Below are 107,068 nucleotides of genomic sequence, written 5' to 3' on the forward strand. Positions count from 1 at the left end.
CCTTGGGGATCCATATAGGGACAAATGCTGTTTAATATCTTCACCAATGACGTGGACAATGGGATTGAGTGCATTCTCAGCAAATCTGCAGACAACACCAAGCTGAGTGGTGTGGTTGACATGCCTGGATCCCATCCAGGAGGACCTGGACAAGCTCCAGAAGCAGGCCCATGGGAATCTCATAAGATTCAACAAGGCCAAGTGCAAGGCGCTGCACCAGGGTTAGGGCAACCATGATATCAGTACAGGCTGGGAGATGAACAGATCAAGAGCAGCCCTACAGAGAAGGACTTGGGAGTACTGGTGAATAAAATCCTGGACATGAGGCAACAATGTTCACTCACAGCCCAGAAAGCCAACCATTTCTTGGACTGCATCAAAAGCAGTGTGGCCAGCAGTCAAGGGAGGTGATTCTGCCCCTCTTGTCTGCTCTTCTGAGACTCCACCTAGCGCACTGCATCCAGCTCTGGGGTACTTAGCACAGGAAGGATGTGGGCTTCTTGGAGAGGGTCTAGAGGAGGGAGAAGACAGTCAGAGGTGCTGGAGCACCTCTTCTATGAGGAAAGGCTGAGAGAGTTGGTGTTGCTTAGCCTGGAGAAAATGCGGCACCAGTCATTGTGGCTTTCCAGTACTTAATGGGGGCTTAGGAGAAAGAGATTTTACCAAGGACTGTTGTAACAGGACAAGGCATGATGGTTTTAAACTAAAACAGGACTGATTTTGATTGGATAGAAGGAAGAATTTTTTTTTATGGGGGTGGTGAAATAGTAGGACACATTGCCTGGAGAGGTGGTGGATGCCCCATCCCCAGAAACACTGGATGGGGCTCTGAGCAACCTGATCTAGTTGAAGATGCCTCTGCTTACTGCAGGGGGGTTAGACTAAATGATCTTTAAAGGTAACTTCTAACTCACACCATTATGTCATTCTATAAAATCAAGCTATACTAAGAAAACATAATAGCAAATATTAAAAAATATGAGTGCTCTACAGAACAGATTTAGTATGTAGTCATGTCGCTGAGTGATTCCTAGGGACATTAGAAGTAGTATTCCTCTTTTTCTTCCACATTTGAAGTTCAAAAGTTGGTTATTGAAGAAATTTAGGTTCTAACAGAGTAATGGGAGTACACAAACTTGTACTTATCTCCTTTGTTATGAAACCAGTTGATCAGTAAATATCATATATTTGGGTATATCTTAATATTTAATACCTTTAATAGTATTTGGTCACTTAATAGTACCCAAAACAACGTACAGGACAAGGAAGAAATTCTAAAAGTTGTGCAAGGAAGAATTCTGAGGAAAACCAGAGAAAGCTTATTTACTCAAAGTTTTTCTAAGCTTTTTTGATATCACCTATAGTGTTACAATATGACTGGATGTGGCACTTAGTGCTATGGTTTAGTTGGCACAGGTCAAAGGTGGGACTCAATGATCTTGGAGGTTTTTTCCAACTTTAATGATTCTATAATTAGAAGATTGTACCATAGTCTCTTTTCACTTCCCACAGGAAGTGAAAGACATTCCACCATTTGGATACCTAAGATGGGCAACGAAGGAAATGGACAGAAAGCCATATTCACTAGGTCCTAGTAAAATAAGGAAGGAGTAAATTCCTTCATTTCAAAAAAGGATTTTCCTCCTTCCTTTTCCTCATATTTCTGATATATTTCCACTGTGCAACACCTGAGCTCAGAATGATGAAAGCTTAAAATTGAAAATTCAAACTCTCATGAATTTGGGACTTTTTTCCCTTTTCTTGTACTATTGCATCAAGAGATTTTACAAGTTGTAAACAACACCAATAGAAACACACTTCTAATGCTGAATGTTACAGCATCTAAAGCAATCCTACCCCTATGCCACTGTCAGGTAGGCAGCACAGTTCCCTTAACAGAGGATGAATTACAAGGGATGATTGACTGAGGACAGGTTTTTCAACCACCTTTGTCTCACTGATCCAAAACAGTACGAGCCATGAAACTGGACAACAGAAGATACTGCTTCTTTTTCTCATTCATGTAATTCTGGCTTTCTTTTCCAATACTAAGTTGTTTATTTTTCTCTCTTATATTGTAATATTGCATTTTAAAAATCAAATTCAATTCAACCTTGAATACTAGCAACCATATATGTTCCCTTAATTCACAACAACTAAACAATAATGAGTGTAAGTATAGAAAAGAATGGCAGAAATAAGATGGCATATCCAATTCATTCGCAGTTTAGTTTTGTAAGCATTTACTACATGTTATATATATCATGCTCCTTTGAAGAGCTGGGGCTTTATGAGCAATCATGTTCTTATACTTAATCAAAACCTCATGGAGGTCAGTGTAAAGGTCCATCTGTCTGAAGCAGAACAGTATATTAAAAGTTAACTGGGAAATTATTTCAGATGTAACTAACAGATTTTGAGAAGCCAATTTAACAATGTTAGTGTCTTGGTATTGTTGAAAACAGACCATGTCAATGAAAAGACTAACACTACCTTAGATTTCTGAAGTTTGCAACTCAAAACAAATAAAAGGAGTAATATGCAACATGGAAACAAACCCAGACAAGCACAAAAGATAGAAGGTGGGACAAACCTGCTATGCCTATACCTTTTCTCCTATTGCCTATTTCTGATGAGGAGACTACAGAAGAGTCAAACCCCAGAAGTTTTGTTTACATTAAGTGCTGACATCTCTATTCCATAATGCAAATCTGGACTTTGTATGATTTTGTTTTAAACACTAAGGAAATTACGGAGGCAGTCAATAGTTCATACTAGTAAAAAGCAAAGAATGGGAACTACAAGCAAGAGTGATACAACACTTTAAAACCCTCTCAGTTATTTAGCAGACATGATATCACCACATATCATTTAACATGTACTTATTTAAAAATGAAGTGACAAATATAAGCAGGAAACAAGTCTGCATGCCTAACATTCATACACAGAAGTCTGAATGTAAACTACAATCAGTTGCAAGTATCAACAAAACAAGCAGGCAGTTAGCTCTTGGTTTGTCTTGGTGGGTTTTTTTAAAATCTTTTTAAATTTTCTGTGTGAAATTTTGTATATATGAAAGGGAATTATATAGCACTTATTACTGCCAGACACAATATTAGCAAACATCAGACAGCTTCAATGCACAGCTCTGTAAATGCATCTCATTTTTGACTTCCAACATTCTTGCTGAGAGTCTAGGTCACAGAACAGGACATCAGAGCTCTTCCTTTGTGTGATTTAAGCTCAAGGTTGTGACTCACAGTTAAACAGAGAGCACTGTCAATAACATTGGTAAAAGATGATATTTGGAGAAAATTTCTCCCCTCTGATCTTCACAGCATAAATAATGCTTAGTCTGTACATGTTCCAAGTGCAGGACTCCTACTGAGGTTTTTTTTAAAAAAATAAAAAAAGAGTACAGAATACACAGCATAGATCTACACTGGTGATAAGAGACTCGTTGTATGAATTAAAGAACAACTTTGCCCTTAATTTGAACTCAAGCTCTTCCCTGCCTCCCCATATTCGATCCAAAAGATCCATGTGTAGCTGTGTTTTTCAGTCACGTTGCAAGTGTGATAGAAGAGGAAGCACACTGCCTCTGATGGCTAATATGAAACATGTACTTCCAATGAACCAAACCAAAATCATTTGGTTAAGATCAGTTGATGAGGAAACATCTGTTGTGTACTTCAGTATGATGATGTATACTCTCAGCAGAAAGAATAACCGTGAAGGTTCAAAGTAAGCAGCAGAAAAGCCTCTCTGTCCTCAGAGTGCTGACACATTACTGTATTTTCAGTACTTAATACAGATTTTTTTGTGTGTGTGATGGAAGAACTATTGAAAGCCTTTCAATTAGAGGGACAATAGAAAACTACACTTTCTATTATAAAATTCTGCTAATGTAATTATTGTTGTGCTTTAAATACAACCATAGGGCTTTTATTTTCCATCAAGGGAACATAATACCCCTCCTGCATCAGAGCACCATTTGCTGAGCAACTTAACTGTGCATTAATAGAGTAACTTTCACCTAGTTGTGGTCATATAAATCAACCTCTATGGTTTTTTGTAACTCACCGAACTGTCTCTTTATTCTCCTAACTTTTCCAAAATTGAAGGGGGGGAATCGATCTCATGAAAAAAAATGCATTTGATGTACATAAGCTTCCAATAGTTGGCCTACAAGAGCGACACGAACAACGTGCTTTTTCCTCCTATTGAATTCTTTTTTTTTTTTTTTTTTGCTTCCTAGGACAGCTTTCATGACAGGAGCAATCCTAGCACAGACAGTTCCAGGCGACTGCTTTCATTGTGAACAATAATTGAACAAGTCTCAGTAGTTAAAGACCCCACTGTGTAAAGGTCTACACTAGCATGCACTATCACTAAACACCAGAGAAACAAATAGGGAAATTTTAACCTAAAAGCAGCAGGAATAACCTGACAAACTGTTCATGCGTCTGGAGTAAGCAAGTCGAGCAAGAGAACTTGTCTCAGTTACAGAGCACTAAACCTGACCACTGACTGGGTGTCAAAGACTCTGACAAAAAGAATAATGGCTTCTTAAACACTATTATTGAGAACAAACTAGTGTAGTTTAACAGTAATCATAGTTTAAGATAACCTTTGGAGAGCTGTCAAAAATTATTAAACATTGTTAATATATAAAATCAGCTATTTTCAGCATTCGTCTCAGTCCGAGAAAAAAATTGCTAGGATAGCTATTAGCATGCTTAAGTCAAAGTTTTACAGAAAACTGGCCAGCTTGCAAAATTCTGGGAAAAATTCACTTCCGAGTATCATTTACAAGTGAACTTCACTTTAAGCACTGACATTTGCTAAAAGCTAGAAGAAAAATTCAAGATTCCACTTAGGATGGAATTTTTGAACATAAGGGAAAAAAAAGAAGTGAGTGTCTCTGGTACAAGGTCAGTCCTTGTTCAGGAACTTGGCTTTGGAGTGTCAGGTTTTGCATGGAAAAAGTCTAGGTGAATGGGGAAGGGTTAATGCTAGAAGAAATGGAAGATAAATAAACACTTCCTACAAAAACATTTTGGGTTTTCAGTGGATTTTAAAATGGGGGGCGAGAAATCAATATATTGACTACTAACATCTATCAGTATTAATTTGAAATCCATTTCCATATTTCCACCTTTGATGATATATTATTAAAAATACAGTCTCATTACGATTATCTGCATCCTACGGCAGAGATATTTTTTTATTTCTAAAAAATATATTCTTAACACCCATACTTTAATGTGGAAAAAGCCTAAAAAAAGAATAAAAGCCAAAACTGGAGTACAAAACACCAAACCACATGCACCTTTCACTATTACCATTGGCAAGTGACAACTCTAATCAATGCAAGTACAGTAATCAGCTGGAACTTTTGCCTCTATAATAACAAGCTTAAATAAATAAGAAATAGAAAAATAATATTTGAGAATATATGAACTTAAATAACTAGTGTGATTGAAGGTGCTTGCAGCTAAGGCACCTTTGCTTATTTCCTCTTAGGAAGGAAGAGATTCTCAGGCAATAGATGTCCAGGCATCTTCCTCACTAGAACACACCAAACCTCTCAGAAACTCCTGAAAGACCAATTCAAACAGGTCTTCAGATCTATGATAAAAAAATCTGATAACACAACCTTCAAAATTAGCAACTCCAACACCACAGACAGAGAATAACTGCCCTAACCAGTCTGTCCTTCAGTTGGCTTGGACAATCTGCAATTAGAAGTCTCTCTGAACTCCCTTAGCAGCAAAAGTGAAGGAACAGGAGTTCATATGGGAACAAAGGCATCAAGAAGATACAAAAATGCCCTCAGAGAATCAGTAAAAGTGAGATTCATAGTCTCAAAGTAGGCACTGAAAATAAGAAAAAAAAATCCCAGTATTTTCTAAGACAAAAGCCACAATATGCTCGCTGGAATGCAGGGAAAAAAGAAAAGGGCCATATGAAATTTGGGGGATAAAAACCCCTAGAGGTGTGAGAGAAAGAAACTGTATAAATATCAGTATGTCCAAACCAATCTGTGCTCTTATTAATCATAATTCTAAAATTATAAAAAGACTCTTTTCAAGTGAAAACAGTCATCGTTGTCACATGCTTCATTATGGAAAGGATTTATGCAGTTTCCTCTTTGCAATGTTCCACATGTTCTACTTTTCAAAGCCCTCTTACAGCAACTACCAGGCACTACAGTGCCAACTCACACTTAGAAACTGAGAGACATCATGGAAGAAAGAGAGGTAAGGAGTTTTGCTCCAAAATGTTTTAGTATATTAAAAAGCTGAAAGTTAAATAAAGCAAAGGATAGTAGCTTTAATTCAGAATTGAAATTAAGAGGTCAGATTCCTTTGCTTTACTGGTGGCAAGTTTATACCAAAATTATTTGTAATACCTTGCAGAAACTATAAACACATCATATTCACAGCAAATCCCCACTTCTATTAGAAACAAGTTCTTCACCCAGAGGATGGTTGGGCACTGGAACAGGCTCCCCAAGGAAGTGGTCACAGCACCAAGCCTGACAGAGTTCAAGAAATTTGGACAATACTCTCAGGCACATGGTGTGACTCCTGGGGTGTCCTATGCAGGGTTAAGAGTTGGATTTGATGATTCTCGTGGGTCCCTTTCAACTCAGCATATTCTGTGATTCTATATTTGAAGCAAAATTTGGACTCTAAGCCAGTATTAATAGTTCTGAGGTAAATTTATGCCACTTTAATGCTTTTCATGACTTTTATTTTAAGTCAAGGCCCTCTTCAGGGACATTGGTAGTTACACTCTCTTGTGACTGCTAAAAAGAAAAATACACCCTATGTCTCATTCTCTTTGATTTCAAGTGGATGAAAGGCCATGCATGGGTACCCAACACTGCTGCACCCTTTCTCATCTGTTTTGCTTAAACAAGCAATGAATTCATTGTCACCAATGACCTCATTAGCACAGACTTACTTGCATCTGCAGTATAAAAAGTGCTCCGTAAAAGGAAATTCTATTTTATCTCACACCAGTCAAGACTTTTAAAGCTACTATTTGATATACAAAGTGAACTAGCTCACCTTTTTCTTATTTACTTGTAGAAATAGCCTGTCTATCTGCTCCAAAAGACACCAGTGATGTTGACTTATAGGATATACCGATGGAGTCAGACTTTGCTAATGAACAGGTAACTTTATTTTTATCCTGGTGTCTCCATCAAGCCACTTTAAAGAGGAATTGAAGTTCTTCTACGCACTTTGGAAGCCTCTTTCAAAATGTGCAGTATTTCCATTTGTTAACTAGCATGTTTTCAAGGCAATCCTGCTTGAGCCATAACAAATGGGAAGAAACACAGAAGAGTATAACAAAAAAAATTCTATCACGAGATCAAAGATTATAAGTACGCACTACAAAGAGAGTCCTAATTTGGGGTCAGCACTTCACAGTGAAGTAATCAATCAGACTATTTGTTGCAATGCTACTTGTTGTAGCACACAATAGGAAATGATCACCTGTAAATTATTTTGAGGGTGGGACTTTTGAAGCAGGGAGAGATGCAAACATAGAAATGTCAATTTTGGCCACAACTAAAAAGGAAATAGTAATGAACCTAGTAAAATGTACCCATGTAAAAGTAGGGCCTTCGCTCATGCACAGCTCTGCATGAGATACTCAATCCCAGATCCTCTCACGTTTCTTTTCAAGCATGTTCAAATGTCTATTCTGAAACACACCACCTGAAAAAGCACTAAATAAAATACAGAAAAACTGAATAATTTCACACTTTTTTTCCCTTTTTTTGCCATTTTTTTAAAATGCTTAATGAATCTAGTTTCAACATCTGGTTTTTGAAACTGGGTCCTTAATGCATGTAATGTTTCATGCCTGGAAAGAAAATTGTTTGAAGTGAAGAGGGAACACTGAAAAAACCTAAATCACTGGCCCCTGGCTTCCTTGATCTAGGACCAATTTATGTGCATTTTAGCCGTTAAATTTAACTCCTGGCAGTTTGAAATGTCAGTTAACTCAAAATAAGTCTCATTAGATAGTGCAGACACTGGATTCTCCTGACTGTTTGACTCTTGTTGAAATGCACCTGTAATTGATTGCAAAATAATCACTGTTAAAAAGCAGAGTATACTGTCACTGTTTGGAAAAAAAGAAGTTTCATAAATGAAAAAAATAAATTTGTCTTTTTAATTTGCTCGTACCCTGTAATTCTAGCTCAGATTTATTTAGTTTTATTCCACAATGTACTGAACAAACATTACTGAAATAACTCTACCAAGACCCCATCAGCAAAGACTGGATTTTTTCCATATGGAATAAATACTGCTATCATTTTCCATATGTCTTTGCTTACTTTCAGTTCTAAATATAAAAACATTGCAAACAGAAACAGGCACAGAAGAGTTATTGAATCCTGCTAGAGCCAAAACCTGGACACAAATGTAACATCATAAGGCAAACAGGTTTGAATTCAAAATGAAATTCCAGGACTCCAAGTGCTATAGAAAGCAGCTGCTAAACTCAAAACACATCAGTGCATTTTCATCAAACCTTGGGGTTTGCTTTGGGGTTTTTTTGTCGTTGTTGTGTTGCTTTTGTTGTTGGGTTTTTTTAAGTGATCACAGAAAACTAATTTGCCATTTTGACAGCCCTAGTATGTAAAGCTTGGACAAAAGAGCAACTGTAAGCATTGAAAGGCTACTTCCTACTCCCAACCAAACAAGAATAAATATGTTCCTGAAACCTAGCCAAGCAGCTGTATTTCAAAAAGATTCTGTTTCATGCTTAATTTGGAAACAAAGGAGAGTGCTTTGCAATGTATTATTTGCATTACTCTAATAATCTAGAAAGCAGATCCTGTGCCTGCACATACAAAAGCTTAGACTGTAATTTGGCAGACAAGACTGTATTATCATATAGTCAACTTTTTTATTAACAGACCTCTGCTTCACGGAAGTAAAACACCAATGAAACACTTCAAGCAAGACAAAAATTACATGTCACATTAAAGTAAGGGAAAGAAGGAGTTCTGGCTTCAAACTGCTTGCTGTTTGTGCTTCATACAACACATGGCAAATCATAGACTGGTCGGGCAACTTCCTATAGCCCAGGACAAATGAATTTGTAGATGGCTCTCAGTAAGGATTCAATTCTGACAGATCCTCAGTAACTGCAGTGGCAAGTAAGATGCTTTTAACTTCACTGCACTCCTCAGATTTTACAATGGTGTTTCTACTTCAACAGGAGCATCCCCCATTTGCACATTACTTTTGAGCTGGTTTTGTAATGCTTGAGAAAGCTCTAAGAGCAGGGAGAGAAACTGCTGTTTCATTTAAAGTCCTGCTTCACTTTCATTGCACTTCAGTAGTCAAAAATATATGGAGGAAGGAGAGAGGGGCCAGATGTCTCTCTAGTCAGCTTGTTAGACACTGTAGCAAAGTTATTACTGAAAGAATATTTATAGGAACTTACCAGTAGAGAAAACAAGAACTGTGTTGTCCCAAAGACCATTTGTTTTCAGAGCATCAGTAAGATTTCCTACAGCTTCATCCATAAGAGTCACCATCCCTGCATAATGGCGCCTCTTTAAATCTTTTATGAAAGAATATGGTTTCATGTATTCATCAGGGACCTCAAGAGGTTCATGGACAGACTGAAAGGCAAGGTAGAGAAAGAGGGGCTGGGGTGGAAGGGACAGAATGGAAATTAGTTGAACATAACGTACTATGTGCCAAAGTTACTGCAGCAAAAGCAGACCTGATTCATCAACAGTGCAGGCAATGTGTTTTGGTTTCTTCTACATCTTCTAATCCCTGCACATAAACTAACAAAACTTTGAAAAATTACTTCTCCAAAGCTGTGGAAAAACATCAGGCATATGTTTTCTTCATAATACATTTGTGAACAATTTATTTCTACTAAACTTCTCACATTAAACTTTCCATTATCTTCTTAGAAGTGTAAACTACTTCTAAACCATTTCTAAAATCATATTAATTGTATTGTAATTAAAGAAATGGAGATCAGTAGGAGGCCAGTGCCAACCAAAGCTGACAAGTTTTACCAGCACTACTCCTCACATGTAGCTCTATGCACCCTAGTGAATAGCCCCAAATTACAGTTCAAGTGCAGGTCTCTCTCTGATAATATTTCATTCACATTTTTTAAAACATTCTTTAACATTGAAGTTATCAGAGTAACAGCTGCTGACTGTACCTTCTCAGTTTTGTGATTTGCTATAAGATCTATTGCTCTTTCTGTAAATAAATTTGTGGAGTACACATTTTTAAATCCAGTTGCAACTTCTTCTCCATCTCGGAAGTCCAGAGCACAGCGCGTTACATTCTTTGTTTTGATGAGAACGCAACGGTCATGAGTGTAATAATCCTCACTGCCCAAAAGATAGCCTAGAACAGGAAAAGATGTGAAATGAGCAGGCCAACATCGTGTCACATAAACAGATACAACAGGGGGAGAAAAAAGTCAAACATAAATGTCAAAACATTAGTGGTTTTGAGTTGAAGCATGAATTCAACACTGGACCACCTATAGAGACACCTCTGACAGGTCTAAGTAGCCCAACATTTAATACCTCATCGACTGTTCATTGCTAATGCAAGTAATAATTTCAAAAAAATTAAACATTCCGGAAACAGTTCCATGATTTCATATTTATAATTTGATACCAAAAACATTAGCAATAAACTAATGCACTGATAGCAAAGGCAGTGATCTAGTCTGTGCACTAGTCTGATTTTTGCTGGTATGATTTTGTATGTTTGTATTTTCATATAAGACTTCCATCTCTATTAGAAAGTTTGGAATTTTTTTAATTTATTTATTCAAAAACACTCAAGTACAAAGCATCTTTTATGTCAGCTGTAAAGTAATCTCTGATCCATTGCTGACACCAGGTGGTGAAGAAAGGACACTATCATTTAGGGAAACCCAAAAGAAACCAAGCAAAAATTCTATAGGTATAGATTTGCTCCTACCTAGGGCTATCCTGTGGAGCAGGATAACACAACCCTTTGTATTTCAGTTATCAGAAACAAAACTTCTTAAAATTCTTTGAATCTCAGAAATTAATACTGCTTACTTCAATTTTTATTCAGCAGCCTCAGATAGTTATTTACACAAAACACATGTACAGAAAGAATGAAGTTGCCTTAAATACAATATAAATGTCTAATATATTTTTATGAGAAAAAATATGTTTTCTTTCAAAGCATAAAGACTGACTTTGTGGGCAGACTGCTTACATCAATGTACTCAGAGGAACAAGTTGCATTTTTTTTCCATTTTGAAGGCCCACTGGAGGACACACTCCATCAAGTGTGCCATGGAATCAAATGCTGCTAATAAATGCCTACTGGAATTTCATTAACATTGTAGGATATTGAACTGTTACATTCCCTGAAAAACAATGTCACATTGGGCACCCAAGGACCATATCCAGTGCCAGTCTGTGTTCAAGCTCCTGCATTAAGTGCTTGCTCAGTCCCAGGGTTAGATTTCATGAGGAATGGCAACCCACCTACATCTATGCCATCAAAAAGATACCAAGCTTCTGTGAAGGGATGGGAGGAAGCATATATGTTTAAGCAATGAGCCATTGTATTCTGGTCCATATATATTAGCTTAATTTAGTTGTGAAACCATGGCCCCAAGCTCCCTGAAGAGTCAAAAGTGATGAACCATCTACGGGAATAGCTTTTCCTACCTAACATTTGGATCAACATTGTCTATAGACGGCACGTAGCACAGTTTTGCTCTTCATTTAAGCCTAAGGTTAGAAAAGAGTGACACAGGCTTCTGCATTGAAGTGAATGATTTTGAAATTCATGATTCAATTAAAGTGTCTTAAAAACAACCAAGTGAACATGGACTACTTTGCACTCAGTACTGTGCAGAACAAAACGCAGAGCAGACAGCCCAAGTCACTTAACATCTGTGACACCTGTGCAAAACTAATAAACCTCCAATTGACACTGGGAGAGGAGCCCAACATTTTAAGAGGAAGAACAAGCAATGGGTAGCTACAAGTTGCTCTGTAAGTAATGCACTCACACATGGACAATCTATTTTTCTATTCGTCTGAGAGTTTGACTTTGTAAGTTGCAAGCTCTTGGATGCTGCTTTATAGACATTTTCACACCATCCTGTCACCAGATCCACAAAACCAGTGCTACACAAACTGACAGTAATCCCCATTCCCTGCTCTCCTGTGCTGCTGTGGGGAAGAGGTAGAGAATTTGGAATAAAATAGGAAAGCGGGAGGGTGGGGGAAGATTGTAAGAGTGGAATACCTTATTCGGAGCCATACAATAATTACAGTATTTTCTTCAGTAAGTTGTTAAGCTTAGGCATATGTTTAAAGCAGTTATTTTAAGCAGTTCAGAAACACGAACACCCAAGTATTGATGTATTTATAAACTAACAGTAAATCTGCTGTTCTTAAAAGAATGGGGCAGTTTTTCATCCTTTTTAACACTGCATTTATTGCACATATTAAATCAAACCATTACCAAAATAAGTATCAAATCCTCTGCGGGTTGGAAGGCACTCTTTTCTGTACATCCCTAAATGCCACTTCCCCACCATATGAGTAACATATCCCGCCTCTTGAAGTAGCTCTGGGAGGAGTTTCTCATCCAGTGGCAGACAGCTGGGCTGGCACGGCCAAATTATCTGGTGTTGTAAACCTGTGTGGATCTAGCAGATAAAAGAACCATGAGAGATCACTTACAATGCAGCCATGTGTTCCCATGGGTCAATTTATAACCAAGGCCAAAAGGACATACAGCTACATCAGAGGTTAGCCTTAGTTTTAGGGGATCCTCTTTTTACTGATGTAGCACTGAGGAAGATGAGGAAGCTGCAGGTGGAGGGCCAGGTGGCATGGAGGAAGACAAGAAAATAGTACTGCGAGGGTTAACATCATCTTCCCAGGTATAAATCAAGTGCAATTAAAAAAATAAAACAAACACCAAAACCAAAAAAACAAACCAACACAAAACCAAAAAAACCCAAAGCTTCTAATGTTTTTAGCTAAAAATCCAACAGGTAACAATTACGATTATGGTGTGTTTGAAGTCTAAGGACATCTCAATATGGAGTTAGAGATTTTAAATGAGATGGAAATGGTCAAAAAGGCACATGACAGTTGAAGCTGTCAAGCTTTTGGCTGTATCAGAGAACAGGAAATTCTGTATCAGGAAAGGATGATAAAAGGTAAGAGAACTATTTTTCCATTACTCTTCTAAAAGAATATTATATATACACATTTTTATACTTATTTGCATACTTTAAATGAGTGTGAGCACTATGAAAAGTATTTTAATATAGGGATGACACAAAGTTTAGATACGGCCTAAATCTGACCTTAATAGTTCCACTTAAGCTTCCAATCTTATAAATGCTGAATTTTGTACCTCTTTACAAAACCATAGCTGACAACAATATTTCAAGTAGTATATTGTGCTTGATGTAAGAAAACTCTTCAGTTACTGTGTACTATAAGCTGACTTTTGTCAAATCCCTGTCTCCTCCACAACAAAAAAAAGGCACTACCCTAAACCTAGGCCAGCAAACATATGTACACAAGTATAAATATCTTATTTACTAAATATTTCTATTAATCTGTGTGTGTCAAAGCACAAAACTCCAAGACCTCCTAGAGCACAAGACATCAGATTTTATAACTCCACTAAGCACACTAGTGTAGCAAGCTCCATGATTAACTTCTAGAGCACCACTTTAGCAACACTCAAAAGTGACTATTAAAATAAGCTCTGATTTTAGGCAAGTGGGCCCTTATAAAGGGCCTACTAGTTACTCATTTTCCTTGAAATAGGAAGTTTCAAAAATTATAGTATAAATTTTATATTATACATAAAATTATATTCAAAAATATTTTGAAATGTTATAGTACAGGAAATATTAGAGAAACACACACACTAGCAAAGCACTTTAATTTCTCCCACTGTCTCTGGAAAACAAGAACAACAAAAAGAAGAAAGCAATAATTAAAAAAATCTACAGCTTTCTTAGACCAATACCATTGCTCTTTTTTCTTACAGATTGCAGGGTGACTATCAAAATTCCAGCTCCTGATAGGAGCAGATTGAAGTTAGTTTCTCAAATCTCTAAGTAATTGTTAATCATATCAATGCATAAAAGAAAGAAAAAAAAATCCTACCTATCTGCTGCATAATTATTTCCTGCACTGAATGTTTTTCTTTTTAAAAAAGAATACATCCATTTTCTAATATTTATTATAATTATATTTCTAATATTTATGATCTTATTTGCAACAAGATCAATAAAAGATCATTAAATTATCAAGACGGATGTATAGCATGAATTTAAATCCAGACTGAACTACAGCCATTTCCAGGCCCACTTTTAAAATGAGATGTAGCAATGGCCCATTTCTAAGTAAGCATGTTCAGACTACGAACTGTATTTTAAAAATAGTCACAATGAAGAAGTGTTTTGGGTTATTTAACAGAACAACTTAAAGAGTTGCTACAGATAATGTTAATTACTTCTTCCTATTCATTGTTATTGCTTCTTGGAGTTTCTAGAAATAGGACAAATATTGCATGGAGAGCATATCATCTAGACCAACCTTTCTGCAACAAGAGATAGAATCCAATCATACAGGACGATGTTTATTTTCATTAATTTAGAGCAGTTTCTTTGGAAAATCACTACTGTTAACATGGACTTGCAGAACCTTTCAAGAGGGCAAGTTTCTGAAACACAGTTAACTCTTTAAGAGTTTCTCCCTTCTGTCCATGCTGCATGACCATGCTTCTTTCCTTCTACTCCCGCTTTTGCCAAAATTGCAACAAGGGCAGGAAGGGGGAGAGTTATATCAGTGTTAAAAAGCCCAATCCTTATACTTGTGCAACTGAAAAAAAGTGGGAAAAATCATGACTGTGACTATGAAGTAGCTGGACACCCAGCCTAAGGACTATTCTGTGTGCACTCCATCAAGGAGCGCAGAAACATCTACATCTAGGGTACTGTATGGAGGAGAATGTATACAGCTTGGGATGCATTTAAACCTGCATTGGAAAAGATGCTGGAAAAACTGAACAAGTGGTGTTGATCCACTTCTGTCTGCACCTCGACCGCTGCCTGTCCAGGGGAGAAGTAGTTTAAGAGTCAGATGACCAGGGAAGGGATATCTTCCACTACAGGCTGCCATGCCTATTAATCCAACCTAAGCACAGAGAGCACCTCGGCTTTTCTGGGGCAGAACAACTTGCACTAAATCCATGTTGGTTTACTCCTGAGCTCGCAAGCCAAAGGTAAGCTAAGACTGCATATAAAAGCAGCTGGTTTCCACAGAGTAGTGCAAATCAGCTTCTTCCCAGCGTACCGGTACACGAGACACATGAAGCACAAACTACACGGAGTGTTGCCAGAAGCAAGCAGGGGAGCAGCACCCACCATCCACTTGCCGACAGCGCCCGAAGCGCGGGAAGTGTGGTCAGCGGAGGGAGCCCCGGTGTTTCTCCCGCGGACAACAGCTGCAGCACCGAGTGCTCGCCCTACCTGGTAGCGGCCGGAGAGCAGCTGGCTGCGGGACGGGGTGCAGAGCGGCTGGGTGTAGTAGCGCTCCAGCCGCACGCCGTCCGCGCCCAGCGCGTCCAGCCGCGGCGTGCGGATGGCAGAGCCGTGCCAGCCCACGTCGCCCCAGCCCAGGTCGTCGGCCAGCACCAGCACCAGGTGCGGGGCGGGCGGCCGGGCCGCCGCCGGGCGCGGGAGGCAGAGGGGCGGGAGGCAGAGGGGCAGGAGGCAGAGGGGCAGGCAGAGGAGCCGGCTGAGAGCCATTCCCCTTCACGCCGGCCTCGCTATGCCCGGCAGCAGGAACTGGGCCGCAGGGCCCGCCCTGGGCCCGGGGCTCCGCCCGCCGAGCGAACCGGGCGGGGAGGGGGCGGTGCCGGGGCGGGGCAGGGCCCGGACGCTCCCTGTCCGAGCCGGGGGGCGGGGGCAGCACGTGCTGCGGGGAAAGTGGTGTGGTTTTAGGCAGGTGAGTTTTGGAGTGAGTTGAGAAAGGAAATTGTAAAGCTGTTGCTGGTGTTGGCAGAGTATCCGACTCGTTGATGCTGGCGGACCGTTCTAATTTTGACTTGCTTCAACTCTTACATTAAACACCCGTTTTAAACCACGGAGCCTTCCCCCAGGGGAACCAGGTAACTATGTTCAAGCTTGTGTTTCAAGTAATCTATGATTTCGAGGAAGTCAGTACAACATTATGAGAAGAGGACACAGCGCTTTCAGGTACAAAAGCTGTATTTCTGGGCTGTTATTTCTGCCTTCGTGGCAGTTCAGCCAGATCTAATATATACTGCCTACAGAGTTTATTCTGTGCTTAAGCAAAGTGAGACAGCTGCAACACAGACATGGCCTTGCTGCTTGCCAATGTGTGCTACAGCCTAGGAAAAATGAGTTGCCACCGTCACTGAAGATGCAGCTGAGCTGAGCAAGATGGAAATTATTCCTATTGGAGAAACTCTCAGTATCAGCTGCTCTCTTTCACACACAAGCACACTCACTCACAAACGAGACCCATGTGTGTCATCCCTCCCTCCTCGCCCTCAACCCCTCTGCAAAACCGTAAAAGTCACAGTGCTTTTTTCTTTTCATTTTGCCCATACAAATGAGAAGCCTTGATCTAGGTCTGGCTGTAAGATGGTGCTAGTGACAGTTACAGTGTAGGAAGGAAGTGAAGCAACTATTTCTGCAAACCATGTAATTGCCTAAAGCAATAATGGAAACAACCGCTACCTTTGTTGTAATTTTGATGTAAAATCTAAGACTGTGAAAGGACAGAAATAGCTATCAACTTTGATCAATTTTGTTCATCCATGGAATACACATAAATTTCAGTGTCCAGCTGAAGATCAAATAACCATATGTTTCACATTTAGCTAGAATGTTACATATGTGTATTGCCAAATTTATACAGCCATTTGGTAACAGGTCAAAGAACAGTCCACATTAAAAACGTTTTCTTGGTAAGAAAGCCAAATATTGAGCATGCTAGACTCCTGACTACTTTTTTTTTTTTGACTACTTTCTTTTTGATTTCTCTGTAGAAAGTTAGTTCATGCTTCTGTGAATGAAGTCTAGTGGATAGGCCTATGAAGCTATCAGGTTGGGGTTTTTTAAATGCCACTGATTTCCCTGCTGGTTTGAAAAAACCAGCAATTATGAGTGATGCTAGATTTTTTTTCTACAATGAGAATATGCTATAGTCCATAGGCAGTACTGGAACAGGAAGCAACAGTACTGTCCTAAAGTCAGTTTTTCCTGAAGTAAATTCCAGGATTGCTGACAAGCTGGTATGTAACTATTAGTTGAATTTTCTTTATTGAGATGTGTTTCATGCTGTTCAAAAGCAGCAAAGTTCTGATTTATCTTTTTCCTAGTTCAGATCTCATGATCAGTCTCAGATGTCTCACTGAACTATTTATTTTTCTAACTTCTTCCATGTCCTTATTACAGGTAAAGTTTCATTCAAAGTACATTCCCATGGAAACCATTTTAGTTCATTCAAAATAATTACTTTGAAAATCTGCATAGTGCTGGTGAAATCAGAAATGGTGGATATAAATTTTGCAATAAAATTAATCATAGCTATTGACCTGTGATGTTTCCAAAGTTACCATGGTATTCAAGAGCAGCTGAACGAATATTCCCTTGTGTCAAGAGTTATGTGCTGATTATCCTACTTTACCAGAACAGGATAACCTGGTTGCCGGAGCTGACAGTTAAAACATTAAATTGAACTATCAGAAACATATACTGCATATACTGCACATTCACAGTCTGGATGTTGCTGCCTGTCATATTTTCTAAGTATTTGTGTTTTATTTTATATTTTATTACTTGTTGAGGGAATTGGAATACCAATCAGAAAATACTATTTACACCAGACAGTATTCTCTTGAATCAAATGAATAAATCCTGCAAATGGTCTATATTCAGTCTCTTGTGTTTCAGTCTACCTTTTCTGAATTTGGAGTTGAATAATTTGGATGCTGTTTTGGGGTCAGCGATTAATGAAGCCATTAGAGTGACACATAAGATTATGGTATCCATGTGGATTTATCATTCCATACAAAGCACGAACATGACACTTTTTCCATGGAAAGTTGGAGCAAAAATTCAAATGGTAATAGTAACATCTACTCTGATATACAAATACTCTCTGGACTTGGAATAACAAGGGAAAATGACAAAAAATATGTCTGAGAAAACAGCCTTTTGACATATCCTGGATCTGAGTATTTCAGAAAATTTCGTAGATGACCAACTGTCATTTTTTCATCTCGTTGCAGTTGTCTTCTCTGTTAGCTAATGGGGTTGCAGAAGACTCCAGAGAAGTCCCTGTCAATCTTTCTACCTTGGTATTTCTGTTTGGTTGGTTAAAAGCGCTCTTAAAACATAGATGTACTACTTAAAACACTCTTGCTCCTATTCACTTACTCTTGCTGTATCTTGGCACCACAAGTTTATGCAACACCATATCTCAACTTGCAATGAAAAGAAGTGACAGGAAACTACAAAAGCTGCTGAACACTTCCCCCATCTCATTTCTTCAGGTTTATCTTTTTTGTTTTTAAATAACCTTGAAAGATTGAGCTATATATATGAATCTCTCTGTGGCCATGATTTGTAAAACTTTGTCTTAATACTGTTTCATTTATCTGCATTGTGCAAGAAGCTGCAATGTTGAGCTACCCTGATGAATACTCAGTAAGCTGACTTGGGTGTCAGAGGAGTAAAAAAGAAGCTAGGTCACCTAGGAAGCCCTTTTAGACATATGGCTATCACAGCTATAGCACTTCTAATACTCAGCCATCATTGCTTAAAACTACTTCTGGTGTCTCTGCTCCTGAATGCATTGTTAAACAGAAAGCACAGCCATTCTTAAGAAGTAACAGAATGCCACCAGCTCTCAGATACTCCATTTCTCTTACACACAGTCAGTAATGAACAGGAAGTTGTTTTAGTCTTCTAACTTGCCTGCAGGAAAGAAACTTTACATTGCCCTGTCCCAGAAACATCATGACATATTGTCTGCTTATCTAAATCTTGAAATTAAATGAAAATTAGAATAATAGAATATGCTGAGTTGGAATGGACCCACAAGGACCGCATCCAACTCCTGGCCCTGCAGAGGACAACCCCAAGAATCATATCATGTGCCTGAGAGCATTGTTCAAAAGCTTCTTGAACTCTTAAACAGTTTGGGCCTGTGACCATTTCCCTGGGGAGGCTGTTCCAGTGCCCAACCACCCTCTGGGTGAAGAACTTTTTCCTGTATCTAACCTAAGCCTCCCCTGACACAGCTTCATGCCGTTCCCTCAGGTCCTGTCACTGGTCCCCACAGAGAACTGTGGTGTCTGCCTCTCCTCTTCCCCTCACAAGGAAGTTGTATCCTGCAACGAGGTCTCCCCTCAGTCTCCTCTTCTCCAGGCTGAACCTGTCTGGACCTGTATAATACTACACTGTACAATGAGACAGGTCTGCATCAGCTACGTGGAGAAATTAGGGGTTGGGAGTTACAGCTAGAAATGCTCATGGAGGGTACAGTTTCTGAGTTCACCTGACTACAGAAATTGTATCTGCTATTTTGCTCGGGCTGCAGAAAGCCTGTCCTTTCTGCACAGTCAGAGTGATCCAGTTGATGTGTTCATGAATACACTTCTTTCTTCCAAGTCAGAAAAGAAGTTACAAACCTGATTCTAACTTTTCAGACTGGGATATGTGGGCATCATTGGAACAATTTTGGCTTAGCAAAGCTCATTAGGAAAGTATATGTGAAAGTCTGTCTCAGAGGGACTGTTAACGGTACACTCCAGATTGTGGTGCCTAGTGAATTTGCATAATCTTGGGAAATACTGAAATTCAAAACTATGTTCCTAAGAATTGCTCTTCTCCTCCATACTCTAAATAAAATGATAGAGCATTGTGTTGTATTTTAAATTCCTTAAATGCTCACAGAGTGACAGTGGCTCAGTGCCTCACAAATAATGTTGCCTTTAGAAAAAGTAACATCTCTGACTGGTTCAGCAAGATAGAACTCAATCACTTATGAAAGTATAACATAGAATAATTTCTGAATGGTAGCTGAAGATAGTACTATATGCAAACCTGGCAAAGCTTGTATTTTATTAGCTGAATTTTATTTTGACCTGCTTTTTAAAAGATATTCAGAATAGCACAATGTAATGTCAACTAAATTATCAAGAGTAAGTGTTCATTATAAAAATCATGTTTCTCCTGGTATATGCTATTTATACATTTGCTTCTTTGCTGAAGATTCACAGGCACCAACTCCTTTGAAGAAAGTACATTTTGGACATTATTTGTACGTACTTTGAAAACATTTATCTATAGCCTAAAGGAGAGCATTACTTTCTTTCTGTAAGTTAGAAATTTTAACGTTGTTATTCAAAAGAATTGTTGAGCATATTATTGAACTCAGAAGAGTGTTTTATTAATTTAGTGTGTTCCCACCATACACCAATCCTGCTTACTCAGGTTATTGAATATTGAACAGTCAATAAAGCTCCTTTGCTGTCAATTTAATTATATTTTTTCATTTTTAATATTTCTGTGTAATAATATAAGGCTCTTACTGCTGTTCAATCTATAATTAACAGAAAAAGGAAGAACTGACAATCTTTGGCGTCTGTCTAGCACTTCAGATTTCATACAGTAAATCCATTGATACAGTACTTTAAGTTTTATTCAGAAACTGAACAATAACATCATGTGTGTTGTAGAATATTACATGTAATCCGCCAGATGATTCATGTGGAAAAATGAAGAATGGGCTTCCTATAACTATTTCATTGAGAAGAACTAGATTTTGATCTTCCATGAGAATTTCTGCCACTGGGAAAAAATGTCAACAGTTCAGTTTGCCTTTAATAACGCCTTTATTATTTTTAATGGTTGATGGAATGTATTTCAATTCCTTATGAAGCATTCTGAGAACTAGTGATATGATTTTAATGATGAGTTTGCTATTCGTGTTGTAAAGAAGCCCGGGTAAGCTACTTTACCCCGAGGGCAGGCAAAGGAGGAACTGTTGAGTGTCAAGAAGGAGGAGGAAATTGCTATTGGACAGTATCAAGAGCACCTTCCTTGTATGCATTAATGCAGATCTGCCAGCCAGCATGGGAGCAAGCTGAATCAATGATCTACTACTCATTCCCTGCCACTTTCTGCTCACAAACGCTACTGGGAAGCAAGTGCTTCTGTTCACAAATGCTACTGGTTCATCAACTCTGCTCAGATCTCTACTGTGAACAGCCCACACAAGGAAGTAGGAGGGTAAGACCATTGAATTTCTCACTGATGTATGGCAATGAGGATCTTGTGCTGAGTAATTAGCAAATCTCAGTAGTTCAATTCTCTTAATTTCATGCATATTAATAGCACTATTTCCTACTGCATAATTTGCTATATCCTCATCTGAGTTTATATTTTGGGACTTTCACCCTTTCTCTGAAGGCGTATTCTTGTTGGTTCAGTCAGCACCAGTGGCTCTTGTATAATGGTTGCTGGATAATTTTTACCTAAAAGTTCAACTTCCAATTTCTGTCCAACTTTGCTGAGTTCCGTGGGAACATATGCAAAAGCTAGACTCTGCTGAGCACTATAACTGAAACATCCTGATGTGGTATTGCCAATAACCTGAAAGAAATCACAAACAATTATTTTAATTTTCAAGATGCAGTGAGATTTTCCTAAAAAAAAACCCCAACCAACAAGCCAAACAACTACACATCTGTCAGAGACTGGATTCACTCCTCACTGGATTGTTTGATTGATGGGTTGAATAAACCATGTTGTCTGTTTGTGGTGGGAGATGTGAAGGCCTAGGCTCAGGCCGGGAGCCAACATGGCCACGTCCATGCAGAGCACATGGCAGGAAAAGCCATGTGGCTGGGCTGCCGCCTGGTGGCCTGCCCACACCACACACCCTGGAGCCTCTAATTGGCTGTGGCACCCCTCGCTTTGGCTGGGGAGACAGTGAGTGGCAGTGAGCCAAGGTCCCACCAGGGGGGAGTGGCCACAATAGCCAGAATCTATAAATAGACATGCACAGGGTCTCTATCTCCCCCTTGGCCTCTGCCCTCCTGACCTGTCAACATGTGACCTCCAAAGTGGTAAATATGTCTCTCTCGTCTCTCTCTTTATTCTTTCTTCTCTTAATCTCTCTTCCTTTACTCCTGTGGGCAACTTGTCTGTATTTCGCTTAAGTTATGGTATTTCACTTAAGTTTGTATTTGCTGGGTGTAACAAAGGTTTCCTTACTATAGCAATGCTTGCTAGTTTCAGTAATCTGTTGTAATGCTTTTGTGAAGTCTCATGTTATTTCTGTTAAACCCTTTTTGCCAAAACCCCTATTTTCTCACCAAATTAAAATCTCTTAGAGAAAAATGTGTAGTTTTTCTCCAGACATGAACTCAAGGTACCAGAGAATCAAAAGATTTTGCAAGAGTTTGTGTAGGCAAAATCTCTTGATGCCTGAAATAAAAGTTTAACACCTGGAAAAGTGCAGAGCTTCTAAACCGGGTTGTAACAACATCTCGCATTTTGGTTTATACACTTCAGACATTAAGCAAGTTTCAAGTGTGTCATGCAGTTTAGAATAGTCTCAACTGAGAGTAATATCACCTGAAACTGGGAAGTTTTTGCTCCTTGACAAAATAGTCTATTCCTGCTGCATTTAGTTAAGTTTTCACTGGAACATACAGTATACACATGCATATGTTTATTATCTACAACACTTTAACTGCCAGTGAGTGTTTCAACACATAATATATGCTGAAATGTGGAGGCCTGAACTTTGCCGTTGTTTCATTTCTTTTAAGTGAACAGCAAAAGTGTTGTTAGGAGAATAGTGAAATTGCTAAAGAAGAAAACGGATGACAATCCTTTAGTCTGTTCCAACCCTAGTTTCTGTGACTCTTGGTAACATTTCACATTTTCTCTGTAGATACTTCATTACCCTTTGCTTCCTGGATGAAGATTAGAAAGTGTTTATCATAGTTTCAAATTGATCTGTGCTGGTAAAATAGAAATAATGCATTTACACTTGAAACACAAAGTTAGATTCTGCTTTTGCAGAATTAATATTGATTTCTTGTAACATACAGAATCTATATTCCTTGCCTTGCCATTGTGCCACACACTTTCATTTCCCTCTGGATCAACATTATCTGTTTCCAGGGTGAGATATACCAGTCGTCGTTTGAGCCCTTTTTCTTTAATCTGCTTCAGTGCTTGCTTTCCTATAAAGTCTGCTGGCTGAAAAAAATAGAAGATAATGATGATATATGTTTATTTGGGTTCTGCAAAAAGTTTAGAATTATAAACGTTTAAATTTATCTTAATTTCTTTTCCTGTCACTTGAGTATTTTGTATGAAATATAGATGAAATCAAATCTTTGACAGATAGTATCTTGGTATTTTTATATTGGTCTACTCTGGCCTCCAATCGGGAGGTCTGGAGACACACCATCTATAACGCTGCTGATGCCTTTGAGAAAGCACGCAGGATCACCCCGGAGGAGAAAAGACAATGCAGAAAGAATCGTGTCTTGCAGAATATACCACCTAAGGAGTCTTTCTGCTGTGCCTTTTGCAGCCGGACGTGCCTATCTCGTATTGGCCTTTTTAGCCACCAGCGCGCTTGTAACAAACGTGGGTAGAGCCCTTCCCAAATCTTCATTTGCGAAGCCTAGCCATGATGATTTTTATATTGGTACACTGTATGTTGGTAATTTTATTCACTTTATTTTTTTTCCTGGATCTCAGTACTTTAATATCAATAATTCCAACATAGTAGAAATACACATGCAGTGAGATGTGTAACAAGACTATCTGCCCAGTTAAGGTTATAAGACAGAAAACTGCACATCATTTCAGTTTCTATGAACAAAAAGGGAATTCCAGTACCCAGATCCTAAAGTTTGGGCCTTCCTCTGTGAACACACTTCCTTTTGATGCTGTATCAACCATGACAGTAACTTGTCAGTATTTCACTTTGGTGTCTCTGCCAAGCTGCACAACAGGCAGTTTACTCCATATTCTTGTTTTAAGGTAAGTATGTTTTTTTCCCATATCTCCCATTTTAGGGGATAATGCTGTGTGTTAGGTAAAGAGTAATATTATTGTTTGGAGTTCCCTTGCTTAGAAAGGTACAAGCAGATTTCATATTTCTGGAAGCAGACTACATAAATGCATGACAAGCATAGAAGCAGTCATCAGCAAGTCTCCGAATCCTCAAGGGTATACAGGACAGTATTTACTGTATGTGATCATGTTGAGCTGATTCCACTAGCCTGATTATATCACAGAATCACAGAGTCATTTAGGTTGGAAAAAACCTCTAGGATCATTGAGTCCAATCTTTGAGCAATCACCACCTTGTCAACTAGACCAAGTCATTTCTTGAACACCTCCAGGGATGCTGACTCCACCACCTCCCTGGGCAGTCACTTCCAATGCTTTACAATGCTTTCTGTGAAGAAATTTTTTCCTGATGTCCAATCTAAACCACATCTGGTACAGCTCAATGCCATTTCCTCTCATCCTGTCACTAGTTGCCTGGGGGAAGAGGCTGACCCACACCTGGATACAACCTCTTTTCATGTAGTTATAGAGCGATAATGTCTCCCCTGAGACTCCTTTTGTCCAGGCTAAACAACCCCAGCTCCCTCAGCCATTTCTCACAGGACTTGTGCTCCAGACCCTTCACCAGCTCCATTGCCCTCCTCTGGACACACTCCAGCACCTCAATGTCTTTCTTGTAGCGAGGGGCCCAGAACTGAACACCTCATTCAAGATACATCCTCAGCAGTGCTGAGTACAGGGGAACGATCACTTCCCTAGTCCTGATGGTCACACTATAGCTGCTACAGGCCAGGATGACACTGGCCTTCTTGGCCACTTGGACACACTGCTGGCTCGTGTTCAGTCACTGTCACTGTTGATCATCACCCCCGTGTTCTTTTCCACTGGGCCACTTTCCAGCCACTCTTTCCCCAGCCTATAGCACTGCCTGGGGTCATTGTGACCCAAGTGCAGGACCTGGCACTTGGTCTTACTGAACTTCGTACCACTGGCCTTCATACCACAGCTCATCAATCCAGCCTATCCAGATCCCTCTGCAGAACTTTCCTCCCTTCAGCAGACCAACACTCCCACACAACTTAGTGTCATCCATAAACTAACTGAGGGTACACTCAATCCACTCATTCAGATCATCAATAAAGATATTAGGTAGTATCGTGGCCAGGTTCACAGCTATGAGCTTATTTTGCCAACCAATAGCTGTGAACCTGATACCTCACATTTAAAGCTGAAGACTTAAATGTAACTTAAATGGAACCCAGACAATTTAGTTGGCTAGGTAGAGAATAAATTGGAAAAAGGAGCCACAGAAAAAAAGCGCTATTATAAACACTTGGTCCTGGACAAAGTTCTTTGAGAACCAAGGGAAAGCCCATTTCAAAGATGCTGAGAATTAGGACAGAGTATAAAATAGTAATCAAGCTGGATATCATTATTTCTAATAACTGTACAGTACATCTTAGGAACAGTGCCTTGCCAGTTCTACCTATTCATTTTTTAAGATACAGATCAGGCAAAACAAAATAATTGTATTCAGCTAAACTGCCAGATACATACCGGTCATAGGCAAGAAACATAATAGCAGTTACAAAGTCCTCTAGCTTTCCAGCCTTTGCTGAAGAGATGACTAGCAGTGAAAGCTATTTTAAGGCAGTTGATCTTAGGTCTGAAGCAGGAATTATATTCATTGGATAAGTGCCTTAGAGAAAAGAAATTAAATATTGTTGAAGACTTCAAAAATACTATTTCTGGTAATGTTCTTTAGAGATAATTCTGTAGAGAAGTGTTGCACTGTCTTACCATCTTACTGAATTACAAGCAACACATATTATACTTGAAATACATTATTATACAGTGAGTTCATGTGTTCTTGCAGTTCTTCATGTTCACATACGTCTCGTGTGCAGGCTTACAAGAAATTATTAAAGGAATGAAGAGTTTTTGCACTATTAAAGGTTAGGCTCTGTAAGTGGTTGTGAAAAACAGCTTATGAACCAGTTAAGGACGAGTTAGTCTGGAAATTGAGGTGAACCAACTGAAGATAAAGCAGATACTGTGCACAAGGACCACAGATGGCACTCTTTGGGGAAAGACAGCATGAAATATAGCTCAGGTCAGAAAAGACTGTGAGGATTCATTTTAGAATATAACTGTCAAGAGGCTTCTGGAAAATATAAAGCTAATATCTCAGACCAGACAATATTCAGCAATTGTAGTTCCCTCTCACTTTTCTACTACTTGTAGCCTGAGGTGCATTTTGACAATGGAATTCAGGTAGTCACTGAGTAGAGTTGGAGGAGATGACATGCAATTAGTGATAAGCAGACAGGGAAAGGAGCAAGAAACAGTGGAGAAGGTTTTGTGTTGGTATTAAAAAAAAAAAGAAAGGAAAAGCTGGTAGAGTAGGCCAAAGAAAATGTAAGAAATTCTGGATACAGAAAAATCACAGAATTACAGAATATGCTGTGTTGGATGGGACCCACAAGAATCATCAAGTCCAACCTTAGCCCTGCACCGGACCATGTTCAAGAATTGCACCATGTGCCTGAGAGTATCAACCAAATGGTTCTTCAACTCTGTCAGGCTTGGTGCTGTGACCACTTCCCTGGGGAACCTTTTCCAGTACCCAGCTACCCTCTGGGTGAAGAACCCTTTTCTATTATCCAACCTAAATCTCCACTGACACAACTTCAAGCCATTCCCATGGATCACTACAGAGAAGAGATCAGTGCCTGCCCCTCCTCTTCCACTCAAAAGGAAGTCGTAGCTGCAATGATGTCTCCCCTCAGTCTCCTCTTCTCTAGGCTGAACACACCAAGTGACCTCAGCTGTTCCTCATATGGTTTTCCCTCAAGGAAAACCCTTCACCATCTTCGTTGCCCTCCTTTGGACACTCTCTAACAGCTTAATATCTTTCTTATATTGTGGTGCCCAGAAGTGCACACAATATTCAAGGTGAGGCTGCATCAGCACAGAGCAGAGCGGGAAATCTGGAAAGAAGCTTGGAATGCAGAACAAAGAAACTGCCCCAGTAAATAAAGAGGGCTGAGGCAAAGAAACACTGCCTCAGTAGTTTCTCCTAGTGGAAACAAACATGAGTTATGAGCTAAGCACTCGGATCCTGGCCTGTAAGAGCACACTACTGCAGAGTTCCAAAGAGTTTCCATCATCTACTGCATTTTGTTCCCAAATCGCAGTGGGCTGTTGCTGCAGAGAGCGTGACCAGGAGATGGCAGTCTTGGATACAGCAACGCAAGCACAAATGAGCCGACTGCGGACTTTAAGCTCTTAATAAATGTTATCACTATTGGATTCACAAGGAAAACCCTTATGAAAGAGTTCCATGAACAACTTAAACTGGCATGGATGTTTTTCTCTGTAACATCAAGTTTTATCGGAACTTCTGGTCCATTAAGCTCAGGACAAAAATAAGTTGGTTTAAGCATTCAGAGGTGAATACGCTACGTTTTTGAGCACTCCAAAACCTAAGCAAGTGAAAATGTGCAGAACAATATTCTCAGACATGGAGCAAAAAGAAATGCAACTTTTTCTTCGTTAAAGTTATTCTGTGAACTTCCTGGCGCAGAGACTGACATTAGGACTTTATTCAATATTTAGTAGCAGAGTGCTTATTCATGAGATGAGGCTATCTAACTTACTAAATTCAATTAAACAACCAAAAGAAAGGAACAGGTATTAAAAGAAATCTCATCACTAAAATGGACAGATTTTTGTTGTGAAGTTGTGAAGACATTATATACTCTAAATTAGAAATTAATCTCGTTACTGTCCCTCCACTTTGGTTTAATTGCAGCCCATCCTGCTCATCTGTGCAAGGAAGCAACTAACACCAAATTAGAGAAAAAGAGATTATTAAGCAGAGTCTAGAGGAAACCACCTAGAACAATGCCATCTCCTCAGCCTTACTGACAAAATGAAAGTTGCCACAGAAATCCTGAGGAAATGGGTTTACTTATTGCCATGTTATAATTGAAAAAAAGTCAGCTTAAGCTTTTAAGAGTTTCTCCTATTATTAATAAAAAAAAAATTACTAGTCCATGTGTACCTGAAGATGATGCATACACTAAACTTTCTAAACACAGAGAACATCAGGAATTTATTAGGAAATTATATCTCTTGATATATATTCCCAGATATTTGAATGCCCTCTTGTGGAAATTAAAATTCCTTTTGATCATATTACCTTCACTGGCATCTGGTTCTTCATTTGTTTTAATCTGTTTAGAAACTATTTTCATTTTCCATGACATACCACTCAAGATTCACTTATGCTGAAGTCTTTTTTTCTTTTGTGAGCTATTTCAGCTCCTTGTTGCACGGTAAGAAGCAATTAACAGAGATCAGCACTTTCCCCACTTGGGGGCACATGCTTTCCTCACAAAGATTATTGCTGGTGAGGAACCCAACACACCAAAATGTCAAAAAGAAGTATTTAAGTATCTGTTGTAGTTTTTATCTCGTTTGCCCTTTTCGGGGGGAAAGTTTCCTTAACCATAGGAACAGGTGAAAAAAGAGTATTGCTTGTCTTCAGTCACAGTGGCCTGTAAAGAATGCTGAGGTCTACGCTATGCTAAATGTACAACAAAACCAGAGGCATGGAACTGGGATTCAAACTGCCAAGGAGCAGAGTAAATAATCTTACACTGCATTTCATACTACAAGTGCTTCCAATATCTGAATAAGCTCAGGTACCTCCGAAGTGTCAACATACAGTCACAACTGCCCTCATTTGAGTCAATAAAAAAAATTGATTATTTCCTTTTTCACATTAGTTCAGCAAAACTGGCAAATGTTTTAAGCTGACACTCTGCATCTCTGCTGGAGATTCACTCCATGTCCATTTGCCTACAGTGTGAGTATCCACTCCAAAGAACTGCTCCAACCCTGCAGAGAAGTGCGCAGAGCAATTAGAGAATCAAGTGCTTCATGCGCATTAGTGCCTTCATATGTTTTGCACAGGCATCTTGGCAAGCAATGGCTTTCCCTGTTTATGGCTGCTTTCCTACTTACACTAAAGGGGGGAAAAAAAAGAAAACAAACATGTATCAAAAGGAAGTGGAAAGAAAAATGGGTAATAGTAATATTACTTCTTTATTGCATATCCCTGCAATCCTGCTAATCTCTCCTCAAGATGAGAAAATCCTTTTGCAAATACAGCATAATCTTAAGATTCTGTATTTCCCTAGCATGTGTCACTTATTCTGATTAGGGCAAAATTATACTAACCAATGTAAACAGCTGTAACTCCACTGCATTTAGAACTGCCACTGCCACTCCTGGGAGCACCTTTCCTCAATCCTACACAGGTTGAAGAACTTTAACCTTTATAGACAGGTTCAACAGTTGGGGAGGAAAATCACTTTCCTGGGCTTGTTGCTGTTAATCGTTGGTGAAATTGTCTCATAAAAGCATTGTTTTAGGTTTAACACACCTCCATAATTCTTTCCTATGCAAGGTTTAACATTTGCTTTTTATTTGGAGATGTAACTTAAAGTTCTGCATTCTTTCTATCAGTTCTACAGTGCCCCCACATAACATGGCAAAAATATCAAGGATGATTTATTATCTGATTTATTACCATTTCAGGTATAAAGGGAGCATAAATAAGAACAGTTTGTCCCTGTACCACATTACATCATTGTAAAGATGAAATGTTTCACATTTTTTCTTCTTGATCTCCCTTACAAAAAAAGGTTGGCACTTCATTTTACAGATAAAAAATGGAGGAAAAATATTAAGCCAAAAATAGCCCCTTATTTAGCGCACCTCACTTGAAATCTCTAGGACCAGGTTTTTCACATTAGAAACTTCACTTCCATTGTGCAGGCAACTACTGTTTGAGTTGATGGACTAATTGATAGCAGCAGATGGCTTTAGATCTGCACAGGACATGATTTCACTAAGTTTCATGGAAAGGTCCTCTATTTGACAGAGTTTGGACTTTTCTTTTGGGATTCAATTTGGACCAGGAAAGAGAATTACAAGCAATTTCTGTATCTATTAGACTAGAAAAGAATTTGAATTGCCAAAATATTAATACAAGAAAGTGAGATTGCTGATAAAAGGAGATAGAATAACATCTTTTTTAATGCACATTTAAATGCAACTAGCTCCATTCTCTAAACTTCAAATCAGGTGGGAAAAAGTTATGAGCAGAGGACCTCTTCAGAAGTTCTATGAACAACTAATTATTTTTTTAACCAAAATATTATTTTATATTATATTTAACTTATTATTGTCAGTTGTCAACCAGCATTTCTAAAAAATATATTTGTTTTTCCATAATTGTTGTACTAGAGTGGTAGCCAGGGAAAAAGATCCTAGAGACATCTGCTTTAACAAGAATAAGCAGGCAAAACATTTTCAAAATATGAACAGGTTTGTTCAACTTGTGTATATATACTATATGTTTACAAAAGTATATGACTAAAGTTTCTCTCTGAAAATAAATCACAAAGAATTATTTTTCATGTCAAAAACATTTAGTATTTGCAACTTTCTGATCTATTGTATAATTCTGTTGGCAAAAAACATGGGAAAATTTTTTTAAACAAGTTGGTACTTATAAAGTAATTATCCTTATAATTATAGTTGCACAGTTCAGTTTCTAAACCTGTTTTGTTTTCCAGATAATGACATTTTTGATGTTCAAACACTTAAAGGAATAACCCTGGACATAATAGAACACATTGAAAATAATAAGACATACCTTGTTTAGCTTTACAAAATATTCCAGTCCAGCTTCCAAGGGATTAGTGTCACAGTTCATCTGTTAAAAGATATAAATTCACGATCCAGCAATGAGGGTCCATCATAGCTTTTGGGTTGGGGGGCTTATTTATTCTTTCTGTGCATACTTATATCTACTCTTGTGTCAATGTCTTCCATATTGCATACGTACAACTTCCATTTGATTACACTGAAAGCTTCCAATATGTGATTTAAACAATGTATCTACTATCGTGCCTAATATAACATATAGATATGTAAATCAGTCATCTAATTTCAATATGCAAAGTAAACACACTTCAGTAAGAAACAGGATTTTTCATCAAAGGAGACTGGAACCTGCAGAAGACTGAATAACTGAGGTATGCACACCTTTTACAACACAGCAGAATGTCTTAGCTGCAGAGGAAAATAAAACACAGCCAATTTCATTCACCACCTTCCCCTTCGGTGCAGGGGGAATAATTTGTTCGGCAGCATTTGAAGAAAGAATGAAAATAATTATCACAGGGCAAACAGAAAGGACCCCTACATGCCCACCATTTCACCTTCTTGAGCTCTTTCATTTCAAAAGGAATTAGGAAAACTTTCAGGTAAGCAGAAATTATACTGATCTTCCCCAAATTCTCTAGACCCCCTGAATAGTTCTTTATTGTGAGTGAGCAAATTCTGCAGAAACAAGCTAATGGGAAATGAAAAAGTTCCAAAGACATTATGAAGCAAGAATAATTGGCCTCTCAGGACACAGTTATTACAGAAATAAAATGTTTTCAGAATCTGTCAGCCAAACCTTTGATTTTAAAACATCAGAGCTCAGCAAAACCCTCATAATTTTGTTATACACAAGAGGGAAAACCATACATGAATAGAAATAAGTGTTTCTTTGCCAGCATTGCAATGGAGTACACTAGTTATTTTTATTTAGAAATCACCAGTCAGAATTATAGTAGCTTTTCCTGCTCAAAGTAGATTTTTTTTTCATGCAAAATGGAGAAACTGGTACAAATACTAGCTATGCTAACTCTGACTAAAAGCTGGACAGTCATAACTAAATAAAAATAAATAAAAAAAACCCAACAAACATACTGCCCCCCCTCCTCCTCACCAAAAACCTCAGAAGGAATAATAAAGATTTTCTGACCTCTGCCCCCCAGGCTCGGAAACCCTTTTCCAGCCTTAAAGCATTCAGAGCATATGTTCCAAAGTCATCAATTCCCTCTTTCTGGCCAGCTTCCATGATTGCACTGTAAAGAGCTACAGAATCTTCTTTTCTGTGATACAGCTCCCAGCCCAATTCACCTGTTATACAAAAAAGATTAATGGTTTCATCAACTCAATAAAATGATCCTAATAAATACACTCCTGTTCTTGGTCAAAAGTGGGGGTCAATGCTGTAAAGTGCTAATTCACACTCTAGGGTCAATTCTCCTATCATATAGCACATCTCATTCCCTGCAAGAACCACCAGAGGATTTGTGCCCTCTGTATTAAGCAGAGGGCTTACTTAAATTAGAATAATTTCTATTATTCTAATTTAAACTGTTAACTGAAAACTGTGGGTAAGGAAAAATCAGAATAACTGATAAGGAAAGGTCATGTAATGAAACTACAATGATAAATTAAGTTTAAGGGCATTAAAACCAGATGATGACTTGGCGAGTGAATAGCAAATGTAACTGAGTGTAAATAAGAATCAGTGCATTGTATCATATTTAGCACAATGGAAAGAGAATATGAATTACAAGGACTTCAGCTGTTTCAGAATGCTCTGAATTCAATCTATTACACTAGAGATGGATGTAAAAAGAAATTAAAAAAAATAACTGAAAAAAACCAAAAATTAATCACTACAGCATTACATTTTCAAAGCACGTGACAAACACTAATATATGGTAATCCAAAACCAATTCTTGACGTTGGGTTTGCAGCAAATACCACAGAGGTTATCAGAACTGGCCTTTTGTTCTGCAAAATAAATATTTACACTATAGGGTATTTCTAGAAAAAAAGGTCTTGGAAAAACTCAGCACAGACCCTGACCATATCACATTTGGAAATCAATGTACTGTAATTCCTCCCACATTTATATGTAAAATATAATGAACCTACTTCTTAAGAATACATGATGAGACTTATTTTTTAATATAATTTTAGTGACATTTATTATTTTATGAATTGTCTTTTTCCTTAAGTGCATGTTTTTTCTATTGCTTACCTGTGTATGATATCCTAATAGCAATAAGAGCAATATTGGAAAGTTTCAGATGTTTACACTGAAGAAATTTAAAGGAACCATGACTCAGATCCTCATTTGTCAACTTCTGGAGGACCTGTCGTGCATACGGACCAGCTACACCAAGTACCCCCATCTCATCTGTCAAGTTTTCTATTTCAACTTTGTATCCACCTGTTGTTACTTTCTCTTCTATCCATCTGCACATAAAACACAACACTGATGTTACACTTCTTATGAAAAATAACTGATTTAGATAAGATTTTAGTAACTTTTTTTAGTGTTCATCTCCCCAGCAGCTCCCAGTGCCACACTGTCTCATAACCAACAAAACTATGTGCTACATTAGATAGTCAAATCCATCATTGATGTTAAACACTGTTTTCTCATGAAACACTGGTACAGCAACACAAGCATCTGAGATATAGCCAGGAAAGAAGAGAATTTAAATGGGTGGAACAGTATATTCAAGACAAGAGAAAGAAATGATCTCATATAATGCCAACAGATTTGGCTTTGGATCCAGAATGTGTTAATAAAAAGTGAACCTACAAAAAGAGTAAGCAATAAACACAATAAACGTAAGAAATCTTCAAATAAATTTCTGTGACAACAGAAATGTACAAGAAGGCGTGTTCCGTTCTGAATGTAGTAGTTAAAGTATTGGCAGGAAGTTCAGTTTGGATTTAATAAAAAACAACAACTGAAAATTGTCTTTCAGGAAGCTCAGAAAATAAATAAAATTAGTATATTTAAAAATCTTATTAAGCACTAGATTGTTCTGCAGTGTTGCCAGATCTCAGGCATAGGGGAGTACCAAACAGGACTTCAGAAGTCTGTAGAATTAAATACATTAGATCTGACTCTGCTGTTTGGTTCCTGAATGTGCCAGTGATCCTACTGATTCCTCTGGGACTGTTATTAAACAGTACTCAAAAGTATTCTTTTGAATTAATGTACTAAATGGTATTCAAAAATACTTTGTATGTTAGGGTAGCAAGTTTCAGTTTTTTAGGCATTGATTAATTTTGATTAACTGGTTTGCCAGCAACCTCCACTAAGAACAGCACTAGAAATGTCAATTTCAATGCTCATCTATGAAAACTAATTTATTAAGTCATCCTGCAACTGCTTCTACTTCCTTTCTTTTTGTTGTTTCAGTTTGTGACCCCAAAGCCCGAGGCAGAAGACATTACCACAATCACGAAGACTACACTACCTATCTCTATGGGCCAGGTCAGTGCCTCTGGGGTTATCCATGTTTAAAGCCAATTTTTTTTTTTTTTTTGCGTAAGAGAACACACTAGAAAGGAACAACTGTGCTATGTTACATCATACAATGCCAAACACAAGGTTCAACAACAAAACAATAACTACCTCCGATAACGTATATTACATAACTGTCAGTAAGTTCTCCATCTTTTTACATCAGCAATAATCCACTAACCAACTGCTTATACTTCAGGATTTAGGTCAACCAAGTTTCTAAGAAACTAAGGTCAATAAAGAGTATAGCTCTCATGAACTTTGTGAAAAGCTTGTTAAGTACTTATTAAGAGTTTGGAACTTAGTAAAAATGTTTCTATATTAATATGACTGTATAGCACTATGTACTTACTGCATAAAAAATGAACTAACCTCAGATCATGGAGTTCTGACCCTGACCCAGTTACGAGCATGAATTCTCCAGGACACAGTTGAGAAACAGTTAGCTCAGCATAAACTTTCCCTCTTGGCGTTAACATATGGCTTATATTTGTGGAACCCATCTACAGAGTAAAATTTGCAATTATTAAGAATGCAATATAAAACCTTTCAATTCTTAAACATCATTAAATATATGGTTATATGTCTTCATCTGAAAAAACAACTTTTTTCATGTTTGCTCTGCTGTGCCATAAGAGGAGTGGAGAGATACACAACTGGCCAAGCTTAAGCTATGCAGTGGAAACTACACATTTTTGTAAAAACAGAAATTTTTAAAATAAGACAAATCAAGACCTTTATAAATACTTGTTAATTATGCATTACATAAAGCATTCTTAAGCTACATTTGTTTTAAGAATGCATTTTAAATGCATTTTAAATTCAGTCAACTTTAGTTTGTTCTCTCATCATTTGAATAAAAAATTCTACCTGTTATTGATATAATTTTTTTTCAATCATGTGAATAAGGCTTTCAGATCCCAAAAGAATAACATATGCTTTGCCCTTTACTTTAAAGAAAGAAATACTGAGTTGGGTTATGCTTTTGTGGCCCTGATTTATGTATGCTTTTACATTATTTGTAGTTGCTGACTATGAATCTGCATCTCTGTACATTTGAATCAGATTCTGTTTAGAAGCTTGATTTCTAGAGGCAAAATTTCAAATAACAGTTACTTAGCTGTGCCCACAAAACACATAATGTTCATACATATATCATGCATATAAATAGAAATATGAATATGCTGTAGCTGTTGTGCTGGTCTGGTTCCAGAGGCAGAATTTAATCTCTCTTATTTCATTCTGCTTTCACAGAAACTTGTCAGCCACCTAGTCAGTGCCTAGATTCCATACAATGAACGGAGAAAGGAAAAATATTGCAGATATTAAGATTCTTTTGCAAGGTCACATTACATTAATATAGTTACTGACATATATCAGGCATTTAGTTGAATTTTCAGGACTTGATGCTACTCACACCCAACCTGGGTGTGATACAAGTATATCTCCAGTAACTCCACTGGATTATTTAATGATGCAGACAAGCATGAAAGGTACCAAAAATCAGCAGCTTAAAAAAAAATAACCAATGTTGTGAATGTTGGATTTTTAAGTCGACTCATAAACTGTACCTTCTGCTTTGCCATCTAGTTTTCTTTTTCCTCTTAGCAGTGCTGATTAAACTTCATAGAAAGCACTTGATTTGTTCTCATAATTTCCTCTTTAATCTTGATTTCCCTCCACCATATAAATATATTCAGCAAGTGTTATCAATGCGCACTGATAACACAGTTACCCTACCTCTACCCCAAATCAGACAGAAGGCAAACTTTCAATCTATATTGTTATCACAAAATGAATACAATAAAAAAGTATGACTACATGGCAATTCAGGTTCTTCTTTCTCCTAAGATACCAATCTCATGCACATTCTTCCCATTCAGTTGACTCTGACCTCTGAGAAGAGCTTATATACCTTCATAGCTATAGTCTCAGTGTACTGTTTGCCTATGTTTCCTCCCTTTGGTGTTTGAAGCACTGAAAACCATCACCTACTGCAAATACTTCATGAAATTCTGCGCTGAAATGACCAAACCCCAAGTCTATAGCACTTCAGAAAGAAGCAATCTGCTTGCTGGAGCTTTATCTTTAAAGTTAAAGACACTTTAACTTTAAAGTTAAAGACACTACCTGAGACTGGTTGACAAAGCAGAAAGACAAAATGGAGCACTACGAAAAATTGAACACCAAGAATAAGAAACCTGCAGTAGTTTGTCACAGTGTGCCTTTTTTTAGCGCAGAAACACACTATGAGGATCTATGAACAGCCACACTTGTGAAGAAAGGACAGGTGTGAGGTAAGAAAGGACAGGTGTGAGGTGAAAGCTGAATCTCCTGCATATTTGCAGCCCTGCCTGCACCAGAGTCAGTATGAGGGGGAGCATTTGAAAAAAAACCTACAACAAAGCTGTTCATTTTGGAATTCAGAAAGAATACAACATCTAGCTATGACCATGCAAGAGCACCTTCCCCTCCTCTGCTCTGTGCCTTAAGCTGCCACAGTACACCACAGTTTTAGGCAGGCAGCTGCCAAGCTATTCTACTGTAAAAAAATTCCAGGTGAGATTCACTTGCATGTTTTAGATAAAGATCTGAAACACAGGAGGCTCTGTCTGAACATAAGGAAACATTCTTTTCCTCTAAAGATGTCTGAGCACAGGAATTAGTTGCCCAGAGAACTGGTGGAGTTGCCATCCTTGGACATACTCAAAAGCCATTTGAATACAGTCCTAGGCAATGAGCTTCAGGTGATCTGCTTTAACAGGGGGTTGGACAAGTTGACATCCAGAGGTCCCTTCCAACCCCAACCACTCTGATTCAATGATCAGTGCCAAAATGTACTTCTGCTTGGGGCTGCTCTAGTATAAACTTCCCTGTTCGTGCTCTTAAACGAATGCAACACATCTGACACAAACTCCTCCAAAGGATCTGCGTATTTGGTATCTGAAAGATACGGCAACGATATTATGTTTCATTTTCCATGTCTGAAACAGAGCTTGTCTGTCTAAATCCTGCATTACAACAGTTATCACTGTCCCACTTACCTTTGGAACAGCATTTGCAAATAGATGATCCAGCAGCCTAACAGAATCTGTGCCTTTTACTCTAAATTTGCCAAATGGTGACAGGTCAATCACACCAACTTTTTCCATAACCTGTTTGTGCTCACGACCCACAGGGTCAAACCAATTTGTGCGCCGAAAGCTGGGTCTGAAACAGAGCAGTTAGACACATTAAATACAATCTTAAAATTTTGTGCTCTTTTCAGCAAAATGTAGTCTTCAGTTTCTTCAGTTTAATAATCATCCAAAAGAGACAGACTTTCCTAATTGTAGACAGCTTACCCAATATTTTCTTTAGTCTAACATAGCTTAATAATTAAAATCCTTTAACATTTATTTAAGTTTAAGGTATCAAAGGCTTTATTTCTGAACAGCCAAGTGTGTCTCTTTATTCCTTTATGAGCCTCATTTAGATTGGGACTCCAGTATCCCTGTGGAAAATATTTCTTTGCTGGAAGCTCCCTGATGCAGGCAGGTAACTAGGTGGGCAATCACAGAGGAGTAAAAAAAAAAAAAAAAAAGAAAAGAAAAGAAGATCAGGCTTCTCTGTTCCAGACAACTAGAGAGAAATGAGCTTTTTCATGAAAACATTATACTATGCCGCTGATCAAATAATGAGAAATGGACAAAAATACGCTTTTATAATGAACAAGTTGTTTTCCAAGCTCCAGCTTGAGCTAGGTTGCTCACTGCTGTGCCAAACCCAGAACAGTTACAGGATACCTCGATGCATGTTTTGAAATGTCTGCATTATCAGCATAAAATGTACTCTAAACTATGGAAAAAGCAAGAATAGAAGATCTATCTAATATATAGATCTGTAGCTGAAATGAATGATAAATGTATGCTTCTCATTAAATTTAACTAGACTGGCTTTTGCTATCATGACAAAAAAAATAATCTTTCATTTACTTGTATCCAGTCTCATCTCCAGGTTTGTAGAACCAATGAGGTTGCTCCCATCCTGCATGAAAGCCCATTGAACATCTTGACTTTAGCAAATGATACAGCCCACTGGTTCTCTCTGTTGGTCTCCCAGCAAATCTTTCTTCTTTAGGGTAACCAACTAGAGGGGAAAAGAAAAAGACAAACAGAAAAACCTCAAAAGCCACGGCATGCTAAGATCATCAGCAGCACAGAAAACATGTATATAAACAGAGAAATCTAGAGGCAGGCTTTGTTGGAATCCATCTTCAGGACATAAATGTATTTAATATCTTCTTACCAATGTTATTAAAACCGTAAGATTCTCTTGCTTTGGCTGCTGTGTATTCTGTGGTGGTCCACTTTCCGTAGCGGTTCGGATCTAATTCTATCAGGTCAAATGGAGGTTCCCCCTCAAGGATCCAGTCACTGAGGTACTTTCCTATGCCACCAGCATGTATAATGCCATACCTTGAAAACAGGAAAAAGTCCTGCCGTGCCAAGTCTTTCATGTTTTGTTTCTTAAAATCAGTACTAAAATATACTACTAACACATACTGCAAACACAGACTCTAAATTATTTTACATTTTTCCCTCTTTTTTTTCATTTGTTCTGTTTTGTCTTGTTTTCCAAGATTACGTACTTATATTAACAGATATTTCTACTGCTCCATTGTCAGCAGCAGAATGTCCTCACTAATGTACAGCAGCTGCAGTGTGTGAGATTAAGCAAAAGCTCTTTCTTTAAAATTCATAATCATTTCCAGGGAATTAACACTCTTAAACAATTAATACTAAATAAAGTTTTCAAACTTCTGATGTCCATTAAATACACTTCCTAGTCATAGAATACCTCTTCTGTTTCAATCAGGTTTGACTAAACCAGATTCAGATTTAAAATCCATACTGAGACATTCTAGCAGCTCCAATGAGTATTTACATTCCAGTGACAAGAGCAACAGCAGCAAACAACACTACAGAGATTGCTTTAAGGAATTTGAAATTCCAACAGTACTTTTTAAATTGCTCCACAGGAAATCAGGGAACGTAGAGAAACTGGGGACAAAAATAGAAGACTTGTTTGCAATGGTGCCAGAGGTTGAGAACCACATTTTCTCACCTGATTTGCCTTCTCTCTTCTTAATAACAACTACAAAGAGAACTGGTTCCAGAAAGCTTATGCTAATAAAATAAACACGTAGAAATTTCTGCTAACAATCTGTAGCAAAAGCCTGTCCAGTTTCTACATTAGTGTGTGAAGAATCAGACTGTACAGAAAATATCTTGTCAGACACCTACATTAAAGGAACCACCCTAGACAGCAAAGGTAGATGTTTAAAAGTTATAAAGTGATAGATTTTATGTTTCTGTACTTAAACATTTTGTACACAATTCTAACTATCAGAATGCTTGATATCTGGACATCCATAGGGAAAAACGTGTGAAACTTGCTCCTGCAAGGTTACAGAAAACTGGGGACACAAACTTTGTTGTGCTGCAATATGTGCATGTTGCTACTCAGTCTGTGTATGATCAAACAGTACCTCTGATTTGACACTGAAATGTTTAATGACAAATAATCATTAATACCAAATGATTTAAAACTTTTTGGAATACCTCTGTTGAATTAGTTTGCCATATCTGAAAAAAATTGTCAAAATATCTTTCTGCCTAGGCAAGATGTGAAAATAAATTCTTAGTTAGTTGTGAAATGTTCCCATGAACACAACTGAAAAATCCTTGGAAAAAAAGTAAGTCTGTTCAAAACCAAGTTTAGATTAACACGCAGCAATTAAATCATAGACACTCACACAGAATAGAGAAGCTAAAACAAACTTCAGTTGCTGCTCATCAACTTTGCATTCTGAAGTCTATCCCCTCCATTAAAGTAGGTAAGGATCTTATAAAAAAACCCGAGGAAATCATTTCATTCTAATGCATATGCATAAGAAGAGTGAATCCATAATATCAGTAACATTACTTTGATATAGTGGAGTCTTAATAAATAAAAGAGAAATAACAAACTGAGTACATGAGGTAATTCTGCCAAACACACCCTGTGAGGCAGTTCAGCAAAAATCTTCAGACTCAGCACAAGCTTCTATCACCACAGCTGATGCAGTAAGGATGACTGCTTGTAAACTGCCACTTTGCAAGTGTTTCTGGTGTTAATGCAATTAAACAACTCTTAATTATTCATGGGTATAAGCTTTATGAGCATGGCTATGATGCCTTCGAGTACAGCTCCAGTCTTAGCCAGTTTAAGCCTCCCTGCACCATTCACTGCACCCAAAAGCAGAGGGGAACAACAGCAAAGAAACCACTGCACGATTGTGAGTGCTGACAGATCAAACACAATGAAGGTTTTTAGCTTCAGATGAAGACTGCTGAGCTGATGGCAGGGTAACCCCAGGAGCAAGATAGCACAGGGGAGACTGCCCTGCTACTACAGGTACAGCCCTGCACCTGGGCTGAGTGCTCTCTGTACTCTGCAGAGCTTTGCAGCACTGACTCTGCGCAACCCAATGATTTTGGTTTGATTTTACATTGCACAGGATGCCCAAATCCCTTGTTACCTCAGATAATAGGGAGCTGATTGTATTAATACATCCACTGCAATTGTTCTGCACAAAAATGAAATGTGTTGTTCAGGGGTAGGACATTACAAGTAGCTGTGAAGAGTGGTACAGTGTAGTAATCTCAGTCTTCATATGATTTAGAGCAAATTTCCTTAATGAACACAAATTGTCCTTCTCTGGTTTTTCTTCTCTCCTTCCAATCCCTGACAGATTATCTCCCCATTGTTCCTGTCACATTCTTGTGTCTTACTTATGAGTTCCTTGCTTCTCATCCATTTCCAACTCCTTCCATTCCTTTTCCTAGGAAATCTGAGTCTGCACACCATGGTCCCCTTTATAATGGCTTTGTCCCAGGTTATGGAATGGTTACACTGCTTTGAATTAAACTTTTCTGATTAAAATCCTAGCCTAATCTTGTTAACATTTTCAAAGCTGTAAGTAAATAAAAATGGGAAGCATTGAGCAACCTTAATAATAAATAGTGCTACACAATCTGCTAACTATACTTCTTTGCATGTTAAAATGCCTAGCAAGCTGCTAATTTTAGATAATAAAAATCCTCTAATCTAACAGCACTAAGTCCTCTGTCACAATGTCCCTGCTAGTTGACTGTGAGATAAGGATTTGCTAATGCACACAAAAAGTTACAACACTGATAGAAACACTGCAGTGACCCAGAAGCACAGAACAGAGAGTCAAAAGTCCCTGAAAAGCAGACAAAGCAATCCAATGATAGCCACGTAATTGTGAGCTGTGTACTAAACATTTAGAGATTAATCAAACTCCTGAAATAAGCTGTTTAAAGAAATTTAACCATGTAACACTAGTCTTCAGTTTTTCATATAAAGAACTTTGATTCTGCTTCCATTAACACCAGTGAATTAAAACATGCTCCAAAGTCTGGCCACAGAGTAATGAACTTAAACAGCCTTTTTGGTGAACAAGGTCTAGGCAAACGGCTTTTGTAACTGTAAGTTCTGCAAATGTTACTGAGAGATAACATTATTTTTTTTTAAATCCAAGCAGCAAAGGTGAATACCTTTCACAATGAATCATTGCAAAATTACCAAGCCTTTTTATTTTGAGGGCCTCAGAAAGCATGTTAGTGATACTGCCTTATCTTAGAATCTGAGGGTTTGTTTGCTTTGGAATGAAAGAAAACTGGAAAAAGCTGAGCTGGATTTTGAACAGCAAATTAGGCAATTGGAAAAACAATGTAAACAGAATGTATTCAATAACATGCACCTGGAATTGTAATTGGTTCATTCTATCCATCTTGACTCAATGGTCAAACTAAGACAATTAAAGAGATGTCAGTGAGTGTGTTACCACTGACTCCAGTGCAGCCATAATAAAGAAGATGTAAATCGTGTTCAAGGAAAATGTCATAATGGGTGGGAGAATGACACCAATAAACCACTTGTATCTATTTTTGTGCTGTCCTCTTCGTTTGCTTTCTTCCAATACCCAGCAATGTAATTTTTCAGCTCAACTTTCACAGTCAAAAACATGACTGGGTTTGTATCCCTTGAGCAGTCAGTCACACAGCATGCTGGTCTTCTGGTTAGTATACCTTCAGTTCTTTACCCAAAAATTAATATTTCACATTAAAAGTGTCACAGATATTTGCCTCCAGATTAAAAGGAGGAAACAAATTAAAAAAATAGTTAGAGTTATGAAGAAGAAGTGAGAGAGAAGGATGAGCATACATTATAGAGATTGTGGTAATTAAGACTATTTCAAATTACATTTTAAGCAAAATATGTGCAAAACAATGGCCAAATCAATAAAAATGTACAAAGGTTGAGTTGACTGCCATTTTTACAATCTGACAGACAAACAAAAGTTGTTGGAAAGAACTTACTCACCCGAAACCAATAGCCACCCAGTAATTTCTGACACTCTGATGTGGTCCCACCATAGGAAGAATGTCTGGAGAATAGGTGATAGGACCTGCAATTGTGTTTACGATGTCTGCTTTTCTCAAAACGGGGACCATTTCCATAGCAGCCTCAATATGCTCCATTATTCTGTCTAAATCAGACTCAAAAAGTTCTTTTCCAAAACCTGCACAAATATTTGACTCTTATTATATACTCACACTAAAAACACATACATTTTAAATACAGCTATGCAATCTCTCTATATGAGAGTTACATGGAATTAAACAGTGTGTATGTTCAAGCCTTTGCCACCCTACACAAGAAACATAGTGTGCAAAAATCCCTAGTTACCTACAGGATCGAGTTTATTTGTCACTGCAATTATAGTATCCTTTATACATATTTGTTTAACCCTAAGGTCATGCAAATTCAACAATTTAGTAAAAAGGAAGTGAAGGAACACAGAAACTTTCTTCTACATTAATAACACCCAATTATTTTTCTCAATATGCCAATAATTTGAGAAGAGGAAGAAACATACTTCCTGTATATGCTTATCATTTCCATTAAATCATGTGAATTATTTCACTCCTCAGTCAGGGCTCTAAGCATTGCTGACCATCATTCTGTAGAGGCACTTGATGCTACTGGAGGCAATAGGTTCAGGAAGCTGTGACAGGGCTATCTAAAACTGAACAATGTTGATTGCTCTTTCTTAGGAAACATGCATTTTTTTAAAACAGCAATACTATTGACTTAGTATAACTTTTTGTCTGGAAGTGAAGGGAAAGCTGGAGTCTAGATATAACACAGCAACTTAAAATTTTTTTTTTTAGTAAGCAGCTGTATGACATAGGATATTTTTGTATTCTATACAAATCTACAGCTCTCTTGGACTTATTTCCAAGCACAGCATTTTGTCTAAGACATGCCTTTGCTGTTCCTATTTGACAATCACATTGTCCTGCAGGAACAGCAAAAATCCAGAGCCCCTGTCAGTATGCTGGAGAGAACTGTAACTTAGAAAAAGTTATTCATTCAAAAAAGGCTACATAATGCAGATTTGGTGACTGCATCTAATCACAAAGCACAGCCACCTCTTCAGAAAGTAGGCTAATATTATGTTGTAGATGTGTATGTTGTGCCTATTTCAAGTAGGTTTTTCTTATGTTACATTTGTATTTCTATTCTTTCATTATTAGAGTTACAATTATTCTTTGAAAAAAGTTTCTGCAGTACAATCATGCATTGCAGATATTTTGTATTTTCCATCACCATAACAGCCTGGGATTTACACACATTGAAATGTGTGCTAGTGCTCATCAAGTTTAAAGATTTAATGTTCTTAATTACCTGGTGGGACTCCATTTGTTACCCATGAGTCCTGCAGCTTCATTTTCTCCTTGCTTTCATATGGACCAAATAAAAGACCATCCCTTTCTTGCCTTAGATAATATGATCCTTCTAAGTCACGAATCACAGGCAATTCTGTTTTTAGGGCTTTCACTTCAGGGATAGTTGATGTCACAACGTACTGATGATGAACAGGTATGAGAGGGTGCGGCAGGTCAATCATCTTGCCTATATCACGTGCCCAGAAGCCTAGAGAAGAAAAAAAAATCAAACCCAACATTCGAACATTAATTTAAGTGAATAGACAGTAAAATATTTGCAGGAAACACTGTGCTTTTATATGTGACATTTTTTTCCCCATACTTGTAATTTTCACATTATTTTTCATATTATCCAGCATATTTTCCCTCCATAATTCCATGTCCTTTTTCCTAATTATACTATATATTATTATAGCACACACATATTAAAAAAATATAATTGGTAAATTATAAATCAGGCTTAAATTAACAGTTGCACAAACCCCTTGGTTTATTTCAGTAAAGTAGGCCTCCAGTATACTCCTAGCAAAGTCAGAGACACTTAAAAACCAGAATACATTAGCTTACACCATAGGTGTTAATCTAGCCTCTTACAATCAACCAAAGGAGTTAGTATGCTTTCCCAAGACAGCAGTCAAGTCCTAACACCCCAAGAGAGCAAGGAAGTACTTTCAGACAGCTAACCTCAAGAATTGGAGTTTCTCTCCTCTTTCACACGCATCATGTGATTCATGTTAATTATCTCTCTCACACAGCAATCAATTCATTATATATAATGTTCATATCAGAAGTTCTGATACAGATTGTGACTAGCAAATGCAAGCAACAATTTCCCTGCCTCTGAAACTGGCTCAAGATCCTTCACATGTACCATGAGGCATAAGTTAAAGAAGACCTAATTCTTCTTTGTTAAGGTTAAGCTGGTAAGACACATTCACTTAGTGAGATATTTGTGGCAAAGTCAAGGAGTGGAAACCACTTAACTACCAAACCCATTAATTTTGGCTCTGCATCATGGCTTACATCTGCTGTGAGGCTGGAACATAACAGTATTGGGAATTGGACAGATACACCTGACTGGAATGGCGGCTGCTCTAAGAAGCTTTGAATATCCCTCAGCCCCACTCTCCTGACTCTTTAGGGAGCAGAGGTCTCAGGAATGAAGGGGGGAAATTGGATGAAACAGGAGCTTCGGGGGAGTCTGGGAGGGAGTGCTGGGAAGGGCAAAATGAAAGAGGAAAGAAAGGTAGCAGGGCCTTCCAAATAAAAGGTTACGTGCCATATGGCACCCAGAAAACAATGGTAGGTCAGCCTAGTTCTTGTGCAACCAGCTGACTCCAAACTGTTTATGACAAACTATCCCTAGCAAGATTTGCTACCTAACACAGCTACCCCTTCTCCTGGGACATACACTTCATGTTGTCCAGCTTAACATGCAACTTTTCTTCCTTTTTGCTGATTACTTGTCTTAACTAAACATTCTTACCTCTCTCTTCAATTCCAAGACTTCCATTCCACACCCCCCAAGATCTGGTCAAAGTTTCTCAGGAACCTGAAGGCAGCAAAAGGCACAAATGATCCTGAACAGCCTCACCTGGGACTTCCACCCACACTCCTGCCTATGGACACAGGTCAGCTGTGCTATTCCAGGTCACCTCAGGTCCTTCAGAACCTGTCTGAGCTGCTTTGATTGTAGGTGTGTGCAGCTCTGTCACAACCATGCCTGTGCCTGACCATGGAAAACATTGATCCAGACCCTGATCCGTGGACTACTTCTCAGCTTGACCTCAGCTCAGTCTCATCTCCACAATCCTGCCTGTTGATTACTGGGCACTATTCAACCCTGGTTTCTGTCACCAGGCCTGTTCCTGACCTGTGGTCACATTCTTGGCTTGGCCTCCGCCTGGCTTCATCACCATGGATCTGACTGTGTTTCATCTCCACAAGCTTGTCAGGAGATCTGGACTGTGGGCTGAACCCAGCTGTGGGTCCTGGGCCTTCCCTGCTCCCTTCCCTGTGCCCTATTGGACAGAACCCTTACTGGCTCAGCCAGCCTTGTAACCATGCTTGGCTCCCTGTTCCATCAGGAGCAGCTGGCTCACGCCGCTTGCTGACATTAACTTCAAAATACATCCTCTCACCTCTGGCTGGCATAGCTTAAAGCCAGGGCAATTTGGAAAGCTGGATTGGGCTATGGTGGCCTTGTGCTATTCCCCCATGCCAAAAGGGCTGTCAGTCTCTTATTTAATATTACAAACCAGCCTCAGTGTCTAACACCCATGGTTTTTACAAATGCAACATTTCCAACAAAAACGTTTTCTGTGGTGACTCACTCCACAATTGCTGATAGCCACCTGAAGCAAGGGAGCAGGAAATTCAGCATCACCATCAAGAGATCTGTTCAGTTAAAAGCCCCTGTCCAGTCAATACTGTCCAGTCAATACTAGAAACCAGCACCTGTTGCTCTGCCATTATCATATGTAAGGCTTTTGTTTCTTAATGGCACCCTTACCACTCGGAGGAGACTCTCTGCCAGAACACTTGTTAGGTCAGTTAAATTGGCTCAGGGATGATCCTGCCGTAGTTGTATACAGTGAATGATCCAAAACATTCTTTAAGACTACTGAAACATGACTTATGTTCCCTAGTACAGAAAATGATGAAAATATTCTAATAAAACTGCATTTCTAGCACAACTGTAAGGGTTTACTTCACTACACATGACACACACAAATGTGGATTTAAGTGGAAGCTAAAAATCTTTAGGGAATGTCTTTTGATTTGGGCAGTTTCCTATTACCTAAAAATAAAACTATTAGGTAATGTCAGCTAATAATCCACAGAGGAGAACAAAAGGTGAAGTAGCAGAAAATTAGGTCTTTGAAACCTAGCTTTGTTTCTTTCAGAAAAATAGAAATTTTCTTAGCCATGAAGTTTGCAGAATAACATTACAAACACAGCTGATTTTAAAATGCTTTTGAGTAAGAGGTTTGCTTAAAATAAAATCTTCAGTATTGTCTTCTAAAAAAAGTCACTTACAGTAAGTGTGTATTTAATTGCTTAGAATAACAAGTGATATTTACTAATTGAAAAATATTACAGTTTCTTTAAGGTTTTTGAACCATATGCAAATGTATTACAAAACCGAAAATGGAAAAAGGAAGAACATATTCTCTGAAGCAGAATTCTAATTGGAAGCATATGTCAAGTCCTATTACATATGGTAGAGATAAATGAATTATGTCTCTAGGACATTCATGAATATTAAATTGTAAAGACTGCAAACACCTGATCCTGAAATATTTAGTGGTTATATTCCTTAGCATATCTGCTGAAGTATGTAACCTGACTATCTCGTTTTTGAAAATCTCCCACCACTACTTATATATAAATGATTGTATACAGTGTGTAGATGTCTGAAAGTATGCTTATATACACACACCCACACCGTATATATAAACTAAATTCACTATTTTTGCAGACTAATCAAACATTACATTATAAATAGGCTGCAAATCACTTCAGCAGGCTCAGTACCAGTTAGTTCATGTCAGGGATTATTTATTAGGCATCTACTTTCCTTCAAAATGGGAATCTCACATAAGGAACAGCTTAAGATTGGTTGAAACTAGTTTGTTCCAGTTCCTCAGCAGATGTCAGTTGTGGGGTGAGGCGGGGGAAGAGAGAATGTAAAGAGCCTTCTGATGTATTTTTTTTGCAACATGAGCCTAAAATATGAGCTCTGAATTATACCAGTCATGATCTGTAGTGGAATGAGGCAAGGCTGAGAAAGAGAATGAATGTTATCTGAGAAAACATTTGTAAGAGATATGTGTTATACAGTATTGATTTTACATCATTAGCCAGAGTGTTAAGCAATATGTGCTTCAAATATTCATTTTGGCTGAACAGTTAACTACACAGGAGAAATAAGTAAATATATTGTTGATTTAATAAATTATTAAATAAAAAAATACTTATGAACAGTTCAGAAGGGTGCATTCTAATTTTTGCAAGTGAACTTTGAAAAGCATTTACCAAAAAACTCTGCCTAAAGTCAACTTGATACATAAGCCAAAGAAAGATAACTACACTATGAAATTGTAAGAAAATTACTACATCTGTGATATTTCATCCATCCATGCAGAGCCAATAGTTAGGAATAATGAGTGCCTAGAAGTCTGTAGCCTAAATAAGTCTGATTGCCAAAAGAGCTGCCTTTCCATTTCATTATCTTGGATCACTCCCAGAGCAGTACATCCACACTGTGTAACAAATGACATACGGATCCCATTTGTAAGAGAGCTTGTGATTTAGTAACTGAATGCTGTCCCACAATTCATGCCTTAAAGCCATGAACTGACAGTCCAAAGGCAATCAAATATTGACACCTCTCATTTCCAAGTGTTTGACTCTGCAATCTACATAAAATTCTTTTAATTTGCCTTCCCTGTTTGTGTGGTTGTTTGCTTTCTAAAAAGCATATTAGATTCCAGTAGTCCTCTTTTTCTCCCAAATGTGGCATTCATGAGCAAGCTTAAAGCCTCAAGGCGAACTTTTTCAGATCCTTGCTATTTAAGCTAGGCATATAGCAATAGCAGGTGACCACCTACGTATGAAAGGCATATGATGAGAAAGTGCACCTTTCAATGGGTTTTCCAGTTAGTCTTTATTGAAAGCCTGGAATGATCTAACGCAGAGCTGTCTACAGCCCAGACACTGAGAGAAAGGTCACCCAGTAAAGCTCATGCCCTGCGAGTTCAGTCATTTTATCCCACTCTCTCCAAATTTCTCTCTATCCCAATCTTCTCTCTTCACCATCCCTGCTTGGGTCATACCTGCTCTTCTTTTCTGCTGTCACAAAGTCCATTCTTCTAACTCCAGTCCTTACAACCTTCTTCAGCTATTTTGCAGCTGTGTGCAAGTCAGTCTCCCCCATTTGTCAAATTTTGTCCCAGCTGCCTTCTCTGCCTTCCAATCTACTCTCATCTATCTCTCCCTTACTACTCCACTAGTCTTTTTTGCTTAGCTCAGGCAGCCTCAGTTTTCCACTCAGTTTCACACACAACCATTCCTTGAGGATACTTCCTAATCATTTGCCTGAAAACCTCCAAGATCCTGTTTCTTTACTGAAACATATCAGGTATACCTTCCCACTCTCTCCCTGGTGTCATCCCCACTGTCGCCATTCCCTCTTGGTTTGAGCTTCCTTAATTCATTAAGTCTTCCAGCATGTAACTGTTCCACTTGCTCCCAGTGCACCCAGACACCTCCAGGAATCTTTCCCAAACATTTTGCTCTCCCAGTCTATTCCCCTTCCAGTCCAATTCAGTCATAATTCCAATTGTCAATGATGGTTATTCTACCCACCAACAAGAAGAGTCTCTGTCTCACTTCTTCATTTTATCTTCTTTTTACTAGAAATAGATGCTTTTTGTTGTTGTTGTTCCACTGCACATATACAGAAAGGAATTATAAAGACAGATTCTTGCTCTCAGTTCACTTGTCCCGCTTGAGACATCACAGCTTCCTGCTGACGCCTGATTATTCACTGTGATGGGATGTATGAAAGACTAATGCCCCAAAAATGCAGGTATGATTCAGTTTGAGACAGACAGAGTCAGCAAAAATTTAATCTATATGTTAATATTCAACATGTTTTCAAACAATAGAAACCAGAACATCTTCTACTAGGAAGCAGAAGGTATGCTTCATATAGGATGTGCCAACAGTTGGACCAATATTATATTTTTCTATACTTGTATAAGGCAGCATAAAAATAAGTGAAATTTAAATTGAATACAGGTTTTTAGACCTATTAACTTGCTTAGGAAAACAAACACAAATCCAAAGGACTCTTGCCCAAAAGCTCTTTGAAGAAGAAACATCAGTCTGGCTTCTTTAAACATCAGTTTGGCTGCTTTAAAGAAGAATAAAAATTGCATATGTAAATACAAGCTCCTTTGAGTCAGGCAATTTTATGATATGCAAAAAAGTGCATTATTAAGTACATGTTTAAATACTACTCAAAGGACAACAAAAAAATCTTTTGTCTCAAGGATATGTGGATAGAGTTAAACCTTAGAGAAAGCTAATACTGAAATAATCAGGGTCAAATCGTCAGTCTCTTTGAAAAAACAGTGAAGACATTTCTATTTCATTTGTACATTCCATCTCCCATTAGATCTTAGCAAAAATATTGCATAGATTAGATAGTAGTTTGAGCACCCAGAGGGTGGTTGGGCAGTGGAACAGGCTCCCCAGGGCAGTTGTCAGCACTAAGCCTGACAGAGTTCAAGAAGCATTTAGACAACACTCTCAGACACATGGTGTGACTCTTGGTGTGTTCTGTGCAGGGCCAGGAGTTGGACTCGATGATCATTGTGGGTCCCTTCCAACTCAGCATATTCTATGATTCTAGACAGTAGCCTCTCTTCTACACAATTTATTATAAACCAGTAAAGGTCTCTTTTGCTACTATATATTTTTAATGCCTATTCAAGGGCAATTAACATAAGAGCTAAATTTTCATCACAGTGTAAAGTAATACATGCAAAGTACATTTTATCACAAACCAAGTGAACATTCAAAAACATATACTGCTTATAAGTGTAATCCATGCAATTCAATACAGGTGCTTGGTGTCAGCTAGTTTGTAAATTTGAAGAGTACACAAATGCTTATATTAAATCTTACCTGCAGTATTCACAATTCTCTTTGCTTGAATTATTCCAAGTGGAGTTTCAACTTCCCATGTCCCATCTGATCGGGAGTTAAGATCAGTCACTTGGACGGGATAATTTAACTGGGCACCATATTTTCTGGCTCCTGCAGCCAAAGCCATAGTGAGAGAATACGGATCGATATGACCATCTCCAGGGTTATACAGGCCAGCTAAAACCTAAGTGGAGGTAAAATTCTCCAAATGAAATAAATTAAAATTTATCAAAATTAGCTAATTTTAAGAAAAAGCACTTTCTTTCTTGAATATAGTAAACCTTAAGAAGTCAAATCAAAATAAATTTTCAAAACATTGGCCTACATAGAACTATCCAACTTAACAATTGTCTAAAGGAGTAAAATTGCTCAGGTCTCCCGTGCAATCAAAGGTTGCAATGCTTTAATGTTATAATATTATATACATAGTGATTAACAGTATGCACACTGAGATACATTATGGACTAAAATGCACATGAGTCTGATTTTAGGCTATAATACCTCTTTTTTTCATTGAAAAACAAGAATTTCTCGTACACTTTGTATAAAGAAAGTAGACTGTATATATATATTATATCTGACAGACCAATATTTAATTGCAATGGAAATTATATTTCATAAAACCAATCTTTACCTTATCCATGTTCAATAAGGGACATAGCTCTTGTACTTTCTCAGGCGTGATTAGGTACTGCTCTGTTGGGTGCCAACCAGCACGAGCCATTTGGTATTTGAATTCATCCACCCTAGTAGGGGTTGAAGCAATTCTGATACTGCCAGGCTGATGAAATCCCACAGACTAAACCAAAGAGAAATAGTGAATTACTGAAAGAACCTTTACTGATTGCCATATATGCATGTTTCTATGCTATGGGAAGTCTAACAGGAATTTTGCCACTAACATCACCGAAAGAAAATTCAAGTAAGTTAGGGGTTCCTGAAGGAACAGGGCCTAAATATAAACTCCTAGAGAAAATAATTTTTCAAGAAGTTATCAAATTAATTTCCTAGGTTAATGCATACTATCTTCAAAACAGTTGCAAGAAGCATTTATTGAATGTCATGATACTTTTATTTTTATTAAGATTTGTTTAATACTTGATGTATGCACTTGCACACTTTCAAAAATAGAATCAGGTATGTCTCAAAAATAAGTATACATAACAGCTTATATTAAAGTTTATCATCCACATAATTTTCTATTGAAATGCTGCAGAATATATTTAACTAACTAAGCACCTTTATTGACACAATAAATAACCACTCGCCTTTTCTGTCTTCTTAATAAAGTAAACATCCTTACAGAGTTAGACACTGACTGCTTACCTTCTGGTACACACTATTTTTTTCACTTTTTCTATGTTACCTCACAGGACAATAATAGGGCTGAATTAAGTTTTTTACTGAAACTCACAATGATAATCTGCTGTGGTATCTTATCTAGTTGAGTAGTAGAAAGAAGAAAAAAGCATTTTATGACAAATAGAAAAAATACGTGTCATATTAAATACGACAAATGTAAAAAAAACCTCTATAAAATTTGTAGACTAGTACAGCGAGGATCGTGCAATTTCTGCTGCAGTCTGAAGCAAGCATGAGTTTAGTAAATGAAATCTATATGGCTGAGTGATGCCAGATAAAAAGGATGACACCTATGTTTCCCTGCCTATCCATTCCTTAAGTCATTAAATAAAAACACATCTCTGAAAGGAACAGGAAGAATTGCAGCAATTTTCTCAAGTACAGACAGCATCATATCATATGAATTTTTAAGTGGACATGTTTAAGGAAGGAATGTATCATAATCAATCCATTCATTCCAGATCTCTGACGCTATTTGAGCTCCTCTATCAAGCTAAAGTTGCAGACTCTCAGTCTGCTGGGCTCATGAGATGTTTTATGAACATCATTTTCTCAAACTCTAGAGGGATCTGGGAAACCATCTGAAATACGTAGAGACTAAGCATGCAGAAGAGTTTGTTTCATTAAAAAGGGACACAATCCCACTCCACACCCTTATCAACTACAAACTTTTTTGTAAGACTATTACTGCAGCTAGTATTGCTCTGAATTAATACTTTAAAGGTTAAGGTGAATACCTGCCCAGTCTCTTCTTCCAGTTTCTCATAGAGCTTGATGCTGTAAGCATGGATTTTCTTCAGGTTTATTCCAGGATGAAAATAAGTAGTTAAGCCAGCCTCAAATAAGAAATAGGAAAAATAACACCATAAATTAGAAATGCAATGTTTTCTTTCCATCCTTCCAACTGTCAAGATACCATAAAGAAAAACAACACATGGATACAGCCAACTGCTACAAAAATAAAAATAAAATCCTTTTCCTACTTAAGGCATTTTTGTTTTCTGCACAGGTGTCTTTCCATTTGTCCTTTCTCAGCAAATGTGTCAACCCATGATAGTTTTGCAGTTGTTCTCTCCTATGGTTTCCTTTCTTCCATTATTCAGCTGACTGCTTCATATCTTTTGGAAGGCACACACAACTTCATTTCTGACAACTAAGTCAAATTATTAACTCTAAATGTCCTGTAGTAAGGTCTTTTCTCTCTGTAAATGGAGATGGGAGAGAAACCAAACCTTCAGGAAGATTATATCTTCACATGAATTCTTACATTCCTGGAGCGTGAACAGCAGGGCAGTGGAAGCTGATATTCTTCTATTCTCCAGAGTTGTCTTATGTGGCAGCTAAAGAGCAATTGCTGCATTCCAGAAGTAGTTTAAAGAATTATCGTATACATTCTGTACATCACTTTACCAGGTTTGACTTCAGAAAGCTGTCAAGCTCTTTTCAGTTTATGCAAAGATAAAACCAAGAAGTTACTACAGCCTCTTTTATATTTAAGGAAACTATTCACCTGCCTACAATGGAGATGGCTGCATCAACCTAATGACATTCATAACTGCAGTCATTTAGCACTTAAAAAAGCAGAATATATTGTTACGGAAGTTAAGCATATGTCCTGAATTTGTCAACTCACTAACACCCTTCTTCAAGTGAGACAGCATAAATGTAAAATTAAGTTAGGTTTCCAAGATAACTACACTGATTTAAATATTTTACATACATAGTGCATTTTTTGCTAAAACAGAGCTTATTCAAAGATTAAGGTTGCTTCCATTAAGGGAGCTAGATGCTGGAATCCATCTTCAGCTTTAAGGATCCTTTGAGAAAAATGATAGCAGTCAAAAGTAAAAAGTAGAACATATAGTATAGTTTTGATACTTTCCTTCTAACTTGCCCAGTTTGCATAAACATTAAATAGTCTTGATTTTAACTTGTCAACTCCGTTCAGTGCTACGTATTTTGAGGCTTTAACTTTTAAAGCTAGTGGAATATCTGTAAACATATGAATAACAAAAGCAAGATTTAGTTATCTTAAAAGATATAATAATGCTAAGAAGCTATTAAATGTTACAATTCTCTATAATTAAAATATCATATATTAGATCACACAACCTCATTTTTTTAAACAATGGCCTCTTCTGTCCTATCTTTCTTGGTGCAGTTTCACATTTAAGACAGGATCTTTTTCTTCTGAAAGTTAGTTTCAAATTGTTCTTAGCAAATAGCTTACACCCAGATACCATTTCCATCAAAAAGCATAGCTCATACTCACTGACATGACAGGTACTCATTATCTTCAGAGAAGGAAGGTCATTACTGTCTGGCATTACTGATTGTATGTCTTGATGCCATCCACAATCTTGAAAGCTTTTCTTACCCTTATTTGCGAGAATTTTATCTTTCTGATATCTTAGTTTATATAAGATATCATAGTATACCACATGACTGAAATGCCAAAATAATCCAGTGGAAAAGTGTGTAAAATAAATAATTTGCCAGAATTAATTTTTCAGTTGTGTCTGTATTTTATTCATGAATTTGACTCTGTTTGGTATTGTTCACTACCTCAACAGTCTGCATTTATAAAGTGATCACACAAACATGCAGGAGTGAGATAAATCTATTAATGCTCCCACTAAGGACAAAGAAGGTGGGCTGGATTCTGAAAGTCCCTAGGCTAAAGTAATAGTCGGGAAAAAAACCTGCTTGCCCTTTTCTTATTATCATATTGGATCATTAGCATAATACTGGACACAGGTTGAAGACTAGGTATTTGACTAATTGTGGTTTTTATCTCATTTGATACATGTGCTCATATATGGTTGTGAACACATTTATTTTAATTACCTTAGACTAAACCCCAGGGCTCTTTTACTGTAGAATTTGTAATTAAAATTGTTTGTTTCTTAAAAAATATGTTCTAAGGGCCTTTTTTTTTCTGTGTATACAGAATGAGGAAATAAATTAGGCATCGAAATGTTTAAATTTCTTTAGCCATGTAAAGTAGCCTAAGAGTAACTAATTTACTTCTACTTGCAAAGTTTTTCATCTTATATTACTTTTACTGTCTTCTTTTATTTATGTAAACATTTTCTGGTCTTCTTTTATTTTTCCAAATCTAGTAATACATTTTCCAGACATAAGGAATTTCCATTTTCGTGGTCACTATTAGTGTAGTCTTTTTTAACTAAATAAGCCACAAATCACTTGCAAGTTAGCTATAAAACCATATATATTCATAAGCATTTAATTTCATGAATTAAATAAATACTTCACTCTCTGACGCTTTTAAGTGAAGGAAAGAATTTTAAATGCATTTGATGCCTTTCGCCTCCGATAATGAATGTTTCTGATTTCAGGAGCACAGCTGGGAGACAACTATAACCTGGCTGCACTATATAAAAATTAAGATCATAAAATCATAAAATAATGATAATGAAACAAACAGATTAAATGGGACCTCAGGAGATCTCTCTCCATATTCAAAGCAGGGTCAGCTAAAGGATCAGATCACATTGCTCAAGATTTTCTTCAGCCTTTGAAAATCTCCAAAGGCTGCACTACTTTCCTGGCTAAGCATAGAACTTTGCATTTGTCCTTGTTAAATTCCATAAAGCTCCTGTCCTTTCATCCTTCCAGCCTGTCTAGTTCCCTCAGCATCGCAGCTATGCCCTTAATGCATTGACTGGTCATCCCAGTTTGGTGTAAACTGCAAACCTGATGAGCATGTACTTTGTCACCTACTCCAGATTATTGAAAAACATATTAAACAGGATGGGTCCCAGGACAGATTCCTGCGACACTCCACTTATTTCCAGGCTTTGGGTAGCATGTGACCCATTAACCACTACCATCTGAGCCCAGCCATCCAAAGTCTTTTAATTTTCTAGTTGTCCAGCCATATAGACCATAGCATCTTCAGCTGAATACATGAATATTATGAGAAATGGTGTCTAAAGTACTGCTAAAATCTAGAAAAGTGACATCAACTGATCTCCCCTTGTCTAAGAATTCAGTCATTTCATAATAGAAGGCAATCAGGTTTCATCAGACATGATTTATTCTTGGCAAATCCTGACTCTTCCCTGTCAAATTTTTTCTCCTTTATGGGCCCAGATCTGAGAATGGTTTGATGATTTTCCCAACAACCAAATTACAGTTAGCTGGCCTTTAGCTACTCTGTTCAGCCCTTCGGCTTTTTAAACGGATGCATACATATGCCTTTCTCCAAATGTTTGGCAACTCCACCGATCTCAACAGTCTTTCAAAGTTGATACATCTGCGGATTTGCAATGCCATGAGCAGTCAGTGCCTCACTCCTGTGCTTAAGTTGAAGTCCTCTTTGAGCATTTCATAGCTATGATTCAATACACAAGATGCATGATCTGACACTATGCGTGGTGTTGCTCTGTTTGTTGAACTATGGTATAGCTGTCTAAAAGACACAAGGTTACTGAATTTTGTTTCTCCTAACTACATACAATGTGTTTTCTTTTGCTTTGTTTGTTGAAAAGCACGTAAAATGAAATATACTACTTATACATTGCAGACAGTGATTTTTTTAAATTTCATTTTTTACTGTTGTTCTTTAATAAGGCCCCAAACACACAAAATATTTGCAACAAGATGAAGCATTCTAGACTTCAGACTTCCTCCCCCAGGAGAAGTACGAGAATATAAATAAAATACAATACATCTGATACATCCTCCTTAATTTGTTCCTGAAAGGCACTCAGATAAAGTAAGCATAAATGTTCTATAGTACTAACAGAGTAGTTCTAGAGACATTAAACTGTTGGGATTTCTCCTCTTTTGTATTGAATCATAGAATATTCTGAGTCAGAAAGAACCAACAAGGATCAAGTCGAACTCTGAAGTAAATAGCCCATACTGGGATTAAATCCGCAACCTTGGCATTATTAGCAACTGGGCTAATCTCAGGGTCTACACACAGGGATAACAACCTCCCAATTTCAGACAAGAATAACTGGAAATTATTGGCAAAAGCATCTATTATTATATTATTGTGGCAAGCTTTATTTCATTTTGTTACACTACCTACTCCAGACATTGATGTAGAAAATATGGAATTACATACATGTATGTTGTGCACCAGTATGTCCACATGATTAGCATTATTGTAAGAGGTGTCCCCACTCTAACATTATTACATGTATGTCTTTTTAGTTCTTTTCCTTAGAATGCAGACAAATCTTCAGGCTTAAAAAAACCCCACAGCGTACAGTTGTTATATTTGCTCTCCCAAGACTTTATATAATGTCAGCAGTGGCAGGAAAGGAAGCCAGGAAATAAAAAGGTAATGAAACTTCCACACCATTATATACACAAACTGCTGCTGAGAGATTAACAAAATATTTCTTACTGCATGCCAGGTAGATCCTGCAGTGAGCTCAGATTTTTCTAGCAGAACAACATCCTTCAAGCCAGCTTTAGCCAAGTGATAGGCTAGGCTCACACCAACACAACCACCTCCAATGATCACTGTGTCTGCTCTATCTTTCCCCAAGGAAGGAGATGAGGTTTCTTTCCTGAAAAAAAAAAGAAAAATTACAAAAAGGCAATTTTCCATCTCTTTTGTTTACTGTTTCAATAATAATAAAACTTGGTGTCTGCTTGGCAATTTACACACCTAACTTAAACCCCAACCTGTTCACTTGTATCTTCTTTTAAAGTAAATGCTCTTGGAGGGTCATATATGTAAATAGTAGTAATACAAAAAAAAACAAAGTAAGCTTGCTTCCACTTGCAACTTTAAAACTTGTGTTATTACCCAATATAACTTTATATGTAGATCCTATTTTTCAATAACAAACTGGCCCCCCAAATGACAGTGTCAAAACCTGACTTTTCGAAAGTGCTACACAAAGTCTTTACAAAATGTCTCCTTAGTAGGGCTCCTTAATAAATTTCTAAAGTCAATGTCAGTAGACTGTGACAGTGTATGTGTTCATGAACAATGAAACTTGGATTTTATTTTTATATTCTGTCTATTTTGACATGTTCTTGTTTTCTGAAGACAAAACATTATAGAAACAGGGTTTTTTCAATTGCTCATACCTGCTACCCCACCACACTGTATTTTCACAACTACTTTAGGCCAGCATAAACCAGAACTGCTACCATAGGCAGTCCCATTCTTCTCCAAGTCATCTGATCTTCCTCTCTACCGCCTCATCCACAGACAGCCAAGCAGCAAGATACATGTGGAAATTTATAACGATTTTTTAAAAAGTCTTTCTTTTGGTGCGAGACAAGGTAGGACATATTAGTACAGTAGCAGTACAGACTACGTAAACCACAGTATCTGTCCCTTCAGGACAGTTAATCAATACTCAACTTTATCTCTCCTCGTACATTTGCAACTTCTCTGGCAACAAACTTTCTAATGTGTAACTAGTCTTCCAGTCAGAAAACAAAGCTACTAGTTTTATGTATTATGAATAGAGATCTTATGACATTTTAATTGCAATTGCAGGAGGAATGTGCACTATGCTTACTCTCTAAGTAATAATGAATAAATGGGAGGACAGAACACCATAGGTTTATGCATTTGGTGCATCACACACTTGCACATGTTCTTTTTTGTGATTACATATTAATTTTTGCAAGTTAACAGTAAGCTGTGTGTGAGACACACCAGCTCCTCTACTGAATTTTGAGGCAAATGTTAATCAAGGTCAAGCACAGAGGCTTTTCTCATGCTTCTTTTATGCTGTGGATTTGAGATTTTCTCACCTGACTTTCAGTTTTTTTCAAACCTTTGCCCAGGAGCCCGGCAAAGATCCGGGGTGCACCTTCCCGGTGAAGCACACCTTCACCCAGATGTTTGATCGTGCCAGTTAAAACTGGTCAGTACTTGTTCATCGGTATGGCCCAGAGGACACCGGGAGGGTGTCCTACACCAGGTCAGCAACGCATCCCGGCTGGTTCTGGCTTTGGCGCAGCAATGCGAGGCGCTGGGAGATATACCTCCTGCCCTCAGGTGATCCGTCCGGCCGCTAGGAGAGCATCGCAGGCCGGCGGCAGGCGCCCGCCCCTCTCACCGCCTTCCCTGCGCATTCCCGACAGCAGCATCACCGGGGGCCGCGGCTTCGGCCGGCGCGGAACCACGCGCGGACTGTGCGACCGCGCCCGGCCCCTCCGCCCGCCGCCCGCCCCCCGCCCGCACTCACCGCCCCTGAATGCCGAGGGGCCGCAGGGCCGCCGCGCCGAGGGGGCCGGGCCGGCGCGGGGGCTGCAGCCGTCGCAGGGCTCCCCGCAGCACCGCGCTCATCCCGCACACGACCACTGATGGGGAGCGCTGGCCTCGCACCGCTCTCCGCGACGACCTGTCCCGCCCCGCCCCTGTCCCGCCGAGCCCAGCCCTCCCGGAGGAGGGCGCCGGACCGCCCTTTGGCCGAAGGGGCAGCCCAGGGGGCACCGGCTGCCCCTCGAACTCGAGCCGGGCGGGGGCGGCGGCGGGAGGAGCAGGGCAGCCCCAGCCATGCCAGGGCGCCCTACGGGGTCAGGGGCCGGACCGGGCAGGGGGTGTCGCCCGTGGCGCTTCCCCCAGCGCCCGCCCCTTCCCGGGGCTATAAATGCGCGGCCGAAGGACGCGTCGGGCTGAGTTTCGCGCCGAGCCGTAGGAGGTTATCGGGCACCCGGCGTCTCTGGACGAGGAAGATGCTGCCGATCAGGAAGACCGCGAAACAGGGCAAAAGGGTAATTCTCCCGCCTCCCTCCCCCACCCAGCCCCCGGCGCTGCTCCCCGTGGGCAAGGGAGTGACGTCCCTGCCGTACTCCCTTCCGGCGCCCGCCGCGGTGCGGACGCTGCCCCGGCGGGACCGGGCGGTGCGGGAGAGCAGCCCCGCACCAGGAGTCTGGCAGCGGCTCAGGGCAGAGCTCCCGGCCGCCCCTCTAGCCTCCGCGGAGTCCTGCCCGTAGGCTCCCCAGGGGAGCTGCTGCTAGAGCGCCATGACCCGCGAACTGCGCCGGTTATCTCCCAGTAAGGTACTCGGTGTCTCTGCAGGTAAGGTGATCTTGTGAGAACCTAAAATAAAGCCATGATAATTATTGTAACTGTTCAGCATGGAGCCGTTTAAGACATTTGGACATCATTATGAGATAGATTAGATTGAATTAACTCTGTAATAGCTCACAGAGATTTTGTTTCTCTGAACACATAGACTGGAGCAACAGAGTTCAAGACCATTTTACCTAATAGTATTTGATATGCAAATTAAGCAGGGCTCACAACACACTGCAAATTAAAATTGTAAAGATTTTAAGGATAAACTGTCATTGAATTGGATTTCTGTCTTCAGCATCCTGCCTGCTCTATTTAAAAGCCCCAAATTGCTCTTCTCTTGATTAATATGGCTGGATATCAACAGTATTTGTAATATCAACCCAAACTCCTGTGTATCTATGCCCTTTGCTCCCTCATTAACTAAAGAAAGAAGCCAGTATAAAAAGTTACCCAGGCATCAGCCATTCAGGCCATTAAGGCAAAGCTATGAGCTTCTAAATCAAACTCTCTGACATATACTGATATTGCTACCCTGCACTGCTGCTTGGGAAGGTCAGCAGAATCATGTATCCATATTTTATTTCGAAGGACACAATTGCTATTAGTAGGGCACGTCTTACTCAGAACTGGTTTTGCACATTTTTATGTGTAGCATGTAAGTCCAGAGTATGAGAACAGAAAGATACAAGAAGAAGTCTTTCAGGTAGATGAGTTGCAAAGGAGCAAGGTTGGGGGTATTTTTTCTGCTTTTTATATTTTGGCATATACTCATACCACCTAACTTCAACACCTAGCGGAAGGTTGTAAGTTCCCCCTATAGGCAATGGACTTCTCTTGAGGGCTTACTTAAGATCTGAATAGTTGTTTTGAGATTCTTTTTCTCTCTACCAAGGAGAAGGTAGGCTATAGATAGACCAAGCAGGTTCTTCACTGACACAGTTGTATTAGGGAGGATTCGAGACATACTGAAGCTTGAAAACCCGGACACTGTTGGAACTCAATAAAGCAGATATTTATTACAAAAAGGGTGGCTTCTCCCTTGGGGGGAAGGGGAAAACCAAAGAGGAAAGTACGACACCCTACTCACTTAGGTGCCATTTATGAGATGATCTTACCCACTCCATAATACTATAAAATCCTCTGCAGCAGTTCCGGAGGGTTAGCAGGCTCCCATGATAGCAGGCATCCCCGCTAAAGGCAACTAGATCCTTCATGTAGAGCAGGCCAACCCGAACCAAAAAACCTGTCTGCTTTTTATACAATCAATGAGCACCTCTGCCCGGGAAGGCGTGGCCAGCACCACCCCACCAGAGGCTCTCAATCCCACCCTTTTAGTTATATATGTGCATCCCTTCAGCGCATGCGTGAGAACTTTAGAAATCCCCTAACGCATGCGCAGTCTGCTTTGGGGGTCTTTTCTAATTGAGTCGAGGGTCAAGCCTTCCTCCTCTCCTCTTCACCTTCTCCTTCAAATGCCCTTGGCAGACAATGAACCAATAGTAGAACACCAATTAAAATGATTTACACAGAAGTTCTCCCTCCAAGGACAAATTCTCTCTTTTATCAGTGAACTTGGCAGGGAGAATATAAACTACCACAGGTGGCTGGGGCCAAACACAGACCAAACAAAAAAGAAAAACATCAACATTCCCACTACAACAGTTCAGTTACATTCCTAAAGGTGGTTGAGGGAATATCCTCATAGGGACATTTGCACTCACTCTTTCCGTGAATAGATGGACCATGTGCTACAACTTCATTCATAGGAGCAAAGTGAAACAGTGAAAAGATGGCTCAAAAAAGGCCTTGGTTAGCTTTTTACACCTGCTGTTTCTTGTAATTTAATACCAGATTTGTGTAGTACCGGATCACCTGCCAGTATGGTTTTGACCTGGATCAGACATGAGCACACAACTGTAGGTCTCTGGGGCAGAACAAAACAATATTGATGCTGAAATTCAGCTAGCTATACACTCATTGAACCAATGGTATTTTACACAGTATATAAAGCAAAAATGGTGTGAAGAGAAGATGTCAGACACATAATAAACTTTGCAAAAAGTTATTTCCATTTTAATCCAATATGAACTGACAAAGTAAGTTTTTATTAAGTATTTTGTGCTTTGTGGTTATTTCTGCTGCCATTAGATGCCCTGATGCTAGGTTTAATGTATCACAATATATTAAGATGCCATGGTCTATTCAAACATGGCTTATGTTGCTTCTGTGTGTCAAAAGTGAAGATTATTTTAAAATGCAGTTTAAAAAAACTAGAACTGTGAAGAAAAACTGTTGTTAAATCCTGTAAGTGACTTGTTAAAAAAATCTGTTGAACTGCATTTAAGTACATATATAATAATAAATATAATACCTGTATGTGATATCAATATGTGTCTATTACTTGATGTTCAGTTAACAAGCAACAACTGAGGCTGCTTGTATGTTAAATTTTTTTTTTCTGCATACCTGTTCTCTGGATATTAAATTTCTGAAGCAAACTCCATCTACAAAAGATACTTTGGCAGGCAGGGAAAGCAGGGCTCAACCAGTGATCACTTGGGTGCCTTTCTCTCACCCCGTTTGAGGCATTTGGTTACAACTGCAAATTAGTTTATCGCAAGGACATCTTTACAAAGCCTCCTGACACTTACATTAAAACTCTTTTGCCTGTTTCCGCTGAAATAAAGATAAAAACTTGCACACTTCATTAAAGCTTTAATCAGGTCAATATTTTGGCAAGTCCACAGTGTGCAATGGAATCTGATGCAGAGGTTTGCAAGCCAGCACTTGGCCAATCTCTGCACAGCAGCACTGCACAGAGAAGTCCTGCCATCTCGCTGCAATGTCAGTGCCTGAGTCAAAAATGGTGACTCTCTCAGGCTTGGTAGGCTCCAAAGAGCCTTACACTGCTGTGCTTGGTACTGAAACTGGCGCAGTTGGCATACTGTTCCTTCTGTTTGGAAAGGCATACTCTCATCCTGCCTAAAGGGCAGGGCTGAGATGTCGTAAATGTTTGTCTTTGCTGGATGTACGGTGTAAGATAATTATATTAATGAAGGACAAAGTATCAAAAAAGAAAACCTACTAAAGGTTGAAGGCTGATTGTTAAAAAACCTTTCCACTTTGCATGAAAATCACACTTAACTCTATGTCCATGAGGCTTTTCTTTTTCCTACTCCCTCAAATTTCATCCATTGAAAGGCCAGTGTGCCGTCAAGAAAACTATGGAGAGGAATTGCAGTCTTACCTTTGATAAATTCTTTTCCTATACTCACCTTGTATATGTAGTCTTCATTCATTCATCCACTTTTTAAAATAAATAGAATTATGGTTGCAATCCAATAGCAGAAATAAACCCTATTGTGACAGCAATGTACTTTTTAGAAATTTTGAACAAGCCAATTAAGCAATGAAAGGAATAAAAAAAGTAATATATTTCAGGTGAAAACTAATGTGTTCTCATGTTTTTCAATTTAACAAAAAAAAATTTGCCACTTTCCTTGCACTAGCATGGAGTTGAAGGCAGAAGCAAGAGTAATCACAAGGTGCTGTAAGGTTTTTAATTTGGCATCTTAAAACATTTCAGGGCTGTGAAAAACAAAACAGGATTTTCTTTAATTTTGTAAATCTGGACAAGCAAACCCAGGCCTTAAAAAGACTGTCAGAAACTGCAGGCCAGCTTTTGAGATGTGTCTTGTTTGGTAGGAAAATGTTACATGATTACTTTTCTGTGATGCCTGTTGTGCCATTTGGTGTCACAAGTTATTTGTGGTAAGGCTCTATGAAGGTGGCATTTGTAGCTAAAAAACAAATGGGCTGATAAAGAGATTAGTGTGATAAGTAAAATGAATAATTTGTTCATCAAATGAATTCTTAATTAATAAAGGTTGTAATGAGTTAGAAATAAGAATGAGTTAATTGAGAGAGTTAAGCTTATTGTTTAAGCTAATGTTCCAGTGGTTCAACAGTTGCAGGATTTGTCAGGTACCCTGCTGTTTTATAATGCCTGTTCTCAGCATGTTTGCAGGGAGCAAAAGTTATGAAAGATTAACTCCAAAGTTAATGAAAAAGTAGTCCACAGCCACTTTTGGGAAAAGCCCCAACATGGTCGATCTTGAGGATAGGAGCAGCCGTCGTCTTCCCTCAGCAACAAGACTAAAAAGCCCGTGGGAGGGAAATCCAATAGTGGGAAAGCCCGCGAACTGAAAACCAGTGTGGATGAAGCCCGCAAAGCAGGGACCAAACACAACCGAACCCGTGAAATTAGAACCAATAATAGACTGACATGACTGAGAGGGAGGTGGTCACAAAGGGTATAAAGGAGAGGCTTTCAACCGTTGTGGGTGTGGACTGTGGCAAGGCAGGGGTCCTTCCGGTCACCCAGCGTGCTGATTTGCTTATTTGCCATTTTCAATAAATCCTGTATTGTTTTCCAAAATTTATCTGAGTCATTTGACTATATCATTAGTGATACTAGTATTTCATTTTAAGAACTTTTGCATATATTTTACAGAAGAATTTGAGACGCTGTTTTACTTTCATGGGAATGGAATTGGGCCATTGACTTCCAGTTCTGGGGACTGTATCTCTGAAATATAGTACAACTGACTAATGAAAAGACATAATAAAGGTGTACATATTAAAGCCTTATGCTGCAAAAGAGCACATATACCATTCTTTAAAGATAATTTCAAAAGGAAATTTATTACTTTTTACTATTACAGCAGAAGTATTTCTGGTAGCCTGCAGGTATTTATGTCTGCTTTGCAAATACAGAAAATGGCAACAAAGACAAAGGAAGGCCACAAAACTGAAGCACAGTAAGTGTTAATCTTTCCTCCTGCTTTCTTCAGGGTATTCTAGAGCGCTTGGATGCTGGAGAAATTGTGATTGGAGATGGAGGATTTGTCTTTGCTCTTGAAAAGAGGGGATATGTAAAAGCTGGGCCTTGGACTCCTGAAGCAACTGTAGAACACCCAGAAGCAGGTCAGTTCTACTGGGAAATAGTATTCATGTAGTGAATGTAAACATGGTTGGCTCAGTAATAACTATACAGGAACTCATAGTAGGTTTTCAAATAGGAGTGTTCCTTGAGTCTGTGTAATTACTTTGTTAAGAACAGCTTAGGAACTGCCCATCTTACCCCTTTTACTTGTTCTAACACTAGCCAAAAGCAGTTGACTGGGGTTTATATTCAAATTCTTATATGAATAGTGCAAACATGTAGTTTTGAAGATACCTCTTCAAAATGGTCTTCCAGTCTTCAGTAATTTGCATCTCAGGGACTTTTTGATGCAGATGTGGTTACATTTGTATTTAATAACATTAAGTGATTTCTCAGTCATGAATTTGTCCAGTCTGTCCTAGAGCTGATCATTTAAAGCTTATGATTTACAAAATCTCCTGAAAAAGAATTCTGCAGTTAACCATCTGTTTTGTTTTGTTTTAGTCATTCTAGGACTCTTACATATTTATAAGCTAAAATAGTTTTTTTATTCTTTCAGAGAAATAACAGTTTTTAATAAACATCATAATGGGAGTATTTAATGTTTCTGGCTCCACTATGAAATGGGGAATGATAGACCTCATAAGAACCTAAAAATTGCAATAAACAGATAATGGAGTAACACTCTTAAAGTGGATGGAGAAAAAAACGAATGACTATTCCACACCTTCCAGCATAAAGATTATAGTGTTTAGCATAAATAGTGCAGAAGCAGATGCTATTAACTATTTATGTATGCTTCATTACAAGAAAGCATTTGCACTAGTAATATGATGTGCAGTTAATCCCACAAGCCAATTCAGAATATCCTGGGGGAAAAAATTTTCTTTGTTCTGTGTTTGCCCTTCCAAATTAGTCTTTTTCTTCTACACATTGGAAGAAGGAAGAGGAGGGGAAAGAGAGATTCTTAGCTCTTCCTGTTGCATTGCTTTATACACCTTACCTGTTCATTCAGTCTAATTCCTCTCAGGCTTCAAGTGTCACTTATGTGTAGCATGCCTAATTTAGGGTTATGGACAGCCTTAGATAGTGCAGAGCTCCAGCAAAGGTTTAAGGATTGATGACCTAATTTGCTGACTCTCTTTGCTCATCCCAAAGAGAATTCCATTATCTCTCTCTGTTTCTTTCCACCTCTACCTTTGTCTGCCTCTGCACGTTCCAACTTACAACTCACAGCACTTATCCCATGCTCTTTATTTCCCCTTGGCTTGTTATTTTGCACCTCAAAAACCTTGACCCTCTCCACATGTCTCTTACAGGCTATTTATAAATACACCCTTCAGTGGAAATGTATTCACTGCTTTTTGGGGGGGGGGAGCTGCCTCCTCTCCATTATTGCTTTTTTGCTTCTGCATGCTCAGGGGTCATGTTACTTTGAAAGCAGGTGTAAGGAACACAAGGAGCAACTGGCTGAGCCAGTGGATGTAAAAACCATACAAACTACCAGAGCTGCTTGTTTTTATAAGGAAAGAAGGAAAAGGTGGGAAGTTCTGAGAATGCAGCAAGGGATTAAAAAAAAAATTTTAAAAAAAGTGAGTTTAAGGCCATTGTCTGTACTACGGGAGAGAAGTTTCACCAAACTGACAAGTTTAGAAATGAGATCTAAATATTTCTTCTGAGACAGATCAGGTAGTGCTTATTGCCCCTATCTCTTGTTAGCTTATATCTGTCTTTTATGGAATGTCCAACTCACAGCAGAGTGAAATGAAAACATAGTGTTATATATTATACATCTGACTCCTAAAATGCATCAGATTATGAACAATGGTTTAGTCTCATATGTGGCTCTTAGCCCCATTTCTCAAATGCTGGAGGAAAACACAGTTTCACTAGCATGCTGGAAGTCACACAAGTAAATTACCGAGTGGTTTGTGGTTTTGATAGTGCATCATGCTGTGGGTTTGATACCAACAACAGTGCATTCATTCCTCTGGTAAAAAACGATCTGCCTGAGGTTAAATGAGATTCAGGCTCATTTTTTCCCTCAAAATGTAGACCCAATCAAGAGTCTTCTGTTCACATATCTGATATTTTGGAGTATGAAGTTCCTTAATCCCGTGTGTTAGATTGTGTTTCATTTGCGTACTTATGTCACCATCCTTATTCACACAAATACCAGGCACTCTTCTAGGAATGCTAGAACCATATTTAAAGACCACCAATCATGGGGGTAAACAAATCTGGTCTGCTATTGAATATCATAGAGCATTTATGAAAATATTTGTAGATTTTTTTTTTCCTTTCCCCATTTCCTGACTGGTTTTCATCAATGCTTTCTCACTGGGGGGAATAGAAACAGAAATTACAGAGCACTAGAAACATACAGAGACAGCCCTTATATTTGGGATCAGTAGCCTATTGTAATGGTGTAGGGAAAAGAATACTCCCTAAATTATGAATCTTTGTCTCTTTGTTAAAGTATAAGAATGAAATTTGATCCCACCAGTTCATGCAGATTCCAGGGGCTTTTCACAGAATCACAGAATGTTTTGACTTGGAAGGGGTCCACAAGGATCATCAACTCCAACCCTTAAATGAATGGCCCCCGCAGGGATTGAAACCACAACCTTGGCATTACTAGCACCAGGCTCTAACCAGCTCTCAGGGACTTTTTGAAATGTAGCTCTGCTGTAACCTATGTTCCTGAAAAGATCTTTGTGACTGCTGAGAAAAGGAGCACTGTGTTAAATCACAATGGGGTAATTACAAGGCTGTAATTAGAAATTAAATACTGTACTACTAGAGAAAAGCAAGGACACTACACTTTCATTGATCCTTCAGTGAAAGCAAACATGCCTGCATGTATGCAGGTTGATTCTTGCAACTCAAACTGCTGATGTGAGCTTTTCTGGTGTGGAAAACTGTGTTTGTTGCAGCAGAAGGGAGTAATTTTATACTCATGACAAATTCGCGCATTTTCTTAATGACTCAGACTGTCCGTAGACAATGAGTTATGATAAATCAGGTCTTCAGGAAACCTTTACTAAACATCTGCCACAGAAACTGCAGTGTTCCTGTGCATGTAGGAAGTAAGTATCTTGTGTACAGTATCTAGGGAATAAATTATTCCTATATTTGGTATAAGCTGTCAAGCATTTACTTCTGTTTTACAGGATCAGTGGTGTTCTAGAAATTATTATAATTCTTATTCTGTGGATATACATATAAAATCAATTGACAGTTCCAGTTCTGTTCCTGCTGTGGCAATCACAGTGTACTGCTTACAGCCAGGAAGGCACAAACTATCATTGCAGAGCCTACTCCCAAAGTCCTAATGGAGGAAATTTGTCCATTCAAAGTAATGGCAACCTTTCCTTTAAGGTTGTTGTCTCCATAGTAAAATGTTGTCTCTGTAGTAAAATGATCATCTGCAGACATATGAGAAGAATTAACTTTGTGTTGTGAGTCACTTTTCTGGAGCAAGGAAGCATCTTTTAATTAAGGGTGTATTTAGCAAAACAGAGCTTTGATTTTGGCTGACTAGACTCTTTTAGAGTTTTGTCAAAGGAGAAAACTCAAAAATACAAAATAGAGGAAGTAATAAAACACTATATTCTTCTGTATAAATATCCTCTTGTCCCTTAATTTGTTGCCCCAATAGTTTCTTCTGTTTTCTTCTTCATAGTCTAGAAGCTAATGCAGCTGTTTCATTTGATGATCTTTTTGTCTGGTATTCCTTGTTGCTTTCATGTTCTTCTGTTATATGTCTGCTTTCCCTTCCCAAATCACTGTGCAGCTCTATAACTGGGAGGTCTGAAGGACTGCACAAAGTAGAAGATAGGCAAGGTGGCAGGCAAAGATGAATCTGCTAATTACATAGAAATCTTCAGTCATTCTTAGCAAAGAAAAATTAAGGAGAAAGTTTTCTACCTAACGTTCTGAGAGTGAGAAGAAAGAAATTCTACGCAGACTGGAGTACTGCTTCTGTGCTCTTCTAGTAAACACAGTATCACTTATTTTACAGTAACATTACATCAATAAACATTTGATTTTGGGGTAACACAATAATAACTGTACCCGACATCTGTTCTTTGTCTCTTGTTTTGCAGTTCGTCAGCTTCACCGGGAATTCCTCAGAGCTGGATCTAATGTTCTGCAGACATTCACCTTTTACGCCAGTGAGGACAAACTAGAGAACAGGGGCAATTATGTAGCTGAAAAAATAAGTGTGAGTAAAACAGTTTTGATGGTGATATGAAATGAATTGATTAATTTCAAAAGGTTTAGTAGAGAGATTATCAAGTACTTTCACAGTTTGTCATAACAGTTTTAGCAAGAAAGACAAGGACAAAAAATCCCAAACACAACAACAAAACCAACCAACCAAAAAAACCCCCTCAGAAAACACACAAGTAAAAACCTCACCAGCCTAGCAAAAAACAAACAAAAACCAAAATAAACTACCCCCCCCAAATAAAATAGGTCAAGGATGAAGAGAGTAAAGAGAATGCCCACATTGTGCTTTTTCCCATCTGAGGAGATTGGTTTACTGAAGTTTTGATACAAAGACTATAGGGAGGACTAAACACACAAAAGGCAAAAGTAGTGGGAAAAAAAAGAAAGATATGCTTTAACATCCAGAGAAATTAATAATCAGCTTCAAAAATGGTGAAGAATCCTAGCAAATAATGAGTGGCTAATTAGAACAAAATGTTTTTTAGAACCATATCTTCAATAAAGTAACAACTGAAAAAATCCAAGCTATACACTGTGGTCAATATTCCTCTTGTCCCATGTAAGGATAATCCGTTACATCAGCAGATGTACCACGCTGATGTTTCTTACCCCCTGCAAAAAGGAGTTGTAGGATGTTGGGTGTATTCACATTCCCAAGGTCCAGTGGGATTTCTGGCACAAGCATTTCTAGATAGCTCCTTTGAGAGTAGAATAGTTGCCACTGAGAGGTTTCTCTGATCCTTTCCCTTTGGTCCTATAGCACAAAATAGAGAAAATTCCCCAGGACTCAGGGAAGAAGGAATATCTTTGTATCTTGATAGCCTCAGTTAGAAATTAGAACAATCTGGACACTAGGGAAACACTTTAGGTTTAACTGAGGTCATAACAAAACATCATGACCAAATTTATCTGAAATGCTGTATCTTTACATTCAATAGATGCAACATTTTAATATCTGAAGTGGTAGTCCCAGAAACACAGTACCTCTGGAACAAGCCATGCTGCAATTCTTGCTGCCATGCAAAATTATAAAGGCTGGAGAGCACCTGGTATTGAGAATCCATTGCAGCAAACCTTTCAAAATTGATTTCCTGCCAGTTGAAGAAGCAGGTTCTTTCAGGATTTAAGTGGTTTATGGTTCCACCTCTCCGAGTTCCTGAACATGTTCCTGAGCACAAGGGAACACCATCTGTCAGCAATAGCCCTAAAAATCAGATACATCTTTTAAGGCAACCATGGAAAACTTCAGCTGAGAGAAAACTATGTAGATTCTAAGTAGTCCATGGACTGCAGAGAAACCTGTTGTAATCAGTACTTGCTATCTATCCCAAATAATGGGATAGATTTTCTCCAAATATTTTTTTCCCCAGCTTAACCTCTTTTTCCAAAGCTGTTCTGGTCATCCTGATTTACCTATAGAGGGAATCTGTCTTTCAGCTTAGGTGATTAATTAATCACAAATACTGATAAGTTTCCCTCTATTATTCTTAAATTGGTAACTTTAACATCAAATAATTAATAATATCTTTTAAAAAAATGCCTTAAATAATTCTGTATGAATATTGTATCTGATTTCTTTTAAATTATCAAAACACAAAAATACATTTAAAAAAAATCAATTGAAATTACCATATATTTTGTTTTCCATCCACAAATGTCAGAATAAAAGCACACACTTAAAGGTAACTAAATCTTTTCTAAGAGGCAAAGAAAATTCTACTTCACACCAAATACTTACTTTCCACAGAATATTTGTGTAAAATGTATTAAAGGTAATGTGTTTTTTGTAGTATTTTATAATATGATAACTTAGAGGCAGCAAGAATTTTTTTCCTAGTATTTGTTATTTTTCTTAAAGAATTTGATCTTCCTAATCAATATTATTTAAAAATCCATTTAAATTATAAAAGAATATGAAAAAGATATTATGGCTTTTGACTTTTTTTGTCCTTTTTTTTTCTCTGAAATTATATGTGTATCTCTGACCAGGTAAAATTGACATAATCTATATTCACACAGTGCCAGAAAGTGAATGAAGCTGCTTGTGACATTGCAAGAGAAGTGGCTAATGAAGGGGATGCTTTGGTGGCTGGAGGAGTCAGTCAAACACCATCATACTTAAGTTGCAAGGATAAAACAGAGGTTAAAGCAGCCTTTCAAAAACAACTAGAGGTCTTTATGAAAAAGAATGTGGACTTCCTAATTGCAGAGGTAAGTCTTTAAAAAAGTACTTGCCTTCAACTGGCACAATGTTGACTTTTAAGATGTTACTTTACTTTAGGGAGAACAACTATATATTGCTTCTTCCTTTAAAATTTTCTGCTGTGCTCTTGTCCCAGTAGTATCAGATATTTTACTAAATGCACACCACCACCTGCAGGTGTCCTAGAATAGGACCTTGAAACCTAAGTTTCTACCTCAGTCAAGTGAAATTCTATACTGGTACAAAGAGGATATAATAATGGGGTCTTTCTTCCCATACATGGTAATCAACCTAAGATGACTTTTCCAGATTAAAATAGTTCTTGGATTAATCCCTGATTTATCAAATCCTGTATGGGCAGTCTTATTCTGAAACAAAATTATCATTATGTTTAACTTACTTTTACTCACTGACTTTTAAAAATCCTTTTTTAACTGGGTGGTCAGTGAACTCAACCGAATTGTTAGTATAAATCAGAAAAGAATCAAGTCATTATATTGCTGGTGAATTTGGGGTCTGGATTAATGTATTTATGCTTCATTGCCAAGAAACTAAAGTAGTCCAGTTTTAATTTCTTTCAGTATTTTGAACATGTTGAAGAGGCCGTGTGGGCAGTTGAAGTTCTAAAAGAATCTGGAAAGCCAGTTGCAGCTACAATGTGCATTGGTCCAGAAGGAGACATGCATGGAGTGTCCCCTGGACAATGTGCTGTCCAGCTGGTAAAGGCTGGTAAGAATCTCTTTTAATATGCCCTTTAAAAGCAGGGAACAAAGTAATGTCCTTAATTATTGAGATAAATGAATGTGTATCTGAAGTAGGTAGCTTCCCAATTATATCTGATAAAAGTTTTGATTCTGTAGTAAAGTTTTTATGTGTACTTTACTAAAGCAGTCTTGTAAAAACAGATGAAAATGCAGCTATGAAATCCTTGATAATCAGAGTGCAATGGCTGGGAGCAATAGCCACAGACAGCTGATAATGAATATAGAAAAATCCTAAACCTACTCAAATTTCATTACAGACCCAGCCCCAAATTCTAGAATCACATGCAGGATCCAAAGCCACCTTTGATTCTCTGCTTATGTACTTTTGAAATGTATGAAGCATAGTTCAAACCCAGGATGAGAGAATTAAGAGGATGAAAAAAATTAATAATTTTGCCTATTCCCAGGACAAGGGGAAAGGCAGAAGAAACTAATCAGGGGCATGATGAATGATGGCACAGCGGTTTATTATATCTGTTTGGAACTACTCTTTTCCTTTCCAGTCAGAATTGAAATCCAAAGGTAGAACTTGGGTTAGGAACCTCTAACTATTTGCAGGTGTGGCTGTACATAATCAGACTTCACTGATTAAACACTGGTAAGAAAAGCAGCTGTAGAACAGGGGAAGATGTCATTCATCATCAGGAAGATAAAGAGGAGTGCAATTGAGATGCAAATGGAATGATCAACCTCAGCACAGTTGAGCTCTAACACATCTGCCTTGTTTTTATAAGGCTGGTGTAAAGATGGACTGTACTGCTTCTGGACTGCTGTGGCACAGAACTTTCACTTCCCACTTCCTGTGGAGATGTGACTTGAAGTTATTTTCCTCCTTCCAGGTGCTTCTATTGTTGGAGTCAACTGCCATTTTGATCCAGAAACTTCCCTGGAAACTGTGAAACTGATGAAAGAGGGCTTGCAGGCTGCTAAACTGAAAGCCCACCTGATGTCCCAACCACTTGCTTTCCATACACCTGATTGTGGAAAGCAGGGTTTTATTGATCTTCCAGAATTTCCCTTTGGTAAGACAAGGGTATCTTTTCTGTTGTTGTTGTATGTTTGTTTATTTATTTGTGGTTTTGTTTTATTTTATGTTCCTCTTTTTTTTTTTCCCCAGCTTTTAGTAAAGCTGACGCTGCAAAGTGTCCTTCTATACAATAGGATGAGTCCCAGTTGTCTTCTGGCATTTTCCAGGCAGATTACAGTACAGTATTGGATTAAAGATCATCCACATAGTGACAGTGCTTCACTAGTATCGCAGCATATGACTGAAAGTGAAATTACGATGAAAAGAGTTAAAATGCCATAATCTAAACTCAGTTAAAAACTTTCTTCTTCCCAGTGCTATAGAACCATGTTCAGAACAGCTATAAACAGTCCAAAGAAATGAACAAAAGCAAATACTCAAAAAAACACTATCCCACAAGGCCTATGTGTACCTGTGTAGGGATTTAATGTACAATGCATATGCAGAACTGGATATAGGTGCATGATTATTGCATAATAGTTCAGTCTTGTGAGTGTTACTGTGTAATTTAAGTGAGACTAGAGAGAAACCAGAAGGGGAACTTCAATGTTGCTAACAAATTGGCAGTTTAGAGGCTTTACAACTATGCTCAGGAGAAACTCTACAAAAATTGAAAGATTCAGCCATTTGTTGTGTATATAAGGCCTGTGTATTTAGGCTTATTTTCCCCTGCGGTGCAAAGGATCCCTTTAACATAAGGACAGAATCAGCTTACACATTTTAAGGTTGATTAGAAAAATTCTTTCTTTTTCAGATAACATACACCTTTCTTTTCAAGATCAAACTATATGGTATTAAATATTCACAACTTGAATTTGTAGAAAAAAATTAAGAGATGGATGTGATTTTTAGGAAGGTCATTGTTTTTCTTTAAATTCCTTTCTTTACATAAATGACGGAAAGAGAATAGTGAGCCTGAGGCATTCATTAAATGGTAATAACATGTCTGAGTTCTGAAAATATTCTGAGATGTTTAAAAGTGTTAGGAACCATTTATCCTATTCATTCCTTCATATAACTCCTCTGATTGCAAGCAAAAAAAGATCGAACAGATGCAGTAAGCAATCAAGTGAATTGAAAGATTCATTCTTGGATTGTATGTTTTAAGCAATCTGTATGAGATCTCCGCATTCAGAAATTTTGTGAATAATTGGCAAAGACTCATTTTGTGAATGTTTTCAATACCCAGAAGTAGCAACAGGTCACTTGATAGCAGATAAGCTGTTTGGTAAATCATCGTTAACCTGACCAACTTAACTGTTTTTTGTGAAAGGCAATATGGACAAAGAGGTATTTAGATATCTGAAGAGTACATAACCTCTGTACGGGCCAACAATATCTCAGTATCTAGGAAAGCATTAGCCATGTTGTATTGGCAAACTCCAGCATCTAGATGCCAGCAGTATTTATTTTTCTGTAGAACTTTATCCATTTTCCTGTGTTTTCCCTTCTGTGTTACTGGAATTTCTCTGAAATGTCACTAATTAAATAAGGACAATATTTTAGAAAGAAATGTCCCAGTCAGTGAAAGCACCCAATTATCTCAGAAGTAGATATATAGAGGGGGCAAATCTAAGAACAGGTTACAAACTTTTCATCAAAAACTGACGAAAATTTAAATCTCTTTTTACTATAAATTTTAACATAAAGTTAAGTTATAGATATTTAATTCTGAATAAAGCCAAGAAAAGAAATGGATTGACAGACATGGAAACAGAATGTTAGTCAATTTTGGGAAGGTGTCTTTCCATTTTAGAGAAAAGCATTTGGTGTGGGACAGTATCAAATATTTTGCAGAAGTCAAGGAAGGTGATATCAGTCGCTCTTCCCTTCTCTGCCAACACTGTAACCCCATCATAGCAGCCCAAATTTGTCAGGCAGGATTTGCCCTCAGTGAAGCCACATTGGCAGCCACCAATCAGATCCTTATTTTTCATGTGCTTTAGCATAGTTTCCATTGGATTTGATTCATGGTCTTGGTGGGCACTGAGGTGAGACTGACCCATCTGTAGTTCTCTGGGTTTTCCTTTTTTTTAAATGGGGGTTATGTTTCCCCTACTCCAATCACTGGGAACTTCACTAGACTGTCATGAGTTTTCAAATATGATGGTTAGTGGCTTATCCACTTCATCTGACAGTTCCTCGGGACCCTCAGATGCATCTCATCAGGTCACATGGATTGTGACAGGGTGGTGGAGAAGACAGGGAGACACTCTACACTGTTCCCCTGGAGTTTTGTTGCTTATAAAGGTATAAATTGAGTGCACAATGATGCATTCTTACTGTTGATCATTTGTGTAAATTTTGCACTAGTGTTTTCATGATATATGAGAGACAAGGAAATAATGAATTTTTGCTTCTGATGCTTTTTGTCAGCTCTGCAGCATTGTACACAAGCTTTTTTTTATTTGAACAGCTTTCTAAGATAGCTTAATCTAAGTTTTCCTTGTGATATTAAGACCACCTACTTTTCCTTTGTCCAGTCTTTCCCTCTAAGACCAATAATTTTCTGTTTAAGAATATTTAATTTTCTTCCTTCTGCTTTCTAATTTCTGAACCCATTTCTTAACTACACACTGGACTTAGAATGGATCTGCTTTGTATCATCTTCTAGCATTTTAGGAATTTTTGGGAGATGATATAGGGAGAAGAATCCTACCTCTCTACTGTATTACTGGAGCCTTACTGCCTTCCGACAGCTTCTTTGCCCAGTGGAGTGTTCAGTGCACAGACAGTGCACAGGCTTGCCTGATAACCGCAATGGTTCATCTCCTGCAGATGTGCATTAAGGAGTGGGAGGATTTTTATTCTTTCATTCCCATATTTTTATTCCTTAAAGTTTCTTCTTCAGTCCCTGGTCTTTTTTTTCCAGTTATGCTGCTCTTGTGCCTCCTGCCCTTTGAGGTGTGCTTTTATCTTTTCGCTTTCTATTCCTCTCCATCCACATGTCCTTCCTCTCAGCTCTGTTATCCCGTCACTCTGCTCACCACAACCTGCAACAGAGAGAAGGGTTCAAACTAAAGATTGCATCCTAACTTACCTACACACAGAACTTTCCACAAGCAATGACATGGTTTAAGGCAGCAAGATGCTTATGACTGGGATTCTAACTAAGGAATAGGCTAAGAAATAGCTACAGATCCCGGCTGAAACAATTGGCTGCCGTTAGCTGATCATGGAAAAAAAATGTAATAAGCATTCTTGAGGAATAATGAGCAGGCTTATTCCTATTCAGATAGACTGATACCTTCTACTTTCACAGATTAGTTTGTGGTAATCAGATTTCCCAGGTATTGCTTGTTAATTAGGAAACATAGCCATAACACTGAAAGTACTCCAAAATTTCAGCTAAGAACTCTGTCAGAATGGCAAGCATGCGATCAGTCTCAGAAGATACTACGTGTTTTTTTGCAAGGCCAAAAATGCTAACAAGCACAGGTCAGCAGAACACAGCACAATCAGAAAGCTAGACTTCTGAAAGTTTGCATCATTAATTCTAGGTCAGACAGTTCAAACAGGTACATCTACATCTACAATCACTTTAGCTAACAGAGTGCAAGTGTTTCAACAACATGATTTCTTACAAAAACTCTGCTGAAATGGACCATGGTGGAAACTTAAGATATGACTGTCTTTGCAGGTCTGGAGCCAAGAATTGTAACCAGATGGGACATTCAAAAATATGCAAGAAAGGCCTATGACTTAGGAATTCGTTTCATTGGAGGCTGCTGTGGATTTGAGCCATATCACATCCGAGCAATAGCTGAGGAGCTGGCTCCCGAAAGAGGATTTTTGCCAGAAGCTTCTGAGAAACATGGTAGCTGGGGCGATAACCTGAGCATGCATACCAAACCCTGGGTCAGAGCAAGGTGTGTATATCTGACCTGGAAAGCACACCTCTTGCAAAGGCTTATATTGCTCCATGCAGCAGACTGGCTTAACTCATGTGGAGGTCTAAATATCACTGTAAACATTCTATGTGTTAATAATTTTAAAGAATTAAAGCTGATCTTGGAGCAGTGAAGGAGCACTAGAGGAGCTCTTGAGAAAGTAATTTATGAAAGTGAAGATGAAAAACTGACAGGGTACTGTAGATCAGCTTCTGATGGTGAGTGGCTTACAGTATTCCTTTCAAGGATGGAAAGAATACCTTAAAGATACTTTTTAAGCATGTATCATTTTATTGCATGCTTTCATTCCTCTGTATTTAAATATAGTTAGATGACCCTTTGCAATGGTCATTTAGGCCACATTTCCTTCAGTATTGTGAGGTGCTGGGAATTTCCTCAATTTCCTTTTCTTTCCTTAGGGCAAGAAAAGAATACTGGGAGAACCTGAAGCCTGCTTCAGGAAGGCCATATTGTCCTTCCATGTCAAAGCCAGATGGCTGGGGAGTGACCAAAGGAGCCAGGGAGCTGATGCAACAGAAAGAAGCAACAACTGAACAACAGCTGAAGGAGCTCTTCCAGAAACAGAAGATCTAATCCACTGCAGTTGTGTAAATGTTAGAATGATTAATCTATAGACCATTTCATGCTTCACAAGAAAATCAGTGAAGACGAGTACTCTGCTGATTTATTACTTAAAATGTCATGAAAGAGACAAAATGCAGAAAGAATATGATTACAGAGTAAATGTGGCAAACTTTGATAATAAAATCTTTCTCTAGACAAATAGTTTAGAGAATACATAGTCAAAAGTAAGTTTGGATTCTCATAATAATTGAGCTTCTGTTAGCTAGGTGCCATTAATTGAATAGGCACATAAATACCTGGAAAGTAGTAATTGGCTCAACTCACATGTGCAAAGGGGAAAAGCCATCTCTAAATAAGGTATCAACAGACTTCAACTCCCAAGTCTGTTTTCAGTTTGGGATTATTTAGGAGCTTCCTCAGACCTCAAGATTTGTTGAGGACTACTGCAAGGACACACAAGCTGCCAATACTTCAGACACACAATTATTTGTAACACTTCCTTGATTTCAAAAGAATAAAAGGAAACTGAAAAATACATCTTGTAATAGCAATCAAAACATAAGGAGAATGAGATCTTGCAGAAATTTCTTATATGCAAGGAGAAAGGTTAAAAGAACTTTTAGGAAAGAAAAATGACATGTAAATAACTCACTGCTTTTGTCTCAAGGTACCGCATGCACAAGATTTCCTCTTCTGGAGACTAAAAGTCTTAAGAAATTACTCTGCAATTAAAAAAAAAAGTCAAATAAATTAAAAATAACATGATGGAGTAGTTTCGTATTATCTTCATACCTTAAATCATGAGACCTGAAACAGAACAACACACCTCCAGTAAAAAACTAATTTTCAAATGATGCATCTGATCTCTGGAAATCTCATTTTAAATATGTGGTTATCTCAAAATAGCAAAAAACCTGAAGGCTCGTAACATATAATTGTTTATATGAGTAGTAGAACATGCCATTACTTTAAAAAAAAAAAAGGCTGATTGATTCACTCTACAATCTTAGCTGTAACAAATGAAAAAACCCTGTTAGGAAATATCAATCTGCTTAAGTTAAGAAAACCCATGGACATTTGTACACTGATTTTGTTGAGAAGGTTTTTCATAGAAAGGGTACCAGTGTACTTGGAACCTGTAAAGGACACATTTCCATAGTTTATTTTTGTGAAATACCACACAACTTAGATTTCTCTCTATAATGTAATTCCCACCCATTCTATATTAAGGCCTTCATGAAAATCCCATTCTCTAAGTTAGTGTTGAAAGCTTTAGTTCAACTACGTTTTATGTATGTTTATTTCATTATTTCTATCCACATTGGTATTCTACAGTTCGGGAAAAAATATACAAAACTTCAATAGGGAACTTCAGTTATTCTTCTCAGACTGTTATTGGCAGACAGATTTTAAAAAAAGCCATCTCTGTTCCACAGGCTTGTAACAGATTGAAATACTAGCTGGAACTTTTGCCTGAAGCCAAAGGCAGACAAATCAAGAAAGCAGATATTTTAAAATGTAGATTATTTGGAAAGCATCCATCTAAGTATATATGCACTACATTAAACTCCTTTCCTTTCTAAATGCATCTGGGCATTACCTCTGCAGAAAGTGGAATAATGTAAAATCTATAAAACAGAAAGGCCAGATCTTTCATCATCACCAGAATGCACACAGCATTAAAGATATATGTGTGATAAAGTGGCTTAAAATACAGGCTACAATTGGTAAAGAAATGTTTTGAACAATCATTACCAATTTAGAGACTTCCTGTGGCATAGAATGCAGCTTGACCATCACACACTAACTATATAAGCAGCTAGGCTGATTTTTTTGAAACCATCAAAACATGCAAAAATTTGCATTGAAGTGAATGACTTCACAATACAGAATATTGAAGAACCTGGTATTAAGATGATAAGATTTTTGAATGTTTAGATACCCAGTTTGAAAAGGATGAATTTTAACATGCTAAGAATGATGAAAATTATGTAGAAGTGATTTGAAGACATTAAAAATGAGATCTGACCCAAGGAGGAAGCTATACATTCCCTGTTTAATTCATATCACAGGCTGGGCTTATCCAGAAATTGACAATGGGATGAAAGCAAGTTGTCAGGATGCTTTACTGATCGCTAAAGAACCCCAAACTAACAAAAAAACCCCAACGAAACAAAACAAAAAATCCAACACCTTTGCCTTAAAAAAAACCCCAAACCCAAAAACCACCAAGCAACAAAGCCAACCAAGCTTTATTTCCCATTTCTTTCTGCGTAACATCTTGATGAGGCATATAGGAACTGTTAGACATGTTACAGCTTTCACAGAATCACAGAATATGGTGAGCTGGAAGGGAGCCACAAGGGTCATTGAGTCCAACCCTTAGACCTGCAAAGGACCATTCCCAAGAGTCACACCACACGTCCATGAATATTATCCAAACACTTCTTGAACTCTGTCAGGCTTGGTGCTGTGACCACTTCCCTGGGGAGCCTGTTCCAGTGCCCAACTACCCTCTGGGTGAAGAACCTCTTTCTAATATCCAACCCAAACCTCCCCTGACGTAACTCCAGGCCATTCCCTCAGGTTCTGTCACTAGTCCCTACAGAGAAGAGATGAGTGCCTGCCCCTCCTCTTCCCCTCACAAGGAAGTTGTAACTGCAATGAGGTCTCCCCTCAGTCTCCTCTTCTCCAGGCTGAACAGACCAAGTGACCTCAGTCTCTCCTCATACGGCTTCCCCTCAAGGCCCTTCACCATCCTCTAATGATTAATTACGTGACTTGTTAAAGAGATAGGCTGACAGCACAATCCTAGGAAATTTGTTTCCTGAGAAAGCCTGTCTGAAAACTTAGATAGGAAGTGAACGGGGCTTTAGAAGGTTAGCTCCTGTATTTGGTACCCTAAGGCAGGATCATTTGTTCATAGGGGTAGGCATTTGTTTAACCTGTTTGGAAATACATCTAATGATGGAGCTTCCATGCTAGTGCCAGGCAGTCTGGTTATTTCACTATTCTTAACACGTTTTTCCTAATTTGAATATTCCTTGATGGAATTTAAATGCATTATTTCTTTTCAGCTCATTGGAGACATGAAGAATTTCTTCACTTTATCTTTGCTGAAGTCTTTCATACATTTGAAGATTTACATACATTCCTTGCTTCTCTCTCAATCAAACAGACGTTGTTCATTCATCCTTTCCCTGCGGCCTCTGAGTCTGTAGTTCATCATAAATCCAGAGATCACCTCCATCAGATCTCTTCCTATCTCTATGCTTTTTTTACCTGCAAGTGGAAGTGAAGTGATCTGAACCTTGGAAGTTTAGATCCAGAAGTGAAAACCCAAAGTCTTTGCTATCCAGAGAATAAATCTTTACTCATGAGGCTGAATGTCAGGACCCTCTGTGTAATCTCAGGTGTTGGCCTGATTTATTTGTAAACCACAGGAATGCAAGGAGAGGGTTATTGTGAAGAAGGAAATTCGTGAGTAACAAAATTTACAGAAAACATAACTTTTTTCCCTTGTTCTTTTGAAGACAAAGTTTTCTAAAAATCCTACCAAATCTGACATCCTCAGGTACCAAAATTTCTTCCTAAAGCAGTTTGTGACTCTGCCTTCTTTTCTATACTCACAGTGGCAGGTTCAGTGACATTTTTTAAATCTAAACATCAAAAGAAGTGGATTCATATATCTGTGTTGTTCTACTCCATGGACTTCATGAAATATTGAATATAAACTAATCTCATTTAATCTTGCATTAAGTATAGACAAAATCCCAAATTTTGGAACATTTAGGTTGTCCCTCCAAGTTCCTTAAAATTATCATCTCACTCCATGAGGATCAGTACAGCCAAGTCAGATATGGCAATGCACTTTCTGAGCCCTTTCTAATAACTAATGGTGTGAAACAAGGCTGTGTTCTTGCACCAACCCTATTCAGTCTTTTTCAGCATGGTGCTCCAAAGGGCCACAATGATCAGGACGGTATCTACATTCGATACCGTACTGATGGAAGCCTATTCAACCTAAGGCGACTGAAGGCCCACACTAAGACCTTAAACCATCTTGTCTGGGAGCTGCTTTATGCTGATGACGCCGCCCTTGTCGCCCACACAGAAGCAGCTCTGCAGCGTTTAACATCCTGCTTTGCAGACGCTGCTGAGCTCTTTGGGCTCGAAGTCAGCTTAAAGAAGACAGAAGTTCTCCATCAACTGGCACCTCATCATCCCCATATCACCATTGGCAAATCAGAGCTCAAATCAGTGCAGCAGTTTAATTACCTAGGTAGCCTCATCTCCTCGGATGGTAAGATTGACGGAGAGATAGACAACAGGTTAGCAAAGGCATATAATGCTTTCAGAAAGCTTCATAAAAGAGTTTGGCGAAATAAACACTTGAAGAAAAGTACAAAGATCAGTGTTTACAGAGCCATAGTGCTGTCTACTCTCTTACATGGATCTGAATCATGGGTCATCTACCGCCACCACCTGTGACTCTTAGAATGCTTCCATCAACGCTGCCTCCGCACAATCCTAAACATCCACTGGTCAGATTATGTGACCAATACATGTGTTCTAGAACAAGCAGCAATCACAAGTCTTGAGGCCATGTTGCTGAGAACACAGCTGCGTTGGGCAGGACACGTCTCAAGGATGAAGGACCACCACCTCCCTAAGATCTTGCTTTATGGTGAACTTGCCACTGGCTGCCACAAGAGAGGAGCCCCGAAGAGAAGATACAAGGACTCCAATCTCAGCCTTGGCCATATTGATCAACATAACTGGTCTACTCTGGCCTCCAGTTGGGAGGCCTGGAGACACACCATCTATAACGCTGCTGATGCTTTTGAGAAAGCACGCAGGATCACCCCGGAGGAGAAAAGACAATGCAGAAAGAATCGTGCCTTGCAGAATATACCACCTAAGGAGTCTTTCTGCTGTGCCTTTTGCAACTAGACATGTCTATCTCATATTTGCCTTTTTAGCCACCAGCGAGCTTGTAACAAACGTGGGTAGAGCCCTTCCCAAATCTTCGTTCGCGAAGCCTAGCCATGATGATGATGAAGTATAGACACCATTGAAATAGGATGGGGAGAATATTATCATAAAATATATTATTTCAGCAACTTGCTTTGCTACAAAATTCTTCACTACCTTCCCTTTATGTTCCACTTTATTGAGAGAGACGGTATTTGTCATAAATTTTATGGAATCATGATACTAAATTGTGTTAATGGTGTATACTATACCTCTATATGTACAACTCCTGAGACAGATAGCAATCAATTACATCCCAACATTAGGAATCTGCAGATGGACTTCCCATATATTTTGGTCAACTTCACCTCAGAGCTTCTGTGTCCAGTAAAGTTGAATATCTGAAAAGAAAAACAAATTTGTATAATAGGACTTGATGCAATAATGGCATAGCAGTTGCTATGAAACTAATTTCAAAGCAGATTGAGGAATGTATATTTGGAAGGTAGAAACATGACTCTTATCTCACAATTAACAAAGCAACAGCAAACACCCATCAAACGAAGATTTACAAGCATTACAAGTTGTCTCTGGGTGGTTCAAAACTGTTTTGTAGCATTTATTTGCAAACATTTGCATGTTATTGTTTCAGTGCAATTGAAGTGACAACTGTAATGTGGGAGGGAAATTCCATTATCAATTTTTATTTCTAATCAATCAATCAAACAAACAAACAAAAATATGTCAGTTTCATCCAAGAAAAAAACAAGAATAAGAAGACTCTACAATAATTTAGGTCAAGCAACGGTGTTCTTCAGCCCCATGAAGAAAAGTTTGCATGCTTGTATGAATTATGTCAGCTGGTATGCTGGAAGATCCTGTGGGCTCTTCCTACAAGCATTTCTGCAACAAAGCACTTTTCAGGAGCATCACAGTATTACAGCTCTGTGGAAAATCAAAGATGTGTCCTTTGAAGAAAAAGGCTGTTTAAAAATCATGTTTCTTACTATGTAATTTCTTCTTAGTTTTTTCTGTATGATGAAACCCCAGCAAAGCGTACTCTCCAAAGACAGGCCTGTAGCAAGCTGAGTGAATGCTGCCTCCAGGTGGCTCTGTGCATGGCTACAGCACCGGGTAAGGGAGAACCTCAAATGGCTTCTCAGGTTTGTGTATGCAGACAAAAATCAGAACAGCTGTTAATTCCTACTTAATTTCAGAACAGACTTAATTACACCTGTATTTGTTACTTAATAAGGAAGTGTTTTATTTACAAGAACTATAAAAGCTAAGTAAATCTCCAGTTGTCTCAGTCTTATTTTACTGCCAGAATAAATAGACTGGATGGAAGTTTTTCCTTGAAAATAGCCAGATCCACTTTTATTTTAAACAATCAAATGGCATACAATATAGACAAACATTTTAAATTACAAGGAACGGGACAGTGGAGAAAAAAGCTGGAACAGGGACAGGACAGACGCAAAGTGGCACTGTGTGCAATATTAAATGCTAGAAAGCACTGCATCTACCACACAACAGGGCAGAATTTAGATTTGATAGACATGAAAAGCTGTGGCCTCTGTAGTCACTGCTTTCTGCAAGGCTAGACCTTGCCAGGTTTCGTTCTGTTATCCTGGCAAGACTGCCCCATAACTGAACAGCAAATTGAGGCTATGTTCTTTAAACCTTCTATTGTTTTTCCTAATTCTTCTATTGATATGAGGATTCTGGTCTCAGACAAATAATTGTTAGTCCATCCTACTTTAATACTGCTACGCCTGTGTTTAATGTGACTGGTTCTGCTGGTTCTGCTAGGCAGACAGTACTCTTAAAGATAATTAGTATTTGCACCATTGACTTGAAAGGCAATCTGCTTTTTTTTTGGACCTGACTGTTCATACTCCATTCTGCTCAAACTCATACAGCAGCACAAAGGGTAGAAAGTGGATTAGATGTGTTTGCCTAGAAATGAAGCAACCCTTGTGTGTCATAAAGATGATACACCTGACTCTTACCCATCAGCTTCTTCCCACATGTGGGAATATAGAATATTGCAAAGGTGTGAGAGGGTGGCCGGGACAGCTCACACTCCAGTTGCCTTTGATTAGAAAATTAAAATAGTTCATCAGTCTTGTCATGTTAGCCTGTGGAAGGAACACTGCATATGAGTATGAAAGTAAAGAATTAAAATCACTTTATGCTTTACTTATGCTGAATAGAATTGTTATGAACTGCCCAAGGTGAAACAGAGTAGGAACTCAGACTTTTGATTTTTTACTTGTAACTTTTACCAGAATATTTAGCTTAATGCCTTAAGGTGTTCCCAAAAAGCTGTGTCCAGAAGTTGTCCTCAGCTGGGGGCAGAAAGCACATAGGAGTATGTCCAAATAGTAATTGCCAGCACTTTTCAAAATGTATGCAGAAAATTGGCTGAACAAGGATTTGGCCCTTGGTCCAAAGCTTCATGCATAAACCATTCAGAAATCCTCTGCAAACTTGATTAGCTATTCTGTTCTCACTAATATATGCAGAAAAATCATAGATCTAAATTACTATTTCCTTGGGTTAATAATAATTTGATATATCACACAGGTGAGCATCCAATGCTGACTGACCAATGTGTTTCACTCCAGACCTCTGGGCTGGTATGAGTCCCTGAAGCACAGCTGAGTAGCCAGGATCAAGGCAAACAGACAGCTAAATACAGCAGAGGTTCTAGAAGTAAGGATAGATTGCATTCACTGTTGGGTATGTCATACTGTTCATGGCTCAGCTTAATAGTCTGGCTGGAACAGGATCTGTTTTAGAAGGGTGTCTGGTTAACAGTTATTTATCTGAAGCACAGAGAGATTTCTGAGTAACATAGCCTATTCCATTAGTTAGCTAGTTAGCTGTAATAACTCTAACTAATAAAGCAAAGCTCTTTCATTCTTTTGTCCTAATATACTGGCCTCATTTCTAAAAGCAGTGCCTAAATGTGTGTTGTGCATGTGACAAACTTACTCATTAATTCAGTCTACTGGCATCTACAGCTATAACTGGTCCTTTGCAGACACATCTGGTAGAACATTCTTTTTTTCTACATCAATCTTCAAAAAAACAGCAAAAGTCACATTCATTTAGAGGAGTACACAGTGACATTTTTGTTTTAATCTTCATCTATCTGATTAATGGAATCTATTAAAATAATAAAATGCATAATACTAACAGCTCAAGATTTCCTTGCACATGAAAGACAGTAATATTTCCCACATGAAAACCTGCTGCCTATCAGCGGTTTCTAAAGGAAACAACAGAACAATGTAATTGATCACTCAGAAGAGTGAGGACCTGCTTAGAATACAGTGCTTTTGGTTCAGAATAAATTAACACTTAATTATTACAGTTAACTATTTGGTTAAACCTAAAGAACAGCACAATGCCCAGGAATAGTTTTAAACAATGTATTGATGATAATGCGAGTTTGGTCCTTCCATCCAGTGTCTGTTGTCATTTCCTGTAGAGTGACAACGAATTTCGAGTTAGATGCTAGCAATAGGTCCCAGTGGATCCTGGAAATGTCAAGGAGGGAAATGCTATAATAAAGAAATTTTGAAATTCAGAAAACTGACCTCAGTGTTTAGAAGCATTTGGTGTTTGCAATTTTGATTGATCAATGTGACCCTGCAGTTTGCATGACCCAAACAAAATTCTTCACTGAGAAAAGAAAATAAGACTGGGATTCATCATCTCAAATAACATCTATTCTTTACAACCACTAATAGCACAAATAAACAACAAGCATGTAGTAGAAGGCTATGGAAATGAAAGCGCAATTCATCCGAAGAGGCTTATATAATTACATCACATTTATATAACCTCCTCTCTTGCAATACCTCAGTGCTCCATATTCTTTTAAAGTCTTTAATTTTACAGGAAACCAGTGAGGTAAAAAACTACTGACCATCTATTTAACATCTGGGAGGCCAAAGCAAAAGAATGAACAGGGGCTACATTCATACTGGCTGAATGTAAACTGAAGTAAACTGAAGTTTACTTCACTATAAACACTTCCTCCACTGGTGCCACTGGAACCTGGATCTTCCAGTCTTGTAAGAACAGTGTTCTGAATTGCTGAGTGGCACACTCTTAAACCTAGATGCCACAGCAGTTGCAAAACCAAAGGTTTGTACTGACAGCAGGTGGTCTGACTATGGCCCTAAAGAGCTTGTCCATGGTCATGCTGAGTTTGAAGTAGAACACAAAGTTGTCATTGGATGCTTCCCAAGTCCCACAGGTCAGGCAGGAAAAATCTGAGGAAAGCAGGATTTCTGAAAGTAATCTTTTAATGTAATGGCTGTTTAGGCAAGTCAGAGGAAAGCACAGTGCCCTTACCCAGTTTCTTAAGGTCCTATAGGATCTTCTGGCTGAAGCCCACTTAGCGCTGGGATTCCTTTTTCCCAATAGACAGTTAGCTCCCTCTGCTCCCTGTGACTCTTTTTTTTTTCCATTTAAGAGACCAAGAGCCTTATTTTCAATTCAAGTAAAGATGATTATAATTGATGTGAATTATGCAAAGCCTTTTGTTTTCCACTCTGGCTCATTCAAAGCTTTGGATCTGAAAACCACTCCATATTGCTGTTCCAGGTCTGAATCTGTAGAGCAATCCCATTTCTAGTTTCAGAAATCTTTGTCTGGTTGATCATATAAGTAATTTTGATTAATATGAATATAAGTCACTACATTTAAATTTGAGGCCATGGATGAATACTATCAGATGAAACTGTCCTTTAGTAAGTCCATAAATAACTCTGCTGAGAGCTGAACAAAGGCCCCTTGTTTTATTGCACATTGGAGCCAAAAATGTTCTTGAAGCAAAGTTTCTTTTCAATATAATTACATACAGCTCACACATAAAACAGCTTGTTGTGCTGAAGCCAAAAATGTAGTCCTTTAGATGCTACGAACATCCTCATCTATAGTAACAATAGAAACAAATGTATGGCAAGACCATTTATGTTTCACTGGTTCCTTTGCTTTTATTTGATACATTACTTCTTGTCTAAGGACACAGTCCTGCAAGAATCTTACTGCTAGCACAAATGTCTGCCTGTACAAACAGCCTTGCAGCACTGGGAGTTCAGTCAGTGAACTCAGGGCTGTTTTGATGATATCTTTTGCAGTAGTGCCTGTTACTGTTCCTGACTGGAGACTTAAAAATCTTCAGAAAATGTAGCAAATATATTTTAAAATACTGCAGAAAAAGTTGAAAATAAATACTTAGATTTTGGGGTTTTTTATACTGTGTGTCCTAAGATGTATTCAAACTTTCCAGTCAATAAGTGGTTGAGATTTTGCTTTAGGAAACTGAATATGTCTTCAGCCATGTCTATCAGCTGAAGCATCCTGTCAGGATGGTCTATTTTGAGACTCTTCCACAATTAAATAACCATTCTGAAGCTAAAATGATGGAAACCATTTTGGATCTCCCAATGATGGTGGGAGAACCAGATGAAATTACCATAATTCATCTAGGAAATTTTGTTATTTTGTTCCTTAGCCATTTGCCCTTACATCCCTGCATCCTTCCATTCCACAGTATGATGACTATAGAGCCATATGCCAATAATACCCTAGTTCTCCATTGAGCTCACTCTTGTATTTCAGCATTTAATATCTTTCTTTTTGAGAGTACTAGTGGGAAAACACATGATGATAATCCACAGTGCTGTCTCATTCCTCAGTAGCACATGTTTCTCTGCCATTGTAATATCTGGGTTTGTATGGTTCTGGAAAGAATCTTAACAGAAATAATTTTCCCTGTATACACATTTATAGTCAGTAAAGAGCTGCTTTAGTGACCCATCCCATCCTCATCATTACTCCTAGTGAAAGGACAGAAGAGAGGCAATGGCCATGCCACAGTGAGAGGTGGAACGGACTGAAGGACAGAGGTAGCTGAAATACTTCATAAAAATGATAGCCTTCTCTGCTGGTGACAGGTCAAATCCCTGGAGCCCTTAGATCAACATAGCCAACTGTGCAGAGCACAGTTTACTTCGCTAAGAAATCATGAACCAGATGCCACCATGGGAAAATTTCTGCTACTGTTAACTGTAAAGTCTTTAAAGACTGCAAAGTCTCTTTCCATCTCAGTTTCTGATTTTTTTTCCAAGAAGCAAAAGACAGTTCTGACCCTGACACAACCTACACAATTGGAGTATGTAGCTAATATTCCCACCAACAGGCTGAGAATCACATCATCAGAGATCCTTAGTACTCTGATTCTTCTCTTTCACTTTCTTGTACTACTCTGGGAAAGAAAAGTATTCTTTTGGGTATGCTACTTTACCACAACATAGTCTGGCACCTAACCAGGGTAGAGTTAGTGCTCTAGCTCTAGTTGGCTCACCTCTGCCAGAAGAGCAGCTTGTAATAGGAAGCAGTAACTATTCAGGAGCTCTGCAGTACATTTTATGGTTGCTTTGCCCCCTTCCCTACTACCACCTGCATCTGCTTACACTTCATGCTCTCCTCACTCTACTGGTAGCAACATCCAAAACCCTTTTGCATTTCCTACACATACAAGTAGGTCAGACCAGTCTTGTCCTAAATCTCAATCTACATAAATGCAGCTGGGAAATCATAGAATTATTTGGGTTAGAAAGGACTCTTAAGATCAAGTCCAACTGTTAAACCAGCACTACCAAGTCCACACTAAATCATGTCCCCAAATGCTATATCTACACATCTTTTAAAGACCTCCAGGGATGGTGACTCAGCCACTTTCCTGGGCAGCCTGTTCCAGTGCTTGACAGCCCTTTTGAGGAAGAAACTTCTCCCAAAATCCAATCTAAACCTCATATCATCATGTTGTCATATTAACAATGGCAACACAAAATTGTGACACAGCATGAAACAAATCCTCCACTGGTTTTGACGAAAATAAGCAAAACTCTGGAATGCGTTTTTCAGTAGCACTCAAAAGCACACAGAAGCTAAAAAGAAACAAAATGAAAGAACATGTATTACCTAGGCATACACAACCTAAAACCTAAAAATTGCCTGTTCATTACCTTGCAGAAAGCTAAAATGTAGATTCTAGAAAACATAAGTGAATGAGAATGTAAAATACAAGGTCCCTACCCATGACAGATAATATCATTGAATTGAAACTATAACTTTACCTGTTCCATGGTAAGGAACATCACAAGAGAACAGATTATTTTACTGGTATAAATTAAATAGAGCCCATCATCAAAAAGAAGATTAGCTCCAAGGATCAATCTGCATTTTATATTTACTGCTATAACTGCTTGTCTAAGCAGTTTCAAACAAGCTTATAAGTTGCACTGACAAAAATACTTCTTCATATGAGAGCCAGAGGAAAACATATACCCAGCCATGAGGAGCATTCTGTGCAAGGGAAGGAAAACTCCCTATACAGATTTCAAATGTGCGTCACAAATAAGGGCTGACAGTTATGGGATTCAGGAGAGAAGAATCTACAAAACAGTCTTTTAAAATTCCATCAGAAAACAAAACTGAAAAATCAACAAAATAAATTTTTACTCTTGAAATTTTAAACAATGGAAAGAGTCTTCCAAAGCAGGACACTTGCAGCAAACTTTAAGGTAATGCTAGACTTAGTCTCAACACACCATAACCAGCTGTATATCTCTGTAAACCAGTAATACACTGGCAATCTGGGCCCTAATTCTATCTTTAGGTACTATCTGCCTGCAGTTCAATAAAAACTTCGGAATTAAATAATGAAAATAATGATCAAATTCACTAGATACCCCATGGGCAAAATCAGAAAAGCTGACCTGAAATTTTTACTAAAAAATGTCATTAAAATATGTGGCATTTAGACAATCCAGTGCTCACTGATGAGCAATCCTAGAAATAGAATTAAAACCTGTGTTTTACTTGGTTTCCTAACATAGAGCTATAAAGATTATTCTGTAGTTCTCCATCAGCTAAGTTCCCAGTGAATGAGTCTTTGATCTGTGAGCAATTGCAGCACTTCAATGCAGTTGCTGGCATGATAATTATTTTCCATTCAGCCTATTTCAGGAAACAATTTAGAGGGACTCTGTTGTTCTGCAATGGCTAAAATAGCAGCACATCAGTCACATAAGGACTAAGCCACCAAGGGTGGGGCAACAGCTGAACTATATCATCCCATGAGATCACTCAGTGTGGGAAATGGCACAGAGGTATGGAATTGATTTGAACTCAGAGCAGTGTGTGTGAGTGTGTCTAGGCATTCACACACACATGAATGCATATTTTTAACTAATAGAGCAGTGAAGAGAATATCTGCAGATGCAGACAAAGAAGTCAAGGAAAAAAAAAGCAAGACACTGCCAGTGAAAGAGTGGCAGGAACACGACATGACCATGAACAAAAGCAAAACAGCTTTTGGCTGTCTATGCTGAAAAAAGCTCGGAACTGAGAACAGAGAAATTTGCTCCTGTTACTTGATTTCAAATATACTTATAGAAATATGCTCAGCCTCTCTAAAAGCCCTGGATTGCATCAAAAAATACCTAGCTGCATCTTCAGTTTCCTCTTTTAGTGGAAATGCCCTACAATTCTTTCCAAACTGATGAATTATTCATGCCAAAATGGTGAAACAATATTTAGGCAGAGAACTGTACAGGAACTGGAACTAAAACCTAAAATTGGAAGATTATCTGGAATGTACCTGCAACTAGTTTAATTTCTTGGGTTTGGTATATGCTTTTGAAATTGAGATAAGGAATGTCTTCAACTACTTGATTTATGAAAATTGCACAATCCTATGTCTGTTCTTTATGTTTATATGAAACCATTGAATAAAATTAGGTTGAAATTCAGTTTTGACGCAAACCTATCTCCTTGCTGCCTTCTGTAGAAGCCAAACCGCTACTTCCAGAGTGATGTTTTAGTCTCACCTGCTCCTTCCTCACCTTGCCTATCAGGAAGCAAATTGAACACATATACCAACAGTGATAGTGAGACTAGTAGAAGCTGTTACTGAGTGAAATCACTATATTGGAAAAGAAACTATACTACATATATATTACAAATAATTACAGAATTTTCTTGATTTCCTTTAACAAACAAACAAACAAAAAGTTAAAAAGAAGAAACAAGCAATGCAGTGATTTAATTGATATATTACATTGTATTTCACAGTATCTGTGCTGATTGAGGTCCACACTTATGTACCTGCTGAATACTGGAATATACTCAAAATATTACTTTCCTTCCCCTTTTTATTGCAAGAGCTTACAGAAGTTGTAAATGATGCCCCTTTTATAAAGATGACTCTACACTGGAAACAAAAGACTACAACATGTCTCACGGGAACTGGGAAGTGTAGCTAGAAATCAAAAATATCTGCAATTGCCAGTGCCAATTGCAAAATGAAAGAAAACAGACGTAAAAAGAATGCAGAAAAGAGCTGATCAAAGATGAGGCACAAAGACTATTGATGTGATTAAAATTTTAGTAATTTGTGAAGGAAGAAGATAAGAAAATGAAATACCTTTATCTCTATGATGTATAAATACCTTTATCTCTATGATGTATATACTTAGAAGAAAGTGATAAGACAACTTGGAACTCTTCAAATATTATAGGGTAAAGATTTTAATTCAATTTTGTCATATACCAAAAACACTTTAAGACAAATTACACTGTCTATGGAAAATGTAGTAGAGGAAATATTTTTTTAATCCAAAAGTGTAGTTGGAATTTATTTGGGGCACTCAAAGCAGGCCAAGTTAATACAAAGAATACAAGTGATGGAGATAGACAGCAAGGAGGAAAATAGTAACGAAATTAGGAAGAGAAGAAAAGCAGAACAGGAGAAAAGAGTGACACAATCCTTTTACCTCTTGCTGCAGTGCTCTGAAAGCTTTTCTGTTTTACATCTCTTTCACACTGACCATGACGTACCCAAGGATCTCAATGCTTCACAACCGCAGAGATGCATTACCATGAAAACGCATTTGCATCACAGCATATCCTAAATTTTTTCAAACTTCATTTTTCTTGAGTTGATTCACACCTCCATGATTGACTAGCCTGCTAAAATGATTTAGAGTGCATTTTTGAGCCATCAGTCTGTCTCCAATAAAGTCATCACCACAGACTCCCACCCAGCAGCCTCCTGCCCCTCTACAATTGCATCTTCTATTTCCCCCCAAGCTGCAGCTGCTCTTGTTGTTAGAGTTCATAGATGGTAACTGTATTTATGTGGCTAAATTGAAGAAACTGCTTCTTTCAGGGCAGTGGAAGATCTAACTACAAAACAGTCCCCAGTCCTTAGTTAGGCACCAATTAATTCCTCCTGGGCCCCAAAACACTTTTGTCTTCTTCGCCAAAGGTACAATAGCTCCCATTGCTTCTTTGCCCTTTTCAAGCCACAGTATTCCAGCAAAATAAGTTTGAAACTGCTCATTATTTCACAAGCAAAATGTTTATATTATTTAAAAGAGTCCTAACTTTTCATTTTCATAATGAAATAAAAATGTTTTCCTCTGACCTTTGAGAAAGAAAAGAAACTGAAAACCCAAAAACCATTTTCTTCGCATTTCTATCTAATGTCGCTGAAACAGCTTTTATTTCCAGTCAAACTGAAGAAGAAACTTGAATAAAAATGAAAAAAACCTCTTTGGTTTCCTTCAAATCTTTTCATATAATATCAGCTGCCTTTGTCTATAAGCCCAAGGGAGTGAAGGGGCTGTGCCTCCCACCAAGGCCCTGGCCCTAGGGGCAGAAACATGTCTCAAGTTGTCCAAAGCGCAAAAGTCCAGCTCAGTTGGTATGAAGAAGATATGCAGTAAAACTGAAATTTTGCAGTAAAGGGAGAACTACTTAGTAGACTCTAGGATGGAAATGAAATATCTAATTAAATATGAGTGAAGAACACATTTGCTACTGGCTGAAGAGAAACACGGAGATTGTGTCCTGTGTGGTGGAAGTCCAGCCAGACCCACTGTTTTGAACATCAGGGAAAAAAAGAAAGGTAGAGAGGTCATTTAGTTCTAAAAGAGATGCAACAAAATTAAAACTAGATAAGGTTTCATTATTTATTTTTCTTTTTTTACAAACAGTGTAGTGAGGCACTGGAACAGGTTTCCAATAGAAGTTGTGGATTTCCCTTCCCTGTAAGTGTTCAAGCCAAGGTTGGATGGGACATTAAGCAACCTGGTATAGAGGAAGTCCCTGTACCATGGCAGGGGGGCATTGGAACTAGATGGTCTTGAAGTCCCTTCCAACCAAAACAATTCTGCGTTTGTCTTATAAAGTTTCTTCCCAAGGTAAGGAAGAATATGGTTAATGAGGGGTAGTTGATGTTTACCCTCTATCCATTTCAGCTCAAATAAAAGTGTAATGGTTCTTTAAAGAAAACACAGTCAGTGGCATGACAAATCACAGCATTCAAAGAGTTATGCATGGCTCTCAAACTGTAATAGGAATAGCTGCTCATATTATCTGATTATTTGATATTCAAAGGCATTTGCCCTGAGAGAAGCTCAGACAGGGAAATAACAGCCAGAAAACATCAGTGTTCAGCAAGCTGCCAAACAGTATTATCTATACAAGTCAGAGAAGATTAAATCTAGGAAGTTCTCCAGGTACCCATCGAAGGACCCCAGAAAGATTGTGTGGCAAACACACCCACTGTGACCCCTCTGGGTCCTGTTTCCTCAGTCTCAAGAAACACATGGACTAGAGCAGTGCCTAGATGGGGTGTGCGCATGACACTGACTCTTCCTCCAGCTTCAGCAAATGCAGCTGCTGGAAGATAACTTGCATTTCTGCCATCATATCTTTTCACTTGTGCTCCTCTTCTTTCCCAATGTCTTCTTCATTCTGGTTCTTCTTGCTACGCCTTCAGCTTATGCCTTAGTTGGCTAGATCACTCTTTTTGGCAGCACTGATGCAAGACTAAAAGTGCAGACAGGAAGGCAGAGTAAAGCAATGCCTTTGAACAGGTAAATGGTTGTAAAAGCCAAATCTTGAACTCACCCTGTGCTATCCTTAGTCTCCTCTAACAACAATCCTGTAAATTAAAGTCAGAGTAGAAACAGAAGATGCATTTCCAAACTTGGCTTTTTTCACCCCTTTGTGTGTGCATAATTTATCATTGAGGAGGCAGGTTCAGGTTTTACCACAACAGTAATAACATCAACTCTGGCTCATCATCCTAACATCCTCATCCAAAAAGAACAGCTATTACCATCTTTAATACCACCTAAAAGGCTGCCAAATAGAACATTTTCCCTTATTATAAAATACAAACCAAACTAACAGCCAGTACTGCAGCTACAGAGAGAGGAAGTAAGCTTTCCCTGCTTTTTTCTTTTCTTTGTGACTAATAAAGGCTTAAACTTCTGGGATTCAGGTTTTTTTAGATGTGAATGCTTGTTGACAGATGTTTGGGTGTCTCTGAATGGCCAGACTTCAATTATTCAGTATTGTACAGTGGGTCATATAAATAAATACCTTTGACCCTCCTGACTAATTTGTTCCAGTAAAACAGGCTTAAAGTTTCTAATTAATACTAGATGCAACTGTCATCTCTCCATCCCCCACAGATGACTCATTAAACACTGTGCCATTGTTTCTTCATTATTTTCTTCTTCCTAGTGCTCTTCCTCTCACTGCTTATCTGCCATTCCTTGGATTACTCCCTCATTCTCACTAATTTAGGAGCCCAAACCATCTCTGCTCTCCCTAAGCAAGAAGCTGCTCCTACCCTAATATCCTTTACTGAAGTGAAAGGCAGTCCTTTATGCTAAAACTCAGAGTCTTTCATTTTGATTATATAAACCTGACAAAACACAAGACGGTTTTTTACAACACTTGAGGCCCAAGTGCCTTGTTATGGTTCAGGTCATTCATGTTCTTGACTTCAAGATTCTGGTTTACAACTGTGGTATAATTTGCTACACTGCAGCTCTACCTCTGCCTTCTGGCCTCAGCAGCCACTGCAGCATCATAAATTCTTCTCACAGCATCACTCTACATTGTCTTCTGAGCAGACACTTTCGTTGGAAAGACTCTCTATGCACACCAGGCTCCCAGGCATCCATCCTCTTTCAGTGTATTATTCCCTGCTAGTATCACAGATTCTAGCCAAATATAGAGCCAAAGCACTTGACCCAATATTGAAACTGCAGAAGGTAAATAAGTTAGACACAAGGAAACATTTTCCCATCACAAATTAAACTCATGTAATAGTTCACCTGAAAAGACTGAGGAGTCCTTGTTGTTGGACAAATCAGGAAAGAGACAGCATGAGCAAGTTATCTGCAGTGGACTGTGTTCCGGGAGAATGGATGTTCTGCCTTATCTGTCAAGGTCCTTCCCAGACATAGCTCCTGATCCTATAATACAGGTAGCAGTATCTGAATTCTGTTCAAGCAGCCACTTAAAAACTGGTCAAATTACACCAAGGCAAGCTCTTCGTAGTTGTTCAACAAAAGAAGTATGTTGCCACCACCTATGGCCCCACTGTGCTTTTTATAACAGTCCTTTTCCAGATCGCTTCCCTGTTTCTTAGTGCCTGCTAAGACAGCAAACATGTCATGAGAAATAGCAGGAATATTTGCCATGCTACTTGGAATGAAAGATATTCCTTTCAAGGCAGTGAGACAATTCAGGGTAGTAAAGTTAAGCACACAATGTCTGTAAAACATAATGACAATGTAGATTTGAGGGACTGTGGAGACATACTTAGATTGCTGTAATAAGGAATTACAAATTAACTACATGGAATGTAAACTTTCGATGAGTGAGAGGGCATTGAAACTTTTCAAGTTGCACAAATTAAAAATAAGATCCTGCAGAAAAATTAATTTTCATTCCCATATAAAATAGATTTACAAAATAACACCCAGAATTCTCAGGAAAATTCCAAATGCAATTTGTGAAATTAAAATGAAGTGGTGCTAGACAAAAGCATCAAAAGGCGAGTCTCCTGTTATTAACAAGATCACCAGTGAAAAAGGCATTCCCAGAAAAAAATGATCAGTATCTCACTGGAGCAAAGGTAAACTAAAGACAAGGTGATAGAAATTCTTGATTCAAGATGTTAAACTTCTCTACCATATCCAATAAAATAAAAATACAATGCAGCTGACTTGAAATAGTTGCAACTGCTGAAGTTCTTCAGTAAATCCATTTCTGCCAGCAGACATTCAAAACTTTGACTGAAAACTCTCAAAATACAGAAGAGGTTGAAGTCCATCAAGTCTCAAAGAAAATAAGAAGCCACTACAAAAAAATGCAATTGTTAACTACAGGAGAACCATCAATATTTCAAATAAGCAGAAACAGAGTGATTAATGCATAAATGAGTTTTCTGTGTTGGTTAAAATCAAGGAATTACCGTGCAAAATAAACAGAGCCATCTTTCAGTGTTCAACAAATAGAAAATAACATAATCATAAAGAAAACAAACTTTATGCTATCAAAAAGGATCCTGTAAGCAGTGTAGAGAGAAAGTAATAGAATTTAACAGCTACTGATGCTATCAATCAACAATATTTAGAAAGAGCATGTTTTTCCCCAGCTATATTTGTCTAATAAAAGACTTGTCTCTCTTATTTTAACCATTGTTACTCTCCTTTTTTTATAACTATGGTTATGACAACCTGAATATAGCCAAAAGGAGTAAATATACATAATATAATTTTGATACAATTTAACATAAAGGATTTGCCATGGTATGATGACAAGAAATTACCAACAGGAACTTGAATAACTCTGAATTCTCTAGACCTTGCATCAACAGCAAAGGATGTTAAGATGTGTTTGTCATACAATGTAATTCTAGGAATAAAGACCGTCTGGAAAAGGTGTCAGCTGCTAACTAATGACAAGCACATGACAAATCATTAATAAAAGCTATTCCTATGGATGACCAGTTTCTCTGCAAAAGGAAACAAGACCACAGTCATAAAACAACTATACAACACCATAATAAAAATTGGCTTCTTTTACGTATGCTATATTATGTTAAAACCAAACTGGTGACTGTTAAAATATATAATAGCTTATACAGTCATCAGGTTTCATTTCAGTAATATCAGTAATATCAGTTTCATTTCAGTAATGTCAGGTACGGAGGTGAACAGTTATTGAACAGATGCTGATAGTAAACCTTGGTAACAGGTAAACCTGCTAGCCTGAGCTAGCAACACTGAAGTGCCAGAGTTGTAGCCCACTGCTAGGTATGCCATGCTAACATGATCTTCTGCGAAAATAAGGCTTATACAATCATCACCCATTGCTCTGTCTCCCTGCCATTCCACACCTAATAATACCTGAATTTGCTTATCAATTTTTTCACTGAATTGCAAAGTAATTCAGATTGCATGAGTTTAACTGCTGAAGAATCCAAAGATAAATTAATTTCAATGATCATAAAATGGTTTGGATTGGATTAGATCTCAAGAGGTCATCTGGTTCAGCTCATGAAGCATCAATGGATAAATACATTTTTTTCTAAGTATCCATAAAACCCCTGTCAGAATCATACATATACGTACATAGCTTATGCTTTTATCGGCTGGCTGACCAGACACACGTGAATTTACGTAGCTTTAGGTGAGTCATAGCACATACTTATGCTTTCCCAGAGGGGATGGCACTTTGGCGGATGTTGAGTGAGTTAGGACTTTGAATTGAGGATATACAACATAAATCTGCAAAAAACCAGCTTTGAATATTCTATTGCTCATAAAATAAATTGTTTGCCTGAGGCATAAATGTAAGAACTGAAACCAGTAAGACTTATTAAATGAGCTAGAGAATAGTAGCATAAAATCTGATATAGGTAACCTTCTAATTTCAGTTTAAAAGGCCATATTTAATTTCTGCCTACAAACAACTTTATAAAGTAATGATATGGACATTGTTTCTAGTCCTGAAGGGCCCACAATCAGAAGGTGAATTTTTGTGCAGAGTTTGAGATACTGCTTAAAAGGAAAAATATTTATTTCTAAAATGAAAGCTTGTTCTCCTTTTTTGCAAGGTTGATTTTCTTTCAGACCAGCTATTCACCAGCAATCACATGAAAGTAACAAAGACTCAAAGAAACAACAACCTTGTACAAATGCTGAACATTATTCAAAATAGTGAATAAAATTCATCTCTTCTTCATCACTCGCATTTAAACTACAAATTATAGCTCTGTATGATCTCTCTTAGACTTTGTTACTCTTCAAAATTTGATCATCTGAATTTAAAGAGGGATTTTATCCATCTGCTGGGAACCATGGAGGCCCCTCATCAGAAGATTTGTACTTCTTTTTACCAAGACTGTTCCACTTTTCTCAGCGTTGGCAGTGGGATCACATGGCAATTCATCTGAAGATTGAACCAGATGAAGATACCATCTGTTTCTCCTGCACTAAGTAACTGGATCAGAGTCAAGTATGTAGCAGCTTTGGGTGTAGCTTTTTCTATAGAGAGCAGCTGATGCTATCCAATATTTCTCCAGAAAATTTTAATCAGGATGAGATCTTGTTTGGTAAGTGAAGCTAAATGTCAGGCCTTCTACTTCTGCATAGAGGAGAACACCTCAGATCTCCTAGATGTAGGTGTCATCCTGACATGTTTTGATATGAACACTCAGGAGAAAGGCTTGCCTATACCATCAGCAGCATCACTGTGACCTTTCACTCCATAAGTTGAGTTTGTGCCATTGTATAGAGTGTCCCCCATAGTATTCTGAAGAATTTTCTTGCCAGACCATCTCATTAGTTTGCATTTCTTTACTCAGCAGGCTGTTATCTGTCTTGAACTGTCTCCAGTCTCACTGGATCCTCAAATGTTCAAACACGTATTTGCCAAACTATCACTGTCACCATTAGTTATTTCTGCTCAAAAGCTATTAAAGCTTTAAACTTTACTCCAGCCTGCTGACTTGTGCTTTACTAGGAGACAGAATTTCAAAATGCCTAGGAAAATACTCTGTGCTTAGTAAACATCATAGAAGTCTAATATCTTGTTATGTTCTGAAGTCTGTTAATACCAGCATTAGTTTGCTTTCTGTTTTAGCCCCAACTCTGCCTCTATCTGAGGCTCTTGTGCCAACCAAAAATGAATTTTCTAAGATGTTCTTCTTCAAAGGCTTTAAGTATGTCTATACTGCAGTCAGAGCTGTGACTGATCTCTGCACAAATGTATATACAAGGCAGCTTTAGCAGAAGCGTGTTGGATATTTAGAAGAGCATAGCTAAAATAGCAGGGATATTACATACAGTCTGGAGATACACTAGTTTCTGTGGTGAGGGTAGCAAGTGACTCAAAATGTATTGGACATCCTTGCAAGAGTGAGCAAATAGTACAGAAAATCACCAAGTATTTGTGGTCTTCCCTGATTTGTATGAAAGCTGTGCAGAATGATGTGCACAAGAATATTTTGGTGGAAAAAAAATTTACAGTGTTCTTGTGATTATAAATCACAGACACTTAATTTTATAATTGATCCTGCTTAGAATGTTAAGAAATACAGATAAAGCAATAAAGATTAATTGAATGGGAAAAGACAAATTCCCTGTCAATCCCTGAAGGTGTTGCCTTGCTTGGACATCAAATTCCTTGTCTGGTCAGACAGCTTTGAAATCACAAACAACGCAAACAAATCACGATGCTTTCTTGGATGAATGCAGATTTTTGTCACCTTAATAGAATAAATGTATCAGGTTTGAGCTAAGACCTCTTGAGTATTGGCTAGAAACGGTACACTTGCTCCTCAATCATGTAATTGAGCAATTTAGGTCCATTACTCAACACATTCTTACCCTTTTAGAGAAATGTATTTAGAAATTTTACCATCCAAACTGTGACCCAAGGACAGCATTGGCTGTGCTTACAGTAGTCTGTTAGGCTCATTTCAGCCAGCATATAATGCAATGACATAAGCCCTGCAGAATCTTGCACAGGTCAGATGGCCTGGAAATGTACTGGATATACGAATGACTCCTCAGCACTCAGTTTTCCCCCCTCAGACCAAAGGAACAACAGCTTAAATGTTTATGGGATATGCCAGGATCACACATTAAAAAGATAAAGAGTTGCAGTGGGTTGATCTCTGCTGCCAGGTGGCCACCAAGGCCGCTCTATCACTGCCCCTCCTCAGCTTGATGGGGGTGAAGAAGATATGATGAAATGCTTGTGGGTCAAGGTACAGACAGGGAGAGATCAGTCACACATTACCATCACAGGCAAAACAGATTCAGTTCGGGGAAATTAATTTATTGCCAATCAGATCAGAGTAGGATAATAAGAAATAAGAACAAAACTAAAGGCACCTTTTCCTCACCCCTCCCTTATTACTGGGCTCAACTTCACTCCCCATTTTTTCTACCTCCTTGCCTTCAGCAGCACAAGGGAATGGGGAATGGGTCTGCAGTCAGTTCATCACATGTTGTTTTGCCACTTCTTCCTCCTCACACTCTTCCCCTGCTCCAGTCTCTCCTGTGGAAGACACTCCTTCCTGAACTTCTCCAACATGGGTCCTTCCCATGGGGTGAAGTTCTTCATGAACTGCTCCAGTGGGGGTCCCTCCTACTTGATGCAGTCCTCCAGGAACAGAATGCTCCAGCGTGGGTCTCCCACGGGTCACAACTCCTGCCAGCAAACTTGCTCCAGCATAGGCTCCACTCTCCATGGGGCCACAGGTCCTACCAGGAGCCTGCTCCAGCACTGGCTTCCACGGAGTCACAGACTCCTTTGGGCATCCACTTGCTCCAGTCTGGGGTCCTCCACAGGCTGTAGGCAGGTATCTGTTCCACCATGGACCTCCAAGGGCTGCAGGGGGACAGATGCCTCACCATAGTCTGCACCATGAGTGCTTTGATGCCTGGAGCACTGCCTGCCTCTCCTTCTTCACTGGTCTTGGTGTCTGCAGCGCTGTTCCCCTCACATATTCTCACTCCTTTCTTTGGCTGCTGTTGTGCAGTTTTTTTCCCCTTCTTAAATATATTATCCCAGAAGCGCTACTCCTGTTGCTGATGGGCTTGGGCTTGGCCAGCAGTGGATCTGTCTTGGAGCCAGCTGGCACTGGCTCTATTAGGCACAGGGGAAGATTCTCACAGAAGCCACAGCCCTCCCACTACCAAAACCCCCTAAAGAGAGGCCAAAAGCTAAGCGGTCTTGAACCTATTCTTTTCATCCAAAAGGCAATCCAGATTTCTTCAGCTAGATCTTTTCCCACACATTCAAATTATTTTAGCATAGGCCTGGAGAGATCTTGCAGAGATATGAAGACTGCCAGGCTATCACAGTGTATCAGGGATATAGAGGATGACACCTTCAAAATATCTCAACTGTTCTCTTGTGATACATTCCACTGATAAATCAGGAGGCAGACTGTATTCACTGCCACAGGAACTATAATTTTCTTTTTTTAAGCTTTGTGTAGGTATTTTATCTGCTGTAACTTGATGGTCATTCTGTGGTTTGTGGCTACCCTGCCTAGTTGCAAACATTCTTGATTGAGTTGAATTGTAGATGTGGCTAAACATATTGCTTCCTCTTTCCTTGAGTAATATTTTCCAATGCTCCACTACAGTCTTGATACTGCTGCATAGCTCAGTACTCTGTATTCAGAGACAAGAAGGCATCTTCTTTATAGAGCAGTATTTTGAGATTCCTCAGGAATGACTTATGACCGGAGTTTTTCACTCTTGTCCTCAATGAAAATAAGACTTTCAGGAAACTGTTTGATAAAACTATCTTTGTTTAATTCTGAGATATTAAGCATGACAAAAAGTATTTTTTATGCTAGAAATATTTCTTGCATTTTTGCACTTCAGACAAAAATCAAGTTCTTAAAAAAAATTTGCATTTATCAAAGCTCCAAATTGTTCTTTCTGTCATCAGGGTAATTTTCCCTATCCCTGGGTACTTGCACGGAACACGAAAGAGTAAGGTTTCTGTAAACAAACAAGTTGACAAATTGCTTTGTAAACCACTAAAAGAGCTGCAAGCACCACTACTTCCAAATCATCCAAGCCTGCAAGACAGGACTATTCCAATTGCCTCTCTTGTTGCAAAATATTTTCTATCTACCACAGAGACTACTGATAACTTTAATGCAATTTAGTAAAATTCCTATTAAAGTAAAAATTAGTTAAATGGCATGTTTAAATTAGAAACCTAGGTTTTTGCATCATCTGAGCTTTCAAAGAGGGATTCTTGAGTATTATCAACATTATATTAACTCCATTAAGTTAATTTTGCCTTTCACTTGAACAGGCAAACTAAACATTGTCAGTGTACTTGTTTGAGTAGAAGGAAGAAGATAAACTTTTATGAATCATTCCTTTCAAGGAAAGATTGATTTCTATTTAAGCTACTGTGTCCTCTCAGCAGTAAAGAAGAGATTACATTACATGTTCATTTTATCACACATTTGTAAAGCTTATCACACAGTAATAACTCCATGTATCCTACAATTGCAATAATATTTGGTTGCAGAAAATTCTTCAGTTTAGAGCCAGCATAAATATTTAAACTATAGTTTTCCTCCATAAAATGGATAGGCTATCACATGCACTGCAGCTATACTGCTTCTGCTGCACAATGCAATTTCTTGTCCTTCGAAACCACCCCAAATGTCTTCTATCAAATTTGTTAAGGGTAGGCACTTCCAGAATTTCAAGTGCAGATACAACTATTACTAGAAAGTACGCTTTTGGGCAGATGTTTCATTGCTACTAAGACGTCACAAAGTCAAGAGTGCTTTTAGGCAGCCAGCTTCGTTTCATTTCATCCAAACAGAAACTCAGAAACACTACTAAAACTTTTGCCAGAAAAAAAAGACTCCAACTAACAACAAACAGACGTTGCTATTTGGCTTGCCCACATTAAAATTTTAATCATACTATCAACAGAAAACTACTGAAAATGCTTGTCCAGCATAGCTGTTTAGAGCACAATACTTAACAGCAATTTCAGGACACCTAAACCTACTCCTGATGCTATGGTGCTTTGAAGCATGCTATTTAATATCCCACCACTTTCATCTCAACTATCATAAGGAATTGCGTAGCTGGTTAGCTGAGAATTCTATAGTCTTGTGTTTGGACAGAAATCATCTTGCCACAGCAGTTGTTTGGAATTGATCAAACTTTAAACTAGACTTCCCAGACGAGATCTGCTTTCTCAAGAATGTTTTGTACTAAAGCTAGTTTATCCAAAGTGTTTCATGTCGCGGTACAGAAATTGTGTGAACAATTTGTATTGCATTTCTGAGACCTTTACCTTGGCACAGCTGGGTGCAGATAGTAAGAAAAATACTGCGCCACTAATATGGCTGCAGGCCTTGTGCCAAGGTGAAGGAGGAGTTCTCTTGGCAGGTGAACAAGTTTTATGGACACCTGCTGTGGGCCAATTAGTGCTGCACAACGCAGTATGTTTTCCTTATGTATCCAATGTAGTCTAGAAAGAATCACGTCTGTGTGTGATAAGCAGTATATAAGCTGTCTTTTCTCTAATAAAGCTGACATATTGCCTACCAAATTGGTATGAGAGCTTTATGTACATGCCCCTCCGTCGATAGTTTCAAGTATTCAGATCCAGTCAGGTATAAATTTAGTTCAGACTGCAGTACACTGCAGGAGTCACAGACCAGGTGCTGGAATGGTTGTACAAACACTTACAGGACTATTTCTGTTCTTGTTCACAACATTAGCATGCAGAAGACAATTTAGGCAGCATCAAGTGAGATCACTTTGCAGTGGTTCAAGTTATTCAAGCCACAGAGCACCCAACCTTTTACACCCAACAATTACCAATCCACCTCACACACATGTAAGTAAGCATGTATGTGCAGTTCCATAGTATTTCATCCCATTGCCAGTTCGGTTCTGTATTTATTATGTATGGATCTGCCTAGGCAGGCTACCTTTTCTGCCATATTTGGATTCTGTAGTTTCATTGTTCTCCCAGCACCGGCTTGAACTGAGATCATATCAGAGAACCAGCAGATGCAAGCTCAGGGAGATCATACTGGAAGGCAGAAAAAGCAGAGTTAACTCCTGGAAGTTTGCAAACTTTAAGATCTTATTAAATATCACCACTTGGAGACTGCCCAAGGATAGCAATGACTCAAAGTACTCCCTGTCTTAAAAGTTCTGATGCTTGACCCACTTCTTACAAAGAAATAGGACATCAATTGAATTCCTAACCTGACATTTCAGCTCACTAGTGACAGGAGTCTTGTGGCTCTCAAAAAGCTTTGGATCTATAAACATAATAATCCAGCTCGTCAGCTAAATAACTGGTACTTCCAAAAGCCCTGTTGGTAAGGTAACCAGGCCTCTCATGCATGTAGTTTCCATGACAGCAGCAGGATCCTCAAGTGCTGAAGTGTCATGTCCTCAGCAGCAGCATGGTGGCAGTTCCCTTCTCTCTAGACGGCTTGGGTTTTTTTCAGAGACACTCTCAAGTAGGTCTTTCAGTTGGTGCAAACTTGTCACCTTTTTAAAGCAGGTGAATCAACAGATCAGGTGGATTGGCTGCTACCTAACTCACTTCTGCTTAGTGCTGAAGGGAATACCCCACCAAAAACTCTGTTCAGACGCAATTTAGGTATTTTAGAATGCAATTTTAATTTTTTTGCTGGTTTATTCAGTAGAAATCAGTGACGTATTTCCTTTAACCTCATTCAAGAAAATTCACCAACATATGAAAAGACTGCCCTTTGTATTTTTATGAATGACAAGTTATGAATGTCCTCCAATACAGAAGTTACTATGAAGGCTACTCAGTGCTTATTGATGCTGTAATTTTAAGAAATTGCTATTTCCTTGCACGTTTTTCTGTAAGGGTACAATTTTAGCAAAGTATAACAGCTACAGAGAGCTGATGGTATGACTTTGCTGCTGCCTGAAAAGAGGCCTATCAGAAACTTGATTGTAGATGAGTGTTTTTCAGACTAGTTTTCACACAGCTCCCAAATGGTACATTTACCTAATCCCTCCTTTAAATCATATTGGTTTACCCCTCCGCAGTCTAATGACAACCAGAATAATACCGCTTTGAAGACCTCAGCCTCTACAGCAATGTACTTGAAATATTAGGACTCTCATCCTTTGCCTGATGAGAAATTTTGGATCCATGTTAAATTTTCTTAAGCCTGGAGATATAAGGAGAGATATATATTGCTGCGTCTCCATTGTTTTTTCTTTCTTGCATTACAAAACACAAAAATTGGGCTGCTGCTTACATTTACCTCCAAAAAGTTTGTTTAGCAGAATCACAGAATCACAGAATAGCTAGGGTCAGAACGGATGTCTGGAGACCATCTAGTCCAACCTCTCTGCCAAGGCAGGGTCACCTAAAGCAGGTTACTTGAGAAGGTATCCAGGTGGGATTTGAATGTCTCCAGAGGGGGAGACTCCACGACCTCCCTGAATACCTAGCAGAAAGATACTATATTTCCTCCACCAATGTATTCTTCGCATGGTTGCTTGGCCACTCCTACATGTGGTATAATCAAATCTTTTTCACAACGTTTCACAGGTGCTTTGATCTGATGCCAACATTTAAAGTAATAGGAAAGAATGCTGCACTCCAAGATGTACACTATGTACCACTTTTAAGAACAGAGATATGGTCTGTCTGCTGGATGCTGAGTCATAATTTCCTCCTTTTTTCTAACAGCTAGGACTTTGGGTATTTCAGATGTGACCTCCATTCTCCTGTACACGTGATACTGTTTTGTTAATGTCCAGAGAATGTTGGAACTGCCAGAGGCCCTCCTCAAACACTTCATCCTTGAAGGATGGTATGCTTTAGAAGAAGGCTGTGACTCATTCTTGCTTTTCTGGCAAATGCAAATGAAAATTTTTTATTTCCCCAGTGTTTCCTCTGATTTGGAGCAGAACAACAATATCACTGATGGGCTGTATTGGGTCTGGCTGAGATGGAGTTCATTTCCTCATAGCAGCCCTCACAGTGCTGTGCTATGCACTGGTAGCTAGAAAGGTGTTGATAACACAGCAGTGTTTCAGTTACTGCTGGGTAGTGCTGGCACAGCATCAGTGCTGTCTCCCCAACAT

General features: G+C 38.4%; 3 protein-coding genes and 1 long non-coding RNA gene across 4 annotated transcripts in view; 1 reads left to right on the forward strand and 3 right to left on the reverse strand.

Annotated features, from left to right (window-relative positions):
- The window catches only part of ARSB (arylsulfatase B), a 67,532-nt gene extending 51,677 nt beyond the window's left edge, over positions 1-15,855 (reverse strand). The window contains exons 1-4 of the mRNA XM_027671448.1: positions 15,577-15,855; positions 12,537-12,723; positions 10,225-10,415; positions 9,481-9,688 (exon numbers count right to left, since the gene is read on the reverse strand). Of these exons, the coding sequence (XP_027527249.1) occupies positions 9,481-9,688; positions 10,225-10,415; positions 12,537-12,723; positions 15,577-15,855 (865 nt within the window). The remainder of the gene's footprint in view (positions 1-9,480; positions 9,689-10,224; positions 10,416-12,536; positions 12,724-15,576) is intronic.
- Positions 15,856-20,514: 4,659 nt separating this feature from the next.
- On the reverse strand, positions 20,515-59,665 carry DMGDH (dimethylglycine dehydrogenase). Its single transcript, XM_027671354.1, has 16 exons — positions 59,550-59,665; positions 57,740-57,905; positions 53,094-53,192; positions 51,629-51,793; positions 50,974-51,178; positions 44,237-44,485; positions 42,869-43,067; positions 38,723-38,892; positions 38,410-38,563; positions 37,480-37,645; positions 34,808-34,938; positions 33,152-33,369; positions 32,078-32,235; positions 30,917-30,976; positions 23,224-23,358; positions 20,515-21,738 (listed from the first exon to the last, which is right to left on the reverse strand). The coding sequence occupies exons 1-16, from the start codon at positions 59,648-59,650 to the stop codon at positions 21,523-21,525; spliced, it is 2,592 nt and encodes an 863-aa protein (XP_027527155.1). The 5' UTR covers positions 59,651-59,665; the 3' UTR covers positions 20,515-21,522.
- Positions 59,666-59,953: 288 nt separating this feature from the next.
- LOC113961218 (betaine--homocysteine S-methyltransferase 1) lies at positions 59,954-78,792 on the forward strand. The gene is made up of 8 exons (XM_027671355.1): positions 59,954-60,078; positions 65,239-65,371; positions 69,440-69,558; positions 71,586-71,777; positions 72,351-72,498; positions 73,373-73,555; positions 77,201-77,429; positions 77,870-78,792. Exons 1-8 carry the CDS (start codon positions 60,040-60,042, stop codon positions 78,042-78,044), a joined length of 1,218 nt encoding a protein of 405 aa, XP_027527156.1. The 5' UTR covers positions 59,954-60,039; the 3' UTR covers positions 78,045-78,792.
- On the reverse strand, positions 76,204-84,337 carry LOC113961219. Its single transcript, XR_003532246.1, has 4 exons — positions 84,017-84,337; positions 83,282-83,410; positions 81,216-81,317; positions 76,204-76,553 (listed from the first exon to the last, which is right to left on the reverse strand). It is a non-coding gene; the product is annotated as an uncharacterized LOC113961219 (long non-coding RNA).
- Between the last annotated feature and the right edge of the window lie 22,731 nt (positions 84,338-107,068).

Source organism: Neopelma chrysocephalum, unplaced genomic scaffold (genome assembly GCF_003984885.1).
Source record: "Neopelma chrysocephalum unplaced genomic scaffold, ASM398488v2 Primary Assembly neopelma1_97102, whole genome shotgun sequence".
Taxonomy (NCBI): Eukaryota; Metazoa; Chordata; class Aves; order Passeriformes; family Pipridae; genus Neopelma; species Neopelma chrysocephalum.

Coding starts and splice junctions, on each gene's coding strand:
- DMGDH (XM_027671354.1), bottom strand. CDS start 59,650: ATGAGCGCGGTGCTGCGGGGAGCCCTGCGACGGCTGCAGCCCCCGCGC. Junction 51,179..51,628: donor CCTTATTGAACATGGATAAG/GTAAAGATTGGT, acceptor ACCTCCACTTAG/GTTTTAGCTGGCCTGTATAA. Junction 38,564..38,722: donor TTACGGTTTTAATAACATTG/GTAAGAAGATAT, acceptor TTTCCCCTCTAG/TTGGTTACCCTAAAGAAGAA.
- LOC113961218 (XM_027671355.1), top strand. CDS start 60,040: ATGCTGCCGATCAGGAAGACCGCGAAACAGGGCAAAAGG. Junction 65,372..69,439: donor TGTAGAACACCCAGAAGCAG/GTCAGTTCTACT, acceptor CTTGTTTTGCAG/TTCGTCAGCTTCACCGGGAA. Junction 72,499..73,372: donor TGTCCAGCTGGTAAAGGCTG/GTAAGAATCTCT, acceptor TCCTCCTTCCAG/GTGCTTCTATTGTTGGAGTC.